This window comes from Apodemus sylvaticus, chromosome 22, assembly GCF_947179515.1.
Source record: "Apodemus sylvaticus chromosome 22, mApoSyl1.1, whole genome shotgun sequence".
In the NCBI taxonomy this organism is placed as follows: Eukaryota; Metazoa; Chordata; class Mammalia; order Rodentia; family Muridae; genus Apodemus; species Apodemus sylvaticus.
In genome coordinates, this window is record NC_067493.1 from 29,517,615 (window position 1) to 29,661,793 (window position 144,179).

At 37.0% G+C, this 144,179-nt stretch overlaps 1 protein-coding gene across 1 annotated transcript; it reads left to right on the forward strand.

The window, feature by feature from the left end:
* The first annotated feature begins 35,382 nt into the window (after positions 1–35,382).
* LOC127672480 (cytochrome P450 3A13-like) lies at positions 35,383–112,578 on the forward strand. The gene is made up of 13 exons (XM_052167624.1): positions 35,383–35,453; positions 36,972–37,065; positions 47,296–47,348; positions 54,167–54,266; positions 85,570–85,683; positions 85,981–86,069; positions 86,667–86,815; positions 94,191–94,318; positions 95,069–95,138; positions 99,657–99,817; positions 102,511–102,737; positions 109,823–109,985; positions 112,483–112,578. The coding sequence occupies exons 1-13, from the start codon at positions 35,383–35,385 to the stop codon at positions 112,576–112,578; spliced, it is 1,515 nt and encodes a 504-aa protein (XP_052023584.1).
* Positions 112,579–144,179: the final 31,601 nt, after the last annotated feature.

The following is a 144,179-nucleotide window of genomic DNA, read 5'->3' on the forward strand; positions in this document are numbered from 1 at the left end:
CAGGATTTTTGACTTGGCCAGAAGCTTTTCTTGACTTTGTACAGGAAACCCATAAGCTATTTAGAGAAATTATAGGAATTTTACTAGTAGAGAAAACTGTCTCAATCAGATAGGTTTTTGGATTAGCAATGAATAGCTGCCAAGAACAGAGCAAATGAGAGAGAGAGAGAGAGAGAGAGAGAGAGAGAGAGAGAGAGAGAGACAGAGACAGAGACAGAGACAGAGACAGAGAAAAAAGACACAGACACAGAGAAATAAAGACAGAGAGACCAAGAAATTAATCTGAAAAGCTATCTTGGGCAGTCTACAGAGGGAAGAGCTATCTAGAGGGAGCTCCTAGGAAGCCATCTTAAGCAGAACATAGGCCACCAGATTAGGTCAATTACTTCACTTTGATTTGTTTGTTTTAGCCACTCACTGATATCCCTGTCTCAGGAAAACTGATCCTAGGCAGATAGCTGCTGTGGGAAAGTAAATATGTTCTCATCAATAATTCTTTAAATTGATGAAAAACCTCAAAATAATCTGTGAAGTGCTAAAAACATGATGGTGTCTCCTCGATCAGAAGAGAGAGAGGGACTCTGGGATGCAAAAGTGAATGAGCATTCATCATATAATTCACCTTCTCTTCTTTGCTATACAATTCACAACATTTTTATCTTTTAAGGCCTTGAGAGAAGAATAGTTATTCATTCTTATCACTACAACTCCCATCAATGAGCTTTCTAGGAATTATCACTTTCTCCCTAAGAAGCAGACCAAGTTTGGTGGTACTAGAAATTCAAAAGGTCTAGGCTGAAATGCCATTCTTCCACTTATCCTGTGGGGGTCTTAAATGAAGATCAGACCTTGGGCTAATGTGTATAAACTTCAATGCTATCTCTACTTGTAATTAGTCTTGTGTCAGAGAACTATCCTTTCCTGAACTTGGTATTCTAATAGTAACAAAGTTTTGACAGTTTTCTTTTTTAATTTTTAAATATCTATTCCAAGATTCTTGGTTAAATTACATCATTTTTGTGACAGAGAACTTAGAACTATAAATTTTACATTTTATTTCTGAAATTTTTTTCTCTTTTTTGTCACTTTCTGTATCTCTAGCCCTTTTCTTTGTCTCTGTCATCTCTCCTTCTCTCTCTCTCCCTCTGTCTAAACACATACACACAAACACACACACATATACACACACATACACACACACACACACACACACAGAGAGAGAGAGAGAGAGAGAGAGAGAGAGAGAGAGAGAGAGAGAGAGAGAGAGAGAGAGAGAGAAACATGTATTATCTCTTTCTGTAGAATCAGTTGATAAACAAGTTCAGGATTCTATCAGATTGTGGTTTGGTTTGGTTTGGTTTTTCATCTATTAACTTTTTCAGGTCTTGAAAAAATTCACTCATTTCTTTCACCTGTTTGAGTGTATACTCTCATATTTATTTATATTCGTCAATTTCCACTTTAAGGGCCTCTATCATCTTCATAAGTTTAGATTTAATATCACCTTCTTTTGATTCAATTGTGTTAGCATGTTTAGGCTTTCTGTAGTATAATAGCTGAGTTCTAGTGGTACCAGATTGCCCTGGCTTTTGTTGTTTGTCTTCTTAGGCTGACCTTAAACCATTTGGATATACCTAGTGTTGCCAGGCCTTGTAGTTCCTGATGAGAATTGTTGTAGAAAATATTTAAATGTCTGCCAGGGACTTCTACTTCATCATGATGTTGGATGAAAGTCACACTCACAACCTCTGCATTTATAGTAAGCCATAATCAGCATAATAGCTGGGCAGTTACCTACTCTCCATGCTATTAGAATCCATTTTTCTATCGATAATAGTAAGTTATTACTTACTATTTATTATGCTCTCTCTGGTTTGCTCTTAATTCCAATTGGGCATCCTGGGGACCATAGACTATTGGCCCTTAACCCATGCCAGCTTCTCCTACCTTCTCTCGCACCTTCTCTTCATCCTACTATCCCCTAAGACTGCAACATAAACCCCACCTATGTCTCTTTTGCTCAGCGACTGGCTGTCTGCATCTTTGACTTGGGGACAAGATCAGAGGGTCTATGTGCAGACATAAGCCTTTCAGGACCCCTATTTACCATTAAAATAGATAGTAAAAGCCCAACCCTCAATAGGTAGAGTTGGTAGTCCCTGTTGTCAACAGGCCTCTGAAATTGCAGGTAGACCTGGTTGCCTACAGTGGCTCAAGGCTTCCGGTGATGCAGGCAAAACTAGTAGAGTCTAAATGTTTCAGCCTGCTAGAAGTCCTGGGAAGGCTTGGTGTTGTGCTTGTGATCAAATTCCCAAACAAATAAAGGAGTCAATCACTGGGCTAGTATACAGAACTTCTGGCTTCAATAGAAGAAAAGAAGAAGCAGGAGAGAGTTAGGCCTCGCTGTATGTGGGACAGCAGAAGGGTACAATGTAGCTACTACAGTTTCCTAGAATCATAGTAGATTTGCAAGGATTATCCACTGTAGGGGTCAGACTTTAATAAGGCCTACAAGATTAGGTTTTAATTGTGCTCAGAGATTGAGTTAACATTGTTTATAAACTAAGTATGTGTTGTGTCTTCCTTCAAGTAGTGCCCAGTCTGGCTTCAAGAGAGAAAAGTATGGTGGCCATGCATGGTTTGCCTGAGGTGCACCACAACGGCTGTGGGGTATTTGAAGCATGGGTTTGGCATGGTAGCAACTTGCCATTGTGGACCTGGAAAACTATGTTGAGAAATTGTGGAGTTCAGAGTTAGAATCTCCATAAGATATAAACAGGTCACCCACTGCCCACAAGTCCATGGCCTGCCAATTTGCTGGGGCAGAGGCATAACAGCAGGAATGAACCACTTCTACTTTTTTACTATTTCACCTAAAAGGGGCAGGTGTCCAGAGAAGGAGGTAGAGCTGGTGGTCACTGATAGTTGCAGTTCTCTCTTTGCCCCAGGCAACAAATTCATTCAAGGATAAAGGCAGATCTGTGGCCAGGAAAGTGCAATATGAGGACAGGATGATGCTTGCTGCTATTGGATTTTCCCAGTCAGGAAACTGAGGATAAATAGTTGTCTCGCCTAGCAGTCACCAATGTCTGCACATGTCTCGAGTCATGGTTACAATGTATACCTAGAATGTGAACTATGAAGGGGTTATTGCAGACATCATGACTGCAGAACTGCATGGGAACATAGAAAGCAGAAATTTAGAGCTTGGGGAACTCAACTGCTTGACCCTGGAAGCAGCAGGAAAAGGGAGCAGGGGTAGGGGGATCAAGTGTAGGGAGAGCATGGGGAAAGAGATGGAAAATCAGAGATGGGGGATCTCTAAGACATTCCAGAGAGCTGAGAAATAGGTACCCACTAAGATTTCCTGGGACACAAATCCTATTCTTTTTGGAGACTGTATTAAAGATTCCCAAATGTTCTTTGATGCAAGAATAGTTCTTCTCTGTCAGTAGTTTCATTTTACATTTTAAAGAAATTCATTGTTATTTACATTCCTTGGGTATATTCTTGGAACAGGTACTCATGGAAAAAAATCGTTTTGTTTTTCAAATCATCTGAGGCAAAATCTGAACAAGAAACATCTGAAAGTCAAACTACAAACTATGCATGATTAATTCAGAAGACTACTTCATTTGCAAGGTTTTTAGGATAAAGAACTCACAATGACTACACCTGAGATGTTGAAGTTTATTCTGCCTCTAGCCTGTTTGTCCAGGAAGCATTTTCAATAGATTATTGAGTTACAAAGTCAGTAAATTAAGTGACTTTATGTGAAGAACTCAATAAGAAAGCCTTGGAAGAAATAAGACAGAGACATAATGCATTATGTAGTAGTAATATCATTTGGGTAACTCCTAGTGCTGTTTAACTGTTCTTGGAAAAAAATAAGAAACCATCTTATGACCGTATCACCAATGATACCTTGGAGAGACAAAAGTTTATGGCATTATGATAGTAATTTGTTTTAAATATTACTTTCAGGGGAATGAATGGCTCAAAGGCATGTGCAACATCAAACCACCATACCTGAACAAATGGTGACTTCCAAATACTCTATCATTAAATGAGAGTTTTTGTACACATTACTGTTTTGCCTACACATATGATAAATATGAATGTCAGAATATGGTACTGGATTCCCAGGAACTGGGATTATAGCATGTTGTGAGTTGGCATATATGTGTGTGTAGGGAACTGAACCTGGAAGCTCTGCAAGAGCAGCAAATGTTCTTAACTGCTGAGCCTTTTCTCCATCCCAAAAGCTGCACGTTGGAAACTCTGAGCAGTTTTCGGACTGTGACACAGGACAGCTCAGAAAGTCTTATCAGAAACCTCAACTAGTTAGCTCTCCTCTTGTGCTGAGCAAGCTCACTGCTTCCTGCTTATATCACATTCACAAAGGATCTTGTGGATCTTGCATTCAGGTTACCCATACTGGTTATCTGTGCTTGCTTCCTAAGTCTGAGAGACCCTCGGTAACATTCAAACTCAAGCTTAAAAAGTTGTATTACATATTAACTCTAGGATAAGAAACATCAAATATTAACCTAAAAAGCCTATACAAATTTGGAATGTGAAGGATATTATTCCTCAAGATAATTTTAATTTCTGTTCACCTGTTTCCTCACTGAATAGATTGTAGTAACTGTCAATATTTGCATTCTAGAATATATGTTCACATAAACATATATACACAAATACATATTCATATATTGAGTCAATGGTATACATACATTAGTACCTGTGTGAATATATAGTACATATGTCAATAATACAGGTGCATATGTATCTGTGTATTCATATATGTGCATGTGTGAGTATGCCCATGACCTGGTTTTATCCTTCATGTTTTAGTTATGGAACTTCTACTCATGGACATTTTTAAAAGCTATGGATTCCTGCCCCAAAGCCACTGCCTTTTGTTGGGACAATGATTCCCTACAGAAAGGTGAGTGATGTGGAATTTCCTACTTTGATTCAATGACTGTCATTTTCATGGGTGTCAAGAAACCCTGTGTCCATTCACCAGTACAAGTAGCCATTGCAATGAAATGCTAAAGTTTTCAGCTTTTAAAATTGTTTGTGCTACACTAACACAATTGTCAGGTTATTCCTGGGATTTATTGACATGAGTTTGTGACAACAGGTCTTTGTCAGGTCAAGTGAGAATGCTGGATTTTGACCCACCAAGGCCTGATGCTAAAATGCTGATATGTAAAATGTGGCATAATCAAAGCTTTAGGTTTCTTTTTCAGTACAGATTCTGGAAAAGTGCAATTATTTCTAATCGATATTTAAAGAATCATATGTCCACTGAGTAGCACTGCACCAACTTGTATTAGATTTTAGTTACATTATTTACTCTCCTTGTTGAGTAGCTATGTCACATGGCTATCAAGAGTCATATTGTTTGTGGGGGGAATATGCACATACTTGAATCCTCAAGTGAACTATTTAACTGTGCTATTATTTCTAAGATTACAGCCAAGGCTTTGCCACATATATGAAGATTTGGATTTACTCATTTTCACTACAAAATAGAACCCTGTATATGACTCTAAAGAAAAGGAATATGGGAAATTAGATAATTCCTATGAAGCAGAGATGTTTAACCCTTTCATGAATTTTGTTTCTCGAAACAGAAACAGATTTATACAAAATTATTAATGAGAGCATGATTTGACAAATATGAAAATACTTAGTTGTAGTATGTGAAATATAATATGTGTAATTCATGCATATATACAAATGCATGTATAAACATATAGATAATTTTGAACTGTTTATTTACATAGACATTTTGTGTATGATTTCTAAAGATGGAATTCTGGTATATCATCATATCTGGCAGACCAACATGTTAAAGATTTACTCATTAGATCATGATTCTTCTAAAACGAGGGCTTAAGGTCCTAAGAATTCCCCACATTTTGTCCTCATTTTAAAAAGCAATAACTTCCGCCATCATCTTTGATCATTTCTTCTTTATATATTCTTTGAAATACACTTGTTGGGATAAACATGGATCAAGGGAAAGTTTTGGATCCCAGACACTTCATCCTTGACTTTTTAGAGGCCATAGCTCAAAATCAAGGCAGGGCTTTGCTAAACCTGTTCCTGGAAATAAAGAGAACTGTTTGTATTTTCTGTACAAACTCTTCTTTTTGGATTTTGGCTATGTCATCTGGAAGAACTTTGTATCAGTAAAGATCAAACAGTATCACCCTTTTTAAACTTTTGCAGCCAGAGAGTTATTCACACCTAAATGTTTAAAAGCCCCTGATACCTCTTAAACCAGAAAAATCCTCCTAACATTAACAAAAGCATTCCAATGAAAGTAATTCGAGGATATTACTGAACAAATAGTTAGAGATGGTAAAGATGTTACATGTTTCCAGATTGTGTAATAAAACTTTAGAAACCTCTAAAGAGAAATTGAATGTGCAATAAAACTTGGTCCAGGCTGTTAACACTTTGACTGATGGTTGGGAAGTCTAAACGAACATTATCATGATGCCATATTCCCTGAAATCGATATAAAATTCTATCCCATTTCCATTCTCCCTTGCCCCTCCTTACTTAAAAGGGAAACATACATGCATCTAAAGCCAGCATAAAAGTAATTGTATCTGACATCCTAGTATATCCTAGGTAACACACGTAAATGTTTAAAACATTTAAATTCTGGCCTTTATAAATATTTTTCTTGTGATAACCAAGCTACAGAGATATTACAAGAAAGCTGATTAACCAAATATGCAGTTGTAGGACAAGGGCCACCCTGAAAGCAGCCTCTTGTCTGATTGTTATAAGTACTGCAAAAGTTATAGGTTATATGTGATCTAGAAATACTTTTAGTAAAAGCCTGATGTAATTCACAGAGAATGTGTTAATCAAAATTACCATAGTTGATCTATCATTAAGTTGCAAAAGTAACTGTAGCAAAAGAAGACTGTTGAAGTAAAATAAGTCTTGAATTTGCAGAGGACTTTTCACAGAAAAAATACAATTGAACCCAGTAATTTTGAAGTGTCTCTCACTCTCTTGAGTAGACAGATCCTCACTCACTTAAATATATGGAGGGTTAATAGAATAGGTGAGGTAAAATATAAAATTATATGTATGGCATTGTTCATCATTTTTTTCAATAGGGCATCCCATTATCCAGGTACACATCTTATATGCTAAGGTTCTTTTCACACCTTCCACTGAATATAGTATAACAGGAAATGTTCAATGATCAGGTTATAGAAAGTTAGCTTTATTCGCATGAGGTGCCTACATCATCTATTAAGAGGCAAGGAATACTTTTGAACTATGGAGCATGCTGCTTAAGGGGAATTTCATTCTGAACCAAAGCACAGAAATCTTACCACATTCTGGGCACTGTCTAGCCAAAGGATAATTGAATTGATCAGAAACTATAAAACTCATGTGATGAATACATTGGTGATGTTCGTTAAACTGTACCGTTAATCCCTAATCCCACATGGATCCTAAAATAATAGTACTTACCAGTTACTCAAATGAGAACATCCATACTGATATATCAATGAAAATGCAAATAATTTATGATATCCAGATAGAACACTGCAAGACACAGCAGATGAAACATCAGAATTGCACAATAAACATCATGTCATAAGTAAGTAGGTCTTCCCAAGTGTCTTCATGGGCCAAAGTGGATGTCAGATTCATAGGCCCAGTAGCCTATGTATCTTCTTCCATGTAAGTGAAAGAAAGTAATGTCAGAATTGCTAAAAATTAATTGAGTGGAAGTATCAGGCTGCCCTGTCTCATATACCACTCAAATTTATTCTGAATTTATTTATTCAGACATTTAACCTATCATCAAGTTGGGAATGTGACCTACCAGACTTCAAATTCATCATCATCTGCATCCCCAGCTCCTGGCACCCATAGTACAGCAGATGCTTTCATAGCATAGGAATGTCTGAAAAGGTGTTTTGAGACACAATGTGATCCATAAGCTACATTTGGGAAAACCCAAACATATCTACTTCCCTATGTTAGCACAGAATCAAGACCAAACCATTTCCCTATAGCAGGTGTTCAACAAACACCTATACATCTGGAGCATGTCTACCATAAGTTCTCTGTAGCAGTTAATCTTTGTTGATGGAATCTCAAAAAAATTAATTTAAATGAAGCACAATTGAGAAGATTTGTAAGAGTAGGAAGGTATATGTACACTTCCCTTTTATCAAGAAAAACTTTAAAAGACCCATTTACAATTTGTGGTCTTTGAAGAATATAAAAGAGGTCAATGTTATGTATAATATTAAAGATGGCTCAATTTTTAAAGGCACCAAAAGTGTATGCAGGAATATTAATTGTTTTTAACATTTGCAATGGATAGTTATAGAAAAAGATTCTAGGCAATAAATAAACTAATGCCCACCAGCTTTTCTACTCAGTTGGATAAACATAAGGAGTAACTCAGATTTTTGTCACATTTGTCAAGAAATGATATGTCTGTAATATCTATCTATCTTGGAGATTAACACCATAACAAGCAATAGGCAAATAGGTTACATGATCAAGACAATTTGCCACAGCTGATCTCTAGATTGAAGTGGGGTACTTTAGGGTACCGGGATCAAAAGGCAGATGCAAGGAAGGAGAGGGAGCTTTCTGCCACACTTTGGAGGAAGAACATGGCAACTATGTGAGGTATGAAAGGGAGGAGGTGTCTGTGTCCACTACCACAGGAGTGTTGTAAGAGATGGTTCACAGAGGCTAGTTGGGACGAGCCACTGAATTTTAGGACAGGTGGAGAGATGGAGACAGTGAATTGATAAGGGCACACTTTTCCACGTGAGAGATATCAGCACCCAGCATTTGTGCCAAATGGGTGAATTGCAAAGGAAGAAACTGTGTGTGTGTGTGTTTGTGTGTGTGTGTGTGTGTGTGTGTGTGTGTGTGTGTGTGTGTGTGTGTGTTTCAGAAATGGATTCAAGGGAAGCCAGATAGGGACTTGTAGAACTATCACTTCCCAGAGCTGTAGGTTGGCAAAACAAAAAGGCAGTCAGTTGGAAGCTGGAAGCTCAGCCACCCCAGAAATAAGCCGGTAGTGTAAAACTACATGCAACATTAGAGAACTGAAATTGAGACTGAGGCATAGCAGAGGGATGATGGAGACTTGAATGAGTTTTTAGCTTGTTTAAACTCAGAAGACTTAGCAAATATCTGAATGGAATAATAGGAAGCTGGATATACAGCTTGACTTCCTTCCAAGAAAGCAGAAAGACTAGTGCTTCAAGATTTTGGAGAAACTAAAGAGAATCTCCTGGTTCTGAAGCTGTTGCTGGTCATGCTGGAACAAGTGAAGCATCTATTCATCCTCAGTAAATTTTATAAGCTACCAGGAAGTACATGAGAAACATGCATTGCATGTATACTGTCAGAGTAAATGTTAAGAGGATAAGGGAATGCAAAGGAATCTATGCTTTGAGAAGTCATTACTGAAACATACAAAGTAGGATAAATGTCTTCTTCAAGAATAACATCAACCACTCCAGAAAGTCTCTCACTAAGAACCACAGTATTTTCTGTGAGGATTGTGCACCTCATACAAAGGACAAAGTGATAAGAACATAGTGTTGACAAATTTGAATTAAATTATCTTCAGAATATAATATAATGTTAACGAGGCTCAAATTGTATCTTTCTCCTTGAAAGAAGACAAAACTGCCTTCCTTCAAGGAGACCTGCTCTAACCCATGTTATAGAAGCTTACCTATTTCTAAGGAGGCTGACTCCAGTCAGAGACACCCAAGGCAGTTAACACCAGAGACATCGAGATGGCAAAAAGCAAGCATAAGAATATCATATAAGAAGCCAATGTAATTTGACATCATCAGAACGCACTTCTCTGACCACAGCCAGCCCAGAATACCATAACACACCTAAAAAGCAAGATTCATAACTAAAATTCTATCTCATGAAAATGATATAGCTCTTTAAGGAACATGTAAATAGCTCCCTTAGAGAAATATAGAAAAACACAGCCAAACAGGTAGAAGTAATTAAAGAAGTTCAAAGTACCAGAAAACATCTTCAATTAAATCATGGAAAAAAAAACAACCTTCCATAACCTAAAGGAAGATATGGCCATAAACATACAAAAAGACCACAAAATATCAGACATATTGAAAGAGAAAGAAAATCTTCCCCACACATAATACTCAAAACACTAAATCCACAGAAAAAAGAACAATATTAAAAGCTATATGGGAAAAGACAAAGAATCATATAAGGGTAGACCTATCAGTTTTACACCAAACTTCTCAACAGAGGTGATAAAAACCAGAAAACCCTGGACATGTCTCATACAGAGCATAAGAGAACACAAAGGCCAGCCCAGGATACTATACCCAACAAAATTCTCTGTCACCATCATTGGAGAAACAAAAGTATTGCATGACAAAAACAAATTTAAACAATATCTTTCTACTATTTCAGCCCTATAGAGAATACTAGAAGGGAAAACATCAATACATAAAATACATGCAAGAAAACACAGCAAAATAATAATCTCACAACAAACACAAAAGAAGAAAATCCCACACACACATAATATCCCCTCTAAACATATAAATAAAGGTCACTAAGGATAATTAATATCTCTCAACATCAATAGATTCAATTCCACACACACACACAAAAAGACACAGGCTAACAGATTGAATATTTGAACAGGATTCAGAATTTTGTTGCATACAAGAAATATACCTCACTGACAAAAACAGACACTGCTCAGAGCAAAAGGCTGGAAATTTTTCTAAGAAAGTGGTCCCAGGAAACAAGCTAGAGACAGCAATTGAATATCCAATGAAATAGACTTTCAACTGAAAGATGGAGAAGGAACTTCATACTAATCAAAGGAAAAATCCTCAAAGATGAACTCTCAGTCCTGAAAAATCAATTTCTCAATGCAAGTGCAACCATATTCATAAAAGAAAATTTACTAAACTGACCAAAGACAATAATAGTGGGGGTCTTCAATACGTCGCTCCTACCAATAGACACATCGTTGAAACAGAAAATAAACACACAGTGAAACTAACAAAAGTTATTAGGAAAATGGATTTAACAGATACCTATATAATATTTCACCCCCAAACAAAAGAATTTACCTTCTTAGCACTTCACAGAGCATTCTCCAAAATTGACCATATAATCAGACACAAAACAAGCCTCAACAGGTATAAGAATATTGAAATAATACCATACATGGCCTAAAGCTGGACTTCATTTACAAGAAATGGAGCAGAAATCCCACATATTAACAGAAAATAAACTCTATACTCAAAGACAACTTAGGGAAGAAATAAAGAAAGCAATTAGACTTTCTATAATTTATTGACAATGAAATCACAGAATACCCAAATTGATGGGACTCATAAAAACCAGTGCTAAGAGGAAAATTCATAGTACTAAATACCTTCATAAAAAATTGGAGAGACCCTATAGTAGCAATTTAAGAGCAAATCTGAAGACCTTTAAAAAATAGGAAAATGTAGACACAATGTGTAGAAGGTAGGAAATAATCAAACTGAGGGCTGATATCTATCAATTAGAAAGAAAGAAAGCAATAAAAAGAATCAATGAAACAAAGAGCTGGCTCTTTGAGAAAATCAACAAGATAGCTAAGCTAACTAAAGGGTGCAGGAACCGTATCAAAATTAACGAAAGAAAAGGGAAATACAGCAATAGAAACTGAGGTAGGAATTATGGGAAGTACCATAGAAATGCACTACAAGAATGTCAGAGTATAAACAAATGAAGCCTGTGTAGGAAAAGAGATTGCTGTTCAGAAATTTATGTCCTATTCTTTCTCTTATTGATTCCCTTTACCTCTTACAGATCCACAAGTCTGACATTTTACAAATATTATTTCTACTAATCTTAGGGCCCACATTGATCAACACATATTTAAATTAGATGGAATAAGGATTACCAAAGTGTAAGATAATAGGATGATTAGGGAAAGAATCATGTATGAAAAATGAAGAAGATATATAGCTGTGAACATGATGTCTTCCATAAAATAATGACTTATGTTGGAAATCTATTAAGCAGAATACCTTCTTACATGGTACATGAAAGGGGAAAGGATCAACATCACCTCAAAGCTAAATGAGGGAATTTTGTCAAAGAACATAGGATACTTCAGAAACATTTGCCATTCTGACAGCCCAGGAAAATTTTAGAACCCTTTGAAACTACAACTTTCATTTTTTTGTACTGCACGGGCTTTATCCCTAGACTATAACTTACCAACTCTGCTTGTATACAAGGCCACAGATGGAATGTTCTCTTTGTCCTTTCTTTGGGGTCTCTGAGCATTCCTTCTTTCAGAATGGTCCTAAACCCTGGGAAAGTATTCTACAGGCTGTTCTTTTTTATCTGCCAGGCACATAGTTTCATGCAGTTGAAATTCAGAGTGGCTGAAGATGGAAAATGTGTATAAATATAATGACTTATTTAATTTATTTTCCTAGGGTGTGTGGAAAAGTGATGTAGAATTCCGAAAAAAATAATGGTGATATGTGGAGGTAAGTAGTTTGGAAATGCCTAATATGCCTGTTTGATAAGATGTGAAACCATTCTGCATGAAGGCATAGCTAGCCCAGAGTATCTTGGGATACATTTGCCTATTTTAAAGTGTCAGAAAGACTACACTGCCAGCAGTTCCATAAGTATGTTGTAATTCACAGTCTGAATTAGAACATTGCAGATCATGATTTGTCTGCATCATTTAATGATCTAGACAAATAGCCTTACTTTTATCCACTGTCATTTAAGGGTTCTTGGATTCATTTATTATTAATTAGAACTTTTTTTTTAGTTGTGTAAAATGCATTAATTCAAACACAAGTGACATGTGATTATAAATTCAGAAGAATATCTCAGCCCTCACTTAGGTAAAAGCAAAGCAGTTTATAAAAATATTTCCAGTATTCTCAAAGGAAGCCTTAATTTTTATTTTTTTATATTTTTATTGATTTCTTGTAAGTTTCACATAGGCCATCCCCATACTGTTCATCTTCATATACCCCCATATACACATCTAAGCCTTGCAACCCAACCTCCCCACAAAACACACACACACACACACACACACACACACACACACACAGAGAGAGAGAGAGAGAGAGAGAGAGAGAGAGAGAGAGAGAGAGAGAGTCCACTACTACTGATGACATCAATGATGATGACCACAATGTCAAAAAACAAACTATAAAAAAATCTCTTTGTGGAAGCTACAGTATTTTCTAGTGTGTTCCACAGTGTTTCCCTCTGTCCAGTCATCTTTACTTACAAATTTTCACTGCAATGAGTCATTGGTCTGGTTTGAGGGCTCTGACTTATGTGATATCATCAGAATTGTATCTTCATTGGGTCTCCTCCCAGCTATTCTGCTGCTTCCAAGTGTCAAGGAAATTCTGAAATGTTGAAAAAGAAGGACTGGCAAAATACATGTGTCTGAGTCACTACCATATAATGTAGTTTTGAGGTGGGCCATCTCAGAACCCTGGACCTGGGCCTGGGTAGTATGAGAGCTAGCTAGCCCACTGGCTATCCCTTATCCACACTACAAGGGTGAGCTTACCAGCATTGCTATAGCCCTGCCACCCAATAGTACCATCAACAAAACACAGGATCAGCTTTCCTTCTTTCATTCCATGAGATGGTTCACCCACACCCACATCTCCAGAACCATATCTACTGCTGCCCAGGGAAGATGCAGAACTGATTCTTACCAGGGCTGCAGCAGATGAGGAATAGGGCCAGTTTATCATTTCTCATGACCAGAGGGCCAATTCTCCCAGCTGCCATAGGTAATGAGGGGGAAAGGGAGGAGGGCATCTCTCCATCACCCACTGCACCTCATGGCAGATCAGTGACAGGGACAGCTCTGGCTCAATCTCATCCTCAGGGCTGACTCACCTGCACTTCCTCAACCTGGCCATCTCTACTGTGCTGCTCAGGTGAGTGGTAATGCCTCTAATTGTTAATTTTAATATAAATAAATATAAGGTGTAAATTAATATGATGGCTATTTTTCATTATCCAAGCTAGTTCCCCAGTAATGGCACAGAAAGACCAAGGTTTATTTTGAAGCTTACCCCGATCCTTGGGAAGTCAATTGTTTTATCTTATTCCCTTAAATGAATCTGGATACCTTCAAGCCAAATTCTGTGTAATACATTAATTTAGAGCCTTCCATGCTTCTGCTGAACTCTCATGAACTCCCTCCATTCTCCTTGTGGTTCAGTCCAAAACTTCCTTCCTCTTTCTCTTTCTGCCCACCTATTGGGTGATCAGCTTTTATTGAAATGGCAGAGAAAATATGATAAGGTAAAAATTTGAGTCATGAGATTATTGGCATAGGCATTACAATGCCATGTCCAGATTGAAATAATATATGGATAGCAGACTGGGCGGCGGCACTAGTGGCGGCAGCAGCAGCTGGTCCAGTGGAAGGGCCATCAGCAGTGGAACCAAGGTGACAGAGTCCAGGCAGGCCCTGCAACCGCTACCACTGACCTTCGCTGGCCAGCCAGGCTACAAGCAGTGGCAGATTTACAGTGACTTTCACTCCACAGAAGCCACATGAGAACTGCCTGTCAGTTAAGAGAGACTCTCCACAATCTTGGATCTCGGGCGCCAAAGAAATAAGATAGACTGAGGTACACAAAGATAACTCGAGGCCAACATCGTGGGGGTCTAAGCCCAAGGGATGTTGGCCTACACCCAGGCCCTGGGCTGTTCGGGTGCCCATCGGTGTGCCAACCAGGCCAGGAGGTTGTTTGTCTGGGCCTGCGCACACACCACCATTTTGACTACAGGATGCCAGAGAGTTCTAGCAGGCAAAGTCAGCTAAGAGTCATAGCCCAAGGCTAACATGGGGGGGGTCTAACCCGGACAAGCCTTGGACAGTCCCCAGACCCTGGGCTGCTTGGTGGGCCATCTGTGTGCCAACCCGGCCAGGAGGTTGTTAGCCTAGCAGACTCTCCGGGCACTTTCAATGAGCACGAGCACACACTCCACCATCCTGGCCACCTGACAGAACCAATTAACAGTCATAGCCCGAAGGGAACTTTGCTCGGGTCTTAGCCTACCAGACTTTTGCCTAGACTCAGGGCCTCAGCAGCTAGGCTAGCCTTGTGTGCACCAACCCAGTTGGGAGATCGGCTGCCCAGCAGAGTGACCAGCACTTGAAAAAGGTCTCACAGCATACACCATCAGCACTCCCCAAAGGAGCAAACGGGCACAGCCCTTATTCACACAGTCTGGGGCAAGGCACACTAGGGCTCCAAGGGCACCCAAGAGGAGGACAGCACATCAGCAATATGTAACAGGGGAAATCCAGCATCCAGGGTTGCAGAAATAGCCCTACAGCCTCACAGGAGGCACAAACACCAGCCAGAGATGAGACCAACTAAGGCCAGAAATAACAAGATGGCAAAGGGCAAACGCAAGAATGCTACTATCAGAAATCTAGGCAATATGGCAGTGTCTGAACCAAACTCTCCAGCATCAGCAAGTCCTGGTTACACAAACACACCAGGAAAACAAGATTTGGATTTAAAAATCACTGTTCATGATGCTGCTGGAAGAACACAAAAAGGACATAAATGAATCTCTTAAAGAAATACAGGGGAACATGAATAAGCTAGAAACCCGTATAATGGAAACACAAAAAATTACTTAAAGAAATTCAGGAGAATAAGGCTCAAGAGATAAAAGCCAATAAAGAAGAAACACACACACACTCACTCACACACACACACACACACACACACACACACAAACTTAAAGAAATGCAGGATAAAGAGAGTCAAACAGCAGAAGTCATGAAAGAGGAAACACAAAAATCTCTTAAAGAATTACAGGAAAACACAAACAAGCAAGTGCAGGAAGTAAGCAAAACGATCCAGGATCTAAAAACAAAAGTATAAACAACTAAGAAATCGCAAAAAGATACAACTTTGGAGATAGAAAACCTTGGGAAGAAACCAGGGTCCATAGATGCAAATATCAACAACCGAATACAAGAGATAGAAAAAAGAATCTCAGATGTCGAAGATACCATAGAAACCATGAACTCAACAGTCAAAGAAAATGCAAAATGCAAAAAGCTTGTTACACAAAACATTCAGGAAATCCAGGACACAATGAGAAGGCTAAAAGTAAGGATTATAGGCATAGATGAGAATGAAGATTTACAACTTAAAGGGCCAGCAAATATCTTCAACAAAATTATGGAAGAAAACTTCTCTAACCTAAAGATAGAGATGCCCAGGACTATACTAGAAGCGTACAGAACTCCAAACAGACTGTACCAGAACAGAAATACCTCCCCTCACATAATAATCAAAACTCCAAATGTACTAAACAAAGAAAGAATATTAAAGGCAGTAAGAGAAATAGGCCAAGTAAAATATAAAGGAAGACCTACCAGAATCACACCAGACTTCTCACTAGAGACTATGAAAGCTAGAAGATCCTGGACAGATCTCATTCAGACTCTAAGAGAACAAAAATGCCAGTCAAAACTACTACACCCAGCTAAATCTCTACAGATGCAAAAACCAGATATTCCATGGCATATCCAAGTTTACCCAAAATCTTTCCACAAAACCAGCCCTACAAAGGATAATAGGGGGAAAACACCAATACAATGAGGGAAACTTCACCCTGAAAAAGCAAGACAGTAACCTTCTTTCATCAAACCCAAAAGAAGATACCCAATCAAATATAAAATATAACATCAAAAATGATAGGAAGTAAAAATCACTATTCCTTAATATCTCTTAACATCAATGGACTCAATTCCCCAATAAAAAGACATAGAATAACAGACTGGATATGCAAACATGATCCTACATTCTGCTGCATACAGGAAACACACCTCAGTGACAAAGACAAACACTACGTTAGGGTAAAAGACTACAACACAATTCTACAAGCAAATGGTCTCAGGAAACAAGCTGGAGTAACCACTCTAATATCAGAAAAAATTGACTTTCAACCTAAAATCATCAAACGAGACACTGAGAGGCACTTCTTGGGGATCAAATGAAAAATACAACAAGAAGAACTCTCAATCCTGAACATCTATGCTCCAAATGCAAGGGCACCCTCATTCATAAAAGAAACTACTAAAGCTCAAAGCACACATTGCACCTAACACAATAATTGTGGGTAACTTCAACACTCCATTCTCCTCAATGGACCAATCAGTAAAACAGAACTAAAAAGGGACACGGTGAAACTAATTGAAGATTTGGACCAATTTGAATATATATATATTCAAACATGTTATGTATATATATATATATATATATATATATATATATATATATATATAACATTTTATCCTAGAGCAAAAGAATATATTTTTCATCAGCACCTCATGGTACCGTCTCCAAAATCGACCATATAATTGATCACAAGATTGACCTCAACAAATATAAGAAGATCAAAATAATCCCATGCCATCTATCAGAACACTATGGAATAAAAGTGGTCTTCAATAGCAACAAAAACAACAGAAAGCCCACATACACATGGAAACTGAATAATACTTTACTCAATGATACCTTGGCCAAAGAAGAAATAAAGAAATCAAATAATTTTTAGAATTTAATGGAAATGAAGGCACAACATACCCAAATCAATAGTAAACAATGAAAGCAGTGCTAAGACAAAAACTCATAGCCCCGAGTGCCTCCAAAAAGAAAATGGAGAGAGCATACACTAGCAGCTTAATGGCACACGTGAAAGCCCTGGAACAAAAAGAAGATAATTCACCCAGGAGGAGTAGAAGACAGGAAATCATCAAACTCAGGTCTGAAATCAATCAAGTAGAAAAAATAACATATAAAGAATCAACAAAACCAGGAGCTGGTTCTTTGAGAAAATCAACAAGATAGATAAACCCTTAGCCAGACTAATGTGGAGGCACAGAGACAGTAACCAAATTAAGAAAATTAAAAATGAAAAGGGAGATATAATGATAGAAACTGAGAAAATTTAAAAAAATCTTCAGATACTACTACAAAAGCCTATACTCAACATAACTGGAGAATCTGGAGGAAATGGAGAGTTTCCTAGACAGATATCAAACACCAAAATTAAATTAGGATCAAATAGAACATCTAAACAGTCCCATAACCCCTAAAGAAATGAAAGGGATCATAGAAAGTTTCCCAACAAAAAAAGGCACGGGACCAGATGGCTTCATTGTAGAATTCTATCAGATTTTCAAAGAAGACCTAACACCAATACTCTTCAAACTATTCCACAAATTAGGAGCAGAAGGAACACTACCCAACTCCTTCTAGGAAGCCACAATAACACTGATACCAAAACCACACAAAGATCCAACAAAGAGAGAGAACTTCAGGCCAATTTCCCTTATGAATATTGATGCAAAATACTAAATACAATTCTTGCCAACCGAATCCAAGAACAAATCAAAATGATCATCCACCATGATCAAGTAGGCTTCATCCCAGGGATGCAGGGATGGTTCAATATAAAGAAATCCATCAATGCAATCTACTACATAAACAAACTCAAAGAAAAAAAACCACATGAACATTTTATTAGATGCTGAAAAAAAAGCATTTGCCAAAATTCAGCATCCTTTCATGCTAAAAGTCTTGGAAAGAACAGGAATTCAGGCCCATATCTAAACATAGTTAAAGCAATATACAGTAAACCGGTAGCCAACATCAAACTAAATGGAGAGAAACTTGAAGCAATCCTACTAAAATCAGGGACTAGACAAGGCTGCCTACTCTCTCCATATCTTTTCAGTATAGTACTTGAAGTTCTAGCTAGAACAATAAGACAACATAATGAGGTCAAAGGGATACAAATTGGAAAGGAAGAAGTCAAATTATCACTATTTGCCAATGATATGATAGTATACTTAAGTGACCCCCCCCCAAAAAAAAAAACTCCGCCAGAGAAACCCTACAACTGATAAACAACTTCAGCAAAGTGGCTGGTTAAAGCATTTGACAAAATTCAGCATCCTTTCATGCTAAAAGTCTTGGAAAGAACAGGAATTCAAGGCCCATATCTAAACATAGTAAAAGCAATATACAGCAAACTGGCAGCCAACTTCAAACTAAATGGAGAGAAACGTGAAGCAATCCCACTAAAATCAGGGACTAGACAAGGCTGCCCTCTCTCTCCATATCTTTTCAATATAGTTCTTGAAGTCCTAGCTAGAGCTATTAGGCAACATAAGGAGGTCAAAGGAAAAGAAACTCAAAAGGAAGAAGTCAAGCTATCACTATTTGCAAATGACATGAAACTATACTTACGTTTCCAAAAAACTGTACCAGAGAACTTCTACAGCTGAGAAACAACTTCAGCAAAGTGGCTGGTTACAAAGTCAACTCAAGCAAACCAGTAGCCCTTCTATACTCAAAGGATAAGCAGGCTGAGAAAGAAATTAGGGAAATGCCACCCTTCACAATAACCACAAACAGCATAAAGTATCTTGGGATGACTCTAACCAAACAAGTGAAAGACTTATATGACAAGAACTTCAGATCTCTGAAGAAGGAAATTGAAGAAGACCTCAGAAAATGGAAAAAAACTTCTATGCTCTTGGATGGGCAGGATTAATATTGTTAAAAATGCCATCTTGCCAAAAGAAATCTACAGATTCAATGCAATCCCCATCAAAATGCCAACTCAGTTCTTCATAGAGTTAGGGGGAGCAATTCTCAAATTCATCTGGAATAACAAATAACCCAGGATAGCTAAAACTATTCTCAACAGTAAAAGAACTTCTGGGGGAATCATTATCCCAGACCTCAAACATTACTACAAAGCAATAGTGATAAAAACTGCATGTTATTGGTACAATGTCAGGCAAGTGGATCAATGGAATAGGATTGAAGACCCAGAAATGAACCCACACACCTGTGGTCTCTTGAATTTCAACAAAAAAGCTGAAAACATCCAGTGAGAAAAAGATAGCTTTTTCAAAGAATGATGCTGGTTCAATTAGAGGTCAGCATGCAGAAGAATGCGAATCGATCGATTCTTATCTCCTTGTACTAAGCTCAACTCCAAGTGGATCAAGGATCTCCCCATAAAACCTGACACAATGAAAGTAATAGAAAAGAAACTGGGGAAGAACCTTGAGGACATGTGCACAGGGGAAAAGTTCCTGAACAGAACCCCAATAGCTTATGCTCTAAGATCAAGAATTGACAAACGGGACCTCATAAAATTACAAAGTTTCTGTAAGGCAGAGGACACTGTCAAAAGGATAAAACACCAACCAACAGATTGGGAAAGGATCTTCACCAACCCTACATCAGATAGAGGGCCAATATATACAAAGAAGTCAAACTATCATTATTTGCAGATGATATGATAGTCTACCTAATGACCCAAAAAACTCCAGTAGAGAACTCCTACAGCTGATAAACAACTTCAGCAAAGTGGCAGGTTATAAAATCAACTCAAGCAAATCAGTAGCCTTCCTATACTCAAAGGATAAGCAGGCTGAGAAAGAAATTAGGGAAATGACCCCCTTCACAATATCCACAAACAGCATAACGTACCTTGGTGTGACTATTACCAAACATGTGAAAGATCTGTATGAGAAGAACTTCAAGACTATGAAGAAGGAAATGGAAGAAGACCTCAAAAAATGGAAAAATCTTTCATGCTCATGGAATGGCAGGATTAGTATAGTTAAAATGACCATCTTGCCAAAAGCAATATACAGATTCAACGCAATCCCCATCAAAATCCCAACTCAGTTCTTCATAGAACTAGAAAAAGCAATTCTCAAATTCATCTGGAATAACAAAAAACCCAGGATAGCTAAAACTATTCTCAACAGTAAAAGAACTTCTTGGGGAATCAGTGTCCCAGACCTCAAGAAATACTACAGAGCAATAGTGTTAAAAACTGCATGGTATTGGCACAGTGACAGACAAGTGGACCAATGGAATAGATTTGAAGACCCAGAAATGAATCCACACAGCTATGGTGACTTGATCTTCAACAAAGGAGCTGAAAAAATCCAGTGGAAAAAAAGATAGCCTTTCCAACAAATGGTGCTGGTCCAACTGGAGGTCAGCATGCAGAAGAATGTAGAAGAATTGATCCATTCTTGTCTCCTTGTACTAATCTTAACTTCATGTGAATCAAGGACCTCCATGTAAAACCAGACACACTGAAACTAATAGAAAAGAAACTGAGGAAGAACCTTGAGGACATGGACACAGGGGGAAAGTTCCTGAACAGAACACCAATAGCTTATGCTCTAAGATCAAGAATTGACAAATGGGACCTCATAAAATTACAAAGTTTCTGTAAGGCAAAGGACACTGTCAAAAGGACAAAACATAAACCAACAAATTGGGAAAGATCTTCACCAACCCTACATCCAATAGAGGGCCAATATATACAAAGAACTCAAGAAGTTAGACACCAGGGAACCAAATAACCCTATTAAAAATGGGGTAGAGAGCTAATCAAAGAATTTTCACCTGAAGAAATACAGATGGCTGAGAATCACATTAAGAAATCTTCAACATCTTTAGTCATCAGGGAAATGCAAATCAAACAACCCTGAGATTTCACCTCACACCAGTCAGAATGGCTAAGGATAAAAACTCAGGAGACAGCAGGTGTTGGTGAGGATGTGGAGAAAGAAGAACACTCCTCCACTGCTGGTGAGATTGCAAGATGATACAACCACTATGGAAATCTGTCCAGCGTTTCCTCAGAAAACTGGACATGACACTTCTTTAGAACCCTGCTATACCTCTCCTGGGCATATGCCCAGAGGATTCTCTGGCATGCAATAAGAACATATGCTCCACTATGTTCATAGCAGACTTATTTATAATAGCCAGAATCTGTAAAGAACACAGATGTCCCTCAATGGAGGAATGGATATAGAAATTGTGGTATATTTACACAATGGAATACTGCTCAGCAATTAAAAACAATGAATTCATGAAATTTTTAGGCAAATGGTTGGAACTGGAAAATATCATCCTAAGTGAGGTAACCCAATCAAAAAAGAAAACATATGGAATGCAATCACTGATAAGTGGATATTAATTGGCCCAGAAGCTCTGAATACCCAAGACACAATTAGCATATCAAATGACTCCCATGACAAAGTAAGGAGAGGGCCCTGATCCTGGAAAGGCTTGATCCAGCATTGTAGGGGATTAGCAAGACAGAGAAAAAGGAGGGAGGTGATTGGAGAATGGGTGGAGAGAAGAGTGTGTATAGGACCTATGGGGAGGAGGAAAATGGAAAGGGGAAAGCATTTGGAATGTAAACAAAAAATTTAGAAAATAAAAAAAAGAAAGAAATGTGAGATCCTTGAGTAGATTTTAAACTGCACAGAAGAGGCTGATCTACTGAGACCGTGCTGTGCTTATCCTTGGATTTCTGATAACTGGTAACAAAACAATAAAAAATAGAAATGGCATGTGTCATTCATTTTAAAAAAAATAATACTATATTCTGAGTAATGCTAGAAAAAAATCAGTGTGTCTGGGATTAAGAAGTTAATTTTATCAAAATGGAAAAGGGATCATGGTTGTCTTAAGACTGACAAAACAAATATTGCTCTATGAAGCACAGTCTTTTGTGTAGGATTGTATTGATTTGTAGAACTGTGTAACACAGTACTACAGCTGGTTAACTAAAAAAAACAGAAATATATATGCCCTGGAATCCAGAGATCTAAAGCCAAGGAATCCAAAGGTTCTGTTCCCTCTGAGGTTAGAGTGGGAAAGATCTGCTCTAGGCCTCTCTCCTCATTTGTTAGTGGAACATTCACATTCATGTGACATTCTTGCTGATTATTTGTGCCTTGTATGCAAACCTCCCTTCCATAAGGACACTGGCCATTTTCGATTGAGACCCATCCCACTCTGTACTGTGATGTCTATTTCCAAATAGAGTCAAGATCTGAGGAAGTAAAAACAGAACACTGCTAGTTATTGAAGAATGGGGTTCAATTCCCAGTAGCCATATGATACCTAAAATATATCTGTAATTTCAATGTCCTTGGATCCAGTGCCCTCTTATGTGCACCCCTGTGGGACGATATAGATGGATGAAAAACTGCTTATACAACTATCATTAAATCTTCAGGTGGAAGTGGTGGCATCAAGATCCACTTTACATTCAATGATAAATTTTTAATTGGATTGATATTCTACAGATCTAGAGGAATAACCACATTAATCATTAGTACATGGGTGCAATAGCAATAGCATTCCCAGAGTCTAGACTTTCATGGCACTCCTTTTGGCTCAAGTTTTTTTGTGATCCATGCATAGACCAAACTGCACATCTCTTACATATGTGTGGGGATACCTTGGTCCAGCACATGTATGTACTTTGGTTGATGGTTCAGACTCTGAGAACACCAAAGGTCCAGGTTAATTGCCTTTGTTTGTATTCCTATCTCCTTCTGGGCAGGGAATCTTTCTTCCCACTCTTCCATAATAATCCCCAAGCTCTATCCAGTGTTTGGCTGTAGGCATATGTATTTATCTTAGTCAGCTGATGGGTAGAGTTTCTCAGAGAACTACATGCTCCTGTCTGCAATCCTGACAGAGTATCTGTAGTAAGCCACCTTTTGTTCATCTCTATTACAAGATGGCGCTGGCCAGATTCAGCTCCCTCGTAGTAAATTACTTTAGTACATGCGCAGTGTGCTATATTCATTATCACACTTACATGCTAATGAAGAACTCACTTAGTTCACCAATGAGGAAGCGGCTGGCTATCTCTCTTGGCAGATGGGGCTGAGTAGGCAATATAAGGTCAGGCAGGGAGAGAGCCCGGGGCTGCCAAAAGAAGAAATAAGCTTAATTTAAGTTTCCAGAAATAAACCATAAGAAGGAAGAAACACCCTGGTGTTGCGTCCTCCTTGCCAGCGAGGGTGGGCGAGACATTTTGGTGGCCTGGTATGGAGTGTTCAGAATCTTCTGTGGTCTGGGGTGGGTGGGGGGTGGGGGGGGTAGTGCACTGGTAAGTTCCCGGTAAGTGGGGTTAATTAAAAAATTCCCGGTATATGGGAGGAAGTTTCCCGGCATTTGGGACAAGTTTAACTTATAAAGGAAGGTAAAAAAAAATTAATCGGTAAAAGAGGCCACAGAGTCTCTAGTCTGAAGTACAGACAAGGGAGAGTGTGGCTAGTTAGCCCCACCCTGCAGATTAAGGCAGGGGGTGGGGGGGAGTTCGCGGTGGAACAAAAGGAAAGGGAATTTGCATAGTAATGAACTAAAAACAAACCCCAGCGTTAGAGAACTGTGGGAATTACAAGAAAGTTCAAGACCCTGCTTTTAAAGCAGTGTGCTTTCTGCTAGCCTGCATGGTTATTTGGGGGAGTGGTTTTAGATTCTGCCACTAATTATGCAATAGCAGTGATAGAGGAAACTTATTGGGATGGGGACTTCCCAGTCACATCCAATTTTTCTGGCTCTTCATTGAGCTATCTTTGAGACAGAAGATTCTGAGAGTGAAGGAGAAATTCAGGCTCTCTTGATCCAGTTTAGAGACGGGCGGTCATAAAAAGAAGCAAACTTTAGAACAAAAGACAAAAGCCCGCCAAGGTGTCAAATTTCCACTCCGCTCTGCCAGTCCTGCCTCCTTACCAGGAGACAGTTTAGTTGGTCCATTCCCCCGCACTTTCTGGGTGTTCCTTTTGCCCAGAAGTCTGGGGGCAGGTCCGCTTGGGCCCCTCTCTCCGGGCAAAAATATTCCAGAGTGCCCTGCTCTTTACAAAGAAAAGAGAACTCTCCCCGGGGCTCCCATAGGGAGCCCGAGCTTGCTTTAAGAATAGCCTTCTTTTTGGAGCTCCACAGAGGGCTGGCTCACACCTGAGGAATTTATGCAGCTTACCCGAGCTAAATTCTCTGGGGGAGAATTTATTCTTTAAAAGTCAGGGGAGAAATCAAAAGTAAAAAACCACTCAGGCAGAGTGTAAGTCTTAAATTACAAAGAAATTCCTGGGCTCTCCTCCCCTCCTACCTCTCTCCACATGGTCATGGCCAGTATACTGTGTCTGTGTGTTCGCCTAGGCACCCCCTTTCTCACATTTTTTTAAACTCTTTCTCTTTTTATGAACCTAATATGGGTTAAAAAAGCATGACACTATAGAATAACTATCAGTGGTTGCCACTATGTCTCTCCTCCCTTCTCTGGCAGAACTCCCAGAAGAAAAAGAAGACAAGGAGTTAACTCTTAAACAAGAGAAAAAGCAGGTTTCTGAAAAGCAGTTTTTCCATGTACAGGACATGGTATCAAAAAGTATAATAATAATAATAATAATAATAATAATAATAATAATAATAATGGTTAAAAGCTAATTTCAAAACTCTCCAAGAAAGAGAAGAAAATGGGAGACGTCCTATTTTCTCTCTGAATCCTACTGGAGATATTCTTAGTTCTGGTTAAGGTATTTGGATCTTTTTGGGACATCAAGTTCCATTTCTGTCTGTTGCCTATCTTTGGTGCACCAAACTTGTCTATATGTGTGTCAATTCATGTTGTCTATTGTTTGAATGGCTGAATGATTGTTGTGTTTATGTTATATGTTGAAAAGAAAAAATAAAATGGTAAAAAAAAAAAAAAAAAGGCGTTATCTCCTGGCAGTCCTGCCAGTCTGCAATTTACACAGAAGAAAATGATTAAAGGTGCTTCACATTCTTAACTATGAGTTAAACACAGCTGGAGAAAAGGCTACTTTTTAAGAGGCCAGCAGCCTCAAACTCAATGGTTAATTCTCCTGGAAAAATTTCTACCATGGTGATGGTTGGATTCAAAGTGTTTTATTCCCCTGAAATTACAGCTGGAAAAATATATATGTATTTGGTTTAAATTAATGAGATTTGTGTAATCGCTTCATTTTTATTTCTAATTGGTCTTAAAGGTATAAATGTTTTACATGCCTTGACTATAGAGTATTGGCTCATAAGTTATTAGACATGATTTAAAAAATATAATGATGGTAACAAAAGGTAAGTTTGAAACTGACAATTTAGGGTTAAAGCTATCTTAAGCAACACATGGCATGACAGAAGCCAAGAAAAACAGATCTCTAAGGTATTTCTAAATTGACATAATGTTTTATGTGATTCTTATCCTAGAACTCAGACTTATAAAAAATAAGACTTAAAGTAATGTCTCTTCAATAAGTTACACTGTCATACACTCAAACACACAAGCTGATAGACAAACTTTGCAATGTGAAAATAATGTGTTTGCTATTATTTTAAGGAGAAAGGATTGTTTAAAACTGGGTTTTGCTTTCAAAACATTGTAGTTATGCTCTGATATTACAGGTTCCTTTTGTTATTTGACCTTCATACAATGGGGTCTGGTTACAGACTACTCCTTACAAGACTGATGGGTGTAGGTCTGGCCTTATCTTACAGGCTTCACCTACAGAGTTCTGGCCAAAAGAACATTTTTAACAGATTCACTCAGATGTGGTTCAAAATAAAGTTTTAAACTTAGATCTATAAAACCTTAATAAGGCTATATAGAAATTATAAAGGCATTAAAATTCGGCCTTGGATTCACCCTGAATATTAACACAGGAGGCTAGAGTAGCCCTCAAGAGAGTAGAACAAGGGTTGCAAGGTGCAATATTGTTTCGCTACAAGAAAGGAGGGAAAATTGCTTTATGCATTTTGTCTACCTTTTTGCAGCCTATAGGCCTGCTATGGCAGGAAGGTCCCCTGTTGTGCGGGTGCATCCTAGAGCCTCACCAGCAAAATCTATTGATCATTACCCTACTGTGGTTGCTAAATTGGCCCTTCTAGGGATACAACAATGTATACAGTTTTTTGAGAAGAATCCTACATCACTGATCGTTCCCTATACTGCTTCTCAGGTGCAGGTTTTATGTGGGACGATTGATGACTGGACCATATTGCGCTGCTGCTTTGATGGATTAAAAGATAATCATTATCCCAGACATCCTTTGCTTTCATTTTTTTTAAAGAACATCCTGTGGTGTTTCCAAAAGTAACTGCACAAGCACCTTTACCGGGTGCCCCCAATATATTTACAGATGGATCAAAAAACAGGCTGTGGAGCTTATATGATCGAGCATAATGAGCCCATTTTGTGCCAATATCAGCCTGGCTCCCCACAGATGCTTGAGTTGCAAATTGTTAGAAGTTTTCAAAAAATGCTCCTTTCCATTTAATTTACTTTTGGATTCATCTTATGTGGTGAATGCTGTTAGGTACGGTGAGTCATCTTATGAAGGAATTACAGAAAATTATCTGGCCCAGGGATTCAAAATTTTTATACAACATATTAGAGCCCATTCTGGTCTGCCAGGCCTGCTGAGTAAGGGCAATGACCTTGTTGATCGATGCACCAGAATGGAATATGCCTTCCTGACCTCATCCCTGGAAGCTGCACAAAAATTTCATCAGCACTTTCATGTTTCAGCTAGGACAATACAACAAAATTTCCATCTTTCCCGTGCAGATGCACGCCAGATCATGCTAGAGTGCCAACAATATATAGTTTTTCACCATCCCCCAGGTCTAGGAGTTAATCCAAAGGGCCTATTGCCCCTAAAATTATGGCAGATGGATGTGACTCATATATCTGAGTTTGGAACCTTAAAATATGTTCATGTCTCTGTGGATACATGCTCTGGCATTATCCATGTTACTGCCATGAGTGGAGAGAAGGCTCGCAATGTGATTGGACATTGCCTTGAAGCATGGGCTGCCTGGGGGCAGCCTTGTCAGTTAAAAACAGATAACGGTCCAGCGTATACTGCTCAGTCATTCTAGTCTTTCTGCAAACAAATGAATGTACAGTTAAATCGTGGGTTTCCCTATAATCCCCAAGGCCAGGGCATTGTGGAGCGTGCCCGCCGCATCTTGGAGGAATGCTTAATAAAACAAAAGGGAGGAATAGGGAATGGAAGAACACCAAAGGAGCAACTCTACATAGCTCTCTTCACTTTAAATTTTTTAAAATTTGGATCATGATGGCCGCTCTGCCGCTGATCGACATCAATGTTATGATAGCTCATTGAAGGGCTATGTAAAATGGAAAGATGTGCTTACCAATCAATGGAATGGCCCAGATCCTGTTTTAGCATGGGCGAGGGGTTCTGTTTGCGTGTTTCCTCAGGATCGACAAGACCCGGTGTGGATTCCTGAGAAACTGATCCAGAAGTGCAACAAAAATAAAGATACTATTGTTGCTACTGATCCTCATCAGGAGCCAGATGATGGTTTGGATGGAGCAGAGATGGGGAATACTCTCCGTGTTTCCAAAACCCATGCCGATACTCCATGATGCCAAATTGTTTCCCCGTCTTTTTAGTGCTAACAAAACTTTTGATGTGTCCTATTTACCTTTAGATAAAGAAATAGCTAAAATAGGTGAAAATAGAAATATGACCTTGTCTGGTAGCCTATGCTTTGCATTTGGAGATAATATGTTACCTGATGGCTCATGCCCTAAATAATCTGTCATCTAGCGTTGCTCATGCAATTGATGTGCAAGTGAGCCTTAATGGTCAACTGAAAGGAGGCTTAATGGTTATAAACCAAGAATTGATTTAGTACAAGAAAAAATTGAGACCTTGTAGCAGCTAGCCCAATTGGGATGTCAGTGGAAGTATTCTAGTTTATGTATTCCAACATTCAGTATGAAAATTTTACAAGAGCTGCGAATTTGTCTAAACAAATGTCTAAGTATCTTTTAGGAAATTGGACTGGTGAATTTGACGCCCTGATGGACCAACTCCGTATGGCCATCGTGACCATGAATTCCACTCGAATGGATGTGTCTTTGGCATAAGGACTGTCATCATGGATCAGCTCGGCAGTGAATCATCTGAAGGAGTGGGCGGGACTTGAAGGCCTTGCTGTTCTCATGATTTTAATAGCATTTGCTTGCCTGTGGTGTATCTATAAGATGAGGTTTGTCCAACAGAGATAGGCTGCAATGATGGTGCAGGCACTCAGCTATTAAAGCTGGATAGTCCCCCCAGGCCTGGCTGGCAGCCTCAAAGGCCTAATAAGATGATTTCCATAAGTCCACTCAATGGGCTGAAAACATCAGGGGTCAGACCTCTACTCTCGCCTGATAGTGTGTTTAAAAATAAAAAAGGGGGGAACAAACTGGAGCAGAGAATGCATGGCCATGGTATGATTGGATCTTGTCAAATTACCAAAATGCTTTTACCTCACTAGCTCCTCTTGCTCGCATTAAGGGAGAAGAATTTTTTCTTTATGATATATCTGCTGTTAGGAATGTTAACAAAAGGGCAGTCAGACTTCTTAATATAATCATAAACTCACTTTTGCAAAACATAAGTTATTCTTCTGCCCCGGTTTGCCTCAAACCACCCTTTTTCTTCCTTATTAGTACCGATGTGTCTGGTGATCGCCTAGATTGTAACAGTACTCATACACAATGCTATCTATCAGAATGTTGGGATGGCAGCAATGATACTGCCTTGGTAGTTCACCTACCCATGTTTGTGCCCATTCTAGTTATAGAAGACCGAGACACTTTTCCTGTAGGACAATTGTTCCATGTCAAGAGAGATTTTGGTATTACTGCTGCCATTATTACAGCCATTACTATATCTGCAGCAGCCGCTGCTACTGCTGCAGTTGCCGTGGCATCTCAAGTACAGACTGCAGAGGTAGTGAAGAGTATAGTTGAGCGGTCTGCATGAGCATTACAGACTCAAAATCAATATAATACACATTTAGAAGCTGGAATACGACTTTTGAATCAGAGAGTAGATATCCTACAAGAAGAAATTGATGCACTTGTAACAATGGTGCAGGTATCTTGCGTTAAACATACCCCAGAATTGTGTATTACTCCCCTCCAGGTGATTAGGACAGCTCTAAAAGAAAGTCAGTAGAATATCAGTGAATTCCTTAAAGGAAATTGGTCTCTTGAGGGAGAATTATTAACCAAACAGTTTGTATTTCAGATAGCTTTGCTTAATGCCACAAGACTGAAGCCAATCACCATGGAGGACCTGACCTCGTGGATTTCCAGTGCCTTTTCTTGGATCAAAGAGTGGGCTGGGATGTTAGCTATAGCCACCCTTATGTGTTTAACAGCTTTCGTCTGCCTTTGGTGCTTCTGCCGCATTAGACGAGATCATGCAGTTCATAGAGCCATAGTTTATCAGGCCCTTCCAGCTATGGACGCTCAGGAAGATGTCTCTGTTTGGCTGGCCTCTCTAAAATCTTAGAAGCCTTCGCTCCAGGGTACACTGAGCATATATTACTGTACATACTATACTGTCTGGAATCCAATGACACTCAAAGACGGGCAACTTCTTGGCACTTGGATCAACCTATGACATGGGGCCCGGTGAGCGATAGGTTAACCCTCTGATTGGTAAGACCAAGTCGTGGCAGAGATGACCTAAGTCAGGGGTCATTGGTCAGCAGAATGCCAGTGACACGATTAGCTCTGACCTGGGACGGCTTCTATTAAAACAAAAAGGGTGATATGTAGTAAGCCACCTTTTGTTCATCTCTATTACAAGATGGCGCTGGCCAGATTCAGCTCCCTGGTAGTAAATTACTTTAGTACATGTGCAGTGTGCTGTATTCCTTATCACACTTACATGCTAATGAAGAACTCACTTAGTTCACCAATGAGGAAGCAGCTAGCTATCTCTCTTGGCAGACGGAGCTGAGTAGGCTATATAAGGTCAGGCAGGGAGAGAGCCCAGGGCCGCCAAAAGAAGAAATAAGCTTAATTCAAGGTTCCTGAATTAAACCATAAGAAGGAAGGAACTCCCTGGTGTTGCGTCCTCCTTTCCGGCGAGGGTGGGCATGACAAGTATCATTATTAGGTGCTTGCCCATGAGATGGAGCTCAAGTTGAGCCCATTGTTAGTTGGTCATTCCCTCAGGCTCTGCTACAACACATATGCCTTCATTTCTTCTAGTTAGGAAAGCTTGGGGCTGAAATTTTTGTGGGTGGGTTGGTGTCTCTATTGCTTCACTGGGATTCCTGTCTGGTTACAGGAGGTGGACTCTTCAGGTTCCATATCTCCAATGTAGTGAGTCCCACAAAAGACCACCCCCCTTGATTCTGGGATGCCACCCTTACCCAGATCTCTGTCCCATCCTGTAGATGCCACTCACCTTGCCTCTGTCAGTGTAGATTTCCATTATTTTTTATGGCCATTAACCATCTCTCTGGTCCTTCTCCATACCTGATCATGAGTGCCCCATTTCTGACCACATTCTCCTCCCTCCCAGTTTCCTTCCTACATCTACTTCTTATGACTATTTTATTCCTACTTCTATGTCAGGCTCAAACTTTCTAACTTGGACCTTTCTTCTTGTTCAGTTTTTTTGGGTGTGTGGAATGTAACATGATTCCAGCATTTTAGGGCTAATATGGAATTATAAGTGACTAAATACTATGGGACTGGCTTACCTTATTCAGAATGATATTCTCAAGTTCCAACCATTTGCCTGCAAAATTTATGATGTCTTGGTATTTAATAGCTAAATAGTATTTTATTGTGCAGATGTATCCCATTTTTAACCCATTTTTCAGCTGAGAAACATCTAAGTTGTTTCCTTTTTCTGATAATTTTGAATTGTTACAAACATAGTTGAACAGTGTCTTTGTGTAATATTAAATAATGTTTTTGGCTATATGCCCAGGAATCATGAGTCACAACTGTTCCCGGTTTTCTGAGAAATCACCAAAATGACATACCTGATCTTGATTCATCTTTGGTAAGCAATATATTTCTACAAAATGATCAATTTCATTAATAGTTACCAATTTTTGGAATACAGGCTTTTGAAGTAAGACCTAATGATTTTTGATTTTTTTCATTAATTTCCTTAATATCAGTTATTATATCTTCCTTTTCAATACATGATTTTGGTTACTTATAGTAAGCCGTAAGCATGCATGATAGTTGGTCAGCTGCTGACTCTCCATGCTATTAGAATCTACTTTTTTATCCATAAAAGTAAGTTATTATGTACTTTTTACATTGTTCTCTCTGGGTTGCACTTAACTCCAATTGGGCATTTCTGGGGGCCATAGACTCTTGACCTTTAACCAATGCCAGCTTCTCCTACCTGCACCTTCTTTTTTCTCTTCATCCTACTATCCCCAAAGACTGTGAAACCTAAACCCACCTATGTCTCTTTTGCTCAGCTATTAGGTGTCTGCATCTCTAAATTGGAGACAGGATCACAGGATCTATTTGCAGACTTAAAGGTTTGTGGGCCAACATTAGCATTACAATAGACAGTAAAAGAAAACCTCAATAGGTAGAGCTAGTCATTCCTGATATCAACAGGCCTCTGACATTGCAAATAGAGTTGCTTGCCCATACTGGCTCTAGGATTCCAGGGATTCAGGTAAAGGTAGTTGAGTCTAAATGCTTCAGCCTGCTAGTTGTCCTGGGTAGGCCTGGTGCTCTTCTTTTGAACAAATCCCCAAATGAATAAAGGAGTCAATCACTAGACTAGTAGGTAGGACTTCTGGGTTGGATGAAAGAATACAGGAAGCAGGAGAGAGTAAGGCTTTTCTGAATCTGGGGCAACAGAGGGGTACAAGGTAACTACTACAGATTCTTTGTATCATGGAGGATCTGCAAGAATTAGCCACTGGAGGGGGTCAGATTTTAATAAGTCTTACAACACTAGGTTTTAGTTGTTGTGCCCAGAAATTGAGTTACCATGGTTTCTGAACTGTTTGTATTGTGTCTATCTTCAAATGGTGTCCTGTTTGGGTTCAAGAGAGAAAGGTATGGCAGCCAAGCATGGATTTGCCTTAGGTGCTCCACAAAGGCTGTGGGGGATTTGAAGCAAGAGGTTGGCATGGTATAACTAAACAGTGGGAACCTGGTGAGCTGGATAACGAGATTGAGGAGTTCAGAGTTATAATCTCCATGAGATATAAGCAAGTCAGCCATTGCCCTCCAGTTCATTGCCAGCCAGGCTGCTGGGACAGGCACAACAGCAGGAATGAACCACTTCTACTTTTTCACTATTTCATCCAAAAGGAGCAGGCCTCCAGTGAAAGAGATAGAGCTGGTAGTACCTGATAGTTGCAGTCGTCTATTTGTCCCAGGGACCAAAAGTCCTTCAAGGATAAAGGCAGAGCAGTGGCCAGGAAAATGGAATATGGGGACAGGGTTATGCTTGCTGCTATTGGATTTTCCCAGTCAGGAAACTGGGTATAGCGGTTTCACGAGGTGGTCACCAATGTCGGCACATGTCTGGAGTTGTTGCTACAGTGTATACCTGTAATGTGAAGTATGAAGAGGTTAGGGCAGACCACATGACTGCAGAACTGCATGGGAAAATAGCAAGCGGAAACTTAGGGCTTGGGAACTCAACTGGTTGACCTTGAGAGCAGCAGGAAAAGGAAGAAGGGGTAGGCAGATCAAGTGTAGGGAGAGCATGGGGAAAGAGATGGAAAATCAGAGATGTGGGCATCTCTTGGACATTCCAGAGACATGGGAAATGGGCATGCATTAAGAATTCATGGGATACAACTCCTATTCTTCTTGCAGAGTATTTCTTAGGTTCCTAATTGTTCTTTGGTACAAGGATAATTCTCTGCAAGTAGTTTCCTATTACATTTCTACAGGGATTCATTATTCTTTACATGCCTTAGGCATGTTCTTGGAACAGGTACTCATGAAAAAATTGTTTTGTTTTTCACTTCATGTGAGTCAAATTCTGAACAAGGAACATTGGAAAATCAAGCTATACACTATGCATAATTAATTCAAAAGACTACTTCATTTGCCTTAGATTTATGGATAGAAGCATGTTCTATGGAACTTTGTGAGGAAATCTATGACTTTTATCTAATGAGTCTCAGAAGAAAAACTTTTTTCAATGTACAAAATATAATAGAAATTTTACATGATCTGGTAATAGTAACTAACAAAAAATATCCATCACCACCACTATTACAATAACAAAAATTTGGAAGAAAATAAACCAGCAAAATGACTAAGAAGTGATTATGCTGCACCAAGGATACGTATTTGTTAGTCAGTGCTCAGAAACCACAAGATGCATGCAAGTAAAAATGGGAAGAGTTGGTGAGTGTTGTTTCATAATTTCTGGAATTGTTAATAAAGATGATTATGTTGTTAAAAATACCTCATCTTAGGGATTCACTAAAGGTACAAGTAGAGTGTGAATGTGATGCCTTTTCAGAAGTCCAATCTATAGTATGCCACACTTCTTCAGCTATGGAGGATGTACAGTATGTGGATTACTAAGGAAATGAAAGAAAACAACACTATAAAAAATTTTTAAAATGTGTTCACCAACATCATCATATTTTTATTTTTTAAAGAACAATTTACTTCTATGGTATGTTTATTGTTGTTTTGAATCCTAGTGCACCAAGACACTGGGATTGCACATGCAATAGTGAGCAGTGTCAAGGCTATTCCAATAATAATGACATAGTGTAAGAAGAATATGTACAAAAAAGTGAATTGAGAAAAAAAAGACAAGAAAGAAATGCATGAGCCAGGTGGTGGTGGCGTATGCCTGTAATCCCAGCACTTGGGAGGCAGAGGCAGGTGGATTTCTGGGTTCGTGGCCAGGCTAGTCTCCAGAGTGAGTTCCAGGATAGCCAGAGCTACACAGAGAAACCCTGTCTAGAAAAAACAAACAAACAAACAAAAAAAAAAAAAAAACAAATAAAAAAACCAAAAAAAAAAAAAAGAAGAAGAAGAAATGCATGAGACATTGTAATTTATCTGAGGGTGATTTTATTTATTTATTTAGGCTGGCATTTTGTCATACTTTGTTACTAAATGTAATACTTCACATTTTAAGGTATTTAAAGTGTTCCAGAGATATGGAATGTTTATGTGCATAAACATTTACAAAAGGAGCAGGGGTGCAAATATTTAATAAACTTTGCAATGTAGGAAGCTACATAAATATAGAATGGAAATTTAGCATCACTCACATTACTATAATTTTTATTTAAAATATTCATGATCTTTGGTCTTTCTGAGAACATAGATTTAGTTATTAATTTCCTGCAGAAAATAACTACAAAAAATTTAAAATGTCAGTTTTAATGAACAATTGCTAACTGTAAAGAGGAAAGTCATGTTTCAGTACATAGAATACAAAGTTCATTGTTCAACTGACAATATTGATTGTTCCACCTACTGCCCTAGCACATAAATACTGCTCATTGGCAGCACAGATACACAACTGGATGCAGAAGGGGAACTCAAGGCCTTACCTGCTAGGAAAAGTCAGAGAATAGATTTGTTGAAGTCAAAGCAATGGACCTGGTTCCAAACTTTTCCATGGAAACATGGGCACTGTTGTCAACTATCGTCGTGCTGCTCTACCTGTGAGTAAAGGCTCGGACTCCTCTTCTTTGTATTCCAATAGTTGGGATGATTCTTAGGCCCTTATTCCCTTTTAGAAAACAAAAGTTATTATCCAATGAAAATGCATTCTGCCAGGGATGATAAAAGAAATCTGCTGTAAACGAAATATTTTATCTCACTGAGCTTTTCAGCCATACTGTCAAACTCTTGTTTAGGAGCCAGTGTTGTGAGACTAAAGACCAGGCTTGAAATGGTTATTCAATTACTTACCTTGGTAGTTTTGTGTTATTGGTCTGTAATTTGTCACATTAGTACAGAAACGTTTTTAGGATATAGAACTCACAATGTCTACACCTGAGATGTTAAAGATTATTCTGCCTGTAGCCTGTTTGTCCAGAAAGTATTTTCAATATAGATGGCTAGGTTACAAAGTCAATTAATTAAGTGCATTTAGCTGATGTACTCAGTACCAAAAGCCTTGGAAGAAATAAGACAGATATATGATGACTTATATAGTTGTAATATCATTTGGGTAACTCATGGTGCTGTTCAACTATTCTTGGGAAAATGGAAGAAAACATCTTATGACCATGTCACCAATGATACCTTGGAGAGACAAAAGATTATGGTGCTATGACAGTAATTTGTTTTAAGTATTACTTCCATGGGCATGAATGGCTCAAAGGCATCTGCAGCAAGAAATCACCACACCTGAACAAATGGTGCCTTCCAAATACTGTATCTTTAAATGAGAGTATTCATGCACATTACTGTTTTGCCTACATGTGTGATAAATATGAATGTCAGAATAAGGTACTTGATTCCTAGGTACTGGGATTATAACATGCTGTGAGTTGGCGTGTTTGTATGTGTGTGTGTTTGTGTGGTACAGAATCTGGTACCTCTGCAAGAGCAGCACATGTTCTTAACTGCTGAGCCTTCTCTCCATCCCAACACCTACATGTTTGAAGTTATGAACAGTTTGCAGACTGTGAGACATGACAACTCAGAAAGTTCCTCTTAAGTTGAGCAAACTCACAGCTCACTGCTTACATAACATTCACAAGGGATCTTGTGGACCTTGCATTCAGGTTACCCATAGTGGTTATCTGTGCTTACTTCCTAAGTCCGTGAGGCCCTCAGTAACATTCAAACTAGTTTATAAAGTTGTATTACTTATTAACTCTAGGATTAGAAACATCAAGCATTAACCTAAAATGTCTATGCTAAGTCGGAATGTGAAGGGTATGAATACTCTAAAAGTTTATGTTAAATTCTGGTTACCTGTCTCCTCACTGGAAAGATTCTAGTAACTGTCAATATTTGTATCCAAGAATATATATTCACAGAAACATATATACACATGAATATACTCATATATATTGAGTCAATGATATACATAAATTAGTACCTGTGTGAATATATATGTGCATATATCAATACCTATACATATGGTATAGGTACCATATGAACCTGTGTTTTCATATATGTGTATGTGTTAGTATGTCCATGACCTGGTTTTCTCCTTCATGTTTTAGTTATGGAACTTCTACCCATGGACATTTTAAAAAGCTGGGGATTCCTGGCCCCAAGCCTCTGCCTTTTATTGGGACAATGCTTTTCTACAGGAGGGTAAGTAATGTTGAGCTACTTACTTTGCTTCAGTGACTGTCATTTTCATGCCTGTTAAGAAACCCTGTGTCAGTTCACCAGTACAAGTAGCCATTGCAATGAAATGCTAAAGTTTTCAGCTTTTAAAATGGTTTGTGCTACACCAACATCATTGCCAGATTATCTCTGGAATTTATTGACTTGAGCTGGTGACTGCAGGTTTTTGTCAGGTCAAGGGAGAACCCTAGATCTTGACACACAAAGGCCCGATGCCAAAATGCTAATGTGTAAATTGTGTAAAAATAAAAGACTTAGGTTTCTTTTTCAGTTCAGATTCTTGAAAAGTACAATTATTCCTAATCAATATTAAAAGGATCATATGCATAAGTCCACTGAGTGGCACCCAACCAATTTGAATTAGATTTCAGTTACATTATTTGCTCTACTTGTTGAGTAGCTCGGGTACATGGCTATCAAGAATCATATTGGTACTTTGGGGGAATATGCACAAACTTGAATTCTTAACGGAACTCTTTAACCGTATTCTCATTTCCAACATAGCAGCCAAGGCTTTGCCACCTAAATGAAGATTTGGCTTTACTCCTTTTCACTACAAAATAGGACCCTTTGTATAACTCTAAGGAGCTGGAATATGGGAGACTAGATAATTCCTATGAACCACAGATGTTTAACCATATCATGAGTTTTGTTTCTCAAAATAGAAGCAGATTTATACAAAATTATCAATGAAAGCATGATGTGATAAATATGAAAATACTTAGTTGTAGTGTGTGTAGTGTGTGATATGTGTAAATACATACATATATACAAATACATGTACATGAACACACATACAGGCAATTTTGAAATGTTTATTTACATAAACATTTTGTATATGCTTTCTAAAGATGGAGTTCTGGCATATCATTTTTAAAAACAGATCAACGTGTTAAATGTTTACTCATTAGATCATAATTCTTCCAAAATGAGGGCTTAAGGTCCAAAGAATTCCACACTTTTAGACCTCACTTTAAAAAGCAATAACTTCCCCCATAATTTTTTGATGACCTCTTTTTATGTATTTGCAATACACTTGTTGGGATAACCATGGGCTGAGGGAAAGTTTTGAATCCCAGAAACTTCATCCTTGACTGCTTAGAGGACATAGCGCCAGATTGAGACAGAGCCTTGTGAAATCTGTTCCTGGAAATAACGGGAACTGCTTGTATTTTCTGTACAGACTCTTCCGTTTGGACTTTGACTATGTTGTCTGGAAGAACTTTGTATCAGTATGGATCAAATAGTACCACCCTTTTTAGTTTTTGTACCCAGATCAGTAATTTGTACCTAAATGTTTAAAAGCCCCAGATGTCCCTTACACTAGAAAAGGCCTCCTAATACTATCAAAGCATTCCAACAAAAGAAATTTGAGGATACTACTCAACAAATATACAGAGATGACAAAGATGTTACATGTTTAGAGACTGTGTAACATATCTTTAGAAACATCTAAAGAGAAATTGAATGTGCAATGAACTTGAACAGGTATTTAACAATTTGATTGATGGTTAGGAAGTCTAAACTAACATTATCCTGATGCTATATTCCCTGCAAATGATATATTCTTCTATCCCATTTCAATTCCCACTTGCCCCCTCATTACTTAGAAGAGAAACATATAGGTATCTAAAGCCAGCACAACAGTAATTGTAACTGATATCCTAGTATCTCCTAGGTAAAACACCCCAATGTTTAAAACATTTAAATGCTGGGTTTTATACATTTCTTCTTGTGATGGCCAAGCTACAGAGCTATTATAAGAAAGCTGATTAACAAACCGGGCAGTTTACACTTGTAGGACAATGGCCATTCTGAGAGCAGTCTCTGGTTTTCCTGTTATTAGTACTGTAAAAGTTATGGTTAAAATTGATCTAGAAATACTTTTTAGTAAAATCCTAATGTAGTTCACAGAGAATGTGTTAATCAAAATCATCATACTTAATGTGTCATTAAGGTGCACAGGAACAATAGCAAAAGAAGGGTGTTAAGTAAAATAAGGTCTGAATGAGCAGAGGAATTTTCACAGAAATAATAAAACTGACCCAAGTAATTTTGAAGTGTCCCTAAGTCTCTTGAATAGGGAGATTCTCACTCACTTCAATATAGGGAGGGTTGATAGATTAGGTAAGGTAAAATATAAAGTGATGTCAATGGCATGGTTTGTCATTGTTTCAATAGATCATTTGATTATCCAGGTGGACATCTAACAGCCTAAGGTCCTTTTCACCCCTTTCACTGACTATGGTATAATAGGAAATATCCAATGGGCAAGTTCTAAGAAGTTATCTTTAATCAGATGAGGTGAGCACATCTAGGATCATCCATCTACTAAGAGGAAAGGAATAGTATTGAACCATGGAGTATGCCATTTAAGGGGAATTTTATTCTGAAGAAAAGCACAGAAATCTCACCATATTCTGGGCATTGTCTATCCAATGGATAATGGAATTGATCAGAAACTAGAAAACTCAGGTGATGAATAAGTTGGTGATGTTTGATAAGCTCTACCCCTAATCCCAAATGGATAATAAAATAATAGTCCTTACCAGTCACTCAAATGAGAACATCCATACTGATACTACAATGAAAATGCAAATAATTCATGATATTCCAGTGCAGATAGAACACTGAAACATCAGAATTACACAGTAAACATCATATCATTAGTATGTAGGCTTCCTAAGTGTCTATGTGTCAAAATGGACGTCAGATTCATAGGCTCAGTAGACTTCATCACCTTCCATGGAAGTGGTAGAAAGCAATGCTAGAATTGCTAAAAATTAATTGAATGTAAGTAACAGGCTGCCTTGTCTCATAGAGCACACATTTTTTTTTTTTTGGCAGTGAGACATTTAACCTATCATCAAGTTGGGAGTATGATCAATGAGACTTCAAACTTATCATCATCTGCATCCCCAGTTTCTGGCACCCATAGTACAGCAGCTGCTTTCAAATAATAGGAATGTCTGAAAAGGTGCTTTGATACCCAAGCTGCTTCATAAGCTGCATCTGGGAAAACAAAAATATATCTATTTCCCGACGTAAGCACAGAGTAGGACCACAGTGTTTCCCTATAGCAAGACCTTTCTATAAACACCTCTATATCTGGAGCATGTCTGCCATAAATTCTCTGCAGCAGTTAATCTTTGTTGATCAAGTCTCAAAAATAAATAATCTAAATGAATTAAAATTGAGAAGATTTTTAGGAGTAAGCAGGTATATGTACAATTCTTTTTGTTTTTAAGAAACACTTTAAAAGACCCACTTACAATTTCTGGCCTTTGAGGAATGTAAGAGAAACCAATTATATGTACAATACTAAAGATGGCACAAATTTTTAAAGGCACCAAATGTGTATGCAGGAATGTTGTTTTTAACATTTGCAATGGCTAGCTATAGGAAATAATATTTATTTATTTATTTATTTATTTATTTATTTATTTATTTTTATTTACATTGCAAATGATTTCCCCCTTTTTGGATCCCCACTCCCCGCAAGTCCCATAAGCCCTTTTCCGTCCCCCTATTCTTCCATCTACCCCTTCCCACTTCCCTGTTCTGGAATTCCTCTATACTCTTGCACTGAGTCTTTCCAGAACCAGGGGCCACTCCTCCATTGTTTTTGGACAGCATTTAATTTGTCGATGATGTCCTGGGTATTCAAAGTTTCTAGGCTAATATCCACTTATCAGTGAGTGCATACCATGATTGATCTTTTGAAACTGGGTTACCTCACTTAGTATGATGTTCTCCAGCTCCATCCATTTGTCTAAGAATTTCATGAATTCATTGTTTCTAATGGCTGAATAGTACTCCATTGTGTAAATATACCACATTTTTTGTATCCATTCCTCCGTTTAAGGACACCTAGGTTCTTTCCAGCTTCTGGCTACTATAAATAGGGCTGCTATGAACATAGTTGAGCATGTGTCCTTATTGCATGCTGAAGAATCCTCTGGATATATGCCCAGTAGTGGTATAACAGGGTCCTCAGGAAGTGACATGCCCAGTTTTCTGAGGAACCGCCAGACTGATTTCCAAAGTGATTGCACCATCTTGCAATCCCACCAGCAGTGGAGGAGTCTTCCTCTTTCTCCACATCCTCGCCAACACCTGCTGTCTCCTGAGTTTTTGATCTTAGCCATTCTGACTGGTGTAAGGTGAAATCTCAGGGTTGTTTTGATTTGCATTTTCCTAATGATTAATGGTGTTGAACATTTTTTAAGGTGTTTCTCAGCTCTCCGAAGTTCTTCATGTGAAAATCCTTTGTTTAGCTCCGTACCCCACTTTTTAATGGGGTTATTTGTTTCTCTGGGTTCTACTTTCTTGAGTTCTTTGTATATATTAGATATTAGCCCTCTGTCGGATTTAAGGTTGGTGAAGATCCTTACCCAGTCTGTTGGCTGACATTTTGTCCTTTTGACGGTGTCCTTTGCCTTACAGAAACTTTGTAGTTTTATGAGGTCCCATTTGTCAATTCTAGATCTTAGAGCATAAGCTATTGGTGTTCTATTCAGGAACTTTTCCCCTGTGCCCATGTTCTCCAGGGTCTTCCCCACTTTCTTTTCGATTAGTTTCAGTGTGTCAGGTTTTATGTGGTGGTCCTTGATCCATTTGGAGTTGAGTTTGGTACAAGGAGATAAGAATGGATTGATGCACATTCTTCTGCATGTTGACCTCCAATTGAACCAGCACCATTTGTTGAAAAGACTATCTTTTTTCCCCCACTGGATGCTTTCAGCTCCTTTGTCGAAGACAATGTGACCATAGATGTGTTGGTTCATTTCTGGGTCTTCAATCCTATTCCATTGATCTGCTTGCCTGATATTGTACCAAAATGATTCTAAGCAATTAGTAAACTAATGTTTACCAGCATTCCTAGTCATTTGGATAAACATGTGGAGTAACCCAGACATGTGTCACATTTGTGGATGTCAAGAATTGATATGTCTGTAACATCTATCTACTATAAGATTGTAAGCCTTGGGGATTTGCACCATAACAAGCAGTAGGCAGATAGGTTACATGATCAGTACGATTTGCCATACCTGATCTCTAGACTGAAGGAGGGCAATTCTGATGGTCCTGTTCTCCGCAATTGGTTCAGTATTTGTCAGTAAGAGAAGCCAGGGGCCAATTTCTGGGAAAAAAATACAGGCAGATTTTTTACATACCAGGATGAAAAGGCAGATTCAAAGAGGGAGAAGGGGGTTTCTGGCATATTTGGAGAAAGAACTATATGAGGTCTCAAAAGGCGCTGGTGTCTGTGGTCACTACCATAGGTGGGTGGTCAGACATGTTTCACAGAGGTTGGTTGGAAATAGCCACTGAAGTTTAGGGTAGGCGAAGAGATGGAGACAATGAATCGATAAGGGCACACTTTTTGAGGTGAAAGACATCAGCACCCAGCAGTTGTGATAAGGGCACACTTTTCCAGGTGAAAGACATCAGCACCCATCAGTTGTGATAAGGGCACACTTATCCAGGTGAAAGACATCAGCACCCAGCAGTTCTGCCAGGTAGATGAATTGGAAAGGAAGAAAAGGAGAAATCATTTGAAATGTAAATAAAAAATATATCAAATAAAAAAAAGGAAAGGAACAAACTGTGTTTATGTGTGTATGTGTGTGTGTACATATGCATGGGCATTTGTGTGTGTGTGTGTGTGCGTGTGCGTGTGCGTGTGCGTGTGTGTGTGTGTGTGTGTATGTGTGTTTGTTTTGTCTGTGGATTCAAGGGAAGCCAGGTAGGGGCTGGTAGAATTATCACCTCCCAGAGCTACAGACTAGTAAAAACAAAAGGGAAGTCAGTTGGGGGTGGTAGCTCAGCTGGTCCCAGAGAAAATCTGGTAGCCTTAAACTGCACACAACATTAGAGAACTGAAATTGAGACAGAGGCATAGCAGAGATATGATGGAGACTTGACTGAGAAGCTTGTTTAAACTGAGAAGACACACCAAATATCTGAATGGAATAATAGGAAGCTGGATATACTGCTTGACTTCTTTCCAAGAAAGTAGAAAGTCTAGTGCTTGAAGATTTTGAAGAAAATAAAGAAAATCTCCTGGTTCTGAAGCTGTTGCTGGGCATGCTGAGACAAGTGAAGTATCTCTTCATCCTCAGGAAATTTTATAAGCTACCAGAAGCAACATGCTGTAGAGTCCAGCTCTCACATTCTAACAGCAGGTTCTCTGGAAGGAGAGATGGGTATAGGAACAGGGGCAAGAGAAAACACATGGAAAGACACAAAAACATATAGCTTCTGGTTCAAGTCTCCATCTTCTAATCATCCCTGTCTCCCAAGAAACAAAGGTAGACCAAGCCCCTCCCCTGAAGGCTGGAAACTGGTTCTTCTTGTTCTTCAGAAGGTGGATGGTCAGGTTGCTGGCTGCTATTCTTGAGAGCAGTGGGCAGGAGGAAGTCACAATTCCTCCCTTCTATTCTTGAGAGTAGTGGGCAGGGGGAAGTCACAACATGCAAGGCATGTACACTGTCAGAGTAAATGTTTAGAGGATAAAGAAATGCAAAAGAGTCTATGCTTAGTGAAGACATAACTGAAACATACAAAGTAGGATGAATGACTTCTTCAAGTATAACATCAGCCATTCACGATGGACTCTCACTAAGAAACACAGTACTTGCTGTGGGGATTGTATACCTCATACAAAGGATAAAATGATTAGAAAGTAATGTTGATGAATCTGAATTAAAATGTCTGCAGAATATGATATGCCAAGGAGAGCTACCTGTCAAGGGTCAGTGAAGGCATAGAGTACATCTATTTCCTCTGTGGGAGCCCCATCTGCCCTCCAGTCTATATCTGCTCCTGCAACTGAGACAAGAACTGCCCTCATGCACCAATGTCTGGCTTTCTCTTAGGAGGTTCACCCTAACCAGTGATACAGGAAGTCTCCCCTAACCAGGAACAAAGGAAGAGAGGCAAACCAGGGACACAGTAGGCCTCCTCTGACCAGGGACAGAGTAGACTGTACAAAACAAGAGACAACACTGCCTTCCTCCAAGGAGACCTGCTCTATCCCATGTTACAGCTGTTTACGTATTTACAAGTAGTCTGAATCCAGTCATAGATAACCAGGACAGTTAATATCAGAGATAACCAGATGACAAAAGGCAAGCACAAGAACATAAGCAACAGAAGCCAATGTAATTCAAGATCATCAGAATGCAGTTCTCCCACCACAGCCATCCCAGATTACCCTAACACACCTGAAAAGCAAGATTCATACCTAAAATTCCATCTCTATAAAATGATAAGAGACCTTTAAGGAGGCTGTAAATAACTCTCTCAAAGAAATATTGGAAAACACAGGAAAACAGTTAAAAGTACTTAAAGAAAAAACAAATAAATCCCTTAAATACATATAGGAAAACATCCTCAACCAAGAGAAGGAATTGATCAAAAATTCCAAGACCTAAACTGGAAATAATAACAATAATCACAAATGTAGGAAACCCTGGAACCCTGCAAATGTAAAATTGGAAAGAAATAAGAAGCTACAATGAAAGCATAGCCATGTGAATACAAGAGATCGACAAGAGAATCTCATGAATAGAATATACCTTAAAAGATATGGACACACTGTTCAAAGAAAATATAAAGTGTAGAAGGCTCCTCATACTCATACAAAACATCTTGGAAATTCACAACACAATGAAAAGGTCAAACCTCTGAATATTAGGACTAGAATAGGGTGAATAGAGTTCAAAAGCCCAGAAAACACCTTCAATTAAATCATAGGGAAAAAAAGTCCCTAACCTAAAAAAAGAGATGGCCATAAACATACAAAAGACTACAAATCACCAACTAATTGAAACAGAAAAGAAAATCTTCCCCTCACATATTAATTAAAATACTAAACCTACAGAACAAAGGACAATATTAAAAACTATATGGGGAAAAGACAAAGTATAATATAAAGGCAGACCTATCAAAATTACACCCAAATTCTCAACAGAGCTGATAAAAAACAGAAGACCCTGTACATGTGTTTCACAGTGCATAAGAGAACAGAAAGGCCAGCCCAGGCTACTATATCCAACAAAATTATTTGTCACTGTAGTTGGAAAAACCAAAGTATTCCATGACGAAGCCAAATTTAAACAGTATCTTGCTACTAATCCAGTCCTATAGAGGATACTAGAAGGGAAAAAAATTCATTACATAAAATACAGGCAGATAACACAACGAAGTAATAATCTCATAACAAACACAAAATAAGAAAGTAATACAGACACACACACACACACACACACACACACACACACACACACAATATTACCTCCCAAAATAAAAATATCAGGAACTAAGAATCATTGGTCGTTAATGTGTCTCAACATCAATAGTTTTAATTCCACAATAAAAAGATACAGGCTAGCAGATTGGATATGTAAACAGGATCCATCACTTTTATTGCATACAAGAAACAAATCACACTGACAAAAAACAGACACTACTTCCAAGTAAAATGCTAGGAAAAATTCCAAGCAAATGGTCCCATGAAAAAAAGCTAGAGTCACCATTTGAATATCCAATGAAATAGACTTTCAACCAAAATAGTTGAAGGAATTTCATATTCCTCGAAGAAAAAATCCACACAGACGATGTCTCAATTCTGAAAATCTATTCCCCAATGTAAGGGGTCACATATTCATAAAAGAAACTTTACTTTAGCTCAAAACAAACATTGACCTCACACAATAATAGTGGGGGTACAAACTTTTCTCTCAGTGATTCCACCACCCTTTCTTTTTTACAGATCTACAAGTCTGACATTTTACAAATATTATTTCTACTAATCTCAGAATCCACATTGAGCAACACATAAGTCAAATAGAAGGAATGAGGATTCCCAAAGGGCAAGATGATGAGAAGATTAGGGAAAGAATCATGGAAGAGAAATATAGAAGGAACATAGCTCTGAACAGGTTGTCTTCCATAAAATAAGGACTTATGTTGGAAATTTATTAAGTAGCATACCTTCTTACATGCTACATGTAGGGGAAAATGACCAAAGTCACCACAGAGTTAAATCAGACAATTTTGGAAAACAATCTAGGATAGTTCAGACACATTTGCCATTCTGACCACTCAGGAAAAAGTCAGATCCCTTTGTAACTACAACTTCTGCTTTTGTAATGCACTGTCTTTATCCCTAGACTATAACTTAGGAAGTCTGCTTGTGTACAAGGACACAAATGTAATATTCTCTTTATCCTTTCTTTAGGGTCTCTGAGCATGCCTTAGTTCAGAATAGCTCTAAGCCCTGGGGTAGTACTCTACAGGACAGGTTTTAACATCTGCCAGGCTGATAGTTTCATGCAGTTGAAATTCACAATGGCTGAAGAAATAAATGCCTTCTTTATATTGATTGCCTGGAACAGACAAATCCCTAGGATAGACCAGGCATCATATAAGCTATAGGATGATGCCACACACCAATAATACCAACAGTTAAGAGGATGAGAAATTCAAGTTCAGCTTTATATACACAGAGACTGAGTCAAGCTGAGGTAAATAGGATTTTATCTCAAAAAAAAGTCACAATAACCACTTAATGACTACATTAATTCCTCCCACAACCCAGGGATCAGTGGTAACAGTTGAGATCAAGCTTTTGACTTATTTCCCTTATGTCAGTGAAGAACTCCTCATCTTTTGATGTTTAACAGAGGCACCAGAAGGCAAAATCATTTGCCTCTACTTCATTTCTACTATAAATCTAATATATATTGTCTTCAATATACTAAGGACATTAAAATCCTAAATAAATCATAGGGTGAGTGAAAGGGCAGTAAGCAGTGAGAAGCAAAGAAATTTGAAAATTCCTGTCAATCTCCCGGATTCTTGATGCCTTCATGCATCTAAATGTGAAAGGCTAGTGTGTTTCAGGATTACACAGTCAAAGCATAACCAAAGAAACTGACATAGAATAAAGCAGTTGGCACTCTACTTTTATTAGAGAAGAAAAAATTTGGGAATGTACAATACTCAGAAACAAAATCATGAATATCTTTAAATTCCTGGCATATCTCAGAGAATACTGTAGGATTTCAATTACTTGCAAGATAGAAATGTTTAAAAAAAATGAGCCTAATTTCCTGGTGAAATTGGTTTCTCACTTAGAGGCAAAATGTGTATAAAAATAATGATCTATTTAATTTGTTTTCCCAGGGTTTGTGGAAATGTGACGTAGAATTCCGAAAAAAGTATGGTGATATGTGGACGTAAGTAGTTTGGAAATGTGTAATATGTAGTTTTGCTAAGATGTGAAACCATCCTGACTGATGACTCTGTCAGCCTAGAGTATCTTGGGATGCATTGACCTATATTAAAGTGTGTGAAAGACTGCCATGCCAACAGTTCCATAAGTATGTTGTAATTCACAGTCTGAATTAAAACATTGCAGGTCATGATTTTTCTGCATCATTTAATGATCTAGCCACATAGCCTTACTTTTACTCACTGTCATATAAGGATTCTTGGCTCTATTTTTTATTAATTAGGTATTTTTTAGTTGTGTAAAATATATTAATTTAGACACAAGTAAAACATGATTATAAATTTAAAAGAATATCTCCTGCCCTCACTTAGGCACCAGAAAAGCAGTTAATAAAAATATTTCCAGTATTCTCAAAGACAGGATTTCTTTTTCTTTGTGTTTTTAAATCTTTTTATTGATTACTTATGAATTTCACATAGGCCATCCCACTACTACTCATCTTACTATCCCCTCATATCTACCTCTCATCCTTGCAACCTAAACTCCCTACAAAATAACCACACACACACACACACACACACACACACACACATACACACACACACACACACAAGCACACGCACACTCGCAGACATACACACACACACACACACACACACAGGCAATTAACTACTACTGATGACAACAATGATGGTGCTGACAATGTCAAAAAATTAACTATAGAAAACATCTCATTGTGGAAACTACAGTATTTTTCTCTGTGTCCCACAGTATATCCCTCTGTCCTCACATCTTTACTTACAAATGTTCACTGCAACGAGTCATTGGTCTGGTTTGAGGGCTCTGACTTGTGTGACACCATCAGTATTGGATCCTCATTGGGACTTCTCCCAGTTATTTTGTTGTTACCAAGTGTCAAGGAAATTCTGAAACCTTGAAAAAGGACTGGCCAATTCATGTGTCTGAGTCATTAGCGGATGATGTAGATTTAGAGGTGGGCCAACTCAGAGCCCGGGATCTAGGCCTGGGTAGTAAGAGAGCTAGTTATCCCACTGTCTATCCCTTATCCACACTCGAAGGGTGAGCTTACCAGCATTGCTATAGCCCTGCCACCCAATAGTACCATCAACAAGACACAGGATCAGATTTACTTCTTTCATTCCATGAGATGGCTCACTCACATCCACATCTCCAGAATCAGATCTACTGCTGTGCAGGCAAGATGCAGAAACAATTCTTGCCAGTGCTGCAGCAGATCAAGGATAGGGCCAGTTTGTCAGTTCTTTTGACCACAGGGCCAATTCTCCCAGCTACCACAGGTAATGAGGGGGAAAAAAGAGGAGGGCACCTCCCCATCACCCACTGCACCTCATCATGGATGAGTGGTAGAGACAGCTCTGGCTCAATCTCATCCTCAGGGCTGAATCACCTGCATCCCCTCAACCATGGCCAGCTCTACTGTGTTGCTCAGGTGAGGTGTAAGACCTCTAATTGTTCATTTTAATATAAATAAATGTAAGGTGTAAATTAATATGATGGCTATTTTTCTTTATACAAGCTAGTTACCCAATAATGAAACAGAAAGACCAAGGTTTATTTTAAAGCTCCACCTCAATTCCTGGGAATTCAATTCATCTATCTTATTCATACCCTTAAACAAATCTGGATATCTTCCAGCTAAAATCTGCATAATACTTTAATTTAGAGCCTTCCATGCTTCTGTTGAACTCTCATGAACTCCCTCCTTGCTCCTCATGGTTCAGTCTGAATGGGTCTTCTTCTCTCTCTCTCTTTCTACACACCAAATTGGTAATCAGCTTTTATTGACACGGCAGAGAAAACATGGTAAGACAAAAATTTTAGTCATGAAATTATTGACATAGGCATTACAATGCCATGTCCAGATTGAAATAAGATATGAAGACAGAAAACTTGGCATTTGAATAACATTTCACACAGTGCACAAAGAGATTTGGCCTGCAAAGGTCTGTTCTTCTGAGCTCCATGTCCATTGAGAAACAGAGTAAGCTCATCTGTTCTCTTGACCTCCCCAGCTAGTTCTCTTCACTGCTGCAGATGGTGAGGGGGGCATCCACACTCCACCATTTCATCCCTTTCACATCAGGATTGTCAGGACCAGCTCTCTCATGCTCTTACCCTGGGTTAGCTCTACCATGCCCCTTAAACAGGGCCAGCCCTATTATGTAAATGAATTATATATAATATAAATTTAAATGGTGAATTAATCGGACAGCTTTACTTCTTTACCTTATGGTATTCTCCAATAACTACACAGAACAAAGGGCATTTATTCACATCTATACCTCATAAGCTGAGCAGTTAAATGATCTACCCTTTTCTCCTATGTGGATCTGACTTCCTCCCACTCACATCCCATGATACTTGCATATTATTATTAATCTGGCTCTTTGACAACTTCTCCATGGCTCCGATTCCTCCACCCTGTCAGCTAATCTGAAAAGTGAATTCTTTCTCACTCTTTCCATTCTATGCCTGGCAGTTATCCTGCCCTACTCTACATTCTGCCCAGCCATTAGGTGGTTAGCATTTTTTGACAAGTCAGAGAAGAAATGATAAGAATTGTTTACACAAACTCGAGAGGGATATTCTTGGTAATAAACATTACAGTAACAATGTCTGCATTGAGACAATTTATGAGGTCAGAAAATGAGCATTTGAATAACTGAGGGTAAATTTAACACAATGTATAAAAACATTTTGCCTCTACTGTTGTGATGCCCAGACAAAGTACAGGGCCTGCTGAAAATGGGCATATTTATAGTTATTACTTTTCTTTAGTTTACATACTTATACAGTGTGGTTCTCTTATTGTTATTACTTCATTTTTGATGGAGGTTATAATTGCTCCCTTCCTCCCTTCCCTTTTCTCCCTTCAAATATATAATTTGTACATGCAAACGAATCTATATATATAATCACAACATTTTCAGGCAGTCTTAATTATATGTATGCATTATGGTCTGATTACATGGAATTGTGTAATCAGTTGATGTGTTCTTCCCTGGGAAAGACCATTTCTCTCAATCTCAGGATTCTCTACTTGTCTGTAATACTTTCCATAGGGTTAACGCATCCTGAGCTTTCTCTCATTATTTTTTTTTGAGACTAGACCTCCACATTTCCAAGGTAGAAGTATAAGTTTCTATAGCCCAGATATCACTGTTTTCCATTACTGCATCCTGACTACTTGTCTTAAAAGTCTGTAGCATCACACTTAGCTGAAATTTCTTTTCCTTCTCTTTGTACTGCATTCATTACAAGACAATGACTACTTAATAGAATGTATACGGATATTTTCTCACAACCCATGCAACTAACTTTATAGTACAGGTACAGTATGTGTTAAATCATTCTATTGGATTTTAGGATTGTTTCATTAATTATTTTGTGTGATAACTGAGCCAACAGCAGCAGAACCTCCCTATGAGAGGTGCTTGAAATTTGGTTACGCTCTGACAAGAAGTAACACCAATGTTCTACATGACACAAGAAGGTAGAAGAGCCGGGCGGTGGTGGCTCATGCCTGTAATCCAAGCACTCTGGGAGACAGAGGCATGTGGATTACTGAGTTCAAGGACAGCCTGGACTACAGGATAACCAGGGCTATAGAGAGAAATCCTCTCTCAGAAAAAAAATCCAAAAAACCAAAACCAAAAAAAAAAAAAAAAAAAGAAAGAAAGAAAGAAAGAAAGAAAGGTAGAAGAGATTCTAATTCTTCATTTAATTTATTCATTCTCAGAAATCTCAGTGAGCACATGGCCGGCTGCATTGGCATGATCACTGAGAAGAAGGTGTTCCAATATCATGGGCAATCTGTGATGGATTTAACTTTTTATTGGTTCCTTCTGAATTTCTTACCATATCATACACCCCAATTCAACTCAGTACCCTCTCTCCTCATACCCACCCTCAACCCTTGTGACTACCCTCAACAGAAAAAATAATAAAATCTAATTGTGGAAGCATTTATGTGTCAGAGAGTGTCCCACAAGATAAAATTTTGTTCACACATCTTTGCTTGGAAATGTTCATTGTAATGAATTGTTGGTATGGTCCTAGTCCTCTGGCTTCTGCTATACTATCAAATCTGGAACCTCACTGGGACATCTCTCAAATATTTTGTCATTATCTAGTGTCATGGAGATCCGGGGTTTTTCCATCTATAGATCTGTCACAATCATGTACTCCACCAGTTCCTGGAGGAGTCGCTGTCAGGTTGGGCCAATTTAGGATCCTGTATTGTAACTGAGAGTTATTTGAAAAGATCAGCCTGCCAACTCTCTTATACACACACCACTGGGGCAAGATTTGCTGATTTCATGACCCCCAGCAGGTGCCAGCACCTGAACTCAGTTGACCTCAAGTAGAGAGGGCAAAAGTGAAAGGAGAGAATCTGTCCCTCTTCAATGATACTGAACTGTTCTACATTTCTAATGTTCGGAAAGGAAAAGTTCATTGCAAATTTTAACACTTGTCAGTTGTTAATAGTATAGGGGCTGTAGAGATGGTTCAGTATTGAAGAACAATTGTTCTTACAGAAGATCAAGTTTCATTTCATAGGGATTGCTTCAAATTTCTCTCCATTTAGTTTGATGCTGGCTACCGGTTTGCTGTATATTGCTTCTAATATGTTTAGGTATGGGCCTTGAATTCCTGTCCTTTCCAAGACTTTAAGCATGAAAGGATGCTGAATTTTGTCAAATACTTTTTCAGCATTAAATGAAATGACCATGTGGTGTTTTTTTCTTTGAGTTTGTTTATGTAGTGGATTGCATTGATGGATTTCCATATATGGAACCATCCCTTTATCCCTGGAATAAAGCCTACATGGTCATGGTGGATGATCGTTTTAATGTGTTTTTGGATTCAGTTGGCAAGAATTTCATTGAGTATTTTTGCATCGATGTTCATAAGGGAAATTGGTCTGATGTTCTCTTTCTTTGTTTGATCTTTGTGTGGTTTTGGTATCAGCGTAATTGTGGCTTGGTAGAAGGAACTGGGTAGTATTCCTTCTGTTTCTATTTTGTGGAATAATTTGAAGAGTATTAGTGTTAGGTCTTCTTTGAAGGTCTGATAGAATTCTGCACTGAAACCATCTGGTCCTGTGCTTTCTTTGGTTGGAAGACTTTCTATGGCCCCTTCTATTTCTTTAGGGGTTATGGGACTGTTTAGATGATCTATTTGGTCCTGATTTAATTTTGGTATTTGGTATCTGTCTAGGAAATTGTCCATTTCCTTCAGATGCTCCAGTTTTGTTGAGTATAGGCTCTTGTAGTAGGATCTGATGATTTTTTGGATTTCCTCAGTTTCTGTTGTTATATCCCCCTTTTCATTTCTAATTTTGTTAATTTGGATACTTTCTCTGTGCCCTTTGGTCAGTCTGGCAAAGGGTTTATCTATCTTGTTGATTTTCTAAAAGAACCAGCTCGTGGATGTTTGTATGGTTCTCTTTGTTTACACTTGATTGATTTCAGCCCTGAGTTTGATGATTTCATGTCTTCTACTTCTCCTGGGTGAATTGGCTTCTTTTTGTTCCAGGACTTTCAGGTGTGATGTTAAGCTGCTAGTGTATGCTCTCTACATTTTCTTTTTGGAGGCAGTCGGGGCTATGAGCTTTCCTCTTAGCACTGTTTTCATTGAATCCCAAAGATTTGGGTATGTTGTGCCTTCATTTTCATTAAATTCTAAAAAGTCTCTGATTTCTTTCTTTATTTCTTCTTTGGCCAAGGTGTCATTGAGTAGAGTATTGTTCAGCCTTCATGTGTATGTGGGCTTTCTATTGATTTTGTTGCTATTGAAAAGCAGTCTTACACCATAGTCATCTGATAGGAGGCATGGGATTAGTTCGATCTTATATTTGTTGAGGTCTGTCTTGTGACCAATTATATGGTCGATTTTGGAGAAGGGGTTAATGGAGACTATACCGTTTCAAGCTCACCTCGTGTCCCAGCACAACCTCCTTCCAGGACTTCTCCATGGTCAGGGTACTGTCACCTCCCTCTCCTATCTCCCAGTGTCTCTGGTCCTCCAGTGGCAGAAAGAGACAGGAAGGAGAGGAAGGAAGGAAGGGGAAAAAACCCTTTCAATTTTTGGTTGTACTGTAAATCAAAGCCAGGACCTTCTGCACGCTGGCCAAACCCTCTACCACTGAGACTTACACCCCAGACTGAGGGGCTTCCACGTAAGGACCAGGACTGAGGTGCTGAGAAAAAGGTATATTCTTTTGCTTTAGGGTGAAATGTTCTATAAATATCAGTCAAATCCAATTAGTCCTTCTCAGCTGAGGAATGGATACAGAAAAATGTGGTATATATACACGATGGAGTACTACTCAGCCATTAGAAACAATGAATTCATGAAATTCTTAGGCAAATGGATGGAGCTGAAGAACATCTTACTAAGTGAGGTAACCCAGTCTCAAAAGATCAATCATGGTATACACTCACTAATAAGTGGATAGTAACCTAGAAAAGTGGAATACCCAAAACATAATCCACACATCAAATGAGGTACAAGAAGAACAGAGGAGTAGGCCTTTGTTGTGGAAAGACTCAGTGTCTCAGTATAGGGCAAAACTGGAACAGGGAACTGGGAAGGAGTGGGTAGGAGAACACGGGGAGGGAAGGGGGCTTATGGGACTTTTGGGGAATGGGGGGCCAGAAAAGGGGAAATGATTTGAAATGTAAATAAAAATATATCGAATAAAAAAAAGAGAAAAAAAAGATTCATTTCATTGTCCTGTATCAAACTGGTGTAATCATCTCTGTTTTCCTAATGCAGGCTATATGACGGGATGACCCCTGTTCTGATCATCACAGATCCAGACATGATCAAGAAGGTGTTAGTGAAAGAATGTTATTCAATCTTCACAAATCGACCTGTAGGTATTTTGTTTTCAAAATGTAAACATTGTGCATACTGGACAGATTTTTATCTTTGTATATAGTATATACAAAGTATAAAGTATATATGCTTTTATATAGACTATAAGTCTTGTTCCTTATACTCTACTGACTTTCAAAATTGTGAGCCAATGAATTTACTTTTGTTTATAAAATAACATAGATTACAGAATTCTTTGCAGGAACATGAGCACCCTTTCACTCTCTATACTGCTGAAAATATGGCTCTTCTTTTACTGGTTTCCAGTACTTACCAGTAGAAACAGAACCTCTCAATCTTTCCATTCTCCATGGTTTAGAGTTTATGGTTCTTATTCAGTGTCAGTCTTGTGTCATTAAACACAAATGCTAAAATTTCAAGAAAGCAATGACCTTTTCATGCCCCAAAGGGAACTTTCTACATGTCTCTAACTTTCCTGTAGACCATATACTGTTTAAAAGACTTTATTTATAATCATTTAAATATATGTGCATATATGTAAATGTCTGAGTGTATATATAAAGTGTTTATGAAGGTCAGAAGTGGGTGTTGGATTCCCTGTATCTGAAGTTACGGCAGTTGACCCACCTTACAGGGTCTAGAAACTGAACTCATGTCCTTCTCAAGAGTAGTATATGTACTTTACTAATAATCCACATCTCCTCTATAGGCTTTATGTTTCTTCAGGACTACTCCATTTATTTATTGCTCTTGGGCCTTTGAGTGAGTGATTTGGATATCACATTTAGGAGTGAGAATTCTGCTGTCATTCCTAAAATCTTTGTCTAATTATAATTTTCCTGTGCTAATCTTTCCCCACTGTAAAATAAACCTTCTATGACAATCACTGACAGCAGTAATCTATAGCTATAAGTGTAAGATTCTAGAAGGTATATAGATAAGCATCACATATCCATTTAGTAAGAAGAGATGTAGTTTAAGCACCAAGGCCTATGGCATGCTTTTACCAGATTTACAAAACCATGGTTGGAGTCAGTTATTACGAACACTGACTATAATTATTGATGAATGGGTTCAATTCCCTGTAGCCATATAATGTGTAAAACATGTCTGTAATTTCAATGTCATTGGATCCAGTGACCTCTTCTGGGCTCTGCAACTGTTGTACCCTTGTGGGACAGATGTAAATAGAGGAAAAACTGCTCATACAACTACCATTAAATCCTCAGGAAGAAGTCGTGGCATCAAGATTCATTTTATATTGAATAATGAATTTCTAATTGGATTGATATTATATAGATATAGAGGAATACACACAGCAATCATTAATTCGTGGGTACAATAGTAATATCATGCCCAGAGTCAAGAATTTCATGGAATTTCTTTAGCTCTAAGAGTATTTCCACCCTATCTTCCATAATGTTCTCATGGTCTTGGGTGTGACTGGTTATGCACTGGTTGTGAAGTAGTTTGGTCAATTATGACTTCCCTTAATTTTTGTAAATAATCCTTCTATTTTACACATAATTTATGACATACTAGAATATAAAAAAATCCATTTTCCATTAAAATCTGTATGCCTTTTTAGTTTTGTTCTCTTTTTTCCTTTATTTGATAATAAGACAATATATTAGAACGTGGCAATTTATCAGAGCTTATATAGTTACTTTTTTCTTTTGTTGTCCCTCCTGCTTTTTATTCCATTCTTTTATTGCTTTCCAGATTATAATTTCTTTTTTGACTTTTTAAAGATTTATTTTTTATTAGATGTAAATGCAGTGTTGATGATGGCATCAGATCTCTTTTTTTTAATTCAATAAATTCTTTATTTACAATACAAATGATTTCCCCTTTCCTGGATTCCCCCTCTCCGAAATTTCCATAAGCCCTCTTTCCTCCCCCTGTTCCCCAATCCATCCCTTCCCACTTCCCTGTCATAGTATACCCCTATACTGCTGCACTGAGCCTTTTCAGGACCAGGAGCCACTCCTTCCTTCTTCTTGGGCTTCATTTGATAAGTGAATTGAAACTTGGGTATTCCAACCTTCTTGGCTAATATCTTCTTATCATTGAGTGCATACCATGTGTGTTCTTTTGAGACTGAGTTACCTCGCATAAGATGATGTTCTCTAACTCCATCCATTTGTCTAAGAATTTCAAGAATTCATTGTTTCTAATGGCTGAATAGTACTCCATTGTGTATATATACCACATTTTCTGTATCCATTCCTCTGTTGAGGAACATCTGGGTTCTTTCCAGATTCTGGTTATTATAAATAGGGCTGCTATGAACATAGCGGAGCATGTATCCTTATTACATGCTGGGGAATCCTCTGAGTATATGCCCAGGATTGGTATAGTTGGCTCCTTCAGATGTATCACTGCCAGTTTTCTGAGGAACTGACAGACTGATTTCCTGAGTGGTTGTACCAGCTTGCAACCCCTCCAGCAGTAGAGAAGTGGTACTCTTTCTCCATATCCTCGCCAGCACCTGTTTTCTCTTGAGTTTTTGATCTTAGTCATTCTGACTTGTATGAGGTAAAAATCTCAGGGTTGTTTTGATTTGCATTTCCCTGTTGACTACGGATGTTGAACATTTCTTTAGGTGCTTTTCAGTCATTCGATATTCCTCAGGTGAAAATTCTTTGTTTAGCCCTGTACCCTATTTTTAAAGAAGATATTTGGCTCTCTGGAGTCTAACTTCTTGAGTTCTTTATATATCTTGGATATAAGCCCTCTGTCGTATCTAGTGTTGATAAAGAACTTTTCCCAATTTGTTGGTTGCTGTTTTGTGCTTTTGACAATATCCTTTGCATTACAGAAACTTTGTAATTTTATGAGGTCCCGTTGATCAGTTCTTGATCTTAGAGAATAAGCTATTGGTGTTCTGTTGAGGAAATTTTCCCCTATGCCCATGTCCTCAAGGGTCTTCCTCAGTTTCTTTTCTATTAGTTTCAGTGTATCTGGTTTTATGTGGAGGTTCTGGATCCACTTGGACTTGAGATTAGTAGAAGGAGATAAGAAGGGATGAATTTGCATTATTTGCCTGATGACCTCCAGTTGAACCAGCACCATTTGTTGAAAAGGCTATCTTTTTTTCCATTGCATGTTTGTAGCTCCCTTGTCAAAGATCAAGTGGCAATAATTCTGTGCATTCATTTCTGGGACTTCAATTCTATTACATTGATATACTTGCATGTCACTGTACCAACATCATGCAGTTTTTAACACAATTGCACTGTAGTACTGCTTGAGGTCTGGGATATTGATTCCTCCAGAAGCTCTATTACTGTTGAAGATAGTTATAGCTATCCTGGGTTTTTTGTTATCCCAGATGAATTTGCGAGTTGCTCTTTCTAAGTCTGTGAAGAATTGAGTTGGGATTTTGATGAAGAATTCAGTTGCAGATTTTGAATCTGCAGATTGCTTTTGGGAAGATGGCCATTTTTTATGGTATTTATCCTGCCCATCCAAGAGCATGGAAGTTTTTTTTCCATCTTCTGAGGTATTCTTTGATTTCTTTCTTCAAAGACTTAAAGATACTGTCATACAGATCTTTCACTTGTTTGGTTAGAGTCACACCAAGATACTTTATATTATTTGTGACTATTGTGAAGGGGGTCATTTCCCTAATTTCTTTCTCAGTCAGCTTATCCTTTGAGTATAGGAAGGCTACTGATTTGCTTGAGTTTATTTTATAATCAGCCACTTTGCTGAAGGTGTTTATCAGCTGTAGGAGTTCTCTGGTGGAGTTTTTGGGTTGCTTAAGTATACTATCATATCATCTGCAAATAGTGATAGTATGACTTATTCATTTACAATTTGTATCCCTTTGACCTCCTTATGTTTTCTAATTGCACTGGTTAGAACTTCAAGTACTATATTGAATAAATATGTGGAGAGAGGGCAGCCTTGTCTACTCCCTGATTTTAGTGGGATTGCTTCAAGTTTCTCTCCATTATTTTGATGTTGTCTACTTGTTTGCTGTATACTGCTTTTATTATGTTTAAGTATGGGCCTTGAATTCCTGTTCTTTCCAAGACCTTTAACATGAAGTGATGCTGAATTTTATCAAATGCTTTTTCAGAATCTAATGAAAAGACAATGTGTTTTTTTCTTTGAGTTTGCTTATGTAGTGGAATACATTGATGGATTTCCTTGTATTGAAAAATCCCTGCATCCCTGGGATGAAGCCTACTTGATCATGGTGAATGATCATTTTGATGAGTTCTTGGATTCTGTTGGCAAGAATTTTATTGTGTATTTTTGCATCAATATTCATAAGGGAAATTGGTCTAAGGTTCTCTTTCTTTTTGAACTTTGTGTGGTTTTTGCATCAGAGAAATTGTGGCTTCATAGAATGAGTTGAGTAATATTTCTTCTGTTTCAATTTTGTGGAATAGTCTGAAGAGTATTGGCATTAGGTCTCCTTTGAATGTACAATAGAATTCTACATTAAAGCCATCTGGTCCTGTGCTTTTTTCGGTTGGGAGACTGTCAATGATCTATTTCTTTAGGGATTATGGGACTGTTTAGATGGTCTACCTGATCCTGATTAAATTTAGCAGTTGGTATCTGTCTAGGAAATATTCCATTTCATCCAGATTTTTCAATTATATTGAGAATAGGCTTTTGTAGTAGGATATGATAATTTTTTTGGATTTCCTCTGTTTCTGTTCTTATTTCACCCTTTTCATTTCTGATTTTGCTAATTTTTATACTGTCTCTGTGCCCCCTGGTTAGTCTGGCTAAAGATTTCTCTATCTTGTTGATTTTCTCAAAGAACTAGCTCGTGCTTTTGTTGATTCTTTCTCTAGTTCTTTTTGTTTCTACTTGGTTGATTTCAGCCCTGAGTTTGATGATTTCCTGCCTTCTACTCCTCTTGGGTGTATTAGTTTCTTTTTGTTCTAAAGCTTTCAAGTGTTCTGTTAAACTGCTAGTGTACACTCTCTCCAGCTTCGTTTTGTAGGCACTCAGAGCTATGAGTTTTCCTCTTAGCACTGCATTCATTGTGTCCCACAAATTTGGGTATGTTTTGCCTTCATCTTCATTAAATTCTAACAAGTCTTTGATTTCTTTCCTTATTTCTTCCTTGACCAAGGTATCATTAAGTATTGTTCAGCTTCCATGTGTATGTGGGCTTCTTTTGTTTTTGTTGCTATTGAAAATCACCCTTATTCCATAGTAATCTGACAAGAGGCATGGAATTAGGTCGATCATCTATCTTATATCTGTTGAGGTCTGTTTGTGACCAATTATATGGTCAGTTTTGGAGAAGGTACCATTAGGTGCTGAGAAGAAGGTATAATATTTTGATTTGGGATGAAATGTTCTACAGATATCTATTAAATCTATTTGGTCCAAAACTTCTGATAGTTTCATTGTGATTTTGTTTACTTTGTGTTTCCCTGATCTGGCCATTGAAGAGAGTGGAGTGTTTAAGTCCCTCACAGTTATTGCGTGGGGTGTGATGTGTGCTTTAAACTTTAGTAAGGTTTCCTTTCCAAATGCCAGTGCCCTTGTATTTGGGGCATAGATTTCTTCCTGGTAGATTTTTCTTTTTATGAGTATAAAGTGTCCTTCTGTATCTTTTTTATAACTTTAGGTTGAAAGTCCAGTTTATTGGATATTAGAATTGCTACTCCAGCTTGTTTCGTGGGACCATTTGCTTGGAGAATTGTTTTCCAGGCTTTTACTCTTAGGTGGTGGTTGTCTTTGACACAGATGTTTTTCTTGTATGCAGCAAAATTTTGGGTCTTGTTTATGAATCCAGTCTGTTATTCTATGTTTTTTAATTGGGGAATTGAGTATATTGATGTTGAGAGATATTAAGAAGTAGCGATTGTTGTTTCCTGCTATTTTTTGATGTAATTTTTATGTTTGTGTGGTTATCTTCTTTTGGGATTGTTGAAAGAAGATTACTGTTTTGCTTTTTCTTGTATGTAGTTTCCCTCCCTCTGTTGGTGTTTTCCATACATTATCCATTGAAGTGACAGATTTTTGGAAAGGTACTGTGTAAATTTGTTTTTGTCATGAAAAACCTTGATTTCTCCATTTATGGTAATTGAGAGATTTGCTGGATAGAGCAGTTTGGGTTGGGATTTGTTTTCCCTTAGGGTCTGCATGAATTCTGCCCAGGCTCTTCTGGCTTTCATAGTCTCTGGTGAGAAATATGGTGTAATTCCTGATAGGTCTACCTTTATATGTTACTTGACCTTTTTCCCTTACTGCTTTTAATATTCTTTCTTTGCTTAGTACATTTGGCATTTTAATTATTATGTGACAGGATGAATTTCTTTTTTGGTCAAATCTATTTGGATTTCTGTAGGCTTCATGTAGATTCATGGGAATCTCTTTCTTTAGGTTAGGGAAGTTTTCTTCTATAATATTTGTTGAAGATTTTTACTGGCCCTTTAAGTTGGAAATCTTCACTCTCTTCTATGCCTATAATACTTAGGCTTGGTCTTCTCAATATGTCTTGGATTTCCTGGATATTTTGGGTCAAGAGATTTTTGCAGTTTTCATTTTCTTTGACTGTTGTATCAATGCATTATATGGTATCTTCTGCATCCAAGATTCTATCCTCTAACTCTTGTATTCTGTTGTTGATGCTTGTATCCATGACTCCTGACTTCTTTCCTTGGTTATCTGTGTCCCACGTTGTCTCCCTTTGTGATTTCATTATTGTTTCTACCTCCTTCGTTAGATCCTGGATGGTTTTGTTTAATTCCTTCACATGTTTGGTTGTGTTTTCCCTTCTTCAAGGGATTCTCTCTGTTTACTTGTGTTCTCCTATATTTCTTTTTTTTTTATTCGATATATTTTTATTTACATTTCAAATTATTTGCCCTTTTCAGGCCCACAACTCCTCGAAAGTCACATAAGTCCCCTTCCCTTCCTCTGTTCTCCCACCCAACCCTTCCCATTTCCCTGTTCTCATTTTGCCAAATGTTCTAAACAAAGAAAGAATATTGAAGGCAGTAAGATAAAAAGGCCAAGTAACATATAAAGGAAGACCTATCAGAATCACAGCAGATTTTTCACATGTGACTATGAAGGCTAGAAGATCCTGGACAGATCTCATGCAGACTCTAAGAGAACACAAATGCCAGCGAAACTATTATATCCAGGAAAACTCTCAATCACCATAGATGGAGAAACTAAGATATTCCATGACAAAACCAAGTTTACCCAATATCTATCCACAAACCCAGCCCTACAAAGGATAATAGGAGGAAAACACCAACACAAGGAGGGAAACTTCACCTTGGAAAAAGCAAAATAGTAACCTTACATCAAACCCAAAATAAGTTAACGAATCAAACTTAAAAAATAACGTCAAAAATGACAGGAAGTAACAATCACTATTCCTTAATATCCCTTAACATCAATGGACTCAATGCCCCAATAAAAAGACATAGACTAACCTACTGGATACGTAAACAGGATCCCGCATTTTGCTGCTTACAAGAAACACACCTCAGGGTCAAATACAAACACTACCTTAGAGTAAAAGGCTGGAAGACAATTTTACAAGCAAATGGTCTCAGGAAACAAGCTGGAGTAGCCATTTTAATATCAGATAAAATTGACTTTCAACCCAAAGTCATCAAAAGAGACTCTGAGGGACACTTCTTGCTTGTCAAAGGAAAAATACAACAAGAACTCTCAATCCTTAACATCTATGCTGCAAATGCTAGGGCACCCAAATTCATAAAAGAAACTTTATTAAAGCTCAAAGCACACATTGCACCTAACACAATAATTGTGGGTGACTTCAACACCGCACTTTCCTCAATGGACTGATCAGGAAAACAGAAACTAAACAGGGACACAATGAAACTAATTGAAGCTTTGGACCAATTAGATTTAACAGATATATATAGAACATTCTATCTTAAAGCAAAAGAATATACCTTTTTCTCAGCACCTCATGGTACCTTCTCCAAAATTGACCATATAATTGGTCACAAGACAGACCTCAACAAATATAAGAAGCTTGAACTAATCCCATGCCTCCTATCAGATCACTATGGAGTAAAAGTGATCTTCAATAGCAACAAAAACAACAGAAAACCCACATAAACGTGGAAACTGAACAATATTCTACTCAGTGATATCTTGGTCAAGGAAGAAATAAAGAAAGAAATTAAAGACTTTTTAGAACACAATGAAAATGAAGACACAACATACCCAGATCTATGGGACAAAATGAAAGCAGTGCTAAGAGGCAAACTCATAGTCCTGAGTGCCTCCAAAAAGAAAATGGAGAGAGCATACACTACCAGCTTAATGACACACCTGAAAGCCCTGGAACAAAAAGAAGCTATTTCATCCAGGAGAAGTAGAAGGCAGGAAATCATCAAAATCAGGGCCGAAATAAATCAAGTAGAAACAAAGAGAACCATACAAAGAATCAACAAAACCAGGATCTAGTTCTTTGAGAAAATCAACAAGATAGATAAACCCTTAGCTAGACTAACCAAAGGGCACAGAGACAGTATCCAGATTAACAAACTTAGAAATGAAAAGGGAGATATAACAACAGAAACTGAGGAAATTCAAAAAATCATTTGATCCTACTACAAAAGCCTATACTCAACACAACTGGAGAATCTGGAGGAAATGGACAGTTTCCTAGACAGATATCCGACACCAAAACTAAATCAGGATCAAATAGATCGACTAAACAGTCCCATAACACCTGAAGAAATAAAAAGGGTCATAGAAAATCTCCAACAAAAGAATGCACGGGACCAGATGGCTTCAGTGCAGAGTTTTATCAGACCTTCATAGAAGACCTAGCACCAATACTCTTCAAACTATTCCACAAAATAGAAACAGAAGGAACTCTACCCAACTCCTTCTTCAAAGCCACTATTACGCTGATACCAAAACCACACAAAGATCCAACAAAGAAAGAGAACTTCAGGCCAATTTCTCTTATGAATATTGATGCAAAAATACTTAATAAATTTCTTGCCAACCGAATCCAAGAACACATCAAAATGGTCATCCACCATGATCAAGTAGGCTTCATCCCAGGGATGCAGGAATGCTTCAATATAAGGAAATCCATCAATGCTATCCGCTACATAAACAAACTCAAAAAACAAAACATATGATCATCTCATTAGATGCAGAAAAAGCATTTGACAAAATCTGGCATCCTTTCATGCTAAAAGTATTGGAAAGAACAGGAATTCAAGGCCCATACCTAAACATCGTTAAAGCAATATACAGCAAACCGGTAGCCAAAATCAAACTAAATGGAGAGAAACCTGAAGCAATCACACTAAAATCAGGGACTAGACAAGGCTGTCCTCTCTCTCCATATCTTTTCAATATAGTATTTGAAGTTCTAGCTAGAGCAATTAGACAATACGAGGAGATCAAGGGGATACAAATTGGAAAGGAAGAAGTCAAATTATCACTATTTGCAGATGACATGATAGTCTACTTAAGTGACCCAAAAACCTCCACCAGAGAACTCCTACAGTTGACAAACAACTTCAGCAAAGTGGCTGGTTATAAAATCAACTCAAGCAAATCAGTTGCCTTCCTATACTCAAAGGATAAGCAGGCTGAGAAAGAAGTTAGGAAAACGACACCCTTCAAAATAGCCACAAACAATATAAAGTATCTTGGTGTGACTCTAACCAAACAAGTCAACGATCTATATGAAAAGAACTTCAGGTCTCTGAAGAAGGAAATCGAAGAAGACCTCAGAAGATAGAAAAATCTGCCATGCTCATGGATTGGCAGGATTAATATAGTTTAAATGGCCATCTTGCCAAAAGCGATCTACAGATTCAATGCAATCCCCATCAAAATCCCAACTCAGTTCTTCACAGAGTTAGAAAAAGCAATTCTCAAATTCATCTGAAATAACAAGAAACCCAGGATAGCTAAAACTATTCTCAACAACAGAAGAAATTCTGGGGGAATCAGTATCCCTGACTTCAAGCAATACTACAGAGCAATAGTGTTAAAAACTGCGTGGTATTGGCACAGTGACAGACAAGTGGACCAATGGAATAGAATTCAAGATCCAGAAATAAATCCACACACCTATGGCCACTTGATCTTTGACAAAGGAGCCAAAAACATCCAGTGGAAAAAAGATAGCCTTTTCAACAAATGGTGCTGGATCAATTGGAATTCAGCATGCAGAAGAATGTGCATTGATCCATTCTTATCTCCATGTACTAAACTTCACTCCAAGTGGATCAAGGACCCCCATGTAAAACCAGACACACTGAAACTAATAGAAAAGAAACTGGGGAAGACCCTTGAGGACATGGGCACAGGGGAAAAGTTCCTGAACAGATCACCAATAGCTTATGCTTTAAGATCAAGAATTGACAAGTGGGACCTCATAAAATTACAAAGTTTCTGTAAGGCAAAGGACACTGTTAAAAGGACAAAACGGCAACCATCAAATTGGGAAAGGATATTCACCAACCCCACATCTGATAGAGGGCTAATGTCCAATATATACAAAGAACTCAAGAAGTTAGACTCCAGGGAACCAAATAACCGTATTAAAAATGGGGTACAGATCTTAACAAAGAATTTTTACCTGAAGAAATTGGGATGGCCGATAGGTACCTTAAGAAGTGCTCAACATCATTAGTCATTAGGGAAATGCAGATCAAAACAACCCTGAGATTTCACCTTACACCAGTCAGAATGGCTAAGGTCAAAAACTCAGGAGACAGCAAGTGTTGGCGAGGATGTGGAGAAAGAGGAACACGCCTCCACTGCTGGTGGGGCTGTAAGATGGTACAACCACTGTGGAAATCAGTCTGGAGGTTCCTCAGAAAACTGGACATGAGAATTCCAGAGGACCCTGCTATACCTCTCCTGGGCATATACCCAAAGGATTCCCTGGCATGCAATAAAGACACATGCTCCATTATGTTCATAGCAGCCTTATTTATAATAGCCAGAAGCTGGAAAGAACCCAGATGCCCCTCAAAGGAGGAATGGATACAGAAAATGTGGTATATTTACACAATGGAATACTACTCAGCAATTAGAAACAATGAATTCACAAAATTTTTAGGCAAATGGTTTGATCTGGAAAATATCATCCTAAGTGAGGTAACCCAATAACAAAAGAATACACATGGAATGCAATCTCTGATAAGTGGATATTAATTAGCCCCGAAGCTCTGAATATCCAAGGCACAAATTAGATAACAAATGACTCCCATGAAGAAGTATGGAGAGGGTCCTGATCCTGGAACGGATTGATTTAGCATGGGAAGGGAATATAAAGACTGAGAAAAAGGAGGGAGGTGATTGGAGAAAGGATGGAGAGAAGAAGGTTTATGGGACATATGTGGAGGGGGGATCCGGGAAAGGGGAAATCATTTGGAATGTAAACAAAGAATATAGAAAATAAAAATATTAAAAAAAAGAAAAGATAAGATAAGGAGAAAAGGGGCAGTCCTGTCTAGTCCCTGATTTTATTGGGATTGCTTCAAGTTTCTCTCCATTTAGTTTGATGCTGGCTACCAGTTTGCTGTATATTGCTTTTACTATGTTTAGGTATGGGCCTTGAATTCCTGTTCTTTCCAAGACTTTTAAGCATGAAAGGATGCTGAATTTTGTGAAATGGTTTTTCAGCATTCAATTAAATAACCATGTGGGTTTTTTTTCTTTGAGTTTGTTTATGTAGTGGATTGCATTGATGGATTTCCGTATATTGGACCAACTCTGCATCCCTGGAATAAAGCCTACTTGATCATGGTGGATGATTGTTTTTATGTGTTCTTGGATTCGGTTGGCAAGAATTTTATTGAGCATTTTTGCATCGATGTTCATAAGGGAAATTGGTCTGAAGTTCTCTTTCTTTGTTGGTTCTGTGTGTGGTTTTGGTATCAGTGTAATTGTGGCTTCATAGAAGGAACTGGGTAGTGTTCCTTCTGTTTCTATTTTGTGGAATAGTTTGAAGAGTATTGGTGTTAGGTCTTCTTTGAAGGTCTGATAGAATTCTGCACTGAAGCCATCTGGTCCTGTGCTTTTTTTTGGTTGGAAGGCTTTCTATGACCCCTTCTATTTTTTAGGGGTTATTGGACTGTTTAGATGATCTATTTGGTTCTGATTTAATTTTGGTATTTGCTATCTCTCAAGGAGATTGTCGATTTCCTCCAGATTCTCCAGTTGTGTTGAGTATAGCCTTTTGTAGTAGGATCTGATGATTTTTTGGATTTCCTCAGTTTCTGTTGTTATATCTCCCTTTTCATTTCTAATTTTGTTAATTTGGATACTTTCTCTGTGCCCTTTGGTCAGTCTGGCTAAGAGTTAATCTATCTTGCTTATTTTCTCAAAGAACCAGCTTCTGGATTCGTTGATTCTTTGTATGTTTCTCTTTGTTTTCACTTGGCTGATTTCAGCCCTGAGGTTTGTGATTTCCTGTCTTCTACTCCTCCTGGTTGAATTGGCTTCTTTTTCTTACAGGTTTTCAGATGTGTCGTTAAGCTGCTAGTGTATACACTCTCCATTTCCTTTTTGGAGGCATTCAGGCCTATTAGTTTTCCTCTTAGCACTGCTTTCATTGTGTCCCAAATGTTTGGTTATGTTCTGTCTTCATTTTCATTAAATTCTAAAAAGTCTCTGAATTCTTTCTTTATTTCTTCTTTGGCCAAGGTGTCATTGATTAGAGTATTGTTCAGTCTCCATGTGTATGTGGGCTTTCTGTTGTTTTTCTTGCTATTGAAGACCACTCTTACTCTATAGTGATCTGATAGGAGGCATGGGATTAGTTCGATCTTTTTATATTTGTTGAGGTCTGTCTTGTGACCAATTATATGGTCGATTTTGTAGAAGGCACCATGAAGTCCTGAGAAAAAGGTATATTATTTTGTTTTAGGGTGAAATGTTCTATAAATATCAATCAAGTTCAATTGGTCCAAAGCTTCAATTAGTTTTATTGTGTTCCTTTTTAGTTTCTGTTTTCCTGATTGGTCCATTAAGGAGAGTGGATTGTTGAAGTTCCCCACAATTATTGTGTTAGGTACAATGTGTGCTTTGAGCTTTAGTAAAGTTTCTTTTATGAATGGAGGGTGCCCTTGTATTTGGCGCATAGATGTTCAGAATTGAAAGTTCTTTTTTGTGGATTTTTCCTTTGACCAGCAAGAAGTGTCCTTCTGTATCTCTTTTGGTGATTTTAGTTTGAAAGTCAATTTTATCTGATATTAGAATGACTACTCCGGCTCGTTTCCTGAGACCATTGGCTTGTAAAATTGTCTTCCAGCCTTTTACTCTAAGGTAGCTTTTGTCTTTGACATTGAGGTGTGTTTCCTGTATGCAGCAAAATGTAGGGTACTGTTTCCTTATCCAGTCTGTTAGTCTATGTCTTTTTCTTGGGGAGTTGAGTCCATTGACGTTAAAAGATACTAAGGAGTAGTGATTATTACTTCCTGTCATTTTCGATGTTATTTTTATATTTGAGTGGTTATTTTCTTTTGGGTTTGATAAAAGAAGGTAACTAACTTTCTTTTTCCAGGGTGTCGTTTCCCTCCTTGTATTGGAGTTTTCCTCCTATTATTCTTTGTAGAGCTGGGTGTGTAGAAAGATATTGTGTAAATTTGGTTTTGTTGTGGAATATCTTGGATTCTCCATCTATTGTGATTGAGAGTTTTGCTAGTTATAGTAATCTTGGCTGACATTTGTGTTCTCTTAGAGTCTGCATGAGATCTGCCCAGGATCTTCTATCTTTCATGGTCTCTGGTGAGAAGTCTGGTGTGATTCTGACAGGTCTTCCTTTATATGTTACTTGGCCTTTTTCTCTTGATGCCTTTAATATTCTTTCTTTGTTTAGTACATTTGGGGTTTTGATTATTATGTGACGAGAGGTATTTCCGCTCAGGTCCAGTCTGTTTGGAGTTCTGTAGGCTTCTTGTCTATTCATGGGCATCTCTCTCTTTAAGCTGGGAAAGTTTTCTTCCATAATTTTGTTGAAGATATTTGCTGACCCTTTCAGCTGTAAATCCTCACTCTCATCTATACCTATAATCCTTAGGTTTGGTCTTCTCATTGTGTCCTGGATTTCGTGGATGTTCTGGGATACAAGCTTTTTGCATTTTGCATTTTCTTTGACTGTTGAGTCAATGGTTTCTATTGTATCTTCGGCATCTGAGATTCTTTCTTCCATCTTGTATTCTGTTGTTGATATTTGCATCTATGACCTCTGAATTCTTCTCAAGGTTTTCTATCTCCAAAATTGTCTCCCTTTGTGATTTCATGGTTGTTTCTACTTCTGATTTTAGATTCTGGATGGTTTTGTTTAGCTCCTTAACTTGCTTGTTTGTGTTTTCCTATAATTCTTTAAGAGATTTTTGTGTTTCCTCTTTCATGACTTCTGCTGTTTGACTCACTTTCTCCTGCATTTCTTTAAGGTTTGTGTGTGTGTGTGTGTGTGTGTGTGTTTCTTCTTTATTGGCTTCTATCTCTTGAGCCTTATTCTCCTGAATTTCTTTAAGTGATTTTTGACTTTCCATTATACGGGTTTCTAGCTTATTCATGTTCCCCTGTATTTCTTTAAGAGATTCATTTATGTCCTTTTTGTGTTCTTCTAGCAGCATCATGAACAGTGATTTTAAATCCAAATCTTGTTTTTTTTTTTTTTTGGTGTGTTTGTGTAACCAGGATTTGCTGATGTTGGACAGTTTGGTTCAGTCACTGCCATATTGCCTAGATTTCTGTTAGTAGTGTTCCTGAGTTTGACCTTTGCCATCTTGCTATTTCTGGCATTAGTTAGTCTTGTCTCTGGCTGGTGATCCCTGAAAGTGCCTGGAGAGTCTGCTAGGCTAACAACCTCCTGGCCAGGTTGGCACACAGATGGTCCACCGAACAGCCCAGGGCCTGGGGTTAGTACAAGGCTTGTCCTGCTTAGACCCCTGCTATGTTAGCCTCGGGCTATGACTCTTAGCTGACTTTGCCTGCTAGAACTCTCTGGCGCCCTGCAGTCAAAATGGAGGCAAGTGTGCCGGGCTGGGTCCTGGCCGGGTTGGCATACCAGTGGCTCCCCGAACAGCCTAGGGCCTGGGTGCAGGCCAACACCCGTCGGGCTCAGACCCCCGCAATTGTTGGCCTCAGGTTATATTTGCGTACCTCAGTCTTTCTGATTTCTCTGGCTCCCAAGATCCAAGATGGCGGAGAGTCTCTTGTAACTTACTGGTGGGAGGCAGAGTTCTTACATCCCCTCCTGTCTTTCTTAAAGGATTCCTTTTATGTCCTTCTTGAAGCCTTACATGAAGCCCTCCATCAGCATCATGAGCTCTGATTTTAAATCCAAATCTTGCTTCCCTGGTGTATTGGGGGATCCATGACTTGCTGTTGTGTCATGATGTCTTAGCATTTAATAGATGAATAGTATTTTATTGTGTAGATGTACCACATTTTCTTTACCCATATTTCAGTTGAGAAATATCTACATTGTTTCCATATTCTGGCTATTTTAAATAAAGTTGTTATGAAACATAGTTGAGCAGGTGTCTTTGTGGGATATTAAAGAATTTTTAGCTCTAAGCCCAGGATTCTTGAGACACAACTATTCCCAGTTTTCTAGGAAATCACCAAATTGATTTTCCTGATCTTGATTTATCTTTGGTAAGCAATGTATATCTAGAAATTGACCAATTTCATTAATATTTTCCAATTTTTTGAATACAGGATTTTGAAGTAAGACCTAATGATTCCTTAAAATTCCGCAAAATAAGTTGTTATATCTTCCTTTTCAATACTGATTTTGATTATTTTGATACTGTCTTACACTCTCTTCATAATTTTGGCTAAGTGTTCATCCATCTCTTCAATTTTATCAAAAGACCCTCTGTTGGTCCTTTGTTTTGCTTTCTTTGTTTCTAATTGATTGATTTCAGCCCTAATTTTTATTATTTCCTGCCTGCTATTCCTGCTTGGTTTGTTTGCTTCTTTTTTTTTTCTGGAGCTTTCAGGTGTACTATTAAATTGCTAATTGAAAAACTTTCTAATTTCTTTATGGAGGCACATAATGCTATGAAATGCCCACTTACCTCTTCTTTCATTGTAAAGTATTAATATTTAATTAATAAATCCCAGTGGGGATTTTTCTACTGATATTGATGGTTTGTTTCCAAATGAATGATACCCATACAGTCACTCTATTTTACTATGCTTCACATAGCACAATAGATGGACAGCTCTCTAGGTTCCATGCTGCTAGAATCTACCATTCATAGTGAATTCCAAGTTATCATTTACTGAATTAGATTTTCTACCTTGCCTGCTCTAGACTCAGATGGGCAGCCCTCTGTTCTGCACTCTCCTGACTCTTTAATGTAGCTGCTATAAGTCTCTAGCCTACACTCTTCTCAGGCATTGTTTTTCTTTTTGCCTACACACAGAAGCATGGTAGATCTCTCACATCTCCTAAGCCCTAACCCAGGAAAACCCCAAAACCTACCTCTGTCTATCCTCCCCAACTACTGGTATCTGTCATCTTTGTGGACTAATCAGAACTAACTGGGAGTAGGATTTCCAAAGCTATATCCAAACCCTCTCATGCAAATAATTCTTTGAGGAATATAGTTAGGATTTATCGCACAGCAGCTATATTTCTCCCTTTTGGTCCAAGGCACTTTTCTCTCAGATATACATTCAATATAATTATAGCAGTTATATAAATTATAAGGTAAGATGTACATTTATAATATCTAGTGAATCATATTTGGTAATTTTGATTAGTATTCTATTATCTATCCTAACTTAAAGAGTTTACAAATTGGTACTTCAATCATGTTTGACTTTTACCTTGCATTACCATGTGAAAGCCATCCTTGAAAATCTAGATCTTCTTCCTCAATGTTAGACAACTTAAGCTCAATTATGAGAACATAAATAGTCCTTAACCCCATCAGAGATCTTAGATGGAAATAAATATTACCTTAATATGTTAGAAACACAAAGACATAGCTTCCAAATCTTATTGAATTTGTTGAGACAAATGACATCCTGGACAGTCTACAGTATTCCTTATAATGTTGGAGCATCTGTCTTCAGCCTTATGGCACAGAACCATCTGACAGACCTTAAGTGAAGGAATTATGAAGAACAAGCACGCCCTGTCAGTTGGATACTTTCAACTATCCTGCATCCATTTGTCCTTATGGACAGTATTTTGTCTGTAGATGAAATTAAGTTATTTCTTAGCCAGTGACTATCTTGCCACAATTGAAGGGACTCCAATTGGAGTTCCTGATGCTCCATAACTCTTTTGAAGTGTTATGAGTGTACTGGAGGGAACAGAAATGTCTTGAGGCTAAAAGATATATTAATAATGAAAAGATTGTAAATAACAGATTCTGTGGACCTCTGATATATTTGAAGATCAACTATCTATATATAGTATAATTGAGTTGTTAAAACTGATTAATTTTAGATGTTTACTATTCAAATAATCATGAAAATATTTTATTGCAATTATATCAGTATCTAATATTACTTTGAATTTACTATCTTACCTTTAACTTGCATTACTTAGTCCTCCTAAAAAGTTTGTAATAGCAGCTATTGGAAAGACTGGGTCTAAGCCTTGTATTCTTATTAAGTTGCAAATGTACAATACCTATCTAACAGTAACAAAATTACTTTTAAATATTTATCAGTGTACAAATATTTATGCCAGTGAAAATCTTAAACACTCTGCATCAAGTCAAGAAAATATAACTTCAATTATCAATCAAAATATACATTTAAAGCAATGTAAGATTATGGCTATAAGATGTTTTAAGGGTAAATATCGTAATCCATCCCCATATATCTACTTTCTTATTTTAATTTTTTTTATTAGATATATTCTTTATTGATGTTTCAAATGATCTCCCCTTTCCTGGATTCCCCCTCCCCTAAAGTCCCATAAGCCTTCTTCCCACCCCCATCAACCCCTTCCCGCTTCACTGTCCTTGTAATCCCCTACGCTGCTGCATTGAGCCTTTCCAGGACCAAGGGCCTCTCCTTCCTTCTTCTTGGGCATCATTTGATATGTGAAATATTTTTGGGTATTCTGAGCTGCTGAGCTACTATCTGCTTATCAGTGAGTATATACCATATGAGTTCTTTTGTGATTGGGTCCCCTCACTCAGGGTGACATTTTCTACTTCCACCCACGTGCCTAAGAATGTAATGAATTGATAGTATTTAATAGCTGAGTAGTACTCCACAGTGTAAAAGTACCACACTTTCTGTATCCATTCCTCTGTTGAGGTGCACCTAGGTTCTTTCCACCTTCTAGGTATTATATATAAGGTTGCTATGAACATAGTGGAACATGTGTCATTATTACATGCTGGGGAACCCTCTGGGTATATGCCCAGGAGTGGTATGACAGGGTCCTCTGGTAGTATTATGCCCAAGTTTCTGAGGAACCGCCAGATTGAATTCCAGAGTGGTTGTACCAGCTAGCAACCCCACCAGCAGTGGAGGAGTATGCCTCTTTCTCCACATGCTCGCCAGCAACTGTTTTCTCCTGAATTTTTGATCTTAGACATTCTGACTTGTATGAGGTGAAATCTCAGATTTGTTTTGATTTACATTTCCCTAATGAATAAGAATGTTGAACATTTCTTTAGGTGCTTCTCAGACATTCAATATTCCTCCGGTGAAAATTCTTTGTTTATCTCTGCACACCGTTGTTAATAGGGTTATTTGGCTCTCTGGAGTCTACCTTCTTGAGTTCTTTGTATATCTTGGATATTAGCCCTCTGTCTGCTGGAGGGTTAGTAAAGATCTTTTCTCAATTTGTTAGTTGCTGTTTTGTCCTTTGGACAGTGTCCTTTGCCTTACAGAAACTCTGTAATTTTATGAGGTCTCATTTGTCAAATCTTGATCTTAGAGCATAAGATATTGGTTTTCCGTTCAGGAAATTCTTCCCTGTTCCCATGTGCTCAAGGCTCTTCCACCATTTCTTTTCAATTAGTTTCAGTGTGTCTGGTTTTGTGTGGAGGTCCTTGATCCACTTGAATTTGAGCTTAGTACAAGGAGATAAGAATGGATCGATTTGCATTCTTCTGCATGCTGACCTCCAGTTGAACAAGCACCACTTTGAAAAGGCTATCTTGTTTCCACTGGATAGTTTTAGCTCCTTTGTCAAACATCAAGTGACCATAGGTGTACAGGTTCATTTTTAGGTCTTCAGTTCTATTCCATTGATCTACCTGCCTGCCACTGCAGCAATGCCATGCAATTTTTAACACTATTGCTCTGCAGTACCGTTTGAGGTCACCAATATTGATTCCCCGAGATGTTCTTTTACTATTGAGAATAGTTTTAGTTATTCTGGCATTTTTTGTTATTCCAAATGAATTTGAGAATTTCTCTTTCTAACTCTATGAAGAATTGAGTTGGGATTTTGATGGGGATTGCATTGAATTTGTCTATTGCTTTTGAAAGATGGTAATTTTTACTATATTAATCCTGCCAATCCAAGGGCATGGAAGATTTTTCCATCTTCTGAGGTCTTTTCGATTTCTTTCTTCAAAGACTTGAAGATCTTGTCATACATATCTTTCACTTGTTTGCTTAGAGTCACACCAAGATATTGTATATTGTTTGTGGCTATTGTGAAAGGTGTCATTTCCCTAATTTCTTTCTCAGCCTATGTATCCTTCGAGTATAGGAAGGCTACTGATTTGCTTGAGTTAATTTTATATCTGGCCACTTTGCTGAAGTTGTTTATCAGCTGTAAGAATTCTCTGGTGGAGTTTTTGGGATTGCTTAATATACTATCATATCATCGGCAAATAGTGATTTTTTGACTTCTTCCTTTCCTATTTGTATTCTTTTGAACTCCTTTTGTTGTATAATTGTTCTATGTAGAACTTCATGTACTATATTGAATAAATATGGAGAGAGCAGACAGCCTTGTCTAGTCCATTATTTTAGTGGCATTGCTTCAAGTTTCTCTCCATTTATTTTGATGTTGGCTACTGGGTCACTGTATATTGCTTTTATTATGTTTATTTATGAGCCTTGCATTCTTGTTCTTTCCAAGACCTTTAAGATGAAAGGATGCTGAATATTCTCAAATGATTTTTCAGCATCTAATGAACTGACCATGTGTTTTTTCCTTTGAGTTTGTTTATGTAGTGTATTACATTGATGGATTTCTGTATACTGAACCATCCCTGCATCCCTGGGATGAAGCCTACTTGATCATGGGGAAAGATCGTTTTGACATGTTCTTGGATTCAGTGGGCAAGTATATTATTGAGCATTTTTGCATCAATATTCATAAGGGAAATTGCTGTAAAATTCTCTTTCTTTTTTTGGATTTTGTGTTGTTTTGGTATCAGTGTTACTGTGGATTCATAGAACGAGTTGGGTACTCTTCCTTCTGTTTCTATTTTGTAAAATAGTTTGAAACGTATTGGTGTTAATTCTTATTTGAAAGTCAGATAGAGTTCTGCACTAAAACCATCTGGTCCTGTGCTCTTTTTGGTTGGGAGACTGTCAATGAACATTTCAATTTCTTGAGTGGTTTTGGGACGATTTAGATGTTCTATCTGATCCTGATTAAACTTTGGTAGTTTGTATCTGTCTAGCAAAGGGTCCATTTCATCCAGATTATCCAGTTGGTTTGAGTATAGGCTTTTGTAGTAGGATATGATAAGTTTTTGAATTTCCTCAGTTTCTGTTGTTCTATCTCCCTTTTCATTTCTGATTTTATTAATTTTGATAGTGTGTGTGTACCCTCTGGTTAGTCTGGCTAAAATCTTATCTATCTTGTTGATTTTCTCAAAGAATCATCTCCTCATTTTCTTGCTTCTTTGTATAGTTCTACTTGTTTGTGCTTGGTTGATTTTATCCCTGAGTTTGATGATTTCCTGCCTTCTACTCCTCTTTGGGGTATTAGCTTCGTTCTGTTCTAAAGTTTTCAGGTGTGCTGTTAAGCTACTAGTGTATGCACTCACCAGTTTCTTTTTGGAAGCACTCATGGCTATGAGTTTTCCTCTTAGCACTGCTTTCATTGTGTCCCACAAATTTGGGTATGCTGTGCCTTCATTTTCATTAAATTCTAAAAAGGTTGTGGATTCTTTTCTTATTTCTTCCTTGACCGAGATATCATTGAGTAGAACATTTTTCAGCTTCCATATGTATGTGGGCTCCCTGTTGTTTTTGTTGCTATTGATGACCACACTTACTCCATAGTGATCTGATAGGAGACATGGAATTATTTCATTCTTATATCTGTTAAAGTCTGTTTTGTGACCAATTATATGGTCAATTTTGGAGAAGGTACCTTGAGGTGCTGAGAAGAAGGTATATTCTTTTGATTTAGCATGACATGCTCTATAGATATTTATTAAATCCATTTCGTCCAAAATTTCAGTTAGTTTCACTGTGTCTCTGTTAACTTGTGTTTCCCTGATCTGTCCATTGAGGATAGTTGGCTGTTGAAGTCCCCCACAATTATTGTGTGGGGTGTGATGTGTGCTTTAAGTTTTAGTAAAGTTACTTTTACAAATGAGGATGCCCTTTTATTTGCAGCATAGATATTCAAAATTGAGAGTTCTTCCTGGTAGAGTTTACCTTTAATGAGTATAAAGTGTCCCTCTGTGTGTTTTTTTTTTTTTGATGACTTTTGGGTGAAAGTCTATTTTATTGGAAATCAAAATGGCTACTCCAGATTATTTCATGAGACCATTGTATTGGAAATTTTTTTTGAGCCTTTCCTCTGAGATAATGTTTGTATTTGACACTGAGATGCATCTCCTGTATGCAGCAAAATGTTTGGTACTGTCTGTGTATCCAGTTGTTAGTCTATGTCTTCATTTTTGGGAATTGAGTCCATTGTTGTTAAGAGATGTTTAGGAATGGTGATTTTTGATGCTTCTATTTTTGATGTAAATTTTGTTTGTGTGGTTATCGTATTTTGAGTTTGTTGAAAGAAAATTAATTTCTTTCTTTTTCTAGTTTGTAGTTTCCCTCCTTTTGTTGGTGTTTTCCAAATTTTTAAATTTTTAAAAGTGAGTTCTTGTCCAGTGGTTGGGATACGATTGATAGTATTAATATGGATGTTCTAGACCTGGTCTCTATGCCTGGGAAAAGTACATAACAAAGAGGCACAGCATGCAAAGGAGAAGGAAGTGTACAGCACAGAGGGCTGCTCCAATGTGTCAAGAGCAGCAACATATAACATATAATTTAGTAAGCTGTACCCATCTAAGGGGTAGATTCTAGCCGAATGGAGGCTATGCGGTGGCCCAGCTATTATTCTGCATAAAAAAATATTAAAATATAAAAGCAGTGTGTTTGGCCTTCATTTGGGAACATAAATCATTGACGTTTGTAGCAAAACGTGCACTACTATCCCAGGGGGACCTCCACTCTCTTGTCACCTCTCCTCCAATTTCATCAGACTCATGAACTATACAGCTAAGCATCCCTTCTTCCACCCATATTCCCTGTTCTCTGAGATGTCTGAGCCAAGCCAAGCTACCTTGAGCAGTCCACCATCTCAGAGGTACCTCCATTCTCCCACTGCCTTCCCCAATCTCCAACAGACCAGAGACTCCTGAACTATACAGGTTAACTTGGCTTGCCCTACAATATTCCCTGCTTGCTATGAACTCTGAATCAAGTCAAGCTACCCTAACCAACTGCTATCCAAAGGGAACCTTCATTCTACCACTAGCTCTCTAACACCCTCATCAGACTCCTGAATCACACAGGTTAGATTCCCTTAAGTGAGCCATCTTCCCTGCTCTCTGAGACATCTGACCAAGCCAAGATGCCCTGAGCACCCTTCTATCCAAGGGAGACCTTCATTCTCCTGCTACCAACCTACCCACTGTCATCAGACATGAGCTTCCTGAATTTCACAAAACTTCAGGTCTAGAAACATACAGCCAAATGATACCCATTAGAAGACTTCCACACTAGGACCATTGATGTTCACCTCCCACCAATACCTACTTAAACAAGAACATCTAGGGACCAAAACCATCCAGCAAGCTAAAAGGCAACAAAAAGACTCAATCAACAATAGCCTGGGCAATATGACACCTCCAAAGCAACTGTACCTTACTACAGCAAGTTGTGGATATTTTAGCAAACAAAACAGAAAAATATGACCTAAAATCAAGTATTATAAAGATGATAGTCATATTTAAAGATTCAATGAATAAAAGTCTTAAGGAAATACATAAAAATACAACCAAACAGATAGATGTCTTCAGAGAGAAATCAAGTGAATCCCTTAAAGATTACAAGAAAATACAATGAAACAGGTGAACAAAATAAATAAAACTGCATAAGACCTGAAAGTAGAAATACAAGCAATAAAGAAAACGCAAACTGAGAAAATCCTGGAGATGGAAAATCTAGGGAATGGGGCAGGCAGAACTGATGGAAGCCTCACCAACAGAATGCAGGAGATAAAAGAGGACATCTTGGTTTAGAAGATACAATAGAAGAAGCTGAAGCATCAGTCAAGGAAAATGTTAAATCAAAAATATTCCTGTCATGAAATATCCAGGAAATCTTGGATACTCTGAAAAGACCTTTCATAGGAATAGTAGCAATAGAAGAATGTGAGGAGTCCCACTTCCAAAGCACTAAAATTATTCTCAACATAATCATAAAAGATTTTGTTCCCAATAAAAGAAAGAAATGCCAACAAACATACCAGAAGTTTTTTAACCAATTAGACTAGATCAGAAAAGAAAATCGTCCTAGCACATAATAATGAAAACACAAAATCTATGGAACAAAGAAAGAATTTGAAAAGTGGTAAAGGAAATGGTGAGGTAACTCACAAATGCCTTCTTAGAGAGTCAGAATTACACCTGATTTCTCAACAGTGACACAAATTGCCATAAGGGCTTGGTCATATGCCTTGCAACCTCTAATTAACCACAGGTACCAACTCAGAGACTACTGTCCCCAACAAACTCTCAATCACCATATATGAAAAAAAAATGAGATACTTCAAGACAAACCTAAATTCAAACACTATCTATACATAAATCAAACCCTACAGAAAATGATAGAAGGAAAAGTACAACCCACAAAAGATAACTACATGTAAGAAAACACAGGAAATAAGTGCTTCTATACTACCAAAAGATGAAAAGCACATACACAAACACAAATACACATACACACCACCATGAACACCACCAAAACAAACACCAACCACAACACCAAGACAACCAACACCACAACCACCATCACCAACAACAATAAAATAACATGAAATAACAATTACTGGTCATTAATATCTCTCAAAATCAATAGATTCAGTTCCACATTAAAATACACAGGCTAACAGAATGGATTCAAAAACAGGATTTATTACTCTGCTTCATACAAGAAACACACTTCAGCAGTAAGGATAGATATAACCTCAGATTAAAGGGCTGGAAAAAAGTTTTGCAAGCAAATTGGCCAAAGGAGTAAGCTTGACTTATCTGTTAATAATCTATAATAAATTAGTATCTATTAATAAATAAATTAGATATTAATTCTAATAAAAATAGATATTCATCTAATAATATAAACTTTCAACTAAAATTAATCAAAAGAGACACGGGACACTTCATACACATAAAAGGAAAATAATACTAAGATGATATCTTAATTCTGAGCATCTATGCCATAAGCACAAGGGCACAGTTCTCAATGAAATATAGCTTAAATAGTACAACAAACCCTACACATTAATAGTGAGAGACTTCAGCGCCCCACTCTCATTAACTGTCAGGACTTCCAGAAAAAAAATGAGAAATAATGACACTAATAAACATTATGAATCAAATGACCCTAACAGACATCTATAGAATGCTTCACCCAAACTCAAAAAAATATGCACCTTCTCCTTAGGACAGTATAGATCCTCCTCCAAAATTTACCATATATCCATTCACAGAGAAAGCTTCAATAGATATAAGAAAATTGAAATAGTCTTTCATCTAATCATCCAGCTATGGAGTAAGCTGGATTTCCACGACAGAAACACCAGGAAGCCTAGATACTCCTGCAAATTGATCAATTCTGCACTCTATGCTCTCTAGGTCAGAAAAGAAATAAAAGAAATTAATAGTTTTCAGAATTTAATTAGAATAAAGGTACAAAATTCCCAAATTGATGAGACACAGGACAGCTTGACTTGACTCAGAGGGCACAGAAAGCAGGGAAGATTCCCTCTTTCCCTCTTAATATTAACATGTATTTTTATCATCAGGAAACATTGGAATATTCCACATTAAAATCAATGGCAGGCACATATTATGGAAGAATGTTTCCATTGGGAAAATAGAGTTATAGTTCTCTTTTGCTTATTTTTCAATATAGAGAGTCAAGCAAATATATTTCCCTAATATTAGACTAATGTTTAGTCTAATAATATCTAGTCCTTCAGTATTCTGATAATTTAATAATTACAGGATTATTCATTTCTTTTGAAACTAGTTCATGCTCTATATACTGGTAAGTACAAAACTTGTCTGAGGAAACGTTTGACAATATAGTGTCCTATGTGTATCATTGTGATTGTAGAACAATTTTAATCAAAAAAATGTCTGATCTGGCAAGGGCTCACATCCATAGGCCTTCTAGATCTGTGTGACCCATCTGGTATGCTACACCTTTAGCATCTTGCTGGAATACAGACCTTCCCTTAGAACACAACTTTATTCTCTAACAATGTAGATGATGTTAGTTTGTAGGAGGATGCAATCATGTTTGAAAGTGGCCTCTAACTGATGGACAGAGAATGTGATAAATAGAGAAAGACTTGACATAATGAGTCAGAGATAGGATACACAGAATTCTCATGCGAATAGACAGGAAGTATAGGCTACTTAAGAGCATAGAATATTGAATCAATACTGGAGGGCTGTAGTGGAAAATATTAAAACAGCAATCCACACTACCACTGGAAAATCACCAGTGGATGGTGATTCTCTGGAACACAGTTAAATTGTTACCTGAAGAAACACATCACAAAATATTAGTTTAAAATCAAAAGGCAACACAATCGTTTGGTGCAGTAGGTAGCATCTTAATCTTTAAGATATTTTAAGTTAGTATTAGTGTTAGTGTGAGTTAGTTGGGGTTAGGGTTAGGGTTAGGATTAGGGTTAGGAATAGGGTTAGGGTTAGGGTTTGGGTTAAGGTTAGGGTTAGGGTTAGCCATGTCTGTTGGGCTGAAAACAGGCCAGTCATCTGTCTTCCAGTATCTTTCTGGCGCTAATGTGGATTGTTTTGTGAAATATTTAACACTAAACATGAGAGGCCAATGTGGGACACAAGAATGTACAAGAAATGTAATATTCCTAGCCTATGAGTTAAGAATTTAGTCTTGGCAAGCAGTACAGTGTCGAGTCATGTGATGCCTCAAGCACAGGAACCTTCAAACAAAAAAAAGTGGGCTCTGAGGTCCCCTGCTGTGAAAAGAGGCAAGATGGCTGCTCTTAATCAGTGAACTGGAGAAAGGAAGCTGCCTACTGATTGTGCCAGATATTGGTTGAATTCTGAATTCATAAAATTAGGATTATTTGCTTTTAGTATAGATTTATATACAGGTTTTGTCTGAATCACCTGGGAAATTTGCCAACAGCTTGGATCTAGAATAGGGAAAATTATTGACTTCAAGGACAGAGCAATGATAATTGGCTACTATGAATACGTATAATTAATAGAAATGTGCCTATAGGTAGAGAGCAAAACAAATAGATGGTATAACAGATATTAATAAAATAGATGTCTGTATCTCCAGGCAGGGAGTATAACAGAATAGATGGTATAATATAATCTATAGGAAATTCATCTTCTTTGAATGTGGGCTTCATGGGAATTTTAAGTTAAAATCCTGATTTGACAAGCTATCTGTTTCTTATTAGCAGGTGTTAATAAAAGTATGATTAAATAGTTTTAATAGTTAGGAAAGAAGACAGATTTTCAAAACGAGTAAAATTATGAGGTTTTTAGTTGTTTTGTTATTCCACTGAAAGAGAAGGCAGGATACAAGCTTTCCTTGTTGCTGATTGAATGATATGCTGATTTGAGAAAAAGATTTTGTCTTTGTGTTTTTAGAATAGGTGATTAGTGCCTATATACCTTCTAAAGATATATGGACCAGGTATTACAGAGGGAGACTGCCTGAATATGAATTCAGGTGAATCAAATGAAAAACTATTCTTCATGCTACCCCCCATATGGCACAAATGCCTGGATGGTAGTAGTGTGGGATTTATATATTTTAAATATTTCATACTACAGAGGGAGGTTCATTGTATGCAGTTCAATTGCGTTCAGTTGAGTTTCTTCCTGAGTTCCCTTCAGTTTGTAAAGTTTGTGAAGTGAAGGTCAGCAGAGGCATTTGAATCCAGAGAATAAAAAATAGACAGAAAATTAAAAATAAATTCCAAACTTAGTTTGAATCCAACCAGAGCAATTCAGTGAGAAGCTGAGAAAAGCCCCCTTGAATCAGTAAGCTTGGATAGGATCTTAAGCCAAAGCATATGCCTTGAAACAGCCAGGCGTGAGTTCAGATAGAACTAGAAAGGGTGAGTTCATTCAGCAGTAAATCTCTGAGATGATGATTACATCTGGTGAATAAAAGGTACAATTACAATGGCAAATTGCATATGCAGTGCTGATTGTTTTTGGCACCATGACATAAACACAGACATAGTTAGGAAGAGTCTTCAATTGAAAGAATGCCTCCATTAGCTCATGTCTAGAAATGCTCCAGGGCATATTCTTAATTAGTGACTGACAACCAAACTCACTGTGGTTGACACCATCCTTGGGAAGTTAGTCCTGGGTTATATATGAAAGCAGGTGAGCAACCCATTAGGTGACATTTATGCAGAGCTTCTGCGTCAGTTCCTGCCTTCTATTCCTGCCTTGTGTCTCTGCCTTGACTTCTTTTTTTGAAGGGAAGGGATCTGAATTGTAAGCTTAAATAAACCCTCTCGAACCAAGTTGCTTTTGCCCATGTTCTTTATCACAGAAATCACAACAATAGAATGCTACTTAGGAAACCAATCTTTCTTTATTCTATTTTCTATACTGAGTTGGAGACTATATTTCAATCTTTTTCCTATCTATTCATTTTAAAACAGTCCCATAACCCCTAAAGAAATAGACGGGGTCATAGAAAGTCTTCCAACCAAAAAAATCACAGGACCAGATGGTTTCAGTGCAGAATTCGATCAGACCTTCAAAGAAGACCTAACACCAATACTCTTCAAACTATTCCACAAAATAGAAACTGTAGAAACCCTACCCAATTCCTTCTACGAAGCCACAATTATGCTGATACCAAAACCACACAAAGATCCAACAAAGAAAGAAAACTTCAGACCAATCTCCCTTATGAACATCGATGCAAAAATACGCAATAAAATTCTTGCCAACCGAATCTAAGCACACATGAAAACGATCATCCACCATGATCAAGTAGGCTTTATCCCAGGGATGCAGGGTTGGTTCAATATACGGAAATCCATCAACGCAATCCACTACATAAACAAACTCAAAGAAAAAAACCACATGGTCATTTCATTGGATGCTGAAAAAGCATTGGACAAAATTCAGCATCCTTTCATGCTTAAAGTCTTGGAAAGAACAGGAATTCAAGGCCCATACCTAAACATCGTTAAAGCAATATACAGCAAACCGGTAGCCAGCATCAAACTAAATGGAGAGAAACTTGAAGCAATCCCACTAAAATCACGAACTAGACAGGGATGCCCCCTTTCTCCTTATCTTTTCAATATTGTACTTGAGGTACTAGCTCAGGAAGTTAGACAAGATAAGGAGGTCAAAGGGATACAAATTGGAAAGGAAGAAGTCAAATTATCATTATTTGCAGATGACATGATAGTCTACCTAAGTGACCAAAAAAAAAAAAAAAAAAAAAAAAAAAAACTCCACTAGAGAACTCCTACAGCTGATAAACAACTTCAGCAAAGTAGCAGGTTATAAAATCAACTCAAGCAAATCAGTGGCCTTCCTATCTCAAAGGATAAGCAGGCTGAGAAAGAAATTAGGGAAATGACCCCCTTCACAATAGCCACAAACAGTATAAAGTACCTTGGGGTGACTCTTACCAAACATGTGAAAGATCTGTATGACAAGAACTTCAAGACTCTGAAGAAGGAAATGGAAGAAGACCTCAAAAAATGGGAAAACCTCCCATGCTCATGGATCGGCAGGATCAATATAGTTAAAATGGCCACTTTGCCAAAAGCAATATACAGATTCAATGCAATACCCATCAAAATCCAAATTCAATTCTTCACAGAGTTAGAAAGAGCAATTCTCAAATTCATCTGGAATAACAAAAAACCCAGGGTAGCTAAAATTATTCTCAGCAACAAAAGAAATTCTGGGGGAATCAGTATCCCTGACCTCAAGCAATACTACAGAGCAATAGTGTTAAAAACTGCATAGTATTGGTACAGTGACAGGCAGGCAGATCAATGGAACAGGATTGAAGATCCAGAAATGAACCCACACACCTATGGCCACTTGATCCTCGACAAAGGGGCTGAAAACATCCAATGGGAAAAAGATAGCCTTTTCAACAATGGTGCTGGTTCAACTGGATGTCAACATGCAGAAGAATGCGAATTGATCCATCCTTGTCTCCTTGTACTAAGCTCAAATCCAAATGGGTCAAGGACCTCCACATAAAGCCAGACACTCTGAAGCTAATAGAAAAGAAACTGGGGAACACCCTTGAGGACATCGGTACAGGGAGAAAGTTTCTGAACAGAACACCAATAGCGTATGCTCTAAGAGCAAGAATTGACAAATGGGACCTCATAAGGTTACAGAGTTTCTGTAAGGCAAAGGACACCATCAAAAGAACAAATTGGCAACCAACAAATTGGGAAAAGATCTTCACCAATGCTACATCAGATAGAGGGCTAAAATCCAATATATATAAAGAACTCAATAAGTTAGACTCCAGAAAACCAACAACCCTATTAAAAATGGGGTACAGAGTTGAAGAAAGAATTCTCACCTGAAGAACTTCAGATGGCGGAGAAGCATCTTAAAAAATGCTCAACTTCATTAGTCATTAGGGAAATGCAAATCAAAACAACCCTGAGATTTCACCTTACACCAGTCAGAATGGCTAAGATTAAAAATTCAGGAGACAGCAGGTGTTGGAGAGGGTGTGGAGAAAGAGGAACACTCCTCCACTGCTGGTGGGGTTGCAAATTGGTACAACCACTCTGGAAATGGGTCTGGCGGTTCCTCCGAAAACTGGGCACCTCACTTCCAGAAGATCCTGCTATACCACTCCTGGGCATATACCCAGAGGATTCCCCACCATGTAATAAGGATACATGCTCTACTATGTTCATAGCAGCCCTATTTATAATTGCCAGATGCTGGAAAGATCCCAGGTATCCCTCAACAGAAGAGTGGATGCAAAAAATGTGGTATATCTACACAATGGAGTACTATTCAGCCATTAGAAACAATGAATTCATGAAATTCTTAGGCAAATGGATGGAGCTGGAGAATATCATACTAAGTTGAATAACCCAGACTCAAAAGATCAATCATGGTATGCACTCACTAATAAGTGGATATTAACCTAGAAACCTGGAATACCCAAAACATAATTCACACATCAAATGAGGTACAAGAAGAACGGAGGAGTGGCCCCTTGTTCTGAAAAGACTCAGTGAAGCAGTATAGAGCAAAAACAGAACAGGGAAGTGAGAAGGGTTGGGTGGGAAAACAGGGGGAGGGAAGGGGACTGATGGGACTTTCAGGGAGTGGGGGTCCAGAAAAGGGGAAAACATTCAAAATGTAAATAAATATATCAATAAAAAAAACGAAGTTTTCCTCATAAGTAAATTATATTGATGTGAAAATTGTAATAGGACAGGTTAATACAATATCATATAGCTGTATGTATCCTTCTTGTACTTTGAAGTATTTTACATATTTAATTTATTCATCACATTGTGTGCTTGAGTATATTATATGCATGGCATTTGTGCAAGTGGTCATAGAGACCAAAGGAGGACTTCAGATACTAAGAGCTGTAATTACTGGTAGTTGTGAACCACCAACTGGGTGTGTGCTAAGCATTGAACCAGGGTCCTCTGCGAGAAGAGTAAGTGTTCTTAACCACCAAGCCACTCGTTCATTCCCAGTTTGAGACACTTTTTTGAGAGACTTGCAAAATCTAAGCCATCTAGAAGAGGGTTACTATCAATTAATATCAAGGAATATTGTCTATTTTATAAATATTTTACAAATTCCAAGATAACCAAAATAATGAAAGCGAAAAGTATAATTTTCTTGGTATTGTAGAATTTGGGTCCTGGTGGAATTTTGAAAAACGGCCTTATAAGAAGTGAAAATGAAGAATGGAAAAGAATTCGATCATTGGTTTCTCCAACCTTCACCAGTGGAAAACTGAAGGAGGTAAGAAAATAAAGGATGTTTTTTTATACATGTGATCAATTCTGAGGACAGGGTGAAGTAATATATTCTTCAAAGAAATGTTCCTTTGTGCATCACATTGCTAAGAATTGTCTTTCTTTTCTTTGTTGATGTTGTTATTTTTATTGTTCTTCCTTTTATGGTTTTTATTTGTTTCAGTGGAGGTTTCTCTTTCACCTCTGTTAAAATGTGACTCTTTTCATAATTTCAAAAGTCTTGTTATTTGGGAACCTCAGATGTTGACATTTGTCAATGCAGTGTATTGTATTTTATACTTAGATGTTCCCCATCATCCAACACTATGGAGATGTGCTGGTGAAAAATATGAGACTGGAAGTAGAGAAAGGCAAACCCATTGCTGTGAGAGAGTGAGTAGTAATGCTTGTATTGGCTGTGGGATCTGTCACTTCTGGAGACCTCCCCTACTTTTCAAGTACCCCAGATTATTCTAGACAGAGAAAAGGGACAAGTTTGATGTTATCCTCCTGTAAACCATGTATTAAGAAACACCTCCCAGATTAATTTTAGAGAATCTCCCTCTTGTGTATATGAAACAAAATTAGATTAGCTTTTGTTGTCTCTTATTTCAGAAGACAAACTATATAGTTTAGAATGAAAGATGAAATTTAGGTAAGATACAGCTCTCAATATTAAAAAATGAAAGAGGAGAATATATGAGGTTCATTAATTTGTCATGAGTATGACAGTTTATATCTTTGGACAGTCTAAAATTTATGGTTTGCTGAGCATCTTAGAAATATACAGGAAAAGACAAATCTCTTCTACCTCTATTTAATTAAACTAAAGAGGGATGACTTTCTGGAAATTATGTGGGCAGTAAAATCACGTGGAATTTTGAAGATGCCACAATAGTAAACTCAGGCTGCACTAAACATAATACAGACAAATTGTCCCATAGTTCAGGATCTGTGTTGGTCTCATATCAAACCCTTTGTCTTTCTTAGCATTTTTGCTGCCTACAGCTTGGATGTGATCATTAGCACCTCATTTGGAGTAAAGGTGGATTCCCTCAACAATGCTCAAGATCCTTTTTTGAGTAATATCAGGAAGTTTCATAAACTTAACCTTTTCAATCCATTAATTTTCTCTATGGGTATGTTGTCTATTTTTAAACTATTACAATCTTAGTCTTATTGTAGCATTCAAAGTACAATATACTTTACAGCATATCAATACACAATTAATTCTCCCTCCTTCAGGCTTCACTGCTATATGATCTGTATTATCCCCCTTTGTACTTCCATCTTATATGTGGTTATTCCTCATCGCTACATACTTTGCTCTTTTTAGATAATTTTATTACATGACCATGTCATTTCTGTCTTTGAGACAATGCCATGATTTATATTTATACATTTACATATATTAATCATTTCACTATATCTTGAAAGAAACTTAAATGAATATCATTTACTTTTAATGTTTGTAATTTTTCTGGATAGTATATTAATTTTAGGAGTAAGTACAGAACTCACTATTTTGTGGCAGAGGTTATTCTGTGGCATAATATATAGTATTTGATTTATGAAATTAAGTTCACATATTTATGCATATACATTTAGAGTTGCAATGTTATATGGATCATAGTTCCCTTAAATGCATGAAGTGGTATATACGCTTGTGATTAGTTTTGGTATATCAGAATAGTAATGCATGCTCATTTCCTATGTTGATATTTGATGGTTGGATATATTTCTTGGAATCAGCAAAACAAATTGTAATACAATTGGCTAGTTTGTGTATTGTTTGTTTGTAGACAAACTCATGATCTTGGCTGCTCTGTAACTGGCTATGTAGACCAGATTGGATGAAACTCATAATGACCTGCCTGCCTGTGGTTCCTGACTACAGAGGTTAAAGGATGTGTTACTACTATCAGCATTAGTCTGTGTCCTTTGCTAAAAGAATTGAAACCATTTATTTTCAGATTCTTAATGAAAAGCATTCACTGGTTCTTATCATTTAATGGCACTTTGTGGCCTTGTTTGGTGCTCTTTTTTAACAACTGCCTTAGCAGTTTTAAAACTTTTCCCCCCTCACTCTTGGCTGTAATTATATTTTCTTCAGTCCAGATTCTTCTTTACATTATGTAATACATGGAGGCTTCGCTGTGATTAATTCTTTAGGCAATTCATTAGGCTGACATAGCATTCAGTTTTTGCTTCTCCTTTAATTGTAATCAATAAGTTTTTTGAAATATTAAGACTTATCAACAGATCTTATTTTTTAAACAGGAAATATATCTTTTAAAGAGCCCCTGGCTTTCTTGTTTACTGTTGAAAAGAAAGAAGTCACACTGAGGAACTTCTCTTTATATATGAGTTAGTCCCTCCTTTTGTACCTTCCAATACATTTTTTTATTTGTGTATTCACTGCTTTATCTTTAGTGTTAAATGGTAAGTTTATTCTCTGGTCTTATCTGTGGTATTCTTTGTCCATTTTATAAGTATGTGAGTACACTTGGCATTTTGTAATTTGAATGGACAATTCTTTCCTTCAGTTTGGGGACTTTTGTTTTGTAATTTCATTGACAATATGAGAAAAGTTTCTCTCCATTTGACATAGAATTTGTACCATAGTTCTATGTTGAAACTCATTGAGTTATTTAATCCTTCAAAACTTACATGTTCCATTGAATGGTTTAACAAATTTATCAAAACTCGTGACTGAATAGTCCTAAAACTCTGATTTGCCTTCATGCTCTGAAGTTCTGGCTTCTATATGATCCACTATAATTCTGATACTTTCTGCTGAACTGTGTATTCAACTTTATGAATTTTTTCAATCATCATTTCACTTTGTTTTTCTTCTCTATATCTCTTTATCAAACACTATTTAAATATTATATGTTTATAATATTTTATCTATGTTATATATAATTATTCAATGTGTTTATTTCTTTCAGCTTTTAGCAATCTTAAGTATTATATATATATAATATTATATATATATAATATTATATATATATATAATTCAATGTGTTTATTTTTCAGCTTTTCGTATACTTTTTGGATTAAATCAGAAGATAAGCTTATGTTCTATGAATTCCCTTAACACATGTTTAATCACTTTGATTGTTTATCTTGTATTTTGTAAATTTTATTCATTTGTGGTACTGTAATATTGAAGGAGAATTGATGAAGTATGCTTGAGAACTGAGCAATGCCAATGTGTGGTTATATTAATATTTACATTTTGTTATTATTTTTGTTAATTCTTGTAATTTTGTCTCTTCATTTGGAGTTTTTCTCACTGATCAGGAAAGCCAAGGATGTAGATTATTTTGTTAATTCATGTCATTTTCTTCCTTCATTTGGACTTTTTCTCACTGCCTAGGATGTTGTCTTCTTCTGCTAGGTATGAGTCAAGTGCCCCATATTCGCACTCTAGTGATGTTCTGGGAGAAGATCTATCTTTGAAGAATAAATTTTCTATCACTCAGTAAGCATTCTATGACAATAGAGTGGTGGTTGATTGAAAAATGGTCATTAGTCCTTCCTTAAATTCCAACTATGTATGGCAGAAAAAAGTATACGTTCTCTTTATCATCATAAAGATGTATTAGCTACTGAAGGTAGAAAGAGAAATAGAGGGGAAAGAGAAAAGAAATAAGCCATGATGGGATTACTGTTAACATAGCGTTGCTAAGTGGTAAATGGAGAAACAAAAAGCATTTGAGAAACAAATGGTACTGTGAAAAATGGTAAGGAAAATTTGGGCATTATAATTTAAGTGAAAGTGAGAAAAAGAGAGGGTAAGGTTATAAACCTATATCATGCAAAACAGATACATCTCTGAGAAAAATTAGTCTCAGGGATCCTATACACTAGGAAACTTTATGTTACTAAGAAAGAAGAAGAGATATACAAGATTCTTTAAAAATTGGAAATTACAAAAGGTTTACAAATTGAGAAACTGGGTTGATTTCTTGTATTGACTTTGATATGATATAAATGTGAAATTGCTCAAGATGTAAATGACAATGCAATGGATCTCTTAAATTATTAAATTATCCTATTGCTCTATCTAGGATTTCAAGGACTATATTGAAAAGATAAGGAGTAAGTGAAAAGACTTTTCTTTTCCCTGATTTAGTGGAATTGCTTTCAATTTCTCTCCATTTAGTTTGATGTTAGCTTTTGGCTAGCTGTATATTGTTTTATTGTGTTTAGGTATGTGCCTTGAATCCCTGTTCTCTCCAAGACTTTTACCATAAAAGGGTACTGGGTTTTGACAAAGGGTTTTTCACCATCTACTGAGATGATCGTCATCATGTATTTTTTCTCCATTTGTTTATATGGTGGATTACATTGACAGGTTCTGTGTACTGAGCTACCTGTGCATCACTAGGATAAAGCATACTTGATCCTGGTGGATGATATAGCATTGAATTTGGTTTGTGGATATTTTGTTGAGCATTTTTGCATCGATGTTTGTTGAAAAAAATTGGTCTGAAATTCTCCTTAATTGTGGCACTTTGTGTGGTATGAATGTCAGTGTGACTGTGGGCACAAAGGTGAGTTTGACAACATTGGTTTTCTATATTTTATGGAATAGTTTATGGAGTCTTGACATTAACTCTTCTTTGAAAGTCTGGTAAACTCTGCAGTAAAGTCATCTGTTCCAGGGAATTTTTGATTGTGAGACTTTAAATGACAGCTTCTATTCCACAGGTGTTATAGGATTATTTAGTTTATCTAATGTTTATTTAACTTTGGTAAGTGGTATTTATTTAGTAAGTCACCCATTTAATTTACATTTTCCTATTTTGTGTAATACAGACTTTTGAAATAAGTCTTAATATTTTTTTAATTTCTTCAGTGCCTGCTCTTATATCTTCATTTTCATTAATGCTTTTCTTAATTTGAACACTGTCTTTCTCCCTTTTACTAAGCTTGGCTAAGAGAATCTTTTTTCTCAAAGAACCAGCTTTTGATTTCATGATTCTTTGTATTGTTCTGTTTGTTTTTTGTTGGTTGATTTAAGTTCTAAGATTGACTACTTCCTGCCATCTATTCCTCCTGAGTGTGTTTCCTTCTTTTTGTTTTAGAACTTTCAGGTGTAGTGTTAAATTGCCAGTATGCAATATCACATATTTCTTTATGAAGGCATGTAGTGCTATGGCATTTCCTCTTATCACTGCTTTCATGTTTGGGTATGTTTTGGCTTCATTTTCATTGAATTCTGGAAAGCCTTGGATTTATTTCTTCTTTGACCCAGTGGTCACTGCAAAAAGAGTTCTTCAGTTGCCACGAGGTTTTAGGGTTTCTGTTATTAATGAAGTCCAGTTTTTGAATCCATAGTCATCAAATGATAAACAAAGTATTACTTTAATCTTCTTGTATCTGACTAGGCTTCATTTTTACTGAGTATATGCTCAATTTTTGAGAAGATTTCTTGAGGTGCTGAGAAGAAATGATATTATTTTGTGTTTGGGTGAAATGTTATATAGGTATCTGTTACTCACCTTTGATTTATGCCTTCTGTTATAGGCCCTGTGTTTCAATTTAGCTTCTCTTTTGATGGCCTGTTCAGTGATGAGAGTGGGATGTAGATGCCTCCCACTATTAATGTGTGGGGCTCAATGTGTGATTTGAGCCTCAGTAATGTTTCTTTTAGGATCATGGATACCCTTGTATTTGGCAAACAGATAGAGTTGAGACATCCTCCTAGTGGATATTTCCTTTGACAAGTATGGAGTGATATTCCCGTCCTCTTTTTATTAATGTTGATGGAAAGTCTATTTTATTTGATATTAGAACAGCTACAACATCTGGTTTCTTGGGTTTCTTTGCTTAGAAATAGTTTTCCAGCCACTGATTCAGTTAGTGTCTATCATTTTGGCCAAGATGTGTTTCTTGTATGCAAGTGAATGTTGGACCCTATTTATAAAAGAGTTTTGTAAGCCTCTGACTTTTTATTAGTGAATTGAGTTCATTGATATTGAAAGATATTAATAACCAATGATTGTTATTTCCTGTTAATATTGATAGTGTTTTTGTGTGTGTGTGTGTGTGTGTGTGTGTGTGTTTGTAGGAAAATTATTCTCTTAGTTTTGCTGGTGTGAAATTATTAATTTTTGTGTTTTCTTTGGTGTAGCTAGCCTTGTTCGGTTGGAATTTTCCTCCTAGTATCTACTGTATGGCTAGATTACTGGAATAATAGTGTTTAATTTTTGTTTTGTTGTAAAATATATTGGTTTCTCATTCTAGAGTAATTGAAATATTTGCTGAGTAGAGTAATCTGAGCTGATATAGGTCTTCTCTTGGGGTCTGCTTGACATCTGTCTAGACCTTTCTGGCTTTTAGAATCATTGTTGAGATGTCAAGTGTTATTCTGACTTTATGTGTTTGTTGGCCTTTATTTCTTACAGCTTTCAATATTCTTTCTTTGTTCTGTATATATTGTGTTTTCATTATTGTGCGGCATGAGGAATTTTCTTTTCTGGTCCAATTTATTCTGTGTTCTCTAAGCTTCTTGTATGTTTATAACCATCCTGGTCTTTAAATAAGAAAAATTTTCTTCTGTGATTTTGTTGAAGATATTTTGTGGTGTTTTGAGATACAAAATATCCTTATTCTATTCCTATTATTCTTAGGTTTTCTATTTTCATAATATTAGAGATTTTCTGAATGTTTTGTGTCAGGAATTTTTTTAAGATTTAACATTTTCTTTGACTCCTACTTCTTCTACAGTATCTTCTATGAATGAATGCATTTCTCCCATCTCTTGTATTCTGTTGGTAAAACTTGTTTCGGTGTCCCTGATATCTTTCTAGATTTTCTCTCTCCAGGAATTCCTCAGTTTGTGTTTTCTCCATTGCTTCTATTTCCATTTCTCAGGCTTTGAACAGTTTTATGCATTTCCTTCACCAGTTATATGTTCCTGTACATCTTTATGGAATCAATTTATTTGCTTTTTATAGACTTGTATTATCTACATAAGATTAGATTTAAGGTTGTTTTCTTGCTGTTGATGTGTGTTAGGATATACAAAAGTTGCTGTAGTAGAATAGGTGAGTTCTAGTGGTGCCATATTATCCTAGCTTTTCTTGAGTGTATGCTTACTCTAGCCTTTAGTCATCTGTTTGTCCCTGGTTTTGCCTGGTCTGATAGTCAATGCTGTTTTTTTTTTTTTTTTTTTTTTTTTTTTTTTTTTTTTTTTTTTTTTTTTTACTGCATTTATAGCTGGTATTTCTGGGTTGAGCCAGATGGCTACTGCCCTTCAGGAATAATAAATTATTATGACCTGGAAAATGTAGAATAGAGGAGATCACTTTGAAGATTTTCTCAGTATGGTTTTCCTGCTAAAAGTTTCTCAATGACATTGTTTGTTGTATTAGATATGTGTATACATAAGTATGCAGATAATATTGTGTTAAGTGTGTTGGGGAAGATTTTTGACCCCAGAAGTAGTGCAGTAGAGGCAGAAATATTACAATCCTTGACCTCTCCGACCTACTATCAAATTCTTCCTCAAACCCAGACAAGTTTTGAGCTTCATGATAGCATACTTATCTAGCATGTATAAGGGTGTGCAGTTTTTCACCAACACTGCAATTATTTCTTAATTTTTAAACAGTTTCTCTATAATAATCACATCTTCTCTCAAACTATTGTTTCTTGGCCTCAAACTGCAGAACACATGACAATTTAATTTTGTTCATTTTTGTGTATACATACTGTACCATAAAAGACATAGGAACCTCGTTTTATGATTCTAATAGCTGAATAGATGTGATGATGGAGTGAGCAACCTTTTATTGCCCTTTTCCAGAAAGTAACAAGAAATATTTCAACCCTCAATATTTGGCTACTTAGTATCTATTGACAGTTTTCATAAAGTTTAGGGAATTATATGCTATTGCTAATTATCTGAGAACATTATTTAGGAAAAATGTTTAGTTTTTCCTGAAATTTTTCAGAATACTCAATCTCTGATTAGTTGTGCAATTTGATATTTTTCTGTCACGTGCCTTATTTGATAGCATGCATGTTACTATATAACAAGATTAATTTCATGATTCTGCATTCAGGTGGTAAATGTTTGACTGATAAGTTAACTTATCAAACTTTTAAGTCATGTTTCTATACAGGATTTCTTTCCCAAAAGGTTTCTGATTTTAGAAACAGGGATGGAGAAACTTCCAGATTCAATTTTCCACTATTACCTAATTTTCTATGTTTTGGAAACTCACATGAAAACTTGGTATAAATTGTCTGTTAAATATTTCATAAAACTCCACCATGAATCTTTCTGGAGCTGAATTCCTCTTAGTGACTCTGTTTTTTATTTAAAATTCAGTTACTTTTAAGTATGATAGAATATAGGTTATAATAACATTCATTTCTACCACAATATTTCCTGTTGTTTTTTCAACTAAATCATTGAATTTTATCTTTATTAAATAAAATGAGTGTCAAAAATTTAAATGTTTGTTTTCATCATATATTTTTTCTTTTTAATAGCCCTTTTTCCATTCCTTTACCGAATATATGACAAACTAAACATCTCCATTTTTCCAAATGATGCTATAACATTTTTTAAAAAATTTGTAGAGAAGACCAAAAAATGTCGGCTTGAAAATACCCAACAGGTAATATATGAAAAAATTCTTTCAATTCAAAGGCAATGATGTCAAACTCACACATTCTCCAGAGAAGATCTTATTGAGATATTTGATGAATTTTGTCTATTCAGTTTGAAATGTGGCTAGTCTAGAACTTGGGCAGTTATATTGGACCATAGAGATTGCCAATTGCATAACCAAGTTTTGCCTAATGCAGCCTATAAACTGGATGAGGGATATTGGCAGAAAAATAACATAGCAGAAGGATATCTGGGAGTCAGTATTGTGCCTGAGATGTCACTAGTGTTTGTCTAGTATTCTGGTGTTTGGAGCATTTCAGATAATCATATAAAACCTGGGAATTAGAGTCACAAATACCCATCAATAATTATGGGATGTGGGTTCAGAATGTGTCAAGGACATGACAAATTGACATATTCTGCATACAGAATTTCTTTCTAAACAAGTGTCTGTGACAGGATAAGGAACTATATTCAACAAGGCAAAGGCTTGTTCTCATCAACTACAGATGTGCAGAGTCAGAGAAAGCCATGAGGGAAAAAAAGGTGTTGGGCATGGCAGCATGATATTAGATGTACACATCTTGTTCTCTAAAATGTAATGATGAGTGTTTTGTTCTACTAGTGATTCTGGCAACAATAGCTATATTCTAACATTATGTAATTTATAGCCTCAACAAATTTTAAGTTCTTCATTAAATTTCAATTTTAAGCCCCCAAACACAAATCTGTCTTTGATATTTCTGTCTGATTTCAGAACCAAGTAGATTTTCTTCATCTGATGATGAACTGTGATAATTCCAAAAATGAAGATGGTTCCCATACAGGTAACCAAAGATACATTAGGATCTAAAAGATGTGTACAGAAGAAGGGGTTGGTTCTTAACATATAAAGGAGCAGTCTATTAAATTTCAGAGAAACACTGACATGTGGTGTTATATACAGCAGCATAAGGAACACTCTAAAAACACACAGTAAAGAATGCTCATATTCTGAAGATTACTGTGCCTTCTATCTATGACAGAGAATCTACCTGCATGAAATCTCAAAAATCTAGCTACCTAATGAAGACATAATTAGTTTTAAATAATAGGTTAATATCCCTAATAAAGGAGGGAAACCTCAGGGGGACTCATCCACAGATAAAAAGCTACAGGGATAATGAGGCATCTCCATGAATGAGTCCCATAAATAGCTATCCAATATCTAGATATCAGCCCTAGAAACAACTATATGCAGATAATACTGAAAGAATTCCTTAGGTTATACATTTATGATTATTCATTTGTGTGTATGTTACAATGATGCTCAAGGAATTGGAGGCTATGTATTTGCAAGTAAGTGTGGATGTGACATAGGAAGTGTAAGAGGGAATGTCATACTTAAATAGTATTATTCTTGTAGTTATCTTAAAGCCATTTGTAAGCATGATTTTTTTAGGCCAAAAGTCATTTATGATGTATGCATTTCCTAAATTAGCTAAACTGTTTATTAGCCTCATGCAGAACCATTGATTTATAAATTTATCCTGGAAATCTGCTTCCATGGCATACAGGAGGTACAATGGTTTGCATGTCATTAGTATTTGCCAATGTAAGAGACTTGGAAATTTTATTTTTTCTTTCATGGTGATCTAGTGACAGTTTTTCTCTAAGTAAGAAGGCTCTTTCTCTTTATTAATATACAACATACAGACAGAAAAATTATGAAACAGATTATGAAATTAGTAAGTAAGAGTTACATTCAAATAGACCAATCTTTTCCTATCTGGCAATTCAGAAAAAAGTATTCAATTAACTATCCTGGTGAGTTTAGATTTTGGCATCTAAACCATTTTAGATTTTAATTTTTAAATGAACTTAATAGCATCTTAAACCTAAGTATCTTCCTAAATGCTAAACAACTTAAATTTAAATCTTCATCTTTTCAAGTCTTCAACCCCATCAAAACCTGAGAAGTAATAAGATTACTTGAGTATGTAGAAAGTACAGGAATTGACAGAGACTGCTGACCTTCTGGAAGTCCACAATGTTGCCTCTATAACATTGAAACATCAATCTTTAGACTTTTGAACCAATATATTTGACAGACCTTAAGTGAAGCAGGAATTATGAAGGAATGTTTAGCAAACATTGCCTGTCTCCAGCTACCTAGTATCTATAAATTCAGGACACATATTTCATTTATGATTTAGACAAATATCTGATATGACCATGAGTTTGACTGTCTGACTATTAATTGGCATTAATTATCTTTAACAGTTTATAATATCAGATATTAAGAGAACTGAACTAAACCTTGTATTGTTAAAATGAGTTGCATGGGCATAATACCTATCCAAGGTGTGAAATATACATATATTTCATTGTAACAAAATTAATCTTATTTATATGCAGAGATTTATACCAGTGTAAACTTTAAACCTGTATCAATTAATAAAGTTATGTACAAATTTAAAAAAAACTATAACCTCATTTCTGCATCAAAATGTAAAGATCTCTACCAATGTAATATTATTTTAGTTCAAGAGTACATTCAATAATCTAATCGTATTTGTCTAATTTCATTCTGTTCAATCTCCTTACCCTTACAAAAGAAGAAAGGATAAATGTGGAAGCACATATTTATAGAGCCCTCATACTAGTGTGACACCAATTTCCAAGATAGCTCCCATGAGTGGCAATTGGATTTCCTGTGGGATCCCCATATTCCAAGGAGTGGAACTACAAGGGATTGAAGGAGAGGCTGCAGAGAGAGAGAAGCTCATTACCTGGAGAAAGTGCAAGTTATATGGGATAATATAGATGGAAAAAGAGTAGTATATTGGGAGATCTGCCCAATCTAGGCTTATAGCTTGTTTTGTTACTGATTGAGTTGAGATTTCTTTTACCAGGGAACTGGGTTGGAAACAAAGCAGCAACAACATATATTAGTTTCACTGTATCTCTCTTTAGTTTCTTTTTCAAAGATCTCTCAATTAGTGAGAGTAGAATGTTGATATCTCCCACTATTATTTCATGAGGTTCAATGTGTGTTTTGAGCTATAGTAACATTTCTTTTATGCATGTGTGTGCCCTTGAATTTGGGAAATACATGTTCAGAATTGAGACTACCTCTTGGTGGATTTTTCAGTGGAGGAATATGAAGTTTTCTTTCCCATCTCATTTGATATTTTATGGTTGAAAGTACATTTTATTTGATATTAGGGTGGCATCTCAAGCTCGTTTCTTGATATAATATTGTTATAAACATTCTTTCCAGCCCTTTATTCTGAAGTAGTGTCTGTCTTTTTCAGTGAGCTGTTTTCCTTGTATACATGAAAATGATGGATCTTGTTTAAGCATCCATTCTGTTGGCCTGTGTCTCTTTAATTGTGGAATTGAGCCCATTAATGTTGAGAGATTTTAAAGACCAATGATTGTTAGTTCATGTTATTTTTGCTGCTAGATGTGGTATTATGTGTGTATGATTCTCTTTTGGATTTTTTGTGAAATGTTCTTTTTCTTGTGTTTTCTTTGGTGTAGTTGTGTGCCTTTGTTGGAGTTTTCCTTCCACTATCCTCTGTAAGACTGGATTAGTAGAAATATATTGTTTTAATTTGGTTTAGTCATGGAATATCTTGGTTTCTCTATCTATGATGATTGAGAGATCTGGATGCCATCTTTCTATGATCTTCTGGCCTTTCGAGTCTCTGTTGATAAATCTGGTGTAATGCTGATAGGTCTGCATTTATATGTTACTTGGCCTTTTTATTCTTACACATTTTTAATATTTTTCTTTGTTCTGTGCATTTAGTTTTTGATTATTATGTGACTGTAGGATTTTCATTTCTAGTACAGCCTATTTAGTGTTATGTATGCTTCTTGTACATCTATCGCCATCTCTTTCTTTAGGTTAGAGAAGTTTTCTTTTATGATTTTGTTGAGGATGATTTCTGGCCCTTTGATCTGATTTTTCACACTTTTCTGTTACTAGTATCTGTACATTTGACCTTGTTATTGTGTCCTAAATATCATGGATGTTTTGTGTTAGGCACCATTTCCACTGTTACATTTGACTTATGTGTCAATATTTTCTATGGTATCTTCTATGCCTGAAATTCTCTCTTCTATATCTGGTAGTTGGGTGGTGATGCTTGCATCTATAGCTCCTGATCCATTTCCTAATTTGTCCATACCCATGGTTACCTCCCTTTTTGTTTTCTTAATTGTTTCTATTTCCATTTTTGTTCTTGGACTATTTTGTTTAATTCCTTCATGTGTTTCATTGTATTTTCCTATATTTCTTTTAGGGATTTACTTGATTATTTTTATGGGCTTTATTTTTTACCACCTCTTTGTCTGTGTTTTCATATAATTCTTTAAGGGAGCTTTTTCTATACTCCTTAAAGGTCTCTATTATCTTCATGAGATGAGATTTAAATCAGTATCTTACTTCTCAGGCATGTATCTGGGATTGCTGTGATAGGAGAACTGGGTTGTGATGATGCCAAATTGTATTCATTTCTGTTGTTTATGACCTTGTGTTTGCCTCTGACCATCTGCTTATCTCTGATGTCAACTGGCCTGGGTGTCTTTGACTAGAGCTGGCCTCCTTGGAGGGAGGCAAAGCTCTGTTACCTGGGTTAGAAGAGATCGATCACCTTGGAAGCAGGCAGTATTGTCTCTGGTTGGAGTGGGCTTCTTGTCTTATTATTTTGACCAGGCTGTCTCTTTCCCTGATTACTGAGAACCTCCTGCGATGCAAGCAGGCTGTGTCCCTGGTTCCTCCAGACACCCTGGAAGGTAGACAGGCTGTGTCCTTACTTGGACCTCTTGGGAAGCTCAAAGGCAGTAGCATATTAGCAGGTATCATACCTCTAATCTGACTTGGATGGGGAAGTGGATCAAAGAGAAAGTGGAGCTGTGATCTTGGTTACTGTATACCTCCTGGGAAGCATAAAGTCTATAAGATGTCGGCAGGTATGTAGCTGCTGATCTGGCCTACAGCTCACATTTTAAGTTTACCTTTGCTGCACAACTTATTGGGAATAAGCTCAAAATCCCAGTTCTTTCCTATTCTATTTTATGCAGCTTTCCAATGGATGACACATTGACATCTTGCTTATTACTATGCATAGTGTCCTATATTATTGTCCACACTTCTCTGATAAGTACAATATATATAATACATATTGATAAGTATTTTTACATTTATCCTGGTATTTGTTTACTATATATTCTCATAGAACACTGTCCTACACATGATTGATAATATTTTCTCAAAATTATAAAGAGATGTGGTATCAACTATGCCATCTTCCCAACATGATCCATTATACCTGTTATGACTGATCTTATTTTAGGTCTCTCTGATCTGGAGATTGTGGCCCAATCAATAATATTTGTTTTTGCTGGCTATGAGACAACAAGCAATGTTCTTTCCTTTATTATGTATACACTGGCCACTCACCCTGATGTCCAGAAGAAACTCCAGCATGAAATTGATGCAATTCTGCCCAATAAGGTGAGTAGATAGCATCTGAAAACCAGAATGCATCAAACATCAACAAGAAATATTTCTTCCTCACATATTTTGAAAATGATAATAAATATCATAAACATTGGTTCTTATAGAAATCAATAGTGAAAATCTAAGTGCAGAAGAGAAATGAGAGATGGAAGCCAATAGTGTTCATAGAGAAAATTAATCATTGTACTTTTTAATGATCCTCTAATATCTATTATTTCTTGCCAAAATGACATACTCTAAAAGCATGAACAAAATATCTAGTCTTTAAGTATAATCACTTAACAGTCAATGACCTTTTAAATCTGCACTTAATGTATGTAACTATTTTGCCTAAATGTATATTTATCATCATGTCCATGCCTAAATCCTGAGGTGACCAGAATTGTAAAACAGATGCTCCAAAACTAAATTTCCTGTAATTGTGATCCACAACTTTGGTACTGGGAAACCACTCTTTGTCCTTTGCAAGAGAAAACAGTGTTCTTCATCACTGAGGCATCCCTTTAGTCTCTCAGTGACCTACTAGCTGCTTTACTACTGTGAATGCTTTGGCAAGAATATTAACAATGAAAACATATCTGTTTTTACAAGCATTTTATTGTATTTTTCAACCACTTTGGAAATCAGTCTGGCGGTTCCTCAGAAAACTAGACATGACAATTCGGGAGGACCCTGCTATACCTCTCCTGGGCATATACCCAAAGGATTCCCCGGCATGCAATAAAGACACATGCTCCATTATGTTCATAGCAGCCTTATTTATAATAGCCAGAAGCTAGAAAGAACCCAGATGTATTTTTTAAAAAAATAGCCTCAGAAGATACAACTGAGGGAAATGAAATAAAGCCTATATCAGAGATCAAGGAGCAGTAAATATCTGAAGACATACAATAATCTAGAAGATATTCATTTTTCTGTTTTTAGATTGACAAGAGATTCTTCTCTCATGTTTTACATTCTTAACACAGTTTCTCCTCCATCCACTCCTCACAGCCCCACCACCTTCTGTCCTATCCTTCAGACTCTCTCTCTCTCCCTCTCCTCTCCATTTTCCTCCCTCACCTCTCTCTCTCTCTCTCTCTCTCTCTCTCTCTCTCTCTCTCTCTCTCTCTCTCTCTCTCCATCTCTCTCTCTCTCCTTCTTTCAGGAAAGATCAAGTCTCTAAGAGGTAACAACCCAATGAGACAGAACAGGATATAATAGCACAATACAAAAACCAGCCATTATAACTTACAACTTTTCTTATCAAAGGTAGGCAGTTATTCTCTACATTACTTCTTTCTCCAGTCATGTGATTAGATATGAACATGGAAATTATGGAAGCTTCCAACATAAGCTTTTCAACTTATGGTAGATCCAATGTCCCATGGAGCAATAGCAACATATCACATAAGCTGTCTTCATATCTCTACACAAAAGTGACTGCAATGGAGTGTGTGGTATCTGATCTGTGGCTGTCTAGTTATCAATGAGAAACATACAAAGCATCATCATGTCTCATACTAACCTTCTGTTCTTACTTCGTTCTCTCATGTAGCAAATACCAAGACAAAAACAGTCTATGTAGAGGAAATTACTCATTTCAGCTGGCATTTTTTGATGACAATCTATCATGGAGTAAAGAAAATGCAGGGACTCAAGACAAGAACTTGTAGGCAGGAGTGCTTGCAGCTCCACATAGCATTTCTTTTGACAAAGGCACTTACTCAAAGTCAAATAAGAACATCAGGGACCATGAAGGATGCTAACTACTATCTGACCTACTCACTGAGCTATCGTGATATAGCTATTTTCGTATACCCCAATATAAACTTCTCATGAAATAATGCTACCCACAGTTGCCTAGACACAGCCACATCAATCAATACAATCAGGAAAACAAAATTCTAAGACATACCCGCAAACCTATCTAATCTACTAATCCTTAATCTCTCAGTTAAGACATCCTTTTCAGACAACTCTAGGCTGTGAGATGTTGAAAGGTAAAGAATTGTTTTAACACTATATGAAGCAAGAAGAGGAAGTCTGTTTCAGCAACTCTGCATGGAGTTGAATGGAACTTTCAGTAGAATATAAATTTTACAGTCACTTATTGCCCACTTTTATCTTATTTTACCAAGAAGAGTTTCAAAGGAAAAGATCATACTGAACTTAATTCACTATAATGTCATATGTTATTCCTGTTTAATATGCCATTAATCTTCACACCTATAGTAATATTAAACTTAATAATAGGTTTTACACACAATGAGTTCTCATTAGAAAGGCTTGATATAGATTTTTCAAAGATAATTTGACACTGTGTGCATTAAATTTCCTTGGTCTGCATTAATGGCCTCTCTATAAAATGTTATGATTACCTTGGCAGCTGATCTATAGTGAACAAGATTGATAAAATATGATACTCATTATTATTGGAAAGAAGAGCATTATAAAGGGAAACTTATGAGTTGAAATCTAAAAAGAAGTTTATCTAATTATCTCCCATAATCATTTCACTGTGAATTTCAATGGCCCTTTAGCTGATCAAAACACAAGACTATTGTGAATATAACATATCAGTGTTCAATTCACTCATTAATCTGTGTTGATTGACGAGTTTCTAACGACTTAGAAGTGCTGTATGTATTGATATGAAAGTTAATTACAGATCTCAAATCATCAAATATCTGTTTTTCTCTTCCCAGGCACCTGCCACTTATAATGGCCTCGTAGACTTAGAATATTTGGACATGGTAATAAGTGAAACTCTGAGATTATATCCAGTTGGTGCCAGACTGTCCAGACTAAGTAAGAAAGGTGCTGAAATCAATGGTGTGTTCATTCCTCAAAATACAAAAGTAGAGGTACCTGTCTTTGTTCTTCATCGAGATCCCAAATACTGGCCAGAACCTGAGAAATTCTGTCCTGAAAGGTATGATGTCTATGTGAAGGGAAACACACTCTGAATCATAGTTCTCTAAGCACATTAATATGTCTCTTATAGTAATCATACAGATTGAAATTTTTATTATCTTAAATGTATGTTTAAATTTACATCGTTCTTACTACAAAGAGATAATTATTATTTTAAAATGCTACAAGGATTTTAGCTGAACAAAGAAATTATATTTCTAAATTGTGAAATATTTTTAGAGTCTTAAAACCTTCATACAAACTTCTTTAATACAGTGATATCATTTTACACATTTCTAAGTATGGGTAGATATTTAAAAATTAGTATAAACACATGTTTCTCCAGTTTTTATAAATACTGGTTACTTTATATAATTTATCAAAACTATTTTTGAGGCATGCTTGCATGATGTATGCATGTACGTGTGTTAGTACCTGTCAGAGAGAGCAAGCACAACTATAATGATTATGAAACTAATGTTTTATTAAAGTCACTTGTTTATGTTTCTTTGAAGTTGTCCTTTATGCTAGAAGAAATCTTTAGACACATGCCCAAATATGGGAATCATGTCTCAAATATGGGAACCCATTGAGTTACACATGTGTGCATTTAAAAGTTGCAGAAAGTCAGACTTTCAGTAGTTTGAGCAGTTTCACTGAGGATAAATGTGAATGCACCTGCTCCTAGTGTTGTCCCTGTCTGCTTCCTGAAGATGGCTCCTCCACAGTCATTTAGTGAGTGATTCCTCCAAATGCAAGTAATCTATTCCTTAGAGAGTTGATATGATCTTTCTTTTATTGAATATTTTATTTAGTATGTGCACATTTTCTGAGATCTTCTTTGATTTCTTTTTTGAGATACTTGCAATTATTGATATACAGCTATTTCACTTGTTTGGTTAGATTTACTCCAAGATAATTTATATTATATTTGGCTGTTGTGGAGGAAGTGGTTTCCCTAATTTCTTTCTCAGCTTGTTTATCGTTTGTATAAAGAAGGCTACTGATAAATTTAAGTTACTTTCATATCCAGCCATTTTGCTGCAGTTGTTTATCAGCTGGAGAATTTCTCTGGTAGAAGTTTTGGTATCGCTTATATGTACTATTTGTAAATAGTGACACCTTCATTTCTTCTTTGCCAATCTGTATCCGCTTGCTCTCTTTTCGTTGTCTTATTGGTCTAGATATGAGGAGAGTGAACATCCTTGTCTTGTTCCCGATTTTAGTGGTATTGCATCAAGTATGTCTCCATTTAATTTGATATTGGCTGTTGATTTGCAGTAAATTGTTTTTATTTTGTTTTTGTCTGGGCCTTGAATTCCTGATCTCTCCAATACTTTCAACATGAAGAGGTATTGTATTTTCTCAAATGTTCTTTCTGAATCTAAGAAGAGGATCATGTAACTTTTTCTTAAAGTTTGTTTATAAAGTGGATTACATTAATGGATTTTTGTATATTAAATGAAATTGCATCTCTGGGATGAAGCCTACTTGTTGTAGTGAATGATGGTTTTGATGTGTTTTTGGATTTCAATTTGCAGCAGTTTCATTCTGTATTTTTGCATCTATATTCATAAGCAGGCTTGGTTTGAAATCCTCTTTTGTTCCTTGTGTGGTTTAGGTGTGAGAGTAATTGTGGCTTCATAGAACAAGTTAGGTAGTGTTCTTCTCTTTCTATCTTATTGAATATTTGGAGGAAAATTGGTATCAGTTCTTCTTGAGGATCTGTTAGAATTCTGTACTAAATCCATCTGGCTCTGGACTTGTTTTGGTTGTGAGGTTTTTAATGATTTCTTCTATTTTCTTAGGGAATATGGGCCTGTTTAGATAGTTTACCTGCTCTTGATTTTTCTTTGGCATGTGGAATCTGTCTAGAAAACTATGTGTTTGATCTAGATTTTCCCCTTTTCTTGAGTATAGGCTTTTGTAGTAGGATCTGATGATTTTTTTGAATTTCCTCAGTTTCTATTGTTATGGCTCCCTTTTCATTTCTGATTTTGTTTACTTGGTTACTGCGTCTGGGCCCTTTTAGTTAGTTTGGCTAGGGGTTTATCTATCTTGTTGATTCTCTCAAAAAAACAGTTTCTGGTTTTGTTGATTCTTTGAATTTTTTCTTTGTTTATTTTTGGTTCATTTTAGTCCTGTGGTTGACTATTTCCTGCCTTCTACTCCTCTTGGATGAGTTTGTTTCATTTAGTTCTAGTGTCCTCAGGTTTGTTGTTCTTAGTGTTACATCTCTCCAGCTATTTCACCAGCACACTTAATGCAATGAATTTCCTCTTAACAGTGCTTGCATTGTGGCTGGGCAGTGGTGGCACACGCCTTAATCCCAGCACTTGGAAGGCAGAGGCAGGTGGATTTCTGAGTTCAAGGCCAGTCTGGGTGTTTAAGTCTCCCACCTCTATTGTTTGTGGTTCAGTGTCTGTTTTGAGATATAGTAAAGTTTTTTTTAATTTATTGATATATTTATTTACATTTCAAATGATTTCCCCTTTTCTGGACCCCCACTCCGCGAAAGTCCCATCAGTCCCTTCCCTCCCCCTGTTTTCCCACTCAACCCTTCCCACTTCCCTGTTCTGATTTTGCTCTATACTGCTTCACTGAGTCTTTTCAGAACAAGGGGCCACTCCTCCGTTCTTCTTATACCTCATTTGATGTGTGGATTATGTTTTGAGAAAAGTTTTTTTTTTTTTTTTTTTTTTTTTTTTTTTAATAAATGTGGATGCACTTGCATTTGGGGCATAAATTTCAGAATTGAGAATTTCTTTTGTGGATTTTCCCCTTGATGAATATGAAGTGTCCTTCTTCATCACACTTTATAACTTTTGGTTGAAAGTCTATTTTCTTGGATATTAGGATGGCGAACCAGGATTTTCCTTGGGACCATTTACCAGTATTTTACAATGAGATACTGTCTGTCTTTGTTATTGAGATTTATTTATTTTATGCATCAAAATTCTGGATCCTGTTTGTGTATCCAGTCTGTTAGCTTATGTCTTTTTATAGGTGAGTTGAGTTCATCAATATTGATAAATATTAAAGACAGAATATTATTAGTTCCTGTTATGAATTTTTTGTACATGGCATTATGGGCATGTGGTTTCCTCCTTTGTCTTTGTTGTAAGATGATTAATACCTTGTCATTTTGATAAAAGTAGCTTCCTTGTGTTGGAGTTTTCCTTCTGGGATCCTATATAGGGCTGGATTGGTAGATAAACTGTTTATGGTCCTGCACTTGTCTTTTGCTATTTGGATATCCGTTGTGATTGTTGGTTTCAGTGACTGTCTAGAGTCTGCTTCTTTTGTTTCTGGGTTGCTTCAGTTCTCCTAGTAGGCCTGCAGCATTGGCTGTAACAAACCACCTGTGGGACCTTCCAACTGCAAACTTTTCACAGGGCAGAGAAACTGCTGATCTGTTGTCCTGGCTGCAGTAGATTTTCTGGGAGGCCTTCAGGCTCTTGGGTCTTCACTGAAGCAGTCAAGCTACTGTCCAACTACTCTGAGTTCAGCAGATCCTCAACTGTTCTGCATCCAGTGGATTCTCAACTGCTCTGGGGGCAGTGGATCCTCTTCTATTCTGAGTGCAGCAGGTCCTCAAATCCTCTGAGTATAGCTGGTCCTTTCAGATAGGTTAGGATATGATTTCTTCAGTGGAACACCCCAGCTAACACTCTGTCACACAGGAAAGGAACAGGCAAAAGGGGCAAAGTGGATGGGAGGGAGATTTTGAGATTTTAATTTAGGTATAACATTTGTTCTTATACTTCTCCCACCCAAAAGTTATTGTACATCTCTGCCCATACTTTTTCAAGTTGAAGGTATCTTTTTGTTGTAATTGTTATTGCTTGTATATAAGTGTATGGCTATACATATATTCATGAAAGTAATCTGCTTAGTCCACATAATACTACTTATGTGAAATATATTTTTAAGATAGTAGTAGTTGAATCAGGATTCAAATAATTTAGATGAATAGTGTTCTCTCATTTTTCATAAAGATTTTGATGCCTAAGTCTTCTAATATTAGTCCTCCCTCTAGATAAGGCAGTTTAAATATAGTACACATTGGAAGACTAAAATAGAGTTGACAGATTTCAGTTTCCTGTGTAGGTGAAATTTATATACCCAACAATCTCACCTTCTGTAGCTAAATGACTTCAAACTGATGTCATTTATTGTACACATTGATGCCCTTTGAACCCAATATTATATATTCTGTGAACATCACTGACTACTAGCCCAGAGAGTGAAGAATGCAAAAGTTAAAAAGAAAAGATTAAGGTTATGGTTATAACCCAACATATAATATAAAAAGTCTACAGCAGTGTTCTAATATTTCTCATGTTTGTTTATAATCTTCCTTAATGAGATTCACCAAATTCATCTTGCACATACATTCCAACACAACCTCCATCTGACTCCAATGTATTCTGTAAAATATTACTAAGGAATTATTTCACAATCTTTCATGATGTTTAAAAACTCTCAGAGAACAGATGGTTATTAGGCTTCCTGAGCATTTCCAGAATCTGCATATATATTTATATAATCACATGAGAAATTAAATTTTTAAATGTTTTTCTTTTTCTTTTATTCTTTAATGTTTTTACAGTCCAGTCTTCATCTTATTCCTGGTCTTCCCCCTGATTGTTCCCCATCCCATTCCTCCTCCCCTCCATCTCCAAGAGAATACCCCCACTCCACTGAATTTCACCCTGCCAGGCCTCTCCACTCCCTGGGATCTCAAGTATCTTAAAGGTTAGGCGTATCTCCTCTCATGGAGGCCAGACCAATCAGTCCTTTGGTGTATATGTGACAGGGGCCTCATATAAGTTGCTGTAAGCTGTCTGGATGTTGGCTTAGTGTCTGAGAGATCTCAGGGTCTAGGTCAGTTGAGACTGATGATTTAAATGGTACATAGGACATTACTTTTAGTAGTCTTTCTCCTAATGGAACAGATAGAGACAAAAGTCATTGATAAGAGATTTGAAAAGCAGTGTGTTGCCAGTCCAGCTTCACTTCTTCCTCTGGGGCTTCCAGACACCAGCTGTACACTATGCTGCAAGGAGGGAACAAAGCTAATCTATATAAGTACATCCGAAGGATTCTGGTGTGGCAGTTATTGCAGAGAGAAACAGGCTTCTCCCAAGTTTTCAGTAAGGAGTAATAAGTGTTATGTAAACCGTTGTACTATGTAGCATGTAGGGGTTTTCATAGTGAGTGTACACTATTTTTTAATTTATTGAATATCATCTTCATTTACATTGCCACTAGTAAAACCTTTCATGATTTTCCTCCTCTCCCCCACACACCCAACCCCTCCTCCCACCCCCTGCCTCCATGTATATGCCCTTCCACCCGACCCACTTCCTCCCTAGCCCCCCTCAATTTCCCTTTGTTGTGGCATCTATTGAACCTTCACCTGACCAATGACCACTCCTCCCACTGACGCTCAGCATTCCTCTGCCACATTTTTGGCTGGAACATGTGAATCCCTTGGTTGATGGTTTAGTCCCTGGGAGTCTGAGGCATCTGAGTCACTGAAATCATTGTTCTTCCCTTGGGGCTGTAAACCCCCTCTGCTCCTCCTGACCACCCTCCAGTTCCTCCATTGGGAACCCCATGCCAAGTCCAATGGTTGGCTGCTAGCATCTGCCTCTGTATTTGTAAGGCTCTGGCAGAGCCCCTCTGGAGACAACCATGGCATGCTCCTTTTGGAATATACTTCTTTTCGTTGGGTTTTGGTGACTGTTTATGGGATGAATTCCCCGGTAGGTCAGTCTCTGGGTGGCCTTTACTTCAGTCTGCATCCTTATTTATAATAGCCAGAAGCTTGAAAGAAACCAGATGTCCTTCAACAGAGGAATGGATACAGAAACTGTGGCATATATACACAATGGAATACTATTCAGCTATTACAAACAATGAATTAATGAAATTCTTAGGCAAATGGATGGAACTAGAAAGTGTCATCCTGAGCAAGATAACACAATCCCAAAAGAAAGCACATTATATGCACTCATAAGCAGATCTTAGCCCGAAAGCTCAAAATAAACAATTTACAATTCACCCAGCACAGGAGGCTCAAGAAGAAGGAGGACTTAAGTGAGGGTGCTTTGGTACCTCTGAGAATGGGAACAAAATACTCACAGGAGTAATAAGGGAGACAAAGTGAGTGTACATTATTAGTTGTAGCTGAGATGCTAGGAATGCTTCAGTTTCATGAAGAGGAATTCCAGGTGATTTCTGGACTTGACCTTATGGGGAGGAAAGAGGTTAAACCTGGAAGTGACCACCAGGCTCTGTCTCTATCCCAAAGGTTTTGGAGGTGGGGAACAGAAAGCTATGTTTACTAGCACATGCAGGCCCAGAGACATAGATGGAAAAATCCTTACTCCTGTTTGTCTCAGGATGAGCTTGACAGGGATTGGATATGCCTCAGCATCACCCTTGCCCTAGGCCACATCCCCCATCACACAGCTCACGTCTTTCATAATGTGTGTCCTTGCAAACTAATTCACTTGATGACTCTTGAAGGAAGGAAAGAAAAATCAGATTTTAAAGTATCTTAATGAGGCAAAAGGAGTCCTAAAATGAAAGGGATAATGAAGAAAATGAAGCAGATTAGAATGAGTAGAACAAAGCAAAGATAGGAAGGCAAGAAAGGAGCTTGAGGAAACTAGAGGATACAATACAAACAATTCATTCATAACATATATCTTCTCCTTTGTTCCCAATGAGTGAATCCCCAACTCAGACCTCAGGACAGTTCCTTTTTCACTTACTTGTATTTTGTAATGTTTAGACATTGGGAACCTAGACTTCTTTAATATTTTAATGACTTTAATGTTTAAGGACACATTTGATTTCAGTGAGCGTCCACTACACATCATCTTTAATTCTGGAAGTTTCCTTCTTGTAAAGCTGTACAAAGAACCTTAACCTTCCAAATCTCATAATAAATCAACTCCACCACTATTAGAATAGTGAAAAACCGGAATTCCTATGTATGATTCTGTCTGGCGGCTATAATTGAAACCCACAAATATATCACTCATGTGTTCTTATTTCCTTATTTATGTTCTTGCTCAATTTTGGCACCAGATTCAGCAAGGAGAATAAGGACAGAATCAATCCTTATGTATACATGCCTTTTGGAAATGGTCCGAGAAATTGCATTGGCATGCGGTTTGCTCTCATTAACATGAAGCTTGCTGTTGTCAAAATCTTGCAGAACTTTTCTGTACAGACTTGTGAGAAAACAGAGGTGAGGCAAAATGTATTCTTTTTGATATTGTTTTGTAAATGGTACAAAGAATCTTTAACTACCAAATCTCATAATAAATCAACTCGACCACTATTAGAAGAGTGAATACCCTGAATTCTTATGTATGATTCTGTCTGGGGGCTATTAATGAAACCCACAAATATATCGATTTTGTGTACTGTTTATCACATACATTTTCATAACTTAGGGTTATGTATCCCATAGATACATAGATAGTTAGATAGATGTACATATGTACATATATACATATATACACATATACACATATAAACATATATACACTTATACATATATACACATATACATATATACATATATACATGGGTACATACATATATACATATACATATATACATATATATGTACACATGTATACATACATTTATGCATGTATATATATATACATATATACATATATACATGCATATATATGCATACATATATACATATATGCATGCATACATATATACATACACACATGTATATTCATACATACATGCATACATACATAATACATACAAACATAAATACATGCATATATACATGTATACAAATATACATACATACATGTATTCATCTATACACATACATACATGCATAATGTATACATGCATACATGCATATATATACACCTGTATACATGTGTATATGTATACATTTATACATATATACATGTATACATATATATACATTTATACATTTATACATTTATACATATATACATATATACATATACCTATTTATCTTTAATTAAATGTTCTCTGTTTAAGATGTATTTAAAGTCATGTGCGAGCTCTAGGGCTCTTCATTTTGGGGGCAGTTATTCTGTGTCTAAGTGTAAGTTGTAAGATCATGTAGAGTTAATGAAAATATCCCTTATATGGTTATAAAAATATCATTGAATGTAGATGATTTTTTCCCTCATTACAAGTATATTTGTATTTTACACTGAAATTGGCTTTGTTAGAACATTTTCATTCTTGTGTACACTATATATGTTACCAATTCTTTTCTGTTTTTCATAAAACCTATCTCAACTATAGCCTCAACTCCCTCCTCTCTTCTCAGGCCCCTCTCCTGCTTCCCTCTCTACCAGATCTACTGCTGCTTCATTTATCTTCATAAAAGAGTAGATCTTCCAGTGCTAGCAACAAAACACATCATAAAAGAATGCAATAGAATATACATAAACAGTTCTTGATGGGATAACTCAGTATGAGGAAATGGATCGCCCAAGAAGGCAAAAGACTCATACACACACACATACACACACACAATCCTATTGTTAGAAGTCACACAAAAACTCCAATCTATACATGCACAGCATATATATAGACAGAGGGCCACTGCAGTCTCTGTGAGCTCCCATGAGCCCTGCTTTGTTCTGTGGACCATGTTCTCCTGACATCCTTGACCTGTATGACTCTTACAGATATGGAAGAGATTTTTAAAGTGTGTATCAGTTTAACAATTTTTAAAAGTATATGTGTGTATCTGCCTATGATTCCTGAAAGGCACTGTCTCCTTGAAGTAAGTCATCTGGTCTTACAAATCCTCAACCCCATTCTGTATAAACTTTAAAAGCAAGTTGTCACATTCACAAACATGTTTGAAATGTCTCATATGAAGAACTTAAGAATATATTGTAATAAACTTAATAGAAAAATGCCCAGCAAGTTTAATTTCATGAGTTTTGTAACACATATGTCTCAAAATATTTCTGATGTAGAACCCGCTGTCCCACAAACCAACAAGAATATAATTTTAAAATTAATCAAAATAACTGTACATTTTCTTTTAGCAACATCTTGCAATTTCAAAATAGATAGAGGGGACTAATACCTTAAAAGTTCCCAATGTCCACCCTGTATTATGAGCACAATTGTGTCAGATTGGAAGGTAAACATACTGTTTGGAAGTCAGAGTATGACAACAGTGCTCACTATGAACAAACCCTACTCATGGTTGTCTTTCCAATTTACTAAATAGAAATTAACTTTATATCACATTTTTAAAAATGTATACTTTGTACCCTAAGATGTGCTTTACGAAGTTCAAATTTCTAGAATTACTTTAAAATTTAGATCAAATAAAATGATACACTGCTACAATTTTGTCCTAGGCCAATTAAAAGATAAGTATTCAATATGTATGTTAAAGTATAAATAGACTGAATCATAGTTTCATATTCTACATGAGCAATTGAAGATATTCAATATTAAAGTGATATTTAATCACTTATATGTATTTTCTGAAAACAGGAAGAAGTCTGTGTTGATCACCAGGTTTTGACAATATTATGTACCTCAGTAAGCCTTAACTTCTTCTTCTTCCTCCCTCTTACTTCTGAATATCGGGATCACAGCCATGCAGCAACATAGAAGAAGCCATTATTGTTATTAATATATTGTCTCTAACAAACTGTAAAATTTGATAATTCTTTTAACTTACCAATGTGTTTATTCAATTATTTCAGATTCCCCTGAAATTAGGTAAGAAACTGATTCATTCTCCAGAAAAGCCTATTGTCCTGAAAGTTACATCAAGAGATGGAACCATAAATGAAGGATGATTTTGTTCTCAAGTTCTGCTATGTTCTTTAAAGAATGAATGGCAAATACCTGAGATTTTAACTTACCCTAGAAGAAAATCTAAATCACTATGACTTTATTCTTCTGCACTTTATTAGTTGAATGTTCAGTGTTCAATTAGTTTTAATTGTCTTGATACAGTCTTGATTATTATATGTGAAAGGAAAATTATTGTTCAGTAATGTACATGTGATCTCATATCAAAAATCCACTTTTCCAGTGATAGCAAAATCACCTTTGCTTTATGTCTATAGTAATTAAAGTTTACCCAATAATACTGTCAATGTTGTTTCATTGTATAATCTTTAATTTCCCATTTATGGCTTAGCATTCTACTAGCAACTTCTTTGATTAGTACACATTTACTTACTATGGTTTGGGGGAGCTGAGTTTTCTTGCTATGTTCCTGTTTGAAGTCTAGAACTTGCTGTATATCTCAATTGGATTTAATCATGGAATCCTCCAGAGTATGCATATTAATTTCATAGATTATAGGCATGTAGCATCACTCTCAAAATGGATTATTGTTCTCTTTCTGTTTTATTCACTTTACATCCTAATCGCTGCCCCACTCCTACACCCCCTTCCAGAGTCCATAACCCTTCCCCACTCCCCTTTTTCTCTGAAAGGGACACGCTCCCTCCTCTAGTATCTCCTCACCCTGGAACATCATGTCACTGTGGGGCTAGGGCTAGGTGCTACCCCCACTGAGGTCAGAAAACTTTAAATCTCCGCTATGGGAACAGATCCTGCAGGTAGGCAACAGATTTAGGGATAGCCCCTGATCTAGTTGTTTGAGAACCATATGCAGACTGAGTTGCATATCTGCACATATACTTGTGTGTGTGTGAGTGTATGTGTGTGTGTGGCTGTGTGCACATGTGTGCGCACATGTCAATCTAGTTCCTGCATGTTTATCCTTTTTGTTGATAGTACAGTCTCTGAGAGCCCCCAAAGGTCCAGGTTGGTTGAACATGTCGGTCTTCCTGTGGAGTAGCTATAACCTTCAGAATGCTTAATCCTCCCCCTAACTCTTCCAGAAGAATTCCCAAGCTCTATCAAATGCTTGACTATGGATCATTGTATCTGTCTGAGTCAGCGGCAGAGTTGAGTCTCTAACAGAACAGCCATGGTAGGCTCCTGTCTACAAGGAAAACAGAGTACCATTAATAGTGTCAGAGATTGGTGCTTCCCCATGACATGGGTCTGTAATTGGGTCAAATATTTCTTGTCCATTCACTCAGTCTCCAAACCATCCCGCATGTTTGCATTTTTGTCAGCAGAATAAATTTAGGGTGGAAAGTTTTGTGGGTGGGTTGGTGTCTCTATAACTCTATTGGGTTTTCTACCTGGCTATAGGAGATGACCTCTTCTGGTTCTAAAATCACAAAGCTAAGAGTCACAACTAAGGGCACTCCCAAGATACTTGGGAGCTGCCCCATCCACAGGTTTCTGGCATATCCTCAAGCCATTTTGAGCCCACATCCATGCAGCCTGAAGATTTAAATTCATTCTCAAGACCATCTGGCCATCTCCCATATTTCTACCTGGGTGTGGAGGATCTGATACTAAAATTTTGTTCCCTAATCGGTTCTTGATTGTATCAATTAAGATGGTGTAAGCCAATTGCTGGGCAAAAGGAAAGGAAATACATATGGATCCCAGGAGGAAAAGAAGGGACACACGGAGAGAGGAAGTTTCTTTGGACCAGGCTTCAGAATGAGTAAGACACAACAACCATAAGTTAGAGCCTGCACCCTCCACCACAGACAGGCACAGATGAGGTTGGAAGCATATAGTTGATAACATTAGGGCAGAATATTCTTTGCCCAACTATTGTATTATCTGGATAGATTTAAAATAATAAAACTGTCATGCTCTGAACTAAGTTGGACCTGATGTCTCTGTATGTCTCATGTACTAGTAGTGCCTCCCAGGTGACAGCTATATCCAGCTCCAGTCAGCGAGTACATGTGGGCATCGATAATAGTATCCGTGTTTTGTAAATGTATATGGGATGTATCCCTAGGCTAGGTAGTCCCTGGATGGTCTTTTCTTCAGACTCTGTTCCACACTTTGTCTCTGTATCTCCTTCTGTGGGTATCACATTCTAAGAATGTTCTCCCTTCTAAGAATGTCTAGTGTACTCATTCTTTGTTCTTTTTTCTTCTTTGGCATCATTTGATATGTGAATTGTGTCTTGGATATTCCAAGCTTCTGGATTAATATCCACCTATCAGTGAGTGTACATCATGTGTGTTATTTGTGATTGGGTTAGGATGATATTTTCCAATTCCACCCATTTGACTAAAAATTTAATGTATTCATTATTTTTAATAGCTGAGTAGTATTCCTTTGTGTAAATATACCACATTTTCTGTATTTATTCCTCCATTGAGGGACATCTAGGTTCTTTCCAGCTTCTGGATATTATAAATAGGGCTGCTTTATCCCCTTTCCTGGTTCTCCTCCTTTCAGGAAGAACCCCCCTTTCTTTCCCTCTTCCACCTGCTTCAATGAGAATGTTCCTCTACTCATTCACACACTCCTGTCTTTCTGCTCTGGCATTCCCCTACACTGGGGCATCTTTCAAGCCTTAATATCACCAAGGGCCTCTTGTTCCATTGATGCCTGACAAGGCAGTCCTCTGCTGCTACATATGAAATTGGTGCCGTGTGGATTCCATGGTGGATGGCTTAGTTCCTGGAAGCTCTTTGGGTATCTGGTTGGTTGATACTTTTGTTCCACCTATGGGGTTCCAGACCCCTTCACCTTCTTCTACCCTTTATCTTACTCCTGTCTTGGGGACTTTGTGGTTAGTCCAATGGTTGGATGTGAGCATTTACCTCTGTATTTATAAGTTTATGGCAGCTCCTGTTAGGAGATAGCCATATCAGGCTCCTTTCAGCAAGAATATCTTGGAATCCACAATAGTGTGGTTTTTGGTGACTGTATATGTGATGAATCTCAAGGTGGGAAAGTCTCTGGATAGCCTTTCCTTCATTCCCTACTTGACATATTGTCTCCATATTTGCTCCTGTGAGAATTTTGTTCTTGTTCTAAGAAGGATGGAAGTATCCACACTTTGGTCTTTCTTCTTAAACTTCATGTCATCTGTGAATTGTATCTTGGATATTTGGAGTATTTGGGCTAATATCCACTTATCAGTGAGTGCATACCATGTGTGTTCTTTTGTGATTTGGTTACTTCACCAAAGATGATATTAGTTCAATCCATTTGCATAAGGATTTCATAAATTCAATATTTTTAATTGCTGAGTGGTACTCCACTGTGTAATACAGTAATGCAACACATTTTCTGTCTTCATTCTACTGCTGAAGGACATTTGGATTCTTTCCAACTTCTGGGTACTATAAATAATGCTAGCCTTCCTCTACACAAAGGATAAAAGAGCTGAGAAAGAAATTTAAGGAATGACACCCCTTACAATAGTCACAAATAATATAATATACCTTGGTGTAACTCTAAGAAAATGAAAGATCTGTATGGCAAGAACTTCAAGTATCTGATGAAAGTAATTGGAAAAGATCTCAAGAGATGGAAAGATTTTCCATGCTCATGAATTGGCAGGATTAATACAGTAAAAATGGCCATCTTGTCAAAAATAATATATAGATTCAATGCAATCTCCATCAAAACTTTAAATCAGTTCCTCATAGCGTTAGAAAGAGCAATTTGTGAATTCATTTGGAATAGCAACAAACCCATGACAGAGAAAACTATTATCAACAATAAAAGAATTCCTGGGGAAATCACCATACCTGACCTCAATCTCTATTACAGAGCAATACTGATTAAAATAAAAGTGTATGGTATTGGTAGAAAGAGAGGCAGGAAGATCAGTGGAATAGAATTGAAGACTCAGAAATGAACTCACACACCTATGATCACTTGACCTTTGACAAAGGAGCTAAAACCATCCAGTGGAAAAAAGACAGCATTTTAAAAAATGGTGCTAGTTCAACTGGTGGACAGCATTAGAAAAATGCAAATGTACCCATTCTTATCTCCTTCTACAAAGCTGAAGTAGACATGGATCAAGGACCTCCACATAAAACCAGATCCACTGACACTTATAGAGGTTAAAGTAAGGAAGAGCCTCCAACACAAGGGCACAGGGGAACATTTCCTTAACAGAACAATGGCTTTGATTTAAAATCAAGAAACAACAAATGAGACTTCATAAAATTATAAAGCTTCTGTAAGGCAAAGGACACTATCAATAGGACAAACATATTGTCATTGACATATGAATTTTTCACAAAATTGACATATGTCACAATTTTTGACATATTGAATTTTCACTGAATTCTTTAGCCTTTAATTTCTGGCGTTATTGCTTCCATGATCCAGAGATCATTGAATAGGGAGTTGTCAAATTTCCATAATTGTGTAGTCTTTCTGTTGTTTCTGTTATTGTTGAAACCCAGCTTTAATACATGGCAGTCTGATAAAACAAAAGTTGTTATTTCAATTTTCTTGTACTTGTTGAGGCCGGATTTGTAACAGATTATATGGTAATTTTCAAGGAGGATCCTGGAGTTGCAGAGAAAAAGGTATATTCTTTTGTGTTTGGTCGAAATGTTCTGTAGATATGTTAGGTCCATTTGATTCATGGAATCAGTTTCATTATTTCTGTTTGGTATTTTTCTGGATGACCTGTCAATCAGAGAGAGTAGATTGTTGAAGAATCCACTCTTAATGTGTGTATTTAAGGTCATCTTCTTTTGCTTTGGTTGTGTTAGAATACCCAGGGTTTGCTATAGTGGGGTAGCTGTGCCCTGAAGGTGTCATATTGTCCTGGGTTTCGTTGATTGTGTTCCTTTGAAGACATTTAGCCACCTGGATGCGTGAAAGTTCCTGTTTTAGTAGGTATTTCGAGGTGGCCTAATCTCTATCACCCTGGTGTGTCAAGACTCTGGTTAATATCCCTGTTCTGTATGGCTCCAGATCAGCCGGTCTGATGAAGGTGGGTTAGAAGTAGGGGGAGAATGGCAGTTCAGCCGGGATTGCAGGTTCTTCAGGGCAGCTGGGGCCACTCCAGAATTCTCAGCAGGTAAGGGATATAGGTGCAAGAATGGAATCTAACAGGTATGCTTCTGGATCAGCAAATCTGATGAAGGTGGGCAGTGAGGTAGCAGGATAATAGAGGTCCACATGGATAGCAGGTGGTTCAGGAAAGCTGGGGGTGCCCCAGAGTAATCAATGTGACATATTACTGTTCTTCAAATATTTTTTTACTTGACTTCCATTGTGATTTTTAGATGTATTTACTGTGTATTCATATGCTCTTACAACTGTTGTAGCCCCTTATGAAATTAAGTGAAAAGTATTTATCTAGAGAAAGCCCCTTATTCTTAAGGTTGTGTCAAGAGATTGAAGTATATATGCAAATACTTTGCTAATGTGTAAGCAGAAGACTTTAGATTGGGTCTCTAGAACTTCTTTAAAATATATGTGGAGTCTTGGGTACTTTAAACACCAGGACTGGGCAGGTAATTATAGGCCTAATCTTGTAACTCATTGTCAACATATCCTAAACATCCAAAAATAAGTATGAAATGAAATTGACAGGTAGTCATATGTGTAGAATCTCACATGCTTATATGCAATATATATACTAGCCACAAATACATTCATATATAGAGACACTAATATGTATTCGAGACACACAAACAAAATATACATGGCATTTATAACATAAAATAAGTAAAAGAAAAATCTAGAGAAGAAAGGAAGGAATGGAAATTAGATCATAGAAAGGGAAGAAGATGCAGAAGAAACAGCAAAAAATAGAGGGGGTGAAAGGAACAAAGAAGTAAAACAGGGGTGAAAGGAAAATGGAAGAAAGGAAAATGACAAATAATTTAGTTTTAAGGAATGATCCCATTTCCGGTACTCAATAACAACATAAAAAAGCAATAATTATGTCTAAGTTGTACCATTTTCACAGCTATAAATGTATCCCTGCATTCCTGTGCAGTAGCACTTTGTATCTATGGAAGTATACAAAGTTTGCATTGTCGAGCATCCTCCAACCCACGTGTCTTAGTTATACATCGCTGTCACTAAAGACAATGTTCAAGGCAATTTATTAAAAAAAAAGCGTTTTCTTAGGATTGTGATTAAAGGGTTTAAGGTTCATAATTGTTAGAAGAAATATTGTGACTGGGTCTCCAACCTCCCAATGGCTCTCTTCAATGTCTTCCTAGCTGCTAGGAGGGTCCATTAAATCCTGGTTGTAGAAATCAACATCTATTCTACCCCAAAATCCCCAAAATTCCAAAAGTCTTTTTCAGATTCTTTTAAAAGATACATAGGAGGCATGGGATTAGTTCGATCTATCTTGTATTGGTGGTTTCCTCCTATTATCCTTTGTAGGGCTGGGTTTATGGATAGATATTGAGTAAACTTGGTTTTGTCATGGAATATCTTAGTTTCTCCATCTATGGTGATTGAGAGTTTTGCTGGGTATAGTAGTTCAAAGGAGGAATGGATCCAGAAAATGTGGTATATTTACACAATGGAATACTACTCAGCAATTAGAAACAATGAATTCACAAAATTTTTAGGCAAATGGTTTGATCTGGAAAATATCATCCTAAGCGTGGTAACCCAATCACAAAAGAATACACATGGAATGCAATCTCTGATAAGTGGATATTAATTAGCCCAGAAGCCCTGAATACCCAAGGCACAAATTACATAACAAATGACTCCCATGAAGAAGTATGGAGAGGGTCCTGATCCTGGAAAGGATTGATCTAGCATTGGAAGGGAATATAAGGACAGAGAAAAAGGAGGGAGGTGATTGGAGAAGGGATGGAGAAAAGAAGGCTTATGGGACATATGGGGAGGCGGGATCCAGGAAAGGGGAAATCATTTGGAATGTAAACAAAGAATATAGAAAATAAAAATATGAAAAAAAAGATACATAGGCAAGACTTTCACCGGAAGAGCCCACTCCCTGGTAGCATGTCCCATCTTTTTTTGTTTTTGTTTTTGTTTTTGTTTTGTTTTTTGAGGCAGGGTTTCTCTGTGTAGCCCTGGCTGTCCTGGAACTCACTCTGTAGACCAGGATGGACTCAAACTCAGAAATCCGCCTGCCTCTGCCTCCCAGAGTGCTGGGATTACAGGTGTTTGCCACCACTGCCTGGCAGTATGTTCCATCTTAGTTAGATTTTCATGACTGTACCAGAACACCCTAACCTAGAAAATATCTAGAAGAATACATTTAATACATCACTTGCACAGGGTTAAAGTTTGTAGTACGGAACATAAGCATGAAGACAGGAACATGTGAGGACTCACATCTAGATCTAGAGGAAGGAGACATAGAGGACACTGAGAATGACCCTGTCTTTTGAAATGTAAAAACCTATGAGCATTGCCATATTCCTTCAACAAAGTTGCACATCTTTTTCCTTCCTGAAGAGTTCAACCAAATGGAGAATGAATAGACAAGCATTTGTGACTATGGGGGAAATTTTCATTCAAACCATTAACCCCTGCATTCTTTATCTTCATAGTTCTACTTTCAATGAGTTTGTCCTGCCTTTAGAGACATTTTGGGTTCCCAGTCTGCTCTTGCTTAGGATTTTTTCCCCTGTGGCTCACGACCAGGTTTTATTTATTTTTTATTCGATATATTCATTATTTATATTTCAAATGATTTCCCCTTTCCTTGATCCCTTTTGTATATACCCTTGCCTCATTGTTATGTCCCTATCAATTATTCATAGAAGTCAGAACAGTGAACCCCTAATTCAAACACTTGGATGTGGTCCAGGATTCTATGAATATGTCATGTGACTAGACCACTGTGCTCATGAAATATGATTTTGTAAAACGAGTTCGTCAGAGAAAAATGAAAATTATTGGGGTTGGTAGTACTATACTGATAATGACTCGGCAGACATCCCTTACGAAATGCATGAAAATTATGTGTATTTGTTGTCTTTATGGATAGAGAATTCACTGTTCAAATCATGGTCAAAGATGACATTTTTTTGAACTGAGGTGATTTATATTAATGAATCCTGTGGTGCTCAGATTAAAGATCCTCATGGCTTCAAAAAAAATATTTCCAGTGGTTCTCAGAGTTGTTGTTTGTTCTGGTATATGATATTCCTTACTTTTTAATTAGGGATTATATGTGAAATTTTTATTTTATATGCATCTCATGTCACTGCATAGATTTGGAGCTTAGGAAACAGTTTTTAGGTATCAATTATCTCCTTCCACTATGTGAGTTGCACAGGTCAACTTCAGCTTGTCAGAATGGATGTCAGACGCATTTACACAATGAACCATCTCTGCAACTCCATAGATATTTTTCTCCAATCAAAATAAGCAAGAATAGATTCATTTATAACAGTCAAAATAAGAGAGATAATGAGATTTACTTTATTTAAAAGTATTATTTATGAAAAAGTGATATGCACAGATATTAAAGCCTTAAAATGATGGAAGAGAATAGGGCCCACATAGGATTCCATCATTTTATGTTATTTCAAAGTCTAGTTTGATTCAAAAAATTCCCATCTAAATCCTTTCAGAATTCTTTGCATTATAAATGGAAGTTAAATATGTTTTTAATACTTCTGAAATTACTACAAAGATACAATTTTTCCTCTTTATTAAGAATACTGTGATAATTCTATATGGGTAATTGGATGATTTACATTTTTTACAATAAACAACTTTAAGACATTAAAAATGTATATTAATGATTATACCAGAAAATAAGAAGTTCTCTCAAGCTTTGTATTGGTAGGATTAGTATTACAAAATTACCCTTCTACCAAAAGCTATCTACAGAGTCCATGTAACACCAATAAAATATATCAAACACAGTTCTTTGCAAAATTAAAAAAATGTTTAACTCCTTATGGAAATATATATATATATATATGACACATATGCACACAAACACATACTATAGCTCAAACTATCATGAATAATAAAAACCATTGGTGGTATCACCATCACAGACTTCAAACTGTACTACCTAACTATAAGAATTAATAAATCATGGTATTATCATTAAAAAGACACATTGATTAATGGAATTGAACTAGAGAATTGGACATCAGTACACCCTTCTGATAACACCTGATTCCTGACTAAAAACTAAAAATTTATAATGAGGAATGAATGTATTCTCGTCTGTAGTATGGATCAAACTGATTCACTGCATGTAAAATAATGCAAACAGATCAGTTTTTACTACCTTGCAAAAAACTCCACTCAAAGTGAACAAAGGACCTCAACATAAGTCCATCAGACCAAATCTAATAAAAGAAAAAATAGGGAATAGGCTTGAACTTGGGCTAATATCCAAAATTAATGGACTCAAACAGGAGACTACATACCAATAACTCAAATGTCCCAATTTAAAAATGGGGTACAAAGCTAAACAGAACTCTCAACAGTGGAATCTCAAATGGCAGAGAAGAACTTCAATAAATGTTCAAAGTTCATAGTCATCAGGGAATAGAAAATAAAAACAAAATCTCTGAGATTCCATATTGTACCCATCAGTATGACTTAAATAAAAAAAAAAAAACATCTTGAAGAGATAGTACATGCTGGCAAGGATTTTTGGAGCAAGCGGGACACTCCTGCATTCCTTCTGAGAGTGCAAACTTGTACAGTCACATAGACAATCAATTTAATGGTTTCACAGAGAACATAATAGTTCAATGTCAAGACCCAGCTTTACTACTCCTGGGCATGTACGCCAAAAACTGCTCCACCATCTCCCACACACAAAACTATCCCATTGGCAAACATCAATGCCTAACACTATTAATGATACTTTGTTATGCTTTCAGAGAGGAGCATGTAGTCCTCTGAGAGGCTCCACACATCAGCTGACTCAAACAGGTACAAACTCCCATAGCCAAAGAGTGGATGGAGCTTGGGAACTCTTATAGCAGAATAGGAGACAGGATTTGAGACCCCAAATAGGATAGGAACTCAACAGGAAGACCAAAAGAGTCAACTAACCTGGACCCTGGGGACTCTCAGAATCTGAAACACCAACCAAACAACATTCCTGAGCTAGACATAGGCCTGCCCACACATTTGTAGCAGATGTGCCGCTTTGTCTTCATATGGGATTGGAACAACAGGAGAGAGGGCTATCCCAAAACCTGTTGCTGGCACATGGGATACGTTATCCCAGCTAGATATCCTTGTCTACACTCAGTGGGAAGAGGATACGCCTAGCCTTGAAGATTTGATATGATGGAGTGGGAGGATAGCCAGGGGCCCTTCACCTATTCAGATGAGAAGAAGAGGTAGTGACTGGAAGGATTATGGGAGGGCTGACTGGGACAGGGCCAGTGAAAGGAATGTAATTTGAATAAGTAATACTTTTTACAAAAGAATAAAATCCTTAAACATAAATAATCATATTTCCATCACTGCATACTGGCATATCTGTACCCATCACAGTAACTGGACAGACCCAGAGAAGAGTTTGATGAAACTCAACCTGAAGTATATTCTGGAGCAGAATTTTTGCATTAAATAATCCATAGCGTCCTCCATTGGTGAGAAAGCCCAATATTCTGGCCAGGTGATTTTCTTATCTAATATCTCCACCACCGTCTCATTTCTACATATTCCTTTTTATATCATACCCAATATCAATAAATATTCCAGGTTTTTTAAATTTTTATATGGAATGTGATTTCTTTGTTTTATAAACCTTTCTTGATAACCTCTCTCATTCATTGAACATATACAGGCCTGGTTTACAGTATCTCTCTGACTTGCTTTTCTGGGAGATGAGATCATTTTACACAACATGACAGAAGAACTCTACCTTTTTGATTTTAGTCTACTTATAACCAAAGCTTTCACCTCTTCACCTATATTTTTCTTGTCTCTACCATGTCCTTTCTATCTAATTCTCCTCGTCTATTTCCTACAAGAAACATTGTATTAATCACTAGTCAATTGGCGATTTGCATATGATTATTTTCTCTTTTTACATACTTATACCAAATCAAAACATCTGACATATAAATACAAAGAGAATTGAGTATGCCTTACTTTCTAAAACAATTGGCATATAAAGAATGCCTAATGACTGTTTCATAGACATCAACTACTATATTGTCGTAGAAGTCTTACAGATGGATAGCAATTGGTATTGGAAACATGGATCACACCTCTGAGCATAGCTGAGAGGAGAGCTCAGAGCTCTGCATACAAGCCTGACAATGGAAACTACTACCTCAACCCCACTAAAACCTTGACTTTCTTTTTTTTTTAATTTTTTATTCACAAACTCATGAAAGTTAAACAAAGCAAAATTAAAAAAATTAGGTCAAGACAGAATTCAAAAACAATTAGACAGTTTTGAGAATTTAATAAAAATGATATTTTTTATTTACATTTCAAATGATTTCCCCTTTTCTGTGTCCCCACTCCCCGCAAGTCCCATACCTAATTAAAGGAAAAACAAAACTTAACCACTGAAGTAAAAACAACTGGGGGAGTCTCATTGCTAAAATACAAAAAATAATGAAAAAAACAAATCAATTTTCCTTCAACAATTATTTAGCTCATAATAAGCACAAATAAGAGAAACAAACATAACTCAAGTCAAAAAATTGAAAATGACTGTAAACACGTTCAATGTATTTATATAACACAAGCATATCTTATACTAGTTGGCCAGATACTGCTTGTATTCTAATGATAACATTGTCTCCCCAAGACTGATTGCCCTAGAGACATAGATATAAATACTGAGTGACCCCATTCCGAAGTTATTTCTAATTGATAAAATGATACCAGCACCCAACAACTGGCGAGAAGGGACATCAGTGTGGTTTAGGTTTCATGGGGTTGGTGTTGCAAAAGAACCATGAGAAAAGAACTTGCAGGAGGACAGAGGAGAATACACTGTAGGTTATCAGGGCTATTCTGAGGACTGTCCAACTGTAGTAAAGACAAACCAAGATGAAGCATAGTAAGTAGTAAATAATAAGTCAGGAATGTCGTTAGGAAAGTAGATTCTAACAGCATAGATGGTATGCAACTGCATATTCTTGTACTGTTTAAGGCTTATTGTAAAAATAAATGCTGTGTGCTGTTTTTATCTTGGACCTAACTAATCTAAACCAGGACAGGAATCCCCATGTCAGGATTAAATAATTTCTACAACAATATTTTCTAAAGTAATCCCAAGAAAACAACAAATTCTGAACAAAGTAGGGACATTGATTCAGGCTATTAAAATATAGGTTGATTTTTTAAAAATATAAAAATACATAAATAGATAAAGTAGAGTTTGTTTTAAAAGATAGAGACACAGAAGAGAATCAAAAGTGAATGAAGACATAAATGACAATTTCATTAAGTTATATATGAAATTCAATGGAAAGCCTCACAGAATGGATTGCGTAGAAAATAGACCATGAAGGCAGAAAGATAAGAAAGAAGAATAGAACGATTTAGTCATGGTTGATTATCAATTTGATAAAGAGGTTGGATATGATTTGCAAATGTTTTTGGGAGATGAGGAGCAAACTCTTTCAGCTTCAGCATATAGCAGTGAGAAGAATTTCATCCCTGACCAAATCATATAAAATGTTCTCAATAAAAACAAAAGCAAACTCCCAAAACCTTAAGAAAGAGATGTCCTTGAAAATACAAAATATCTGGAGAACATCTCATAAAAAATCAGAAAAGAAACTTACCATGTCATATTAAAGTTAAAACAGACAACACAGAGAACAAAGAAAGCATACTGAAAGATATAAGTTAGACTGACCAAGTCATATATCAAGACAATTCCATCAGCATAATTGCTGAGTTTTCAGTGGAAACCTTGAAAACCCAGAGGGCTAAGAAAGACATATTGTATGTTCTCAATATCAACGGTGGCAGAATAAGATTAAGATAAAAACAAAACATAAATCGCAATTAAAGCCGGAAAAACTATCCATGACAAGCCAAGCTAAATTAATTTATGCTTGTTACAAAACATAAATGAAAGAATATTTGAACCCAAAGAAAAGGATAATTACATCCAAGAGGCAAGAGGAAAAAAATAAAGAATGCGAAGATAGCTGTTAAGGACCAGAGAACTAAGAAAATATCAGACAGTAGCAAATGAATAAAGTGATAAGAATTGGATAACATTCATTTCAATTGCATTCCAATGATGGGGGAATGGTTCAATCGTCTAATACTTAACAACTCACCATCCAGCATACACCAAAGCCTGTTAAAACCACATGTACTGTGCACATACAAAGATCGATATTGGATCAGAACATTCAATAGAGACAGGGATAATTAAGTGTGTCTGGATATAGGATGCATAAATTTTTACATTCTGTGCTAATTAAAACCCCATGTAAAACTTTTTATCCAGGACCTGACCCTGACTATGAGAAATGTAGGAACAAAAATGGTGCAGAGCCTGATGGAAGGGCCATCAGAAGACCACTTCACCTTTCAATCCATTCCATCTTTGGACCCAAAACTCTGACACTATTGCTGAGGTCAAGATGTGCCTATAAATAGGATCCTGGAATGGGTGTCCTCTGAGAGGCTCTACCAGCACCTGACTAAGACAGATACGGATACAGTCAACCATTGGACTTAGCCCAGGGACCACAATCGAAGTGTTATATGAAGGGCTGAAAGAGCTGATTGAGATTGAACTCCCGTAGGAAGAATAAAAGTAGCAATTAACCAGACCCCTCAGAGCTCTTTGTTTACATTCTAAATGATTTCCTCTTTCCAGGTTACCCCCTCCCCATAAGTCCCATGAACACTTGTCCCTCCACCTGTTCCCTAATCATCCCCCTCCCACTTCTTTGTCCTGGTAATCCCTTACATTGCTGCATCAAGTCTTTCCAGAATCAGGGATCTCTCCTTCATTCTTGGGAATGATTTGATATGTGAATTGTGTCTTAAGTGATCAGAGTTTCTGTGCAAAATCCACTTATCAGAGACTGCATGCCATGTGTGTTCTTTTTTGAGTGAGTTACCTCACTTAGGATGATATTTTACAGTTCCAGCCATTTGCCTAAGAATTTCATGAATTCATTGTTTTTAATTGCTGAGTAGTATTACATTGTATAAATATACCACATTTTTTGTATCTGTTCCTCCATTGAGGGACATCTGGGTTCTTTCCAGCTTCTGGCTATTATAAATAAGGCTGCTAAGCACATAGTAGACCACGTGTTCTTATTGCATGCTGCAGAATATTCTGGGTATATGCACAGGAGTTGTATAGCAGGGTCCTCTGGAAGTATGCCCTGTTCTCTGAGGAACCACCAGACTGATTTCCAGAGTGGGTGTACCAACTTGAAATCCCAGCAGCAGTGGAGGAGTTTCCTCTTTCTCCACATTCTCGCCAACACCTGCTGTCTCCTGAGTTTTTAATCTTAGCCATTCTGACTTGTGTGAGGTGAAATCTCAGGGTTATTTTACTTTGAATTTCCCTAATGACTAATGATGTTGAACGTTTCTTAAGGTGCTCTCAGCCATCCAAAGTTCTTTAGATGAAAATACTTTGTTTAGTTCTGTACCCCATTTTTAATATTTGGCTCTCTGGAGTCTAACTTTTTGAGTTCTTTCTATATATTGGAAAATAGCCCTCTGTCAGATGTAGAGTTGGTAAAGATCGATTCCCAATTTGTTGGTTGCTGTCTTGTCCGTTTGCTTTACTAAAATTTTCTAATTTTATGAGGTCCCATTTGTCAATCCTTGATCTTAGAGCATAAGTTATTGGTGTTCTATTCAGGAAATTTTCCCCTGTGCACATGTGCTCAATGATTTTCCCCATTACTTTTCTATAAGTTTCAGTGTGTCTGGTTTTATGCGGAGTTCCTTGATCCATTTGGAGTTGAGCTTAGTACAAGGAGATAAGAATGCATTGATTCGCATTCTTTTGCATGCTCACATCCAGTTGAACCAGCACCATTTGTAGAAAAGCCTATCTTTTTTCCATTGGAGGGTTTTAGCTCCTTTGTTGAAAACCAAGTGACCACCATGAATAACTTCATGGATAGACCATCTTAATACATACTTGATTTCTTAAATGATGTAACCTGTTCCCTGTGGTTTGAGAATGATGACAATCTCTCAAGTCAAATAGCTTTGACCATAACAGGAAAACTGTATGGAAATAATAATGCATACAATTCATTCCTTGTCGTGGCAGAACTGTTAACTCTTAGTTTAGCCAATAAAGAGGTACAATCCTCTGGTGATGTGAGAGACATTAAACTACAGCCTTATTACAATGAACCCCAATGTCTAAAAATTGTTCTTATTTTGGGTTTGAGCCATAGTAAGGTCCAAGCTGTCCTAAAAGCAATGAAAGAAACAAAAAAGACTTTATGTTTATTTATTATGTCTATCATTTTTATGAGTGGTATAAAATATATTTTGTGTTGAATATAATAAAAATAAAAATAAAACAACAACAACAACAAAAAAGATCCAAAGAAAGAACAACAAGAAAGCACAATACAACAGGTGAAGGAATTGAAAAAAACAATCCAAGTCCTAAAAGGGAAATAGCAAAGTAAAAGAAATCAGAAATGAATGTAACTCTAGAGAATGAAAACCTAGGAAATAGAATAGAAACTATAGATGCAAGAATCAAAACCCAAATACAGGAGATGAAAGAAAGAATCTCAGTTATAGAAGATACCATAGAATATGTTGGTACATTAGTTAAAGAATATACAAATTGTCAAGAGTTCATAACCCAAAATATTGAGAAATTTTGGGACACAATGAAAAAACCAAACCTAACAATAGAAATAGAGGTGCGTAAGGATTTCCAGTTCAAAAAGTCAGGAAACATCTTCAACAAAATTGTAGAAGAAAACTTCCCTAACCTAAATAAATAGCTAGCTATTGTCTTAGTTAGGCTTTTATTGCTGTGCAGAGACACTGAAACAATTTTTAGGAGCAGCATTTAACTGAGGCTTGCTTTCTGGTTCACAGATTCAGTCCAGTATCATCAAAGCATAAACATGCACCATCCAGTCAAGCATGGTACAGGAGGATCTGAGAGGTCTACATCTTCATCTGAAGAACTCTAAAAGAAGAGTGATTTCAAACCAGCTAGGACCAGGATATTAAAGCTCTTGCTCACAGTGACACACCTACTCCATCAAGGCCACACCTCTCAATAGTGCCACTCCCTAGCCCAAGCATATACCAACAAACAGAGCTATAAACTTACAAAAAGCCTTCAGAACACAAAATAGATTGTATAAAAAAATAGTATCCTCCCACCACATAATAATCAACACATAAATACACACAACAAAAAATGAATATTAAAAGCTATAATGGGTAAATGCTAAGTAACATATAAAGGCAGATCTATTAGAATTACATTCACAACAGAGATTCTATAAGCCAGATGATACTGGAGAGATGTCAAAAGACCCTAAGAGAACACAGATAACAACCAAGACTACTAGATGCAGCAACACTCTTAATGAACATAGATGGGGAAAACAGTATATTCCATGACAAAACCAAATGTAAACAGTATCTCTACTAATCCAGACATACATAGAATACTAGAATGAAAACTGCCACACAAAGATGGTAACTACACCCAAAGAAACACAAGCAATTAATCATCTCACAACAAACCCAACAGAAGATAATCACAAACACACACACACACTCACACACACACACACACACACACACATGCACACATGCATTCACACACATACACACACATAAAATACTACCATCAACAACAAAATTAACAGGAATTAAGAATCATTTGTCAATAATATCTCTCAACATTAATTGACTCAGCTCCCTAAAAAAGAGACAGAGTCCATCAGACCAGATGTTAAAAAGAATCCTTCATTCTGCTACATACAAGAATCACACATTGTCAACACAGACACTACTTGAGAGTAAAAGGTTAGAAAACCGTTTTTGAAGACACAAGTCATAGTAGCCATTCTAATATAAAAAATAAGTGAATTTTTAACCAATGGAAATGAAAAGCAATGGGAAAGGACAGTTTATACTCATCAAAGGAAAAAAATACACCAAGATAATGTCTCAGTTCTCAACATCTATGCCCCAAATGCAAGGGCACCCACATTCAGATAAGAAACTTTACCAAACCTCAAAACACATATTGAACCTCACGCAATAATAGTGAGAGATTTCAAATCCCCATTCTCAACAATGGATAGGTCATTGAAACAGAAACAAAACAGACAGTAAAATGAACAAAAGTTATTAATCGAATGGGTTTAACAGATATCTACAAATCTTTTTGCCCCCAAATAAAAGAATATACCTTCTTCTCAGAACCTCATGTAACCTTCTCAAAATTTGGTCATATAATCAAACATAAAACAAGCATCAAGGAATAAAAGAGATTCAGTTAATTACCACTCACTAATGCTACACTTCAACAAATTCATAGAAGAAAATTCGCTAATCTAAAGAAAGAGATAGATATTGTCTTGGTTATGGTTTCATTGTTGTGAAGAGACAGCGAGGTAATTCTTAAAGTAACAGCATTTAATTGGGGACTGGCTTACTGGTTCACAGATTCAGTCAAGTATCATCAAGGCAAAACATGCAGCATCCAGAAAAGCATGGTGTAGGATGACCTGACCTGAGAGGTCTACATCTTCATCTGCAGGCCTCTAAGAGCAAAGTAACTTCCAGGCAACTAGGACCAGAGTATTAAAGACTGTGCCCACAGTGTCACACCTATTCCAACAAGGTTAAAACCCCGAATAGTGCCATTCCCTGGCCCAATCATATACAACCAACCACAGCTATAAACATACAAGAAGTCTACAGACTACAAATAGATTTAACCACAAAATGAAATCTTCCCACCACATAATATTCAAAACATAAACCCACAAAACAAACAATGAATTTTAAAAGCTGTAAGGGGTAAAGGCCAAGAGCATATAAAGGCAGACATGTCAGAATTGCATTCACAACTGAGACTCCAAAAGCCAAACAATAATGGACAGATGTAACAAGACTCTAAAAGACCACAAATAACAGCCCAAACTATTATACTCAGCAACAGTCTAAATGAACATAGATTGAGTAACCAATATATTCCATAACAAAGCCAAATTTAAACAATATCTTTCTTCTAATCCAGCCATACACCAGAAAATAGAAGGAAAACTACAAGCCAAAGAGGGTAACTATACTCAAAGAAACACAAGAAATTAATCATCTCACAACAAACCCAACACAATAGAATCACACACACACACACACACACACACACATACACACACACACACACACACTAATTACAGGAATTACAGGAATTAACAACCATTGGTCAATAATATTTCTCAACATCAATTGAATCAATTCCCCAATAAAGAGACAGAGGCCATCAGACCAGATATGTAAAAAGAATCTATCATTATGCTACATACAAGAAACACACCTTGACAACACAAACAAGGACGACCTGAGAGAAAAGGGCTAGAAATCACTTTTCCAAGAATAACTCATAGTAGCCATCTAATATCAAAAACTGAATAAATTTTCAACCAAGAAAAACAGAATATACCTTCTTCTCAGTACCTCATGTAATTTTATCAAAATTGACCATATAATCAAACATAAAACAAACCTCAATGGATACAAGATTCAGTTATCACCACTGATTAAGGCCAGACTTCAATAAAAACAAAAGCAACAGAAGGCCTAGAGACTCTTGAACTAAAGAACTCTTTAAACAACTTGTTCGGTGAAGAAATAAAGTCTATGTAGGATTCAATGAAAATGAAGGCACACCATACCCAAATTTGTGGGACACAATGAAAGCAGTGTTAAGAGGAAAATTATAGGAGTATGTGCCTTCATAAAGAATTGGAGAGATCTTATACTAACAACTTAAAAGCACAACTGAAATCTCTAAAAGAAAAGGAAGCAAACACACCCAAGAGAAATAGTTAGCAGAAAATAGCCAAAATCAGGGATGAAATCAAACATTTAGAAACAGAGAATGATACAATGATTAAACAAAACCAAGAGCTGGTTCTTTGAGAAAATCAACGGGCTAGAATAACCCCTAACATAACTAACTAAAAGAGACAGAGTCAATATCCAAATCAAAAACAAAACAAAACAAAACAAAACAAACAAACAAACAAACAAACAAACAAAAAAACCATAAAGGGAAAGGAACACATAAGAAAAGAAACAGAAGAAATTGAAAAAACCATCAGATCTTACTACAAAAGACCATACTCACAAAAGTGGAAAATCTACAGGAAATAAATGATTTTTCTAGGCAGATACAACTTATCAAACTCAAGCCAACATCTGGTAAGCTATTTAAATACTCCCATAACCCCTAAGGAAATAAAAGCAGTCACTGAAATCTCCCAATCAAAAAAGTCCAGGGCCAGATGATTTTATAGCAGAATTCTAACAGGCCTTCAAAGAAGATCTAATACCAAATATTTCTCAAGTTATTCCAGAAGATAGAAACAAAAGAAACACTACCTAATTAATCCTTGAAGCCATAGTTACACTTTTAACTAAACCATACAAAGACCAACAAAGAAAGGGAACTTTAGACAAATTTTCCTTTTGTAAACTGATGCAAAAATATTCAATAAAATTGTCACGAACTGAATGCAATAACATATAAAAACATCATTCGTAACAAATATGCTTCATACCAGAGATGCAGGAGTAGTTCAATATACAAAAATAAAAATCCATCAGTTTAATCCACTATAAAAACCAATTCAAAAAATCACATGAATCTCATTGCACTCTGAAAAAGGACTTTCTAAAAATTCAAAACCACTTCATGTTAAAAATCTTGGAGAGATTAGGAATTCACGGCTCATACCTAAATATAAAAAATGCAATATATAGCGAAGCAACAGCCAACATCAAATTAAATGGAAAGAAACTAGCAACCTCACTAAAATCAGGGACAAGATAAGGCTGCCTACTCTCTCCCTGTTATTTAATAAAGTATTTGAAGTTCTAGCTAAATCAATAAGACAACAAAAGATATTAAATGGATACAAATTTGAAAGGTAGAAGTCAAGGTATCACTATTTACAGATGATATGATAGTACACATAAAGGAACTGAAAATTTTTACCAGAAAACTCCTTCATCTGATACACAACTTCAGCAAAGTGACTGGATATAAAGTTAACTCAAAAATAATCTGAACCTGTCTGCAGATTCTTCAAGCCTTTCCTACGGGGTGGAGTGTGGACCTAGGGGGCAAGAGGCACAAGAAATTGAGACAAGACAGGATTCTGATCAAGTCTCATTTAATTCAGGTTCACATAGCTGTTATATGGTAAAACATTTGGCAGTGAAAAATAACAGGCTGTGGTAAGCAACCAGCAAAGAAAAAGAACCTGACCTTCACAAAGAATCTAATTTAAAGTATATGTCAGCATGCTGTGTCTCATCAAGAGCTAAGGGTACAGTCAACAGCAACAGTTCCAGACTGACCAGACCACTTCTTGTGACTAATGTCCCCACCTTGATCCTGCTCAGACCTGAGAAAGGCATGTCTGACTGCAGTGGTCTCCTACATGTCCCCCTTCTGTAAAATAAAATAAAAGCCAATGAATGATAGTCTGTCTTAGGTTCTGTGGTGCAATCAGCCTCAAGTCATGTTTGTAGCTGTCATTGAATGAACATCCAGCAAAGGTATGCCTTTTGTCTCAGCTCAAAAACATGATGCCCCCTGTAAAACTGTCACCATGAAGATTACCTGGCACTGACTACTAATTAGCTAAGGCTAGCCACTTATAATCAACTTGTATAGGTTTAGATTGAATTTGATCAAGCTGTTGTTTCAGAAAGTTCATGAGTTTATTGAATAAAACTGGACGAAGGGACAATAGGATGATCAGACCTAACAATGACACAAGCAGAGAAGGTAGAAGAGTAGTCAGCTGGAGGGAATTGCAAAAACAAGTCTGAAACCATCCAATATCCCTTTCCCTCAACCTCTTACAAGCCTCTAACCCTTCACACACTTTGGCTAGAGAATCTTCTATGACTCCAGTGTGATCAGCATAAAAACAACATTCTTCCTTTAGGGCAGCACATAAAACTCCTTGATGCAAATCTAACAAATCTAAACCCATTTTATTTTAAAGAACTACCTCAGATAAGGATGGTATAGAATCTCTCATGAGAGACATGGCTACTTCTAAATTTTCTAAATCTACATCTATGACTACTCAAACTCATTAAAATGTTTGTTTTGCAGAACAAAGGAGGAAATACCAGTGCCAGTTCCATTGACTCCAAACCTCAGCAAAACAACCATAGTCACAGAAGTGACAAGTTCTCTGGTCCTTCAACTAAGGACCAGGGTGTCATGGGGGTCTCAGGTATCTAAAAAGGCCTGACCAGAGAAAACAGCAACAAGTGGAACAAGTTGCACTAGAACACGAAAATCATAGTTTTCAAAAAATTCAAAGAAATGGGGAGTAATGCCACTGTCACAAGTCCAACAGAAATTTTCTGGTGGCACCAAATAGTATCATTGAATACCCTATGGATAGCACAAAAATGACTATAGTCTCTCAGTAACTGACCAATGCATAAACCAGTCCCCACTATATACAAAAGAGTAACTCTTTCACGAGATTGACTCCATCAACAAGCAACCTGATCAGAAGCTATCCAGATAGTACCATTAGAGGCTATAGGTTCATAAAATGGGAGATTGGAGGAAAGGCAGAAGCAACAGTCTTTAGTAAAGTTAGGTTGAGAAAAATTCAATGCTGAAAAGGATCTACTGACAAGCTTAAACAATTGTCCATGGGAAGAGGCCAAAGGTGCCTGAGGGAGGACGAGGGTAGGATGACTCACAGAAAATAGATTTGGAATAATATAATCTAGATGCAGTAAAGATGGAACAAGAAGTTCATTTGGACCAAGACCCTGCATAGGTGGAACAGCCTTCTTGATATGTCTAATTCTGAAGTATTACGAACATGATAACTTCCTGAACCTTCTGATATATAGACTTGGATACCCTACACAAAACCCCCTGACCAATTAACCCTCTTACCTTTGTCAGTGAATGAAATACCTAAGGTGGGATAGACAGTGTTGCTTCCTTTACAAGAATAGAGATTATTTAAGGACACAAAGTTCTTACATCTCATAGAGATGCCAGAATCTTGTCCCCTGAGATACATAGTAATCAAGTCTTCACCCTTAGTCTACCAGGAGATGTGTCCAGAATCGTCACAGTGCCAAGTTGCAAAATACAAAGGGTCACTAGAGCCACAAGAATATTCCTCAGAATCATGAGCAGGACATATGTAAAAATGTCCTTTGGGTGACCAAGTCCGTGGGGCACAGCTAAACAAGTCCTTTCCTGAGAGAGTGGTTTCTAGAAACCAGGTTCCAGGAGTTGTTGTTCTTGTCACTGATGTAAGTTTTCTCCCCTTTCCATCTTCTATGATCCATGTCAGATCCACTGGTTCATGCAGTGCAGGTATTTGGGCAGCCTCCACAACAATCTGGATTGTGACCATCAGCATGATGCTCTTCATTTGAAAATATATAAAAGATATTTTCTCAAGGACTCAGCCTTGGATCAATCATTAATTTGCTTCACCAATCTTTCTGGTAGCCATCTGGCTGAGTTAGCTTGATGATCATAAATACAAACAGATCCTTGACCCTACATGAGAACAGGGGAGGACTGATTCCAAACTCAAGACAATTGGGGTTGCAAGCTGGTAAAGTCACTCTGGAAATCTATTTGGCAATACCTCAGAAACTTAGACATAGTACTACCTGTGGACCAAGCTATACCACTCCTGGGCTATACCCAGAAGGTGCTCCTACATGTAACAAGGACACATGCTCCACTATGTTTATAACTGCCTTATTTATAATAGACAGAAGCTGGAAAGAACCCAGATGTCCCTCAAGAGAGGAATGGATACAGAAACTGTGGTATATATACACAATGGAGTACTATTCAGCTATTAAAAACAATGAATTCATGAAATTCTTAGGCAAATGAATGGAACTAGAAAGTGTCATCCCGAGCAAGTTAACCCAGTCACTAAAGAACGTGCATGGTGGTATGCACTCACTAATAACCGGATGCCAGTCCAAAAACTCAAAATAAAAAAGGTACAATTCACCCAGCACAGAAAGCTCAAGAAAAAGAAGGACTTAAGTGATGGTGCTATGGTTCCTCTGAGAAAGGGAACATAATAATCACAGGAGCAATAAGGGAGGCAATGTGTGGAGAACAGTCTAAAGTAAAGGCCACCCAGCGACTGCCCTACATAGGGATCCATCCTATAAACAGTCTTCAAACCCTGACACTATGACAAGAAGTGTGTACCAAAAGGAGCATGCCCTGGCTGTCTCCAGAGGGGCCCTGTCAGAGCCTTACAAATACAGAGGCAGAAACTAGCAAGCAACTATTGGACTCTGCTTGGGGTCCACAATGGGAGATCTGGAGGTTGGTCTGGAGGAGCTGAAGGCGTTTATAGCCCCATGGGAAGAACAATGACTTCAGACACCCCAAGACTCCCAGGGACTGAACCATCAACCAAGAGGTACACATGGTTCCAGCCAAAATGTGGCAGAGGAAAGCCTTGTTGGGCATCAGTGGGAGCAGTGGTCTTTGGTCAGGTAAAGTCTCAATAAAGGCCCCATCAAAGGGAAACGGAGGGGTTTGGGAAGGCCAGGGGAGGTTGGAGTGTGTCAGGTATAGGGGTATATACATGGAGGCAGGGGGTAGGAGGAGTGGTAGGGAATTTTGGGGGAGGAGACTTTTCGGAGGGGGGAAATTGGAAAAGGTTTTACCATTGGCAATGTAAATGAAGAAGATACTCAATAAAAAAATCAATTAAAAAAATACAAGCAGATCCTTGACCCCATATGAGAACAAGAGAGGGTCAATTCCAAACTGCAGACAATGGGTCCTTCCATGTGACTTTTGCATACATAGATATGGAATCTGCATGCCAAAAATGATCAGCTGTAGATGTACCATCCTTGACTACATTTAAAAAATTCAAAATGAAAATAGAATATTGAAGTAGGTTTTGTAGTCTTCTTTGGGTGTACTATACCCTCCCCACTTAATTTAATAAAAAGATGTTTTAAAATGCCATTGGCTCTTTCCATAATACCTTGGCATTGTGGATTATAAGGTATGCCTGTTTTAAAAGAAATCTTTAATTTACTACAGAAGCTCTTTAAACTATGAGAGCAATAAGCAGGTTCATTATCAGCCTTAATAAAAGAACGTAGACCTAATATGGAAATACAACTTAGGAGATGTGCTATGACATTATTGACTGCCTCTCCTCTATGTATGGAAGCTAAAACAAATCCACTAAAGGTATCTACACAGACATGAGGAAATTTTAATTGTCCAAATTCAGGAACATGAATAACATCCGTATGCCATAAAGCACTGGGTATCAGTCCTCGAGGGTTAACTCCTAAATGAGTGACAGGTAACAATTTAGCACAATTTGTGCATTGTTTAACAATTTGATGTCTCTGATCTCAAGTTAGCCAAAACTGAAGCTATAGTGCTCTAGAATTTAAATAATGTAACTTATGAGCCTCTTGAGCTTCCTGTAATTTAACAAAGAAAGTATTTCTAGTAGCAGCATTAGCTTTAGCATTGCCAGGAAATAAGGGAACTGGGAGATTATTGTGGGCTCTACGAAGTCCCAAGGAAAACTTTTTGGTGCATGTTCTTATCGCATCTACATGCTGTAAAAATATAGGAACAGTTGGGTTATCAGACGTGAAACTGCCTAAAGTCTCCCAAAAAGAAACAGAGTGAACTACAAAATTAGAATGAGAATAGATATCAAGAGTGGTATCAGCAAACTGTTTCAAAACTTCAAATACTGCATAGAGCGCAGTTATTTGAGCAGAAGATATAGGAATAACAGTATTATCTTTACACTGATATACAGCTTTGCAAATAACAGAGCCATCAGTAAATACTTTAAAAGCGTTTTCCAAAAGGAGAAAAAGAACTGATAAAAGGAAATAACAAGGAATGCTCGTCAGCAAATTGAATTAATTTACCTGGAGGGTAATGATTATCAATATCACCATTAAAACTGATACAAGATAACAACCATTGCTGATCATTAACTATAAGCCATTGTACTTGTTCATTAAATGGCACAATGATTTTTGCTGATTCTTTGCCAAAATATTTTACACTCTCAATTCTGCCCATAAAAAGGTCAGAAACTGATAAATAATAGGGATAAATGACTCTTTGGTGGAGAAGGTAAATGAAGCCATAGCAAAGGTCCCTACTGCCATAAGAGTCCTGTGTGTAAGATTTTTGTCTTGCAAATAATTAAAATGATGGGAAAGTCATAATTAACATATTTGACTAATTGATTTTGAATAGCTTGATGTACTAACTCTAAAGCCTGCTTAGCTTCTGTGGTCAGGATTCTAACAGATAAAGGATCAGAATCCCCTTTTAAAATGTCAATTAGAGGCTGTAACTCTCCTATAGATAATTTTAAATAAGGTCTCAACCAATTAATGTCCCATAACAACTTTTGAAAGCCATGTAGAGTATGTAAATGCTCAGTTCTAATCTTAATTTTCAGAGGATGTATATCTTGAGGAAAAAGATGAAAAACCTAAATATAAATAAGGACATTGTAGCTGAATATTTTTTCTTGAGCAACTACTAAAACAAATTCAGCTAAATGAAATTACAGGTCCTTAAAACATGTTTGTAGATCACCATAATTAGGATGAGCTAGTAATATGTTATCCATTTAATGAAATATATATGCATCTTTCCATTTCTCACTAACTGATTGAATAGCAGCTGCAACAAATTTTTGACAGTGTAGGACTGTTAGGCATCCCTTGAGGCAATACTTTCCATTGAAATCTATTCATAGGTTTTTTAAATTTTATAGCAGGTAGCAAAAAGGTAAATCTCTTCTTATTCTCTTCAGCGAGAGGCATAGTACAGAAGCAATCTTTTAAATCTGTAATTTTGTGAAAATTTTGGGGAATTGCAACAGGTGTGGGAAACCCTGGCTTCAAAGTCCCCATGAGAACCAAGGTGGTATTCACGGCTAGAAGATTCTGAAGCAATCTCCATTTACAAGACTTTTTCTTAATGACAAAAATTGGTGTATTCCAGGGGGGTTAATGACTTCAAGATGACCAGCTGCCAATTGTTCCTGTACTAACATATGAGCAGCTTCTAGTTTTTCTTTAGTTAGGGGCCACTGATCAATCTACACTGCATCGTCACTTTTCCAAGTTATAGGATCATCATGGCATACAGGAATATCAGCGGCACCTAGAAAGAATATCCAATTCCTTTGGTATCAATTTGACCTGACAGCCCCAGCCTTGTCGCAGAGCTGGGTACCCTCGAGTGAGGTCTAGCTGTCCAGCATCTCAGATTGTTCCTGCCAACACGTTGAGTGGTGTCCTGGGGCTGCCCTACATCCCAACACCAGCCATTCAACAACCTGATGTAAGCATGATCAAAACTTCCCACATCCTGACTTACAGAGTGGCTGGGGCCTGTGGTGGAGCAGATGCAGTACAGCATAACCCTACAAAGCTCACAATCCTTGAGTTCCCCTACATTGATTCTTCACCTGACCAATGGCCTCACCTCTCAGTGATGCCAGATAGGGCCATCCTGTCCTACATATACTGCTTGAACCATGGATCCCTCTATGTGTACTCTTTGGTTGGTGGTTGAGTCCCTGGGAGATCTTGTGAGTCTAGTTGGTTGATATTGTTGTTCTTCCTATGGGATTGCAAACCCCTTCAGCTCCTTCAATCTTTTCCTTTTTATTGTTAAGAACAATTTTTGATATCTTAGGTTTTTTTATTATTCCAAATAAATTTTCTAATTGCTCTTTCTTACTCTATGAAGAATTGAGTTGGAATTTTGATGAGGATTGCATTTAAATCTGTAAATTGCCTTCAGCAAGCTGGTCATTTTTACCTAATTAAACCTGCCAGTCCATGAGCATGGGAGATCTTTCCATGCTCTGAGACTTTCTTTGATTTTTTTCTTCAGAAACTTGAACTTCTTGTCATATAGATCTTTCACTTGCTTGGTTAGAGTCATACCAAAGTATTTTATATTATTTGTGATTATTATGAGGGTTTCCTTTCCCTAATATCTTTCTCAGCCTTTTTATTCTTTGAGTGTAGAAAGGCTAATGAATTGTATGAGATAATTTTCTATCTAGCCACTTTGCTAAAGTTGTTTTTCAGGTATAAGAGTTCTCTGGTGGAATTTGTAGAGTTACTTAAGTATACTATCATATCATCTGCAAATAGTGATATTGTGACACCTTCCTTTCCAGTTTGTATCCGCTTGATCTCCTTTTGTTCACTAATTGCACTAGATAGTGCTGTGAGAGTTATAGGGATAGTCTGGGAGCTTTGTCTAGGTTCTGAGTTTAGTGGGATTGCTTCAAGTTTCTCTCTATTTAGTTTGATGTTGTCTATTGTTTGGCTGTGTATTGCTCTTATATTTTTAGTTATAGGCTTTGAATTCCTGATCTTTCCAAGACTTTTTACCATGGAGGGATGTTGAATTTTGCTAAATGCTTTTTAAGCATCTAACGTGATGATCATATGGCTTTTTTTCTGTGGAGTTTGTATATAGTGTATTTCATTGATGGATTTTCTTATATTTCTTGAATTATATTCATCTCTGGAATGAATTCTACAGGATCATGCAGAATGATCTTTTTGATGTGTTCTTGGATTCAGTTTTATTATATATTTTTGTATCAATATTCATAAGGAAAATTTGTTTGAGGTTCTCTTTCTTAGTCTTGTCTTTGTGTGGTTTAGGTGTAAGCATAATTGTGGTTTCGTAGAATGAATTAGGTAGAGTTGCTTCTGTTTCTATTTTGTGTAATGTTTTGAGGAATATTGGTAATAGGTTTTCTTTGGTAATCTATGAGAATTCCACATTAAACCATCTGGCCCTGTACTTTTTATTTCAAGATATTTAATAACTGCTGCTATTTATTCAGAAATTATGGTGCGGTTTAGATGGTTTAGTTGATTCATATTTAATTTAGTACCTGATATTTGTCTAGAAAAGTTTTCATTTGATCCAGAGTTTCCACTTTTATTGAGTGGAGGCTTTTACAGTAGGATCTGACAATTTTTGAATCTTCTCAGTATCTGTTCTTTTTTCTTCCTTTTTTTTTCTAATTTTGTTAATTTGGATACTTTCTCTGTGCCTTCTGATAAGTAACTCTAAGGGTTTATCTATCTTGTTGATTTTCTCAGAGAATCAGCTCCTGGTTTTGTCTTTAGCCATCTGGATGTTTTTAGTCCTTTGATGTTCTTGTTATAATAGATATTATGATTTAGGAATAACGTATTAAAAATTCCATCTCAGGGCTTCTACCTGCCTTAGTCCATTTACATTCCTGGATGAAAGACACACATGTATAGAACCTTTACATTTTAATATTCCTTAAGCAGCACAATAACTGAGTAGCTGCTTATTCTCATGATTTTAGAATGTATTGCTGTAGAGATAACTCAGGTTATTAGTTATTATGTTTTAACTGAGATGCTCTTAGCTGCAATTGAGCAGCCCACATGTTCATGTTTTCATAGTTCATCTAATCCGTGGCAGCTCTCATTATCCTCTCCTGAAAAATGTTCTTCTATTCCATGTCAACTTCTTTCTCACCCTCTTTCCTCCATCTGATAACACTGCAAAAATTTAATTCCCCTATTTCTCTTTTCCTGAGATATTGGCACTTGGCATTTTTATTCACCAATCACAATCAACTGGGGACAGTGTCACTCAATATCTTACATTCAGATTCTGTCACCTTTGGGTAAAACAGCCTTGGAGAACTCAAATTTGGATTAGAATACAAGCCCATCCACCACATTTCCACTTTTGTCCAATTTTAAAACACTTCAGTCTCAGATAAATTAAACACAATTATATCAATTATGCAAATTATAAGGTATAATATACACTTTTAATGCCCAATACATCATATATGGCAATTTAGACAAAGTATTCTAGCATCTATCCTAGCTTAAAGAGTTTACAATTCTGTACCTCAATCATGTTTGATTTCAAATTGTATTACCATCTGAAAACCATCGTTTCAAATCCAAAACATCCTTAATGCTAAACAACTTAAGTTTAATTGTGAGACTGTAACTAGTCTTCAAATCCACCAGTGATTTGAGAAAGCATTTAATATTACCTGAAAACGCAGAAAGGACAAAGACACAGCTTCCAAAATGTAAACATTTGGCAGACACAGCTCACTACTAGGACAGTTCCCATTAGTCCTTATAATGTTGAAGCATCTGTCTTCAGCCTTCTGGCCCGGAACATCTGACAGACCTTAAATGAAGCAGAAAGGATTATCTTGCCTATCTTGTCAGAGATTTGCAGTCAAATATGCTGCATCAATTTTCTGTCTGCAGTTGAAATTAGCATATTTCTTCCCAGTGGCTAGTTTTCTAATATTGAAGCAATCCTACCTGGAGATAAATATACTCAATATGTTCTTTGAAGTGGAATTTGGGTACTGTCAGGAACAGATATGTATCATAGTCAAAAGATCTTTAAATAATTAAATAACATAAAATGTCAGAGTCTGTGGATCTCTAGTGCCTTTGAAAACCACCATCTCTAAATAGCATTAGAATTTTCAAACATTGATTATTCTTAGCTTTTGAATAATTGAATAATCTTGAAAATTGTTTATCGTAATTAACTAAATTAGCATCTAATAGGACCATTAGTTTCACTATCTGACTATGAACTTGCATTTCTTGATTAGTAAAATTGTTATTAAAATCTATCAAAAGGCCTTTTCTGGATGTTCCTTTCTTCTGGGCTGGACGGCTTGTTACTCTCCTAAAGACACTGCAGGAGTTTCTCTGCATACAATGGAACTTGGAAACAAACACCACAGTCTGAAGACCTCCTTAGTACTCCACAGCACGCAAGAAAACTGGCCCAACAGACTGAAAGCCTCCCTGGAGTTCTGATGCACACAGGGAAACAGAAACAAAAATTGCTGTCTGTAGTCCCCCTGGAGAACGGCTTCACCGAAGACAACAGCTTGAGTGTTCCTCTGAAGACACAAAAGTCTGAAGGCCTCCAGGAGATCTGCTGCAGCTATGGCTACAGATCAGCAGCTTCTCTGCTTCTCCAAAGACCCGACAGTAGGAAGGACCTACAGGAGGTCTGCTACAGCCAGGGATACAGGCCTACAATGAGACCTGAAGCAACCCATGGACAAAAGAAACAGGGTCTAGACAGAGTCACTCAGACCAGCAAACAGCAGTGTGAAGCAGATGACAAGAGGCAAGAAAAAGACCATAAACAACAGAACCATATATACACAGGAATCACTTCACTATAAAAGAACAACAACAAAATACTCCTTAATCTCAGGACCTCATATTACCTTCTCCAAATTGGCCATATAATTGGTCACAAAGCAACCCTCCACAAGAAGATTAAAATAATCCCATGTTTTCTATCAGTTCACCATTGACTAAGTCTGGTCTTCAATAACAACAAAAACAACAGAAAGCCCACATTCATATAGAAACTTAACAACTCTCTACCCCAGGATAACCTGGTCTTATTGTAGAAATAAAGAAAGAAATTAAAGCTTTCCTGAAATTCATGAAAATACTGATACAGCATACCCAAGCTTGTGGGACACATTGAAAGCAGGACTAAGAGGAAAATTCATAGCACTTAGTGCCCTGATAAGAAACTGGAGAGATCTTACCCTAGCAACTTAACAGCATACCTGAAAGCTCTAGAACAAAATGAAGAAAACAGGCCTAAGAAGATTGGATGCCAAGAACTAATCAACCTCAGGACCAAAATCAACCAAATAGAATCAAAGAAAATGATACAAAGAATGAACAAAAGTGAAAGCTGGTTCTTTGAGGGAATCTAGAAGATAAATAAACCCCTAGATAAACTAACTAAAGGACCTAGAGGCATTATCCAAGTTAACAATGTCAGAAACGAAAAGGGAGTAATGACAACAGAAATGGGGAAATTCAAAAAATCATTAGAAGCTACTACAAAAGCCTATACTCAACAAAATTTGAAAATGTGGATCAAATGGACAATTTTCTAGACAGATACCACATTCCAAAGTTAAATCAAGATCCAGTAAACTATCTAAACAGACCCATATCCCCCTAAGTAAATAGAAGAAGTCATTAAAAACCTCCCAACCAAAAATACTCCCAGCACCAGATGGGTTTAATGGAAAATTACATCAGACAAATTTTTTTAGAGAGCATGTTAGGTAATCTAAAATTTTCTTCATGGGATCGGCTTCTGATTGGCTTGTACCAGGAGGTCAGTCGTCTGCATTCTTCCTTTTTTTTTTTTTAAAGATTTATTTATTTTATGTATATGAGTACAATGTAGATGTCAGACACACCAGAAAAGGACAATGAATCCCATTACAGATGGTTGTTAGCCACTATGTGGTTG

Coding starts and splice junctions, on each gene's coding strand:
- LOC127672480 (XM_052167624.1), top strand. CDS start 35,383: ATGGACCTGGTTCCAAACTTTTCCATGGAAACATGGGCACTGTTGTCA. Junction 102,738..109,822: donor GAGAAATTCTGTCCTGAAAG/GTATGATGTCTA, acceptor TTTTGGCACCAG/ATTCAGCAAGGAGAATAAGG. Junction 109,986..112,482: donor AGACTTGTGAGAAAACAGAG/GTGAGGCAAAAT, acceptor CAATTATTTCAG/ATTCCCCTGAAATTAGGTAA.